A 135937-nucleotide genomic window follows, 5' to 3' on the forward strand; every position below is an offset into this window, starting at 1 on the left:
TCTACACAAACGGGTCTAAAAGCAACAATCACACTGGATGTGCAGCAACGTACCATAAAACCACAATGAAGAGAAATCTTCAAAATGAAGCATTTATATTCACTGCAGAGACTATAGCTATCGATCTAGCACTCAACATAATTTCAGAGGAAACCACCAAAAACTTCATCATTCTCAGATTCTCTATCAGTCCTATTATCTATACAAAATCAAAAACAAGAAAATCCACTAACAACAAAATTAATAGAAAAAATCAATATCCTTTCAACTACTAAAAACATTATTCTTGTCTGGATCCCCAGCCATGTGGGGATCAAAGGCAATGACAGGGCAGATACAGCTGCAAAAAGATCTTCTCACCTTCTAACTGACAATTTTAAGATTCCACATACTGATCTTAGACCCCAGATAAAAGCATATATACAGGAAAAATGGCAACTGTGGTGGAGTCAGCAAGAGGGCAGCAAATTATACTCAATCAAACCTGAACTTAAGGAACGATGTCCGGACATCAAGAGATCACGCCGAGAAGATGTGATACTGACTCGGCTGCTCATAGGACACACCAACTTTACTCATTCTTATATACTAAATGGAGAATCGGTGCCAGAGTGCATCCCATGCCAGGAGACACTCACAGTAAAACATATCCTAGTTGGGTGTGATGACCTCGCCCCAACTAGAAAATTATATTATACAGAAAGCAATAAGGAGGACCTTTTTGAAAAGGTCAACTCAACAAATATTCTAGCATACCTAAGGAAAGTAAATTTATATAAGAAAATTTAAGGAAATTTAAAGTCACCCAAATATATACATCCATGTATAAATACAACATTTAATTTCTTAGTTCAATTTTATAAAAAAGGGAGGAAAGGCTGAAAAAGCCCCCCCCCCCAATAAAAAAAGTTTTTAAAAAAAGGACTCCGGCATTAAATGACCACATAGGTTGATATGCCGTAAAAATAATCAATCAGTCAATCAACCATTATATACATATTTCCACAGTTTTTCTTTAGTTTGATTGAATATCCAGCAAACCTTTGATTATATCAATCCAGTAAAAATTTTTTCCATATATCAGTTTCAAAATTCAGTTCAAGTTTTCAATCAATCACTGGATTTGCACACCAGTAGATTTATTGTATTTCACTATTCTAAAATATGTTATTTTTTTATTTATTTTTTTTTTTTTACATGGGGGTCACCACTTATCAAGGCCCGAAGGCCACTCAGGGATAAGGGTTATTGCGTGTACAGTAATCAATAAGATAGTATTGTAGTAATCATTAGTATTGGGGGTTTTGCTAGAGTGTCTTACTTAAGGGGGCGGTTTGTCAGGAGTTTGTTTATGTTGGAATTGAAGACGTCCAAGTTGTAGTCAGGTGGGAAACAGGCAAGCGGCAGAGAGTTCCACTGGCGTGCAGTTCTAAGAAAGAAGTTTTGCTCATGGAATCTACGTTTGGATTTAGGCACAGATAAAGAGTGGGGAAAATTATTGACAGTAGTTTCAGCCAGACAGGTGTTTCTCGTGAAAGATTGGCGAGGGGGGACGAGGGATTGGAGCTCAGACAAGCACCTGCCCTGGAAATAACAATAAAACAAAGACAGGCTTGCAATGTCTCCTGTGGGAGAGAGGCTGCAGGGAAGAGAAAAGGGCATCCCCCACTAAACCACGAAGTCTATTTTGTACTCTGTCAAGGCATGATAGGCTGTTTTTAGCAGCTCCTGCCCAGATGTGGCAGCAGTGCTCCATCCTTGGATGTATTTGGCTTTTATACAGATAGAGAATTGCATCAGTCGTGAGATATCTTCTGGAGCGATAGAAGGATCCCACCATTTTCCCAGCGTCCCTGGCAACAGATTTGATGTACGTGTTCCATTTCAGATCAGGAGTAAAGGTCAAGAGCCATCCATTTCAATTGATGCCAGATGGGGATCAGAGCGTTGATGATGTAAAGATAGAAGCTTGGTTTTGGATTAATTAAGTGACCAGCCACCTCTTCCCCCATTGTACCACGTGCTCAAGATCAGAGGAGAGAGAATTAGAGAGAACTTTGTCATTTACGGCCTTTGGAGTGTTGACATAGATGGTCGTGTCATCAGCATAGATGTCAGCGAATGATTTAAGTATGTGTTTTGGGAGATCATTGATGCAGATCAGGAAGAGAGTTGGGCCCAGGATGGACCCCTGAGGGACTCCAGCATTAATACTGTGGGCCTCTGATTTCTGCCCATCAACCACTACTCTTATGAACCTATCAGAGAGAAATGATTTAATGATTGAGAAAACATTTCCAGTAATACCGTAGCTGGAAGTCTTGTAAAGTAGGCCCTTATGCCATACCTTATCGAAGGCCTTCGATATGTCAAGAGTAATTGCCCTGGAAAGGAAACCTTTGTCAAGAGATTCACTAATCCTATGTGATATAACCGTTAGCACATCTGCGGTAGATCTTGCAGAGCGGAAGCCATATTGCATGTCACTAAGAAGGTTGTTTCTAAGCTGAACTGCTAGTATTTTATAAAAATTTTTTACTTTAAACTTTCATTTATAATGGGGTCTTCAAATTAACTAACAATTTACTTTTAACTGGTGCTACCAGATCAGGCTGTCTATTGGCTTCCTGAGATGAAATGCACCTACATCGATTTTCTGTTTTTGTTTTCTATTCTCTTTTGTAAGACTTAATTATGTTCTACAAAAACAACCCCCTTCCCTACTTCCCAACCCCGTCAGCCTCCCCTCTCTCCCTTTTTTTTTTTGCCCTGTTGGTAGGGCACTAGAATAAGCCGACTGCCCCCCCCCCAACCTGCAGAGGGTAAAAATCCCTCAATGGGGCAACCAGTTAGCCGTGGGTTGCTACCCGTAAAGCTTTAGGACGTGATCCTGGTGATTGAGCTAATCTAGATCTGGGTGCATAAAAGTCTAGGCACTGCAACACATTACTTCAGCCCTTACTTTGGCTAGACTGGCGGTCGGAGAGGCCCGATCCGACCAATCTGCCAGTCACGCCAAGCCCTAACACTTACACCCAAAATACTAACTACCACAACAAAGAACGAAACTTAAAGGTACTCCCATCTTTTTTTTTTCTCCCCCCCCCCCCACTACAAAAAGTAGGCAAACCAATTAAGTGCTAGAAGGCGGTGGCAAGGGTCAATCAATTGGAAAGACCAGAACTCAACACTCCATCTGAACAAATGTATTTTTGAGGACATATTGAACAGAAAATATAGTGCTTGAGAACTCCTTACCAAAAGAGTATATCCTCCACGTAGCCCCGACATGGTCAAGGCGAATGGGTTTCCCCCTTACTATGCCCCAATTTTGGACTCCGAGGTGGGTATGGAGCGTGGTTGATGAAAAATAAATCCCAAAATCCATGGCTGATAAAAACAAATGCATCCCCCCTCAAAACCCTTAAAAGAAACCATTCCTCTGACTCTGACCTCTCAAGCTCAGATGAAGAACAAAAATTCAAAACTAGAAAAACCGTTCCAACTATAGACGAAGGAAACTTCCCACGATTCTTGGTTATTGAATTAATCAAAAATAAAAAAATTGGAAATTTATCAGCTTTTCTAATAGAAAAGACATTATCCACAAAAAGTAAACCAAAAATGATCAAAAAAATAAGATGGAAATCTACTAGTTGAGATAACCAATCTTAGAGATCTCTACTCAAAATGAAAAACTTCCATGAGTACAAGTGCAAAGTCTTTCCCCATAAAACACTAAACACTTCGAAAGGAGTAGTTCGAAGTTATGAACTATCACTAGCAACTGAAGAAATAAAAACCGAATTAGAAAAACAAGGAGTAATCAACCACATCCGCATAAACATATAATAAATAAAATAATAACCACCAACACATACATATTAACGTTTAACAAACCAACAATACCTAAAGAAATAAAAATTGGCTACTTAAATGTAAAAGTAGACCAATATATCCCAGCTCCATTAAGATGTTTCCATTGCCAAAAATATGGACATCATAAAGAAGCTTGTAAAGGAATAAAAATATGCGGAAAATGTGGCAACACAAAGCCTGACCACAGCGAAGAAAAATGCATAAATGAGGTGAAATGTGCTAACTGCAAAGAAGATCACCCGGTCTTCTCTAAAATATACAAAACATATAAAAAAAGAAAGAGAAATTATAGAAGTAAAGTACAAAAAAAAACACAACCTTTCCAGAAGCCAGAAAAATAGTTGAGACGTACATGAAAGACAACACATATGCTGAGATAACAAAAAAGACAACTAAACCATACCAACATAATGAAATACATGATCAATATAGGGAACTGATAAACAAACTGATTACATTAAACATTAAAGAATGGCCAGAATTTCAAAATAGCCTAAAAGAAAAATACTCAAATCTTGGAAACAAAATAGAAATAACAAATCCAAACAAAGAAAATAATATTCCATCCACAACAGAACCATTAAAAAAAATTATCACAGAAACCAACAAAACAACCACCAGAAATTAATAAAAACATAAGCAATGATAACACAGCAAATAAAGAACGTTCCAGAAAAGAAAACCAAACAATAGACACTCAAAATAGATTCCAAATTCTAAAAAGAATGGAAACCAAAAACACCCTAGATAAAAAAAAGAAACCAAACACAAGTAATCAAGAGGGAAAAAATGAACAAGAAGCCAAAACAGCAACATCTCAAGCAAGATCCAGATAGACGTCCAGATCCAAACAAAAAAAAGAAAAAAACCCAGCAAAACACTTCACCAAAGACACAAACTCCGACAAAAGATAAACCCTCTACTTCTAAAGAGATGGAAATAGAGGAAAACTAAACAACCTCATGGATAGAAATAAAACACAACAAATTATCCAATGGAATTGTCGTGGAATAAGATCTAACTATAATGAACTTCTTATACTTATCTCACTCTTCAATCCAGCCATTATCTGCTTATAAGAAACCTTCCTACAAAACAATAACCATTTCAAAACCCCAAACTATGAACAATACAACTATTTCCATAACACAGGCCTTCATGCAATTACAGCTCAAGTCACATTACACAAAACAATCACAATCTGCTCAATATACCTCCCTCCTCATGAACCAATAAATGAAAATGAACTAGAAAATCTAATAAAACAACTACCTTCACCATTCATTCTCCTAGGAGACTTTAACTGCCACAGTACATTATGGGGATGTGAAGTCACAAACTCAAAAGGAAACAAAATTGAACAATTAACAAAAATAACTTATGCCTTCTCAATCAAAAAATCCCACATACTTAAATCCAACAAACGGATCAACTAGTGCCATTGATCTTACCATGTGTGATCCATCAAGCTTCTTGGATTATACATGGACTTACGAAGAACCCTGTGGAAGTGATCACTTCCCTATTATAATCAATTACAGGTGGAACACAAACAAAGCCAATTGGGCCGAATTTAAAGAACTTTGTTCACTAAAATTAGAGAACATCAAATCCAAACAATAGAAGAATTCACGGAAGTACTCATAACAATAGCCAAAAAATGCATACCCAAAAATTCTCCTCCTGGAAAAAAAAAAAAAACCCTGGTTCAATCCAGAATGTAAAACGGCCATTAGACAGAGAAAGGCAGCCTTAAGAAAATTTTAAAAAACAACCAACAACTTAATAGAATACTAACACCAAAGAGCTAAAACTCGAAAAACAATTAAAGAATCCAAAAGATCCTGCTGGCAACAATTTGTCAACAAAATCAACATCACCACTAAACCCAAAACCGTCTGGGAAATGATTAGGAAAATAACTGGAAAATATAATCTGAATCCAATCAAACACCTTCTCACAAATAAACAGAAAATAACTGATAAAAAAGATATTGCTAAGACACTAGCTTAAACCTTTGCTGAAAACTCATCATCAAAACACTACAATATTTCAAATACTTAAGAAACATGGAGAAAAGTACAAGATAAACTGTAACTCCAAAAACCAAGAGCCTTACAATGAAATCTTCTCGCTCAATGAACTAGAAACCGCCATAGAAAAATCCCATAACTCAGCTGTAGGACCAGATGAAGTGCACTACAGCTTCCTTAAAGAAATTCCGCCCGAATCATTAAAACTCCTTCTCAAAATTTATAATAAAATACGTGAAACAAGATTTCACGACTTCATGGGAAAATGCAACAATAACACCGATACCCAAATTGGGAAAAGATACATCAAACCCAGAAAACTACAAACCAATGGCTCTCACAAGCTGCCTATGCAAAATGTTTGAAAGAATGATTAACTACCGTCTTATATGGTATCTAGATGACAACAAAATAATTTCTAAAATCCAGTGTGGATACAAAAAAGATCAAGGATGGATGTATAGCCTTGAAAATGACATCAGAGAAGCTTTTATCAATAAGGAACACGTAACATCTGATATACATAGCTCCTTATATGTAGATGACTGCTCAATCAGCTACAGATCTAAATACATTCACACTATTGAAAGAAAACTACAACATAACATAAATAAAATTAATAAATGGGCAACGAAAAATGGTTTCAAATTCTCCAAAACTAAAACAAAATGCATCCATTTCTATAACCAACGCAAACTCCACCCTGACCTATCCTTACAGATTGAAGGTGAAAAAATTCCATTCATAAACAAACACAAGCACCTGGGAATCATTTTTGACAAAAAACTAAATTTCATTCCACACATCAATCACATCAAAACCAAATGTAATAAAGCATTACAACTCCTATGAGTCATCGCCCATACAGATTGGGGAGCTGACAAGAACACACTACTCAAACTATATAGAGCATTAGATCAAAAATAGATTATGGTAGCTTCATATATCAATCCACCAGAAAGTCCTATCTAAAAACCCTCAACACAATATGCCACTCCGGACTAAGACTAGCACTAGGAGCATTTCCAACCTCCCCTGTAGAAAGCTTGTATGCAGAAGCACATGAAACTCCTCCAATGCTTAGAAATCAAAACCTTGGTCTAAAATACTGCACAAAACTTACAGCCAACCCCACAAACCCAGCACACAATGGCACTTTAAATCCAAACCGTAAACACCTTTTCGACCAAAAAGAAAATGCAATCAAAACCTTTGGACTTACAATAAAATCAATTTCCAAAGAATCAAATCTACCCATAACCAAAATTGACGAAATTGTCCTACTCAAAACCCCTCCCTGTAAAATCGTACCCCCTAACATCGACCTAAGTTTAAGTAAATACGAAAAGAAACATACTCATCCAATAACTTATCATGATGATCTCGATAAAATCAAAGAAAAGTATCCAGACCACACACACATCTATACAGATGGGTCTAAACAAAATAATGCAACAGCCAGTGCAGCAATACTCAATAAATGAATAAAAAAAACAATCAAACCTCCCAAAAGAAACTTCAGTCTTCAGTGCTGAAATACATGCTCTAATCCTAGCTCTCAAACTCGCCTCCAATAACAAAACAGAACAAATTTATAATCCTTTCAGACTCCCAATCTACTCTAAAAGCGATTAAAATAAAAAGATGGACAACCCCCTAATTGCAAAATTGCTCCAAAAATTAACTGAATTAAACAATAAAAAAAATCATTTTCTGCTGGATACTGAGCCATTCCGGTAGTAAAGGTAATGAATTAGCAGATTCAGCAGCAAAAAAACACCTTAAATCTCCCAATCAATGCAAATTTTAAAATTCCATACATAGATCTAAAAAGACGTATCAACGCATATGCAACAGAGAAATGGCAAACCTACTTGAATGAACACCCTAACAACAAACTTCACGAAATCATGCCCAAAATCGAAAAACAAAATACGAAATTAAACAGAAAAGAAGTCAAACTAACAAGAATAAAAATAGGCCATACTCACTTAACCCACTCATATCTCCTAAAAAAAAGAAAGCCAACCCATCTGTATACCTTGTCAAACACCACTCACAATCAAACACATTAATTGAATGTACTGATTTTGTAACAGTAACAAATCGATTCTATAAAGAAAACAATATTAAAGTGTTATTTGATAAAAACAATCCCCACACCATACTCTCATATCTTAAAAAAATTGGCCTTTATAAAAAAAATTTAAAAAGATAACCTAAAACTATATCCGATGGTGAGGCCCCAGCTTGCGGGCCTTGGGGAGTGTGGAGTCACCCTTTAATTGCTATTGCTCCCAGGTTCACTCTGACCCGGAGTAGTAGTACCTGTTAGGGTCCCAACTATCCGACTTAAAAAACAAATATACTCCATTTAAAAAATCGTTCCTCAAAATCACTAGATTCAGCATTAAATAACCTGAAAAAGGTTGATATGCCGTAAAACAAAAACAACCAACTAATTTACTTTTAAAATCTGATCTCATTTGTATGAGTACACAATATCTGCATTTTATCTTATTCTTAGTTATTGTTTGTGGTAAGGATTTCATCTTAAGAAGACTCTTATAATTGTTAACCTATATTTTTGTACTGTTATGCAATGTAGACAATTTTAGCGTGGATTTTGACTAGAAGTTTAATACTACAGTTTTCTGCGAATTGAAAATTCAATTATTACTGCAAGCGATGATAATGAAGAACTACAAAGTAACACTTCACATAGACAAAGCTGATGAAATGAGAACATTCTACTTTATTGGATTTAAAGGTTCAGTTGTGGTTCCCAAGTTCAAAAAAAATAAATGTCTGAGGTTACATCGATCAAAATATGAATATAATAATTGAAATAGCTGTCCAAATAATACAGTTTATCAATTTTTTCATCTAAAAAAAAAAAAAAAAAAAAAAAAAGAAAATATAACTTTATTTTTATTTTAAAGGACTATCCTAAAAATGCTGATATTGTGATGAATCTTAAAAAAAATTTCTTTGTCAGCAGACATCTTTTAAATGTTGGTTTGTCAAACAAAAATCTTAACAGATTTTAAATGTTTGCAAAAAAATTTCTTTTATATTGTGAAAAAAAAAAAATGCATGGTGAAATTAAATGACCGATGGTTCAATTTTTCTTTTTGTAGGAGATCTCTCAGCCATTTTCACAAGGTCCACTGACTCAAGGTCAATTGTCTATGAGTCAACCTTTCCAGATGAGTCAACCGGGTCTCTCTGGTCTTTCGCAACCGGAACTTTCCCAGGTAAACACTTGCCTTTTTTTCCTCCCTCATTCCAAACAAGGTGTATTGCCACTCGGATTTAAGAATTGGACTCGTGTCTACAGAGGATTGAGTTAAGCAATGAAATGTCTGTTCATGTTGTATTTAAACAATCAGGAAAGCAAGAAACAAGAAATTCCAAAGTCTATCAGTCAATAGTCCAAGGGAATAAACTATTAGAATAGAAGCATTTAGGAACTCTGAAGGAGTGGGATTTTGCTGCTTGTCAAGTTAGTTGGGAGTATGTATGTTGAGGGATTTACAAGTGCTATGAGTATTTCAAGGTTACTTAACCATTTTTTTTCTTTTCAAAAAGTTTGTAATCATTAATTATTTTAGCAAGTTTTAAATAGTTATGAAAATTTCAGGCTTTTGTAGTTCGGCCGTGTATACAACGTTTGTTAGATTCCAATTTAATGAATTGTGAGAAACTAAGTTCAATTTAATAAATTTTCCACATTTCTTTCAAGTAAATTATCTTTGAAAATATTTAAAAAAAAAAAAAAAAAAAAAAAAAAATCGGTGCATCTTAAGTTTGAAATAGTATTTACACTGTTAAGTGTGATTGAATAGATGCATATCTTTGATGTGTCACTTAAAAATGTTATTTAATGAAATTGTGAATTATCTAAAATGCTGTTTAAAACTTGAGCATGACACTGCCAGGCAGAGATTCATGGACATAACTGTGCACATCAGATTTGAGCTTTCAGTTAACTCTTAAAAATCAAGGGCGTCATTTTCTGGAGCTAACATTTAATTTCTTTGAGAAATATAGATATCTGAATGTTCATTTAAGGTTCTCCCTTTTTCTCAAAGTTAAAGCGGTGAAGAATATTAATTTTCCTCTTGAAAAATGGTAATTAATTTGACCATTTATAGTTTCTTTCTTGTGATCTTGACAAATTCCAGGACAAGAATTTCTCTGGTTTGGTAGAGTATCTAGTTTAATGGTGTTACTCAAGGTATCCTTACTCGATGGGTCAGTGTGTAGCCATGCTGAGAGGGATCTTATTTGGAATTGAATACTGTTATTTTTCAGGATTTACTTGCAAAGTGAAGTAATCTTGTCCCAGATTGTCTTGACAAACCTCTGCCCAGAAAAACAAAAACAGTTGAGTGTGGTGTCTAGTAAGCATTTAAACCTGTAGTGTAAATTATGTCCTATTTTGAAAATGTTATTCTTAGTGGCTTATAGATGAACAATTTTCTTGAAGTTGGTGCATCCAAATTCATAAAAGTTTGGAAAGTTTTTATTTTTCACATGCTTATTCAGATTAGCACTTATTGCGGCATTTAAAATTAAAATACAGAAATGTCTGTATTATGTACATACCAGTCGTGGAATGGATGAAAAATTCCCAAAATAATATAATTTGATTAAGTTTTTTTTTTTTTTTTTTAAATTTACTCTGGATTAAAAAAAATGGAATCAACAAATCGGTGGACAAGGGCAGATAACCCCCAAATACAAGTAGAAATTCAATAATCACTGATTACCTCCCTTCATTATGTTCTCTGAAGAAATATGGCTCTGTCTGTCACTTGTCGGTAAAAAACAGTAAATTTGCTTTCCATAAAAAAAAAAAAAAAAAACTTGATCAATTTTTAAAACCTACAAATCTTCATTCAATAAGTACAATTATAAAAGTTTTTCTTCATTTTTGTTTATCACAAGTGCCAATCTCATTTAGCACTTTTTTATTTATACATTTAAAAAAAAATTTTTTTTTTTTTTTTTTTTTTTCAACTTTTTAGGATAGCTTTTTGGGTGATGATTTCAAGTCTCAAGCTGACGGCTTGCTTTCACAAGATTCCACTTATCAAGGCGACAGGATGTTCTACGCCTCGCAGCTGTCTCAGGGTCCTTTCCACTAGAGGCCGCGCTGGTGCAGCCCCCCCTGTGGCAGGAAAAGTAGGCTTGATACAAGAAGGCAGAGGATACAACTAACTACCAGTGTACGAGGCTGCAGTGTCTGTCTGACCGCCGAAGAGAGAAGAAACCTACAAAAACCCACTCGACGACGATGACGACGACAAGTCTGCTGCACGTGTGAGTGTCACAAGCGTACTGAAGGAGGAGGAGGAGGAGGAATTGTGCAGTAAGTGAAGACAAAATGAGGGGTGCAGAGGAGCTACGACTGATTGTAGCAGGGTGATGACTGACGTTGGGAGCAGCAGGAGGCTGAATTAGGGAGGAGGAGAGAAAGCGAGCAAAGCAGGAAAAAAAAAAAAGAAATTGGAATTTTTTTTTTTTTTTAAACTTCCAACCCCTACTCCAACCAACCCTTAACATTTTCAATAAATGCATTCATAGAAAATGTGTGCATTTAAAGTATGTATGTTTTTCTTGAAAGTGATAAGAGTAATTGATATAAAAATCCTGAATCTGAGGATGTTCATTTTTTTTTCTTTTTTTTTTTCTTCCCTCTTAAGTATTCTTTATAGAAGGGCAGTTTTTTATTTCTTTTGGTAGTTTTCAAACTCCTTAAATTATCACAATGTTGGTTTTTCAAGAGGCAAATCAATTTCAGTAAATTTACAACAATTCTAGTATAATTAGGAATTTAGCACCTTAATTATAAGATAACCACGTTTTTATTTTCGTAACTATTAATCCTAATTTTTATTTTTGTAACTATTAATCCTAATTTTTAAGCCATTTGTAATATTAATGCAACTGTTCCACGTGTGTGTATATGTATGTGTGTTTTAAGAGATGTGTTAAGTTCCACCCATCCACTTCCCTCCTCTGCTGACGCCACCACTTGTGAAAAAAAAAATAAATAAATAATGGTGGCAACTGCTGTGCTATGTTGGTGCAGTGCTCACTCCTCATTTCTCCCTCCCCTCTGCCTGCCTGCTGCCGCCCACTCACTGCCGGCCAGTCCGACTGCAGGAAAATTACTTTGTTCGACTGCAGGCTGATGGCACTGACAGCAGACGGCAGACACTGGCCTAAACTGGATTTTAAAAATAAAAAAATAAATAAAAAAAAAATTGAATAAATCTCATCTGGCTTTGAATATTAAAAGAGAAAAAACAGTATCGTTATTATATTGGGAAAAAAATCAATTTTCTTTTTCAACCCCATCCTCCCTTCCTTCCTCCTTTGAAAAAAGGGGACATTTTTGCTCTCCCCACCTCCTGGGTAAATTTGCAACTTCTGTGTAATCAACTGAAAGCAAAACTATTATAATCTTGGGCTATTTGGCTATAGGAATTTTTTTTTTTTTTTTTTTTTTTTTTTTACACATCTGGTTAAGAAAATCTTTCAACCTGTTAGCAAGTTTTTTTTGTTTTTTTTATTCTCATGAGGACCAATATTTAACCAAAATATTTCCATATACAACAATAAATAATTTATATGGTTGAGAAAACACTCAATATGACAACAAAAAAAAATCTACAAATGCCATAGAAGATATTAATCTCCCCCCTCCCAGCAATTTAAGGAATATTCTTTTGAATTAAAACCATAAAATGTTATTTGTAACAGAATTTAATTTATGCTTTTATTATGAAATGAAAATTCTAAAGATTAGTCCCCCCCCCCTCCCAGATATCCTCATATGACTAGTTGAAGTAATTGATGCTAATGAAAAGCTCTTTGGAATGACCAATTTAACAGCATAACAAAAATTGATGCCAAGACAAATTATGCACTGGTTTGAGTTCTGATTTTTTTGAAATCTTTCTAACAGTGGTTGATTGGCTTCTTCTGTTGAATAAGAATCTAAGAAGATGCTAAAGAAGAGGAGAAATTTCTGCATTTCATTAAATATTTTAATAATTAGCTGTTGTAACCCTTCACTCAACCTCTAATATGAACCTTTCTTCAGCAGTCTGATACAAATTGGTCCTTGGCAAAAAATTCATTGTTGAATGGTTTCTTACAATCAATGTCTGCAGAATCATGACTACGCACTGAAGACAGTGGCTCAACGCACCTACTGACATTTCAACAATGTCCCCTGAGTCTCTGAAGAAATCTGGATTGTGAACCAACTAAAATTCACTGTGGTTCATATACAATTTTACAAAATTGATCATTTCTGACTTCCGTAAAATAATTTTTAGAGATTTTTTTTTTAATGTGGTGTCTTGTTGAAACATCAACAGAATGGTCATATCACATTTAGCCTAAAGTTTCCAGTTTTAGTCTACAAGAGGAAAAAAACACCCAAGATTGGGATAGTTAGTTTGTTTGCTTACACCCTCCCTCTCTTTGCAGCTTGCACAAGTTTTTTTGTAGTCAGTAGAAAAAAAAAGCTTTTTTTGACCTTTCAAACTTTTGTGCTGCTTCTTGCATAAGTGCTGCATCAATAAAGATATGGAAAAATGGTTCTCATTTTGTTTTAATTCCTTTTCTTTATCTTCCAGCAAAATTAAAACATCTGCGTCATTCGGCTGGTTTCATATAAACCTCTTTCTATTGTGTGTGTGTGTGTGTGTGTGTGTGTAATAATAAGGCATAAAAGATAAATTCAAAGAAAAGTAGAAATATAAAATCTTGAATTTTTATTTGCAATAAAATCTGAAATCATAATAAACACAAAAAGATACAGGTTTTACCCTCCCCCACCCACCAACTTGTACAACACAGAAATAGTTGATTTGTCTTCTAACTCTTTCTCTCGTTTGTCATCTGGGAAAGAAAACTCTTCACCATCGTGGATGGTTGCTGTAGCGTGTTGGAGTCTGGCCTTGAACAGCTTGTGAGATTTCTTCAAAAAAACTGGAAATACAAAAGAAAAGTATATAAAATCGACTTAAAAAAGATTATTTTTTAATTTCCTATCTTGCAAGCATTAATTAGCTCTTACCTTTTATAATTATGTACTGTGGTTCCACCTAGAACTATACGCACACCTGGTATTGATCGGTTGAGGCTGTGGACTGATAACGCCTCCCCATATGTTGTTCCTCCAATGATGAATACTATTATATCCTGTGGTCTAAAGAAAGAACAGGGTTTGAAAATTATCAAAATGCAAAGACCTTAATTTCATAGAGAATAAAAAAATGGTAAACTTGTTTTCATTCATACTTACCGATCTTTCAGTTGACCTGTACCTAAGTATGGATAACTTGATTCTTTTAACTTCCCTTTGATCAGTTGATCAAGAATGGTATGAAATAGAGGCTTGTGTTGAGTATAAACATTTTCAACTCCCTATAAGTAAGAATAAGTTAAATTTTTATATATTTTTTTTCCATTTAAAAATAAAAAAAAAAATTAGATCAAATTCTCAGATTATAAAGAAAAAAAAAAAACATCTTTTGAAAATTTACTGGTTCAATTTCATTATAAATTGATTTCTTATTTTATTTTCTATTTCTTCACACTAAGTTTTGAATAACAAATATTTTAATACACTACCTTTAAACCTTTCAGAAATCTCTTTGTTATCGCAACAGGATCTTCATTTTCAAATAAATCACTTCCTCTTGCAGTTGCTCCTCCATAATCGAGCAAGGCTTGGACTTTCTGAAATAGAGCAAAAATAATTGGAACAGATGGATTTTTGAAAAATCTGGCTGTCAAAATTGAACATGTTATGCCTAAGAACTTGAAAACATTTCATGAAAGCTTTCTTACCGCGCGATATTTGTCACTGAGTCCTTTTTTTCGTAAAATATCCACAAGTCCTGCAATTTCATTACTACTGTGTTTCTCATAGCGCAAAGCATATAACATCACCAAACGTAACATGTCAACATCTCGTATCTTCTCTTTATTCAAAAGATTTTTTACTTTCTGTTTAAAAAAAAAAAAATAAATAAAAAATGATTATAAAGGTTTAAATTGTTGGCTGTGACAAAGTCATTAAATCGAAATCATAAACATAATACATTGATTATACATACTATTTTAGAAGGATATAAAATTAAGTCACGTCTTGTTAAAGGAGTTACTTTTGAAGCTCCTCCCATTTAAAGGATATCCTATATATAATAATCTGATTGCAGAAACTCCCCTCTGGACCAAATTATGGTAGGTTTACAATATTATGTCTAAACATTTACCCACCATCTTATAGAACTTTTGAACGCCATTACAGATACATTTATTCGTTATAATAAAATCCTATTTTACTTCCTACGAGCGACCTCATCACGATTGCCAAGATCTATAGATGAAGAGCGTGTATTTTCCCTTCTACCTGAAAAGTCCTCCCACTCTCCCAATAAAGACCTGGTAAATATGTAGCCATTATAACTATATTGACTTTACACCCTTATTAACTGGATTAAACACTCAGACACCTACAACTACCATTGCACTTCATTATTCAAAAATAACGATTTCTCTTAATAACATTCCGTCTATTCTCATTGGCTGCAAACATGAAATTCTATTATTCCAGATTTTACACAATCATACAAAAAACGAATACCACAGCCCGATCAATCGCCAAGCATTGTTTTGAATCATTTATACTTTACTATCATCGCAGTTCCTTTATTTTACAGACCGATGTTTACAAAATTTAGCTATAATATTTAGTTACACATGCCATTACGCATTATTTAGAGTAACATTTTTACACATTGTTGCATTAAAAAAAATATGTTGCAGTTTTCTTTGAATCATATTCATTATAATGTTCTACGAAATTGAACACGTATTTTGTGACCATCACCCAAGAAAAACATTGAAAACATTTTTCTCAGTAATGGTCACAAAGGACGTGTTCAATTTAGTAGAATGTTATAATTGAAAACTGATCCTCTATGATAAGTCATGAAATTTTTTTTACAATTTTACTTTTTTTCTTATCTGAAAGTTAAGTTTAATGAGATTAGCATGACAAAAGGAAAAAAAAAATGTAAATAGTGGAATTTACAGGTGGGGGAGGGCAATTTTATAAACATCTGCCGAATCTCTTAATAAAAGTTATAGTGGCACCAAACCTAAATTGCAGTGATTAGGCAAAAAAAATTTCACTTGTGAAATCATAAAAACTATTTCTTTATATAAAACACATTTTACACTTTAAGCCTGAATTACGTTGAGATAAAGTATCATTTTCATTCAATTTGTATTTGACTACATTTATACCAGTTTTTTTTTTTTTTTTTTAAACTTCCCTTGTCCGTCATGTACTTTAGCAGTGTAAATTATATATTTCCCTTTTATTACATTGCCTACGGCTGTATTTATTTGTTATATATTGGCTTGTTTTTTTTTTCTATTATAGTTGTTTTTTTCTGTTTAGTTCTCTTTTCCACACTGCTCAGACATTAACTTTTTTTACCTTACCACCAACTACACTATGTCCTTTAAATTGGTGACTTCTATAGGTTTTAGACTATGCTATCTATTTTAACTTTGGTGGAGACAAGTAGTTCTTGAGATATAATGACATGCATTATTCACTGTAATTCACTTCACTGTTCTACACAGTGGCGATTTAAAAGAAAAAAGTATTTCTCTCCACACGACATTGCCACCCGCCCCCAATTTTTTTTTTTTATATTTATATATATACTCTTTACAGGTGGTTATGCTAACATATATCAAGGTTGAACTTGGGGTAAATACTTGGACAGTTGTTACCCGTCCCCCCTCATAAAATGGGGTCTATTCTTAATGCCATTCTTACTATGGCATGGTTGGTCGTGTCTATTCCAACATGAAGAGGTAAGGGGTGTCTATTCCAAAATCTGTTAACATTAGGACAGGGATTGGCCACCAACAATAACGCTTCCCCTGGGCAACGCCGGTTCTGGAACGTAATCCAGACCCTCACCCTCTTAAAAAAGAAAATCCTTACCTGCAATGAAGCGGAATGGTCATTGTGACAGGCCAACTCTTGTTCACATTCTGATATTTCCAACAAATTATGCATCCCGACTAACCGGGATAATTCACCCACAACTGTCACATGTTTCGACACTGTACCTGACATCTTCTTAAATTGGGGATAGTTTTCTACAAAAGCCTACAAAAATTTAGAAAAACAAATTATTTGTAGGGCAATGGTAACATTTTTATTAAAATAAAATTCTAAATGAGATCTGGCATCCAAACAAATTGTTTCTGATCTCAATTTGAGAAATGCAATTACGTTTTTTTTTTTTTTTTTTCTTCTTCTTTCTTGCAAAAGTTTGAAAAGTTAGCTTCTTTCATTTGAAGGTTGGTTGAGAGGGTATAACATTTTTTCCTACAAATTTATAAATGTGTGTAAGTCTATCAATAGTGCATTAGTCTTATTCCTTCTAGGAACATTAAATACAACTGAAGCATTTTGAACATAAGTTAGACAATCTTTTTTATAATAGAGTAGAATTTTAAAAATAAAAATCAGTTGTATCGTATTTTGCTGATCCGCCATTGATATAGAAGCGGAAATCCCATAAAGCAGGGGGAGATAAATAAGTCTGTCATTTAACCAAATAATAATGAATGAAGACCTGGCCAAATGTGAAAATTAATTTTTATCACAAATACTATATAGTTTTTTTTTTTCCTGATTTTCAGGGTATTTAAATATACCAACATGTTTTTACTTGGAAATTGATTTTTACCTGTACCCCATATTGTATAAGCACCATAATTTCTAAATCAGTTTCAAATAATTTAAACAAAAACTCTTTGATATATTTATGTATTGGGCAAAAATAGGTATCTACATTAAAAAGAAAAAAAAAAAAAAAATCAGCTTTATTGTATTTTCCTGATCTTCCATTAATATAAAAGCGGAAATCCCACAAAGTAAGGGGAGATAAGTCAGTTTGTCATTTAACCAAGGATGGATCAGCAAAATACAATTAACAAAAATTATTTTAAATTTTTGCTGAGGATATTTTTTTTTTTTTTTTTTTTTTTTTTTTTTGCCCAATACTATACAAGAATCAAATTTTTAAAAATAAAAACGTTTTGACAATTGTTTTGTATGTATCTTGTAATAGATATTTTATGGGGTGGGGGTGTAAAAAAAAATCAGTGTCTCACCTTCATATCTGCAATTGATTCAACTTTAGCATGACTTTTTGATTTCTTTTGAAATTCTTCCATCAATTGTTTAATATTGTTGCCTATTTCTCCAAAGTTCATATACAAATTCTAAGAAAATAGAAACAGGTGAAATTATTTCAATCTTACAAAAAAAAAAAAAAAATTGAATTTAAATGAAATTATTTGTTTTTTGTCAGATAATTATTACATACTTAAACCCAGTCAACTTATTTTGACGTTAATTCATGAATGATAATGCATATAAAATGGTTAAGTTGGATTAAAGAATAAATTATAAGCATAAAATATCAATGCAGTGGGTTTATAAGACTATTCACATCATTCTTGTCAAAATAACTAGTACATCAGATTTGTATACACAAAACAAAGGATGAGATGTATTCTCGAGTTCAGAAGAAAAAGAAACTTTTTAAGCAAGTAAAACAAAAAAAAACAAAAACATCCAGATTAATTTTGGAGAATAATAAAAGAAAGAAAAAAAATTATTTTTACCAATTTTTCATCAAATAAAATCCTACTTACGTTCGCATAGAATTCATCATGTTCAGCAGAGAGAACCACTTCTTGCAGATCTCTAGAGATGCCAGGCACTCCTGACAAATTGATACGGTTGTTATTTATAGTGAGAAGCTCATGAACCATTGCTTGATAAGTCCACTTGCATGGCAGAATGAAAAACAAATTAAGAAATCTGTTAGATTTGCTTTTTAACTCTCCCAATTATGAAATTAATATGGCTAAAAAAAAAAAAATAAATAAAACAATTTTCATAAAATATTTTTTCAAAAATATGCATAAGCTATCACAATCCTTGAGTTACTGCCATTCTCTAAATTGAAAAGCAGTTTGATAACTTTAAATATTTAATCTATTTGTTCTATTACTTTCTAATATATTGTTCTATGTACAGCATATTTGCTACGATAAATAAATAAGCCATAACTTATTAAAACAGCTGGAAAATACATAGCAAATGAAATGTATAATGACTACTGATATAACAAAATTTCAAATTATCGGGGGAAAAATTGACATACCTCAGACACAACCATGTGTCTGGTGTTTTGTAAAGTCCAGTTGGTGATAGTCAGCTAATGTACTTCCTAACTTCTGATGTGGCTGTTACTGAGAGCGGTGACAAGGCAAATCAGTTCCTTCATTTTTTTCTCACATACCTATATCGCGTCTGAATGTACTCCTTTTTTTATTACATTTTTCCAATATTTTTTTTTATTTAATAATTCTTAAAAAAAAAAAAAAAAAAAAATTTTCTGTCTTAAGAATTATTGAAAATACTTTTTAAACTATTTTTTCTTTTTTTATGATGTTTGAAATTTTGATTTCAATAATTTGATACTTTCATAAACATTTTATTATAGAAATTCAAATAAAATACTTATATTTTTGAAATTAAAAAAAAAATTTTTTTTTTTTCATATTTCAAATAAAATAAAAACTTTTGCTTTGTTACTAAAAATGAAAATAAAGACTTATTTTTATCTTTTTTATAAAAATTTTGTATACTTTTTAATAATATCCTTTTCTTCTATTTTATTTCAATAAATCACTTCACAATAGAAATACTGAAGAACAATGAAAGTGAAGGAATTTATTTGCCTTGCCACACTGGAAATTAGGAAGCACATTAGCTGACTATAACCTTTCAGTTAATAGAAAAACTACACTGGCTACATGCTGCTGGTTTTATTTTTAACAGTCACATAAAATCTCACCATTCATATGCGATTCAAATGATTCTGGGCTGCATAAAAGAAAGCTGTTTGAAGAATGGAGGTGTCCGTTTGAATAAAGTGAGCTGTGCATACGTACCATATTGATGTGTGAAAAAAAGGTGTCATATGGAAGGTCGGGTTTGTATTACTGTACACATAGATTCGAAAAAGTTGTCAAAAAATAAATATAGAACAAATAAATGTTATCAAAGGCAAGATAAGTTACTTTTCTACCAAACTGGATATATTTTTTGTGTTTTTATTCAGTGTAACATGTTTATTCAGCTCGAAAAACATGCAGTGTTTACCGATGTATTGGAAAATTCAAAATGGCAGCCGACTCTCTCTCGGAGAGGGTACGTTTGGGAAAAGGTATTATAAATAATAAACTAGACAAAATACTGTTAGAAAACAACCGAATACATGTCAAGTTATGTCACGGTAACATATATTGAGCGAATTTCTAACAGTATTTTGTCTAGTTTATTATTTATAATACCTTTTCCCAAACGTACCGTCTCCGAGAGAGAGTTGGCTGCCATTTTGAATTTTCCAATACATCGGTAAACACTGCATGTTTTTCGAGCTGAATAAAAACACAAAAAATATATCCAGTTAGGTAGAAAAGTAACTTATCTTGCCTTTGATAACATTTATTTGTTCTATATTTGTTTTTTGACAACTTTTTCGAATCTGTGTACAGTAATACAAACCCGGAAGGTCAAAGACGACGAAGACATAGAGCATATCAGCATTAAAATACTGATATGCCCAATATATCTGAAATGCTACCATTTTAGTAGTAGTAATTTTAATCATTACAAGTTAAATATCAGTGCTTCTTCATTATAATAGCAAAAATCAGAATATTTAATTTCAAGTAAAACCAATGTCACCTACTTGATTGTCATGTCACAGTAATGAACATATCCAAAAATTATGAGAAACAATGAGGTCAAAAATTAATAATCAAAGCAGTTTCCAAAGACAATTTGTTTCTTTTTAGAATACAATTGAACCATAATACTTGACTTTTACATTTTTAACTTTAAGTGAAGCCATTATTTACAGATAATTTTATAAAATCAACAGTAAATTCTTTACAGTTCAATGTAGATTACATTGTATTGTGGATGAAGTTGCTATAGACAGGCATGTGAAGCTTGCTCCCAGTGCACTTAGGTGGTGGGGAGCAGATCCCTAATTAAAGTAGGCAATCAATAGATTTAATTTTAAAAAAAAAATTAAAAAAAAAATTTCACCAATTTCAATAATAAAAGCATGGAAAGGGTAGAACATTTGTTGATCCTCATTCAATCTCAAACAACATTGGGTCTCCCCACTAGTAAAATAAATATATATATATATATATATATGAGGAATTTTATTTTAAAAATTTACTTTTGTTCACAAGAACATAAAGGATTACTATTTATGACTGTTTTCTGTAAACTATAGGAGATGAACAGTGGTCTGTTCACATTACATTTAAACTTCTGTAGTCCGGGAACAAAGAAACAGGAAGGGAATTCCAAAATATAGCAGTTCGAGAGAAGGTTTTCCAGGATCTAGGGTTAGGATTTTGCTACTTGTCAGGTGTGTGTACGTTGAGACGGTACAAGTGCAATTTTATCAGAGCATCTCCCATTAAAGTACTTGTAAAATGGACATGGGAATGCAACAGAGGTTGGAGCCTTATTTTTGGAGTCTTGTCCAAGAGGGAGAGACTAGTAGTAGAGGCACCAGCCCAGATGCAGTAACCATACTCTATGCATGCGCGAATGGTGTGTTTGTAAAGCTACGAGTAATTTCCCAGCACGGTAGAGGGAGCTCACCTTAAATTAATCAACCAATAAATAAAAGCCAAAATAAAACAATCACATAAAAAGTCAACAAAAGACGACAATCAAGGATCGAAAGTGCTAGAGCTGACAATATATGCTGGTGGTCTCATAAAGTAATGAGATTTCTCAGTACTTCATATGCAAATCACATGCTGCTTGCTTTTCAGAGACTGAATCAAGTTTAGAGTAGCAAGTATTGACAGCAGTGTGTCAAATTTAACCTCAGAAATTGTTAGTTGAAAGTACAGAATAGTTAACAATTGATTATGTAATCACAATGTGTACATATGTTCCTACAGGGAACAAGTGTAACGTATTCACAAGTTGTTTCCAACAATTGTCAGGTGCACATGTGCATTTTTATCCATGAGTGATCAACAGACCAAATCTTTTATACATACGTTGCGCTGATCTTTTTTTCTTCGATTGTCACTTTTCCATGCATGAGCCATGACCCCTTGTGGTTGTTGATCATTCTGTTTGACTCTAGATGAATCTATTCGTGCATGGAAAGATAATAAGAAATTTGTGGAGGTTTCAAAGGTTTTATTGGAGAGAGAAAGTTTGTTCACGAGGGGGAGAGACTACCTAGACTAAAACATTAATTCCTTCTTACTTGTTCTATTTGGGGATTGAGAGATGCAGATAGCAGACATCGAGGTAACATCCATTTAGACTTTTCTCTTCATTTTCAGACGCATATTACTTCTCTCACTTCCCGACTAACTAGAAACTCTGTCTCCCTGACATCATTTCTCTGTAATATCGTTCAACACCTGCATTTCTAGTGTGTTTTGTCTAGAGAGGTAACCTTTGACCTAACCCACGCTTCAATAACGTTAGTTGTAAGTGGGTCTATTTCCATTTTCCACCAGGTTTTCCTGAAATGTACTCTATGCAACCCTCACCAAAATTTATACTAGTTAACATAATCTCTAAGGTCCTAATACATGACACAGAGCTATAGTTGCTCACTTCGTTTCTCTTTCTATAAAAGCAAAAGCTGCTTTGTTAATAAAACTTGTAAGAAGGCATCTCAAACCGTTTCATGCAAATAAGAATGTTACTAAGGAAGCTGATTACCTGATTCAGAAGTGGGGTGACCGCATCATCACGGCGATCTAAGATGAGAAGCAATGGTGTCACATCTGTTTTTCTGAATTCAAACAAAGCCGCTTCCTTGTTAATGACTTGCTAAAAGAAAAAAAAAAAAAAAAAAAAGACAAAAATATAATCAGTTCTTTTCTTTTTGCCAAAGTACAAGGAAGTGGGATTGTAATAGTTAGGAGGGAACTCCTATCATTACTTATCAGCAGAGCGTTACCACTGTTGATCAAGGGAAGTGAAACCTGGCCAGTGAGGGTTGAGGACATGCGTTGCATGATGAAAATGATCTGATAGATACATGTAAAATGAGTCTTTAAATCTAACTTAAATTTGAGGAGTTCAGAGGAAGATTAAATCTGGACAGTATAAAGATGCAGAACAGGAAACATTGTTGGTTTGGTCACATTGAAAGAATAGCATTTTTTGTGTTAATTGATATAGAACCACTGGGATAGTAGGGGAAAGTAAAAAAAAAAAAAAAAAAAGTGGGAAGAAGTGATAAATATGGATTTGAAAGAAAGAAGGATAAATAAAAACCTGAGTAGAGATAGGTTAGTTTGGAAGTCGATTCCTAAAAGTTGGCCAACACATGCCAGCATGTAAAACAGGATATGATGATGGTTAATTATCTTGTCCTCTATAATTCTTCGCAATATATTCTTTTAATGATGCAATATCAATTAGTTATGTTATTTGTGGTTTTGATAGTAGATATCAACTTTAACTACATTAATTCGTACATGTGGACCAAGTGGCAGGAAGATCCATTAACATACAGTACAATCCTGGGATACAGCATTAAAAATTAGTAACAAAATACAGTACAGTGTATAACACAGATGTATATAATCAAAAACCATTATAAATAACACCATAAGGCGGGGCAAATACCATAACAAAGGGCTGGGAATACGTCGTTCTCCACATCATAACCTGAAAAAAAAAAAATGCCCAAGGGCCACCGTATCCCAAGGTTCTACTGTACTAAGAACTATGATTGTGGCCAAAATAAATGGAGGATTTCAAATTGGAATCAAAATTTCTTGGCAAAGATTTTTAGAGACTCCTAGGAAGATCGAAAAGTCCGATGCCTGTGATAGGTTTAAATGCGACAATGACGAATAACCTAAAAGTGAATGACGTGGGTTAGTGTACTTACTCGCACATTTTCAGCAAGTCTTCGTGCCATTTCTGATGAATTTTGGTAGCGAATCATGGGACACTTCTTTAGAGAAAGAAGCACTGACGTTAAGCCTTGCACAGTTCTTGATAAAGATTTCGGTAACCAACTTGTACAGCTCTAAAACAAAAAGTAAAAGAAAATACAACTAAATTAATAATAATAAATTGGATTCATCTTAATTGAATATGCAACGAGTTGGCATCTATTGACAATAATTCTTTTATTTTTAAAAATTAATTTCTCTCTTTCTATGTGACAAAAAATTTATTTCTTATGTTACAATTTGAAAAAAAAAAAAAAATAAATAAAAGATGTTTTTGTCCAGAAGTCTCCCTAAATTAAAAACAAAAATAAAGAAAAGTCCAAATGTGACAAAACAAAAATATCATATTCCAAAAATCATTTAAACTGATGAAGTTTTATTTTTAAATAAGAAAATCAAATTTTAGGAGTAATCAAAGAGCAGCCGTCTTGTCTATTTTGGAAAAACAAAAAAAAAACAAAAAAAACAAATAACTCAATAATTCAAATTTGCAAGATTTTTGTTGTAATATCTACGAATTGCCATTAATCGCTTAAAAGTGATTTCCTTTATAAAGATAAAACAACTTGATCAAGTTACATGATTTATGAAACATGATATTTATGTTTTGTCAGTACATCATACAGATTTTTCTTTTTTTTTTATATTGGAGAGGAATTCTGGACAAGAATCAAAAGTCTTTAGGAAAACTAAAAGCCATAACTAAAAAGGATATTAAAAAACAGTAGCGACTTGATCGTTAAAGTTAATTGGATGGACTAAGCAACAGTCGGTTTTAATGCTTAAATATAAAAGTAGTTGAAGAAATCCTTCGGCCAACACTGAAATGTCAATATGATTTTTCTTACCTGACAACAGCCAATAATATTTAGGGAAAATAAGTGTGGATTCACAGCAATGTAATCTCCGAAAAACTCCTGGAAAAAAAAAAAAAAAATGCTGAAGTTAAAATAAGAAAAGACGATTTTATTAAAGGAATAAAAACAAAATGGAAAATTTTAAAGAAATATGACTCAGCAGCAATTTTATTTTTGTATTTACTCTGAACTTGATAAGAATATATAAAGTGAAATTTGTTTAGAGTGGGGGGGGGAATTTTGCTGAAAAGCGAAATAAGTAATTTGGAATATGATAAACAAATTGGTTCTTTTCTATAAGTTTAAAAAAGTGGTAATCAACAAAAAAGTTATCATCGCAATGTGTTTCTGATTAAGCTAGTCAAGTAAGAAAGATTTTTATTTTTGTTTTATTCTGGAAAACAGGTCCTTGGTTAGAAAACTTTATTGTAATGTCTAGACATTGCAGTTTAGAAAGAAAATGTCTGCCGAGTTCTTAGAATGCATTCAACAAGTCTTATAATAATTTAATGCAAATTGAAGAAATAACAATATTCTAACTTGTTGTGAAGCTGGCAATTTTGAAATGATTTAATTGATTGCCAAGCAATGATTAATAGCCAATTCTTGGAGGTGTGAAATCTGTAATTTACCATGTGCATTGAACAGTTATCTGCAATCAGTTGATGGAAATGAAAATGATGAAGATGGAAATGTTTAAAAAGTAGGGACCTCCATATCACAATTTGCAATATAGAAGTCCCTACATCGGCAAGATTCACCAAGCATTGTACACTAGTTGGAGTCTATATTTTATGAACAAGGCACACCAATCGAAATACTGACGGACAATGGCACTGCACTTACCAGTCATACTTTCAGCAGTTCCTGCAAGATTGGGGTGTGCATCTCTAATTATGGTGTGCCTACGAACCAGGAGGAAATCGTGCAGTTGAGAGAAACCACAGAAGTGTGAAAACCATTGTGACTAGGAAACAATGTTCCATATCAAAAGCAGTTTACTTGTATGTCACACCTAAAGACAGCGTTTCTACATCTACGGCACTGTCCAATGCCATATACACCTATGACGTTCGCATACAAAAGGTGTGGACTATAAGACCAGCTCTGACCTGCAAGATGCCGAAGGGCAGTACCAAATGGGAGATGTTGTTTGGGCTAGAATCCCTCACAGCAAGTGTATGAGCAAGTCCAGGATAGGCCGGAATCAACAGTCCACACTCAGTCATGATTGATGGAATCCCTCATCGTATAAAGAATTTGCGCCCTTGTCCAGGAGCTCGCATGCCATTTGATATTGCTAGTGGCTCGTCAAAAGAAAGCAAACAACTGAACAGGCCAAGGTCGGTATTGATAAATGATGCTTCCAACACTAGTAGCTCCGAAACCTGATAATGATGATGATACACTGCCTGACAACAATGTTGATGATAGGCCACCCAAAAAAATCTTGGACATAATTCTCATGGAGAAAATTGCTGCTTCCCCACTCTGCAGGAGCACATGAATAAAGAGGCTTGCACCCGGCTCCACTATTTGTGATGATGACATCAGGAGAGAATGTGGCAAAAGCAATGAAGAACATGACTTATACAAGCCATGGCGCCACTGTCTATTCTGTCGCCTGACGGAATCAATGGAAGAGAAAAGAAAAACTTTTGTCTATAGACAGTTTATTAATATACCTATGGCATTAATTTGCATATGGGGATAATGACTGTTGTGAAAAGGAATGGAGAGGAAATCACAGGGCGGTCTTCTTTTTTGGGACAGTTGAGAGATAGTGAGGATGGTTGGTGAAAATTACAGTTGAAGTCGAGAGTTGGTAAGGAGTTTGAACGAATATTTATTATCTTTTTTTTTTTTTAATTTTTAGTTTCTTTCAATACTGAAACGAAAATATATTCCAAGCATTACGTAAATTGATCAAGTAGTTTTATTCTTATAAAAAAAAAAAAAAAAAAAAATCATTTTTAAGCAATTAATAGGAATTTGTAGGAATTATAACATAAATCTAGTAAGTTGTAATTATTGTTGAGTTATCTCCCTTGTTTCTTGATTTTTCTTTTCAAAATAGTGGGAGAGAGATTTCTGAATTTAAAATACCTTCTTTAAAAATAAAACTACTTGATCAATTTACATGATTTTTGGAATATGATATTTTTATTTATCACAAGTACATACATCATACAAATTTTTCTTTATTTTTGTTTTTTTAAGTATGGAAGAAATCTGGACAAGACCCCCCCCCAAAAAAAAAATAGTTATGCGATAAATGAAATAAAATGCAAAACAATAAAAAAGTCAGACTTGCAGAGCAGATACATTGGTTCTTGTTTAATAAAGTGGAATTTAGAAAATAAAAGTTGTTTATTTTATCCTACCTGCACCTCTCGTACCACTTCATGGTCATCTGCTTCAGCCAACACTTTAACATCTTGTTTACTTATGACATTACTGAAATCTGTTCAGTGCAAAAAAAATAAAAAAAGTTGATTAACAAAAGTGAAAGATAATTTCTAGATAAATTAGTCTGATACAATGGTTAATATCAACTTTAGAAAAACATTTAAAAAAATCTTTTTAATCAACTTGACACTATGTTTCTGAATTTTTCAGATAAGGATTGGTTATTTGTATTTTTTGGATTCTTCAGATAGCTGTTCTCATTTTGAGTGTCATTTTCACAATGTTTCAATCGATGTAACCTCTGGCCTTCTTCAGGTCTATTTTGTCGAACTCAGGAAGGTTTCTGTCGAACTCGTGAATTTGGATGGAATTTCAAACACAAGGACCCATGGCACAGTGGTTAGAGTACTTGAAAAAAAATCAATTGTAAAAGTTACATTCTCTTGAAGATTGAATGTTCAATTCTCAGTGTGGGCGACCAAAAAATACAACTGCAATTACTTAGGCCCTCTATCCAGTCATGGCTAATGAAACAGGAACATGCTACCCCCATAAAGTAAATAAAGAGTTTGAAATTCTCTCCAAATTCCCAAGCTCAACAAAAACATTCCTGAGTTTGACGAAATAAACTTGAAGAAGGTTGGAGGTTACATCAACTGAAATGTTGTAAAAATAACGCCCAAGATTAGAACAGTAGTCTGAAAATTCCAAATAATACAAACTTGGCACTATTTGTCGCATAAAACCATTATATTTTTTGGGCTATAGTGCAGAGGTAGGTTTTTATTTTTATTTTCGGAAGAGTTTTAGTAGGGAAAAGGGGAGACGATCTAAAATTTAATGATTTGAATAAAAACATTCATATATGTTATATTTTATTTGTAAATTTAAAATAAATATTTTAAAATCAATTATTTTTAAATACAAAATGTTACATTTATTTGTGAAATAAAAAATTATTTTGAAATATTGTTGCGTATATATTACTTTATTTTTTTTAATTTTTAAATAATTCAATAAAATGTTTTGCTAAGTAATGTTTTCAGTTGTGTTATTTTGTTTTTACTGAACTTGTTTTGAAAAGTCATAAAATTTTGGATTGTCTCCTCTTTCCCTGCGATAACTCTTCTGAAAATGAAAAAAAAAAAAAAAATACTTCCGGTTAACTATAGTGCACTACAGCGTTTATATATATATATATATGTTTTTTTTGTTGTTTTTTTTTTTTTTGTGTGTGTGTGTGTGTGTGTGTGTGTGTGTGTGTGTGTGTGTGTACAAATTTAGATTTTTATATGGAAATTTCATTCAGAAAAATATAATTTTTCAAAAACTTATTTGAACAAAATGTTCCAAGAATGTACAAAAATGTATTATTTGAACAAAGAATACAATATTCAAGATAATTTCATTAATCCATCAAACCAGATATAATTTGTTAATGACCTTTCCTCTGAAGAGATGAGCCTACATGGAAAATCCATGTATTAAGGAAATTACTTTGAATATTGCATTCTTTGTTCAAATAATAATTCTTTGTTTTAAAAAATTATATTTTTCTGAATGAAATTTAAATATAAAAAACTGTAAATTATAAATTTGCTCTATCTAGTATATTGAGCAATTTTATTCGGCTGGGATTGTCTTATATAAAACTATTTTGTAAAACTTGATACCACAAGATTCATTAATCTGTGATTTAATTCATCTCATTATTCTGAGATATATATATATATATATATGTGTGTGTGTGTGGGTGTCATCCACATACAGAACTGTTTCGTTGTATCACAACTCAGTGTGGCTAGACAAGCACCTTTCCTCAGCCGTGGATCAAACCTACAACTATTGAGTTGACAGTCAGCAGCTCTACCCACAAGCCTACTATCTATTGTGTGTGTGTGCATATATATATTATATACACACACAATAGTTCTGTTAATAGTAAAATGTCTGATATCACTGGGATACTGACAAAAAATACTACACTTTAAATCATTTATTTGCAGATATATATAAAAAAATTTACATTTACAACAAAATAGCCTCATTTCTGTCAGACTAATGATTGAAAACAAATCCTTGAGTAGTACTTAGCAATTCAGAGTCTCCAGGCAACTAAAGCTGTGGAGAAACTACTTGTATATCATAAAACCATTTGTAGCAAAACATTTGGTGTTTTCATTATTCACATATATGGTTAATCAATTTTCTTAAATGTAGTGGTTTGAATATCTCCAACTCAATTCACCCTGTGTCAAACATAGCACCTATTTTAAAATATGCATTCAGGAAAGAATTCATTTATTCATATAACTGAATGAACACAAAAAAAAGATGTCAAAAAGATAAACATCAATTGAAATTGCAATTCACATTTAAACAAGTTTTATTCTTTTAGAGGTTAGAATGGTGCTTATTTGAAAAGGGGGTTTATCAGCAGGTAATTTTAATTAACAATTATTGCAATAGATGTGTTTTAGCAACATTAAAAATCAGAATTTTTGATGAAACAATTTTTTTTAAGGTGATCTTTGCAGAAATCATCCTTTAAAAATTAAGAAGGAAAAAAAAAAAAAAAAAAACAGAAATTCTGTAAAAATGAAAGAAACTCCTGCTTACATATATAATATAAACCATATTTTGGAATGCGAAGTTCTTGAGAAAGTAGCTGTACATTTTCCTTGGTTGGTCGCAGGAAAGAAATGCATTTTAAATGTTTCATTGTTTCTCGAGCGGAAGCATCAATCCTTTCAAACAGATAAACTTCTTTATGTAAGATCTCCGACTGGGCAAACACCATGCTCACAATTGGAGTCTGAAATAAGGGGGGAAATAAAAAAGGAGGAAAATTTTTTTTGCATAACACACAATTATTTGATTAAAAGCATAAAAAACACTTGATAAATAACATTTGCAATAATAATAATAGATAATTTTTTTGGCATTTTCCCCTATATCAAAAAACAAAAATAAAGAAGTCTGGATGGCGTATGTAGCTGTAATCAAACGAAAATATCATATTCCAAAAATTATGTAAATTAATAAAGTATTTTTATTTCTATATAGAAAATCATTTTGAGGCGATTATAAGTGTTACAACATAAATCTCACAAGTTTCAATTATTGGGTTATCTCCCTTTGATTTTTTTTAGATTGTTTACAAAATGACGGACAAGACAGCCATACTTCTGCTACCCATAAAATTTGCTTTTCTTATTTAAAAATAAAACTATTTGATCAATTTACATGATTTTTGGAATATGATATTTTTGATTTGCTATGATTATGTACATCATGCATATTTTTCTTTTTGTTTTTTTTATATATAGGTGTAATTCTAGACAAGAACCAATCTTATTTTATTTTTGTACCATTTGGTCCCCATTTATCAAGGCCAAGAGGATAAGAGTTTATGAGGCAGAATAAGCTGAAAGATGAGAAACACTATGAGAGGCCTAACATTAATAAATTGTATGAACCTCGTAGGATTGTTTCGGACAGAAATCTACTGATATTGAATTTGAAGACAACCAAATTGCGAGTGCATGCATGTCCATACATGTGATCGTGATTGTCCCACTTGTTGTACCAGTTCAAAATTAGTACTCGATTCTGATGCGCGACTCCACTCATTCTACTGATTAAAAATTCGTCCTTGATTCTGATGCTGACCACAGTGTCAATCGTGTGCTCTCAGTGCCACAACAGAAGAATTCTCTCTCCAAATGAAATTGCAATTCACATTTAAACAAGTAACAAAGTTTTATTCTTTTAGAGGTTAGAATGGTGCTTATTTTTGAACAACAGACTTCTGGCTGGAAGACTTTGGGCCAACCAAATCCAAACAAAGTCCAATTTCCATCTTATTTGATAAAACACACAAATCAAACCAACTATCCTTTACCTAACTGACATCCACCACCCATAGGCTAGAATATATGTACTTATAACCAGAAATCCTAGATTCTGGTCTTTTTCATAGTCATCCCCATTCAACCACCCAGAAGAAGAACTACTCAGATAATGGCTAGCCTCATCTATGTACATCAAAGACTCAATTCCCAAGGTGTCTCTGTCATGATTCCTGGCAAAACTCAATATTCCATCTTAGGACATATCTGGTTCTTATTTTTTATATAAAAAAAATTTATTTTACTTTTTTTAATTCCAAACCAGCCAAATTGACACTTTGATCTAAAGGGCTAATATTTGGTATTGTGTCTAGCAGGGGATTATAAGAAGCTGAGTAGCGAGATTTCTGTACCCCTTTTCCTCCTCTAAAGGATGTCCAGTGAGTGACGTCACCAAATTCAGCCATTCTGGGTCTCGGTTGGTCTCTTGGTTCTCTACGGTCACTCTTACCAACTCCAAATTACCACCTCCCCCACATTGCAAAAAGATCGAAATAACAAATCATCTGGCACTGGTCACCAAAATCTGTATCACTGAGGAGCAGAAGTCATTTAAGCCAAAACAAAGAAGAGCACTTTGACAACTGGTCTTTTTGGATAAAATAACAGTAATTATTTGTTGAAAAATTATATACTCTGATTTTTCACAAGTCTTAACTTAGACTCTTAATATTCATGCATGGACAGCACTCTTTGTTAAAGTCTGGGCATTTTTCAAGTTTATCAATTTCAACCCACGGTGTGGAGTCAGCAGGGAGAAAAGTGGAGTCTCAGCCCGGTTTAGTTGAGTCCCTCCCAAGCTCCTGATGCACTTATATGGAGAATTCACTGAGGAATGACTTTCCCTTTACAAGTAATATTCAACTTATAATTCTCGATAATGCATTATTGTTCTAACTTCTTGCCACGTTTACTGGTTCTAATATGGCTTCCTGACACTAAAAATTGTTAACAGATTTACAACACGCACTTCCTTTCTTTATTTATGGGACTCAGGGGGGGGGGTAGTCCCCATAATTGTAAAGATGTTCTCCAGATTTGCGACAATCACAATTCACCTCTGTTCAACTCGTTACCAACCTCAACCATGAGGAGGGGGTTATCGGCAGGTAATTTTAATTAACAATCATCATTGGCTTTCCAGCATCTAGGGATCTCAACAGTAAAGGGGTAGGATTTTGCTGACCTTGACATACATACTCCTGATTAACCTGACAAGCACTTGTCAGGTTACTCAGGAGTATATACGTCAAGGGAGGAAAGTTCTACGAGTTCATCAGAGCACATTCCATTAAAGTACTTGTAAAACAAGCGCAATAGTGAGGCAAGTTATCTCAATATTCCATAAGAATCTTTCACTTGGTGATACAAGCACCAAGTGAAAGATTGTTTCAGCAATCTGCCGCACTACAAAGATGCAACAGAGGTGGGCGCTTGGGCTGCTAGTGCGGGACCTATTAGATTTCAAACTCGAAAATCAGATTTTTTATAATTCAAAAACGATTGTATATGAAATTGTTGTTCATCTTGATTTCTTGGAACATATGTAAATGAATATGCTGCAAATTATTATTCATTACAGAGTGAAAGACGTGTATTCATTCTTTTGCGGACTGTTATTCTCATCTTCATAGTTGTTGATTCATCATATTTCGGCCAACTCATCCTCTGGCCTTCTTCAGGTGATTAATTGCATGGGAATAGGAATCTTGGGTCTTGTAACTTATCCCAGTTAATTACTGTCTTCCACATTTTGGCAAACTAATCCTCTTGCGCAGTAGATAAAGGTGTGGAGTCTCTACAGTTCTAGGTGAGCATTGTCTAAAGATAGTAGTTTCAATTCTCCCCAAAACAGACCAGAGGATTAGTTGGTCAAAACGTGGTGAGACAACAGCAACTAAGGAAGGCAGTATAATTACTGGGGATACATTCCTATCCTGGTGCGGTTAATCACCTGAAGAATGCCTGAGGATGAGTTGACCGAAATGTGATGAAAACAACAACAACTATAACGATGAGGATAACAGTTTGCAATAAAAAATGAATACACAAATTATGAAGCTTCATCGCAAAGGATTCTAATAACAAAAAAAAAAAAAAAGAAGATATCTGTGGGATTCTTAATGGTGAAGAAAATTATTGAACATAATTATATTAGATAGGATAATCTATAAATATAAAAGCAAAAATGTATGTATGTATGTGTGTTCGCTTTTTCTGTGTGTCTACAAAAGGCTTCTTTCAGAGAAGCGGCCGGTCGGTTCACAACTTTTTAAAACTTTTTATATCACATAGAAATCGTAATATCTCACACTTAACAATGAAGCTCGCCTGTCTATTTAATTTGGTCGATTTCGGGAAGATAAATATTCAATATTTGTCGCTCGCTGCATGTGGCTTAGTCTTTTTCCTATAACATCTTCGGGGGAAAAAAAACCGTTCAGCAGTAAATACTATCCCGCAGTCAAACTTGACCTCATTAACTCATTAAAACGAGCACCTGCTAAATCCAAGTAATTAAATAAATTCAAACGTGTTTCCGTAAGCATGTCGCGGTGGGGCAATGGTTAACGTCGCACGTGTTTTTTTCACACTTTAATTTACAACTTTGCCTCAAGGGTTCGAGTTCGATCCTCATACTTACTTTTTTTTTTTTTTAAACCCCCCACCCCTGGAGTTTCCACACACACCTCCAAACACCCGGGCAACGCCGGGTACCCCTCGCTAGTCTATCTATATATATAAAAGGCAAAATGTGTGTGACCATTTCGTGTATGTCTTCAAAAGGCTTTTCTTGCACACGGTTCCGATGTCATTACGATCGCTTACAACTGTTTATATGGGTCCTAAATAATAATATGTACGATTTGGGAAAGTGTGTCGCATCTAGATTTATTTACGTCGACTTTTACAAAATTATTGCTATTTTGGCTTCTCGCATGTTGATGAGGCTTTTTCGTATAAAAAGCGAAACTAATTCAAAGTTAACAACGAACAACGTTCTCGGCATTGCGCCGGGAAATGTCCAGAAGCAATCAGCTTTGATCAATCTTGTACATCAGACAATTGTTATTCAATCTGGACAATTGGGAGCTGGTTCCCCTTCCCCCAACATCTGTTGGGGGGAAAAACACAAAAAAAACAAAAACAGTCAAACTTGGGTAAACAACTGCGTGACTTCTATTTGACCTTCTTAATTAGATCAAATGGAAGCAGCAGAGTTAACTTTTATTGCGCACGCCTGTTTTTATAGCTTAATAAATAAATTCAAACCTGAGTATGTTGTATGTATGTCGCGGTGGCCTAATGGGTAACGTCGCCCGGTTTTTTTTTTCACACATTAATTTCCAACTCAAGGGTACGGGTTCGATTCTCATACTTACCTACCAAAACATTTTTTTTTTTTATTTAACCCCCCCCCCCTCCCCGGAGTTTTGATTTACCTCAAGACACCCGGGCATCGCCCGCTAGTATATATATAAAAGGCAAAATGTGTGTGACCATTTTATGTATGTCTCGCAAAGGCTTCTCTCGCCGACGCTCCCGGGGTCGTTACTATCGCTTAAAACTGTTTATATAGGTCCTATATAATAATATCTAGGATGTAGGAAAGCGCGTAGTTTATAGATTTATTTACATCGACTTTTACAAAATTATTGCTGTTTTGGCTTCTCGCGTGTTGATTGGGCTTTTTCGTATAAAAAGCAAAACTAATTCAAAGTTAACAACGAACAACGTTCTCGGCATCGCGCCGGGAAACGTTCAGAAGCAGTCAGCTTTGATCAATGTGGGGACAAAGTCCTCTTATAATCAGACAGTTGCTAATCAATCTGGAAAATGGGGAGCTGGTTTCCCCCTCCCCAACATATGTTGGGGAAAAAAACAGTCAAACCCAAGTTAACTGTTCTATTTGACCTCAATAATTAGGTCAAATAGAAGCAGCAGAGTAAACTTTTATTGCTGCCACCTGTCAATAGTTAAATAAATAAATTCAAATGTGTTCCTTTGCATATCGCGGTGGCCCAGTGGTTAGCATTGCACATGTTTTTTTAACACTTTAATTTCCAACTTTGCCTCAAGGGTTCGATCCTCATACTCGCATACCAAAACTTTTTTTTTATTCCCCCCCCCCGGGAGTTTGGATTTACCCAAAACCAAACACCTCAAAACACCTGGGCATCGCCGGGTACGCCCCCCGCTAGTACTTTAATAAATCAGAGTCCATTTTCTGTAGGCTGTTTTTGAACCCAGTCAACGACGGGTACTTTTGCTAGTCTATAAATATAAAAGCAAAAATGTATGTATGTATGTGTGTTCGCTTTTTCTGTGTGTCTACAAAAGGCTTCTTTCAGAGAAGCGGCCGGTCGGTTCACAACTTTTTAAAACTTTTTATATCACATAGAAATCGTAATATCTCACACTTAACAATGAAGCTCGCCTGTCTATTTAATTTGGTCGATTTCGGGAAGATAAATATTCAATAGTTGTCGCTCGCCACATGTGGCTTAGTCTTTTTCCTATAAGATCTTCGGGGGGGAAAAAAAAAAAAAAGCGTTCAGCAGTAAATACTATCCCGCAGTCAAACCTGACCTCATTAACTCATTAAAACGAGCACCTGTTAAATCCAACTGATTAAATAAATTCAAACATGTTTCCATAAGCATGTCGCGGTGGGGCAATGGTTAACGTCACACGTTTTTTTTTTTTTCACAACTTTGCCTCAAGGGTTCGGGTTCAATCCTCATACTTACTTTTTTTTTTTTTAACCCCACCAAACACCCGGGCAACACCGGGTACCCCTCGCTAGTTATTTATATTCTTAGAAAAGATTATTTTTTGAGAATACCCACACTCAAACTAGGAAGATACACCGGTTCTCGCCAGATCGCCAAAGTTAAGCAACGTTGAGTCTGGCCAGTACCAGATGGGTGACCATTTAGGAAAGGTAGACACTGTATGTGCTCCCGTTTATCTCGGCATTTGTTTCCAGTCGTCCTGTAACTTCACTTGCCACTGGTATTTAACAATGTCGTCTCAGGAGAGGTGTGGTTGGAGATGGCACACCTCCTGCGACAAAAATTTCATGCGCAAGCAACCCTTCGTGGGTATCCATAGTCTGTCCAAGACTGAAGGAGCCTGCATATATGCATATATATATATATGTATATATATATATATGCATATATGCAGGCTCCTTCAGTCTTGGACAGACTATGGATACCCACGTAAGTCTTTTTTTTACAGAGTCTCTTTTTAAAAATCTACCAAAAATCAATTATCTAATCAATACGAAATTTTCACTGATTATTAAGTGAAGAATGAACTTTATAATGGTGTAATATTTTTTTTCATAATCGATATTTATATATATATATATTTAAAGTATTGATAGAAACACACTAAATGTCGCAAATCATATGAAAATGTAATATTTTAGGAAGAGGAGCAACGTAGCATGCCTTTTGGAACATTTATTTGTTATGTATTTATTTTTTTCACCCTTTTTGTTTTGTTAGCAATTCTTGAAAATGCCTCCTTTCACACAAAAATAGCTTGTAGCAATCCAAAAAAAAAAATCAAACAAAAAATTTAATCTATTTATTTAGGGTGTGCGGTTCATACCTAAGACAGTTATTTTTTAAACAATAGAAACCAGCTGTTTTAAGCTAAACGTATACGTCATTTTTGTTTATATTATATTTTTTCCCGTACAAAGATCAAACTCGTTCTTCTCCGTCACCCGCCTCTTATCAAACTAAATTTAATTCTGAAATGAAATATTTTTATGGCAACAGATGGTCAGAAATACGAGGGGGTGTTTTTTTCTTTTTTTTCTTTTTTTTTTTTTTTTTTTTTTTTTCAATTTGTCAATCTTCTCATTCTAACATCGTACCGGCAAATTATGCGTTAGAAACCATTTATTAAAAACACCTCGTATTGAATATTTAAAAAAATTTCGAGGGAAAACAAAAAACAATTCTTTCGATTATTCGTTGCCCACTTGTTGTAACGTCACATTTGAGATTGCGTACGTTTTCACTTTCAGATCCAAATTCTCTGTTCAAAAGATGTCATTTTATAGGATTATTCGATTTGTGGTTTTAAAATTACACGGAAAATTTAACATATAGTAACGAAGTAAAATGTTCGCAAAGATGTTATTTAAAATCTCTATATTAATAAAATTGTGTGGCCAATTTTCATACGCCTGTATTTCGTGTGCCCTTTAATATTTTTGTCGAATATTTATTGAAATTAAAAATGCATTACAGTAAAATATAATGAATTCATACTGAAAAAAAAAAAAACGAAATTAAATCCATTATAACGCATTTCGTTTACTTCGTCGACGTCAAATCAAAATAAATAAATTAATTACTTCGTGACTTTTCACAATTTGAAAGGAACTTAGAAGTATTTAAATTGTCGACAGTAGAAAGTCAATACTGACTTAAAAAAAATTGAACATTTTGGATGCAATAATTTCATACTTTATTACTGAAACAAACATCAACTTCATAATTCGATTAATAAATGACCAAACCATATTGTACCTATTTACAATGCCTCCCCACCCACAGGACAGTTAGACACCAGGGTCGTTTTTAACGTGGAGAAAAGGTACAAAAATAAAAATTGTCTCAGTCGTGAAGGATTTCTCCTCCACTGAAAGAGAACGAGAAATGGAAGTGCCGCATCTGAAGAACAGATACTACACTTTGATCTTGGCAACCTATATACAAAAGAAAATAAAAATAAATAAAATAAAAACGAAATTAAAACTCCCGGGCAACATCACGTAGATACGGCTAGTCTTAAATAAAATTAAGTCCATGCTCCATGACAGTGACACTAGAAAAAGGCCCAGAAAGGGGTGTGCCAATCGAAATAGCAAAAAAGGCGTGACCACTGACCAGAAATAATTTTTTTTAATTCATAAAAACAAAAATACTTAAGAAATCAAAGTTGCAAAATTTAATTCACATTGTCATTTAAAATTAACGCAGTCCATCAACTAAAAAGGCAAGCACACATATTTATTTACTCAAGCGCAAGCGCGGCCAACGTAAATAGAAGGCCGTTCCACTAAAGTCACGTAACCTTCTGACATCACAGTATAAAGTACAGTGACTAAGATTAGATGATAGACAACTATTAAAACGGGTGTATTTTAAAACTAATAATTATATACACTCGGAAAAATAAAACATTACAGTATTTTTTTTTTATCGGGAAAAATACTCCCTTTTCTGAGTGGAAGTAGAAAATCCTGGTAATAGTAGACCATCAACTAACTGTGGCCATTGTACAAGTTACGTAAATTTAATGGAAGGGCCTTCTATTTTCTTTTTTTTTAAAGGCCGCTCGAGGATAAGGGTTAATGAATGTATAGTGATGGTGTAAATTGGGCAGAATTTGATTATTTATGGGGATGGCTTAACAGGAACTTATTTAAATTGGATTTGAAAGTTACCATGTTGTATCCAACCACCGGGAAGCATGTCAGCGGAACAGTCAAAGGTGAAAAGCACGAATTTTTAAGGGGTGGGCACTCTCGTACAGGTCCGCCCGATTATTTTTTTTTTAAACATGTGGGTTTGAAGCAAAAACATTACTTGTCATGCCGAAAATAGTAATATATCCCAAAATTATGAAAATACATCGAGTAGAACATCTACTATTGTGTTTTCAGCACCAAAAAAGTCTATCGCTATCGGCTAAAACAAAAAGTCAGCTATTGAAGTCGTGAAAAGGGAGATAAGTATGCCCTTGTATTCGCAATCTTCAAGGTGTTCACATCCCCATTTTCCGTAAAGATTACTTTTAACAATATATAATTTTCTACTCGATAAATTTTCGTAATTTTGGGATACATTACTATTTTCGACATGACAGGTAAGTAATGTTGTTTTTGTTAAAATCACATACTAAAAAACAATCGATCTGTCGACTACCTTAACAAGCACCCGAAATGCCTTATCGTGGATTTAATTTCGTATTTTCCTCCATGTAATTTCGTTATATTTTACGGTAAAAAAAAAAACAAACAAAAAAAAACAAAAAAAATTCAGTGCGTATTTAAGTTACGTTTATGCGAGAAACACCCTGATAGTTTGATAATGCAGGCATAAAACTTTTGGGGGTTAAATTTTTATAACCATTTTTTTTAATACGATTAGAACATTAAAAAAATCCGGTTAATATCGTCGTACGGCAACATGTTTTAATAACAACAACAAAATGTACGTATGATTGACTCATTGTCATGTCATGTCCACTAATTTTAGCAGATATAGTAGTTACTAGTATTTTTTAATTAATAATAAATCAAAGCATAACAAAATCCATTTTGCAAGACAAAGTATGGACTGAAATGCATAGAGAAAGAATAAAATAACAAACACCCTCAAAGTCCATCCGACAAAAAATCTCGCCATAATGAATTTTTTTTTTTTTTTTTTGCATTCATTCATCAACTTCATCCCGTATTTTAGTTAGCAGGCTTACCGTTTCCTTGTCCATTAATAACACTTTCATTCCAGGACCGCTCTCCTCAATCATCTTCGAGATATACTGTTTAACAGCTTGTACAACGTTCATTTTCTGCAGGTTGCTATCTTTCCTCAATTATATTTCCTAAGTATTTTCATCTACCACACAAATTAGTAATAAATAAACCTTCTCAATCCGCCATTACTACGAGATTACGTCACTTCCGGATCCAACTACTGCTGCTTCCATTTTTTTTTTTTTTTCGTGTTTTGACACTTACTATCATTTGCCCGATTGTTGCATCTTCGCTTAAAAAAAAAAAAAAAATTGTTGCTTGCGCATTATAAGTGGTTAAAAAAAAAAAAAATTTTAATCAAAATAAGGCGTGGTAAATGTGTAGTTTAGCGGCGTAAATTATTTGGCAAACAAAAATTTATAAAAACTATTTATTTTTATATAAAACACACATTATTAGACCCAAAAGCTAAAATAAAACCAGAAAAAATTCATTTTTATTATTGTTTCATCGTTTTTTATTAGACTAAATGTACGATATTCAAAGCCGCTGAATACACTGCATTTGCTTTTAAAAGTTGGCCTTTCTAAGGTTTGACAGATTGGCCTTTTTAAGACCAAATTTTACCTTTTTTACGCTTTCATTACAAAAAAGGGCACTTGTACAGTTTAATCAAGACGTTAAAAAAAAATGAAAATATCTAAAAAAAAAAAGTTTAAATTGTACGTATCTGTTATGGAATGAAGTTCTCGAAAAAAAAAATTCACTTAATTTCATCAAGTAGTTTTTGTTTTACAGCGAAAAAACAATTTGTTATGATACCGAGCAAAAGGTTCGATTTTTAGGAAGAAAAGCTAGTATTAAAGATGGGGAGGGCGTGTCGGCGCTTTAACTGGAGTTATCTCCCCGTGGCGTGTTCTAAACTCCAAACAAAAATTAAAAATATTCCAAGATTGTCTGCCTTCAACGCGCTCTCATAAAAACGTGTTTTTCCGCTCTAAAAAAAAAAAAAACTACTCGATCAAATTAAGTGAAATTTTTTTTCGGAGATCTTCAGTTCAAAACGGGTACGTACAATATAACCTTTTTCCGATATTTTCATTTTTTTTTTTAATGTCTTGATTAAACTGTACAAGTACACAAAAAAGAATATGGCGACCAAAAACAATTCATGAAAGAGAGTAAAAAAAAGGCCAAATTTGGCATTTAAGTAAAAAGTAGACTTATGTATCGTGTCAGAATTAGTATAAATTTCAAAAATTACAAAAATGATTGAGTAGAAAAATAATTACAAATAAAAATAAAATTCATCGATTCTTCAACTTAATTAAAAAAATATATATTTATATATATAGGAAAATCTTTATGATGTCACAGAACGAAAATGTCATATTCCAAAAATCACCTAAATTTATCAAGTCTTAGGTTTTTTATGATATGCTCCGCTGATGTTGCTTCAATTTTCTCCAAACTTTTTAACAAAAGCCTTCACGAATCTTGCTTTCCTGACTGCTTTAAAACTGCTTCTATGATACCACTTTACAGGAAATCGGGCAAAAGAACTGACTCATTAAATCATTACCCCATTAGCCTCCTCCCTCACCAAAACCTTTGAGTCCATAATTAATCAAGCTCTAGTCCACCACCTTAGAGTTGCTAAACTTCTGTCCAACCAACAGTATGGATTTAAGCAAGCCTGTTCTACTGCAGATATCCTAACTGTAATCTCTCAATGTATATACCATGCACAAAGCAAGCGAAGCTATGGCAGTAGCCCTAGATATATCTAAGGCTTTTGACAGAGTGTAGCGACCACTACATATGGCCAGAACAGATCCACATCAGAAACATTTCATAGCGATCACCGTTTTCAACACCCAGGTGTATGAAGAACACGCAAACACAACATCGTGATGCAACTACTGCACACATAAAATAAAGGAACTATGTTATGTTTCCTTGCATAGAGATACAGCAAACTGTCTGGAACATTAGAGAACATCTCTATATAAAGATTTGTCGCAAAAAAATCCAATCAGTTTTTCAGTTTTTGGGGTTTTTTTTTAAATCCGCAAGCACAAGATGTACCAAAGAACTCCGTTTTGTGGGACGTTAAATCCCTCAGCATGATTTTGTGTGTGATAGGCATAAACCTTAATTCTCATTATGGAAAGTTACCACATCAAATGAGAATTTAATTCTCCTTTTAAACAATTTTATTTCGAACTACTGTTTTTACAAAATGAACACAAACACATGCATTTCATGATTATGGACTGTTTTTATCTCTGAAAATAACCACATTAATTCCGAGCCACGCGTGTCACTTTCATCATAAAAATCAGTAATTTTAAACCTTATGCTACTCATTTCACTGATCATGCATTATGAAGATTCAACACAAGAAAACACTTATGTTGGAACGATTTAAACTAATATTCCTAACACGTAAATAAATGCAGTTTATTGCATGTTAATACAGTAATTTCCTGTTCTTTGTAAAGTGCCATTATTTTCCGGAGTTATTTTCATTTTTATTTCTAATTTATGTGAGGATGTGGATTAGTCAAACTGTTCTATTAGCCGGCGATCTCGTTAAATTACCTTCAACAGTTCCATGGATACACTCCTACTTCGATTTCAAGAGATTTCTGTACCCACAAACATGTTCCTAAAAACTGATTGATCCTGATTATGAATTGGTGAACACCAATTCACACCCTTACACCTGAAAACTCTGCAGCAAGTTACTATAAGGATATGGTACAATGGTCTTCTCAGGAAAATCAAATCATATGGTATTACTGGACGAATACTTTATAATAATAATTAAATCCTTCTTAAATAAGGTTGTTCTCGATGGTTGTACATCAAAACAATATGACATAAATGTGGGTGTACCTCAGGAGTCGATCCTTAGACCTTTATTATTTCGGTTATTCATAAATGACCTCCCTGATAAAATTATCTCTGAGATGGGTATATTTGCTGATGACACCACGCTCTATAATAAGCATGAGGGGGAAAATGAACGTACATATATCCAAGGCAATGATGGAAACCCTAGAGGAAGGCATCTACTCTGTAGTGGACTGAGGACAAAAATGTATGGCAACATTTAATGCTGCCAAGACTAAGCTTCTTCCTTTAATAATTACAAGAAATTTTCTCAACCACCAATAGCTATGGCTAATGATATCCTACCTGCAAGTACTTCATTCAAACTCCTCGGCTTAACGTTCACAGGGAATATGAGTTAGAACAGGTACATCGAGAGCATTGCCGTGGTTGCTGCAAGGAAGGCGGGTTCTCTCTACTGTGCTAGAAATTTACTTACGCCTGAAATTATCCTGTACCTCTACAAGGCCACCATTTGCCCATGTATGGAGTATTGTTGTCACATTTGGGCTATTTCATCTGCTACTCGTCTTTCATCCCTGGACAGGGTTCAAAAGAATGTCACCAACCTAATAGGTCTTGAACTGTTAACTAGGCTTCAGCCTCTGTCCCATCGATGAAATGTTGCATCCCTCTGCCTGTTTTATGAGTATTTTAACGGTAGATGCTCCAGTGAACTATAAGCCCTTGTACTCACTTGGCGTAAATACCCTCGGCAAACCTGACAAGCAGCAAAATCACACCCTTACACAGTAGAGATCCCCAGATGCCAGAAAGTCTTCTACTCTAATAGTTTCTTCCCCAGAACTGCTGGATTTTGGAATTCCCTTCCGGGTCTGTACTGACATGCAGAAGTTCAAGTGTAATGTAAACAGACATCTTGCTGCTCAACTCTCTACATAGTATCCTGGCAATTCATATCCTAGATAGTACCTCCCTTACATCAAAGTGGCACTGTGCCTTGTTTGGGATAAAAATGCAAAAAAAAAAAAAAAAAACGAAGAAAAAAAAAGTAGTTTTATTTTTATAAAGAAAATCATTTTTAAATGATGTAAAGCAATTAATGTGAGACCGTTAGCATTACAAGGCTGATCTCACAAGTTTGAATTATTGCGAACTTATTGGCACTTGTTTTGTTCAAATGGCAATGCGAGACAGGCCCTATTTGCTTACTCATAAAATTTTATTCTATAGTTAGAAATAAAACTACTTGATCAATTTACGTGATTTTTGGAATATAATATCTTAGTTCTGTGGCTGGTACGTACATCATAAAGATTTTTCAGTATTTTTTTTTATTTAAAATTAGGTTGAATTCTAAATAAGAAACAAAAGCTGTGTATTAATTGATTCTTGAGCATTGTAAGTGGATTTCTAAAAATAAAAAAAAATAAAAAATATTGCATTTTAAGTAAAAACATTAGTCTGTACTTACATGTCATGTCGAAATTAGTAGAAATTCCAAAAAATGAAATTATTTTAACGAGATAAAACAGCAGTGATTAAAATCTCCCAACACAACTGAACATCAATTAAATTTTCATCTTTATATATGCTCAAGAGTCTGAAGTTGATCCGAAATAATTGCTTGATAATTTTGCACAGAATCTTCTGATTGGCTCAAAAATATCTATTTATTATCTTGAATTTACTTTCAGCAGCCTAGTAATTCTCATTTCCCTTATTTTTGTCCTTTAGTCCTCACATTCCATCAGCGATGGTTCTGATAAAGAGGGATGAATTGCTGTTTTCTGGGTCAGAATCTATCTACCTCACACTTATCGTTGGCTGCGTTTTGACCTTGAAGTAGTGTAATAGTATTGGCGGATTAAAAAAAGAGTTGATATGCTGCTGAGACAAATGTTAAAATTCAGACAGTGAAAAAGAAAAGGCAGAAAAAGAAGAGAAGAGAAAGAAAATACGAAAACTGATAGATGTAAAAGAAAAGACAAAAAAGGTCGATAAGAAATATACTGGATTTACTCAAAGAAAACTTTTAGTAATTCTCTGGCCAATAAACTTAAGACGGATTTGGCAATAAATTAACTTTCCCAAAGATTTGGGATTTGGAAAATTGATTTTCAGTGATAACCAAAGTAATACCTCTTTGTTTAGGCTTCCTCAGACAGGGGGTCTTTGACATCTCTGAAGATTTTGCTGTCTTTTATTTTAATTTTTATTATCAGCCAGAAAGCAAGGAGTCATATGCACACAAACGATTTTAGACACTTTTATTTTGTACTTCAAAGAGAAAGTTTCCATTTACAACTCCATTTAGCTCCAACTGGTGGTTTATTTGCGTATAACTACAGACCTAGAGGGGGGTGGAAAAAACACAGCTTCTTCAAAGTAGCACTGATTTGGTGTAAAAATAGCCGGGCACACACCCATCAGCATTCTCTAGTAGAGATGCCTCCAGCGACCAGCAATAAACTAACTCCTCCCTCATTAATGGCAGGAATTTAACCAGACTGCACCTTATCTTAATAAAAGAGAGTCTTGGACTGTTAAGTCAGACACTGGTTTGTCCGCATGATTGCTGAGGCAACCCTTGGTTGATTTGAAATACAGTCATCATTATCATCATCATCAGTTACTAAAAATGATAAGAGAATTAAGAGTTCCCTTTTCGTGAATAATACTGATAAGCCATTTTTGTTTTTCAAAACTAAAATCTCTATCAAATCCAACAGTGAACTCTGGTATCAGAGTATACATGTCATTGTATATAGTATTGTAAGAGTAGAAGATGTTTAAAGAGAGTAGAAAACGCATTGTGGTCAGGTTTTTGGCAGCCCCTAGACTCTCGCTTCTCTTATTTTGTCCCTTAGTCCTTATTTACAATGAGTGATGTTGCTGATAAGGGAAGAAGAAAAAGCTGTATACTAGGGCGGCAGTCTTTTTCGAGTCGTTTCAGATGTCCTTATTTTCAGTTCCTATTTCTATTCTTGTACCCATGTCACTAATAAGGATGCTGGAGATAAACGTTTTACCTGGGATTATGTTATCCACCTGATAGTCAGGGACCCGAACCTTGGATTAACCACCAAGGAGACAGTCCTATCAGTAGGTTCAAAGTACTGGGGTTGCTGCATTGCCATTTGGTGAATGGATCCTGAACCATGCAGTAGCTTCTGGTGGGGCCTCTCAATGCCATTTACATGGTTGCAAAATCATTCTTCATTCACTTTTTTCATCTCTGCTTTACTCTAACAACTCTGCTGACCTCTTCCACATATCTCCATCCTCAAAAACGAAAAATCTCCAGAAATAATCCAAGATTAAACCCAGAATTCCAACTTCCAACGTAGACCCAGCACTACCAGGTCTCCTTCTCCAATATCAGGGCTCTGTGTTGCAACCTTCCAATGGTTGAAATCTAATTACAGGAGATCAAACCTGATCTATTGTTCCTGTGCAAAACTGTTATTGGTCCAATTGTTTCCCTAGATAAGTTCTAGATTAAAGGAGACTCAAACTTGGCATGAAAATCTGACCCCCAAAATCTTCATGGGCATGTAATATATGCCTACATTAGAAATGGCTTTTCATGTGGTAGGGACATCTCCAGAGAAGATCCTAAATTCTCCTATATGTGCTTCAGAGTAGCATTGGCTCTCAGCATCTCGCTCATATTTGCCCTCTATCGTCCCCCATAACAGCAGAGTTACTATCATTGAGAGTATCCCTGAGAAAAGATTACATTCTGTCTGCTCATCCTTCGGCTAACTTTCACATCTGTGGAGACTTCAATATTCACAATGTTGAATGACTGACCCACTTAAACAAGACGGATGATGAGAGAAGGTATTGTCATGATTTCTCAATTACTTATGAACTAACACAAATTGTTCACAAACCCATCCGCACGCCTGACACTGACGAACAGTTTGCAAGTCTCCTTGACCTTTTTCTGCCCAGAATTATGCTCATTCTCCATTTTGTCTTCATTGGGATCTTTTGATCACACAATTGTCTCGGTTAAGAAAAAAACAAAATGTAATAAGTCCTCAGATGTACCTCTCCATCGTACTGTATATCGATACTCTATGGCTGACTGGGATAGCTTCCAAACATTTATATCATATATACCTCTGCACTCCATATTCAAAAGAAACATGTCTTCTATAGTATCTGATCTGACTGAATGGTTAATTGTCAGTATAGACCGCTTCATATTCTCCAAGAAATTCCAGCAAAAGCCCAACAGCCAGCCCTGCTTTACCCCAGAATGTGCCGCTGCCATTGCACACAGAAATCACTATTTCCATTGCTTCCAACGTAATAGATGTTGTGCAATTAAAGCCACCTTTAGGACTGTCAGCAACCATTGTAAAAGAGCAATAAAGAATGCAAGAAATTTGTATGCTCTGTATTTAAAGTTTAAAGTAGCTGAGCAGCGGCTTGGTTTCTACCAGTTTTGGCAAATAACAGAGTCCTGAACAGAAGCATGTCCTCTATCCCTACCATCATCAATGGACCTGACGTAATTTCATCAGTATCTGACAATGTAAAACTCTTTGGCAAGAACTTTGCAGCAAATTCTACCCTTTGTGATCAGGATAGCCGCCCCCCTATATTTCCTCCAGTGACTGAAAACACACTATGCAACATAGAAATTTCTGTACATGATGTTGCCAAGTTTATCAAAAACCTTGATTCCAGTAAAGCAACTGGCCTTGATGGCATTCCAGTCATAGTGCCCCAAAAGTTTAAACCGGAACTAACTCGCATACTTACAAAGCTGTTAAATGTTGCCTTAAGAAGAAATGCTTCCTAATACTTTGGAAAACTTCATCACTCTGCTCTGTATTTAAAAATTCTGGAGATCGGTCATCTCCCCCTCAATACAGACCAATCAGTCTCCTGTGCATCATGAGTAAGTTGCTGGAATCATTGATAAATAGAGAAGTGGTCAACCACCTCAACAAAATAATCATCTCAATAACATGCAATATGGTTTCCATTCTGCAAGACCTACAGCTGATGTACTAACTGTTATATCACACAGGAGGAGTGAATCTCTTGACTCGACAAGGACTTTTTTTTTCAATTTTCACGCCAAACAAGGCACAGTGCCACTTTGAAGTAGAAGGCTACTACCGGGGACATAAATTGCAGGAATATTATGAAGGGAGATGAGCAACAAGATGTCTGTTCACATTACACTTGAACTTCTGCATATCGGTACAGTTGGGAAAGCAGAATTCTGGAAGGGAGTTCCAAAGTCTAGCAGTTCTGGGGAAGAAACTATTGGAGTAGAAGGCTTTCTTACCCTTAAGTGAAGGGGTGGGATTTAGCTGCTTGTCAGGTTTGTCGAGGGTATTCACGTCAAGGGTGTACAAGTGCCTGTAGTTCGTCAGAGCATTTGCCATTAAAGTACTTGTAGAACAGGCAGAGGGATGCAACATTTCGTCAATGGGACAAAGGCCGAAGCTTAGATGACAGTTCAGAACCTATCAGGTTGATGACTCTCTTTTGAACCCTGTCCAGGGTTGAGAGACTAGTAGCAGATGCACCAGCCCAAATGTGACAGTACTCCATACATAGGTGAATGGTGGCCTTATAGAGGTACAGGATACTTTCAGGCATAGGTAGTTTTCTAGCACAGTAAAGAGAGGCCACCTTTTTCACAGCAGCCTTGGCAACGCTCTCAATATATCTGTTCCAACTCATATTCCCTGTGAACATTAGGTCAAGGAGTTTAAAAGAAGTACTTTCAGGTAATGTGTTTTTGGCCATTGCTATTGGTGGTGGAGAAGGTTTCTTGTAATTATTGAAGGAAACAAGCTTAGTCTTGGCAGCATTGAATGTGGTGATCCATTTTTGTTCCCATTCCACTACAGATTGGAGATCTTCCTCTAGTGTTTCTGTCATTTTCTTAGATATGTATGCATTTGTTTTCCCTTCGTGCCTGTTATAGAGTGTGGTGTCATCAGCAAATATACCCATCTCAGAGATAATTTTATCAGGGAGGTCATTTTTGAATATTAGAAATAATAAAGGTCCTAGGATAAATCCCTGAGGTACTCCTGCATTTATATCATATTGTTCAGATGTACAACTGCCGAGAACAACTTGGATTCTTCTCTTACTTAGGAAGGATTTAATTAGGTTGTGTATTTTTCCAGTGATACCATATGATCTGATTTTCCTTAAAAGACCATCGTTCCATATACTGTTAAAAGCCTTAGATATATCAATATATCTACCCTCCCTTGGTTTTTCCAGTGAATGGTATATACGTTCATAGATTACAGTTAGAATATCTGCAGTAGAACAGGCTTGCCTAAATCCATATTGTTGGTCAGTCAGAAGTTTAACAGCTGTAAGGTAATGGACTTGAGCTTGATTAATTATGGACTCAAATATTTTGGCGAAAAGAGGAAGGACGCTAATGGGGCGATACTTTAATGGGTCTGTTTTTTCACCAAAATTCTTGAAAACTGGTACAACAGAAGCAATTTTCCAGCAGTCAGGAAAGCAAGATTCATTAAGGCATTTGTTGTAAAGTTTGGAGAGAATTGGAGCAACCTCAGTGGAGCATTTTTTTAATAGCACAGCCGGGATGAGATTGGGTCCACGTGCTTTCGGGGTGTCTAGGCTTTTTATGATACCATGCACCTGAGAAAGGGTGATTTTCAGATCATCTAGTGTGGCATCTGTCTGCAAAGGAAATTCAGGGAGGGAGTGGTTTGCTGAGTTCAATGTGGAATTTGAGGCAAACCAACTGGTAAACATGTTAGCCTTCTCAGTTGCCATGCAAACAACCTCATGATTGTTGGATAGTAGGGGAATTGTTGACTGCCCATTATTTACTGCACTGTTGTAGATTTTCCAAAAATCACGGGTTCCTAACTTTTGTGCTTCGATGCGTTTTCTGGTGGTTTCAGTATATTCTCTCTTAGCTGTTGCTATTTCTCTCTTACAATTACTTCTATAAACTTATCTGTTTGAACTGGACTTATGTTGGTTAAATCTGCAGTATGCATGCTGCCTTTGAGCAATGGCAGTGCACAAATAGAAGTAAACCATTGGGGAAAGTGGGGCTTACTCTAGAATTTCTGCATGAATTAAATTCTTTCTCTTTAATAGACTTATAGGAATAGTCGTAGATGAGCAGAAATCAGAAACTCATATTATTAACGTTGGCCTCCCCCAAAGTTCCATCTTGGGCCTAACTCTCTTCCTGATCTTGATCAATGATTTCCAAAATCACATTCTTAGATCATTTGTAGACATTTATGCAGATTACACAACAATCTATGGCAACACTTCAAAGAGCGATAATGACTAAGATCTTTCTGATTCTCTCTTTTCTGATCTTGATAATGTGATGCAATGAGGAAAAAGGTGGCTGGTTAATTTTAATGCATCCCTGCCAATTACAATATGGTAGCCTTCAAGTCTAATGTAAACAAGTTCTTGTTGAACCATCCTCTTAAATAATCAAATTCTATACAATCTACAGCATTAACAATTACTAAAGTACCACCTTACATTCATTAACCCTTATCCATGAGTGGCCTTTGGGCCTTGATAAGTGGTGACTCCCTTGTATATATATAAAAAACATATAGTACTGTAGCAGTTGCATAAGGCACCTATCTTACTTTAGATTGAGTTATGGTTTGACTTTGCAGTCATGCCTCGACTGATAATTGTGTGAGAGTTAAGATGCAACGTTTCAGACTCAGAATCAATGCACTCCAATAAAGCTTGACACCGAAAATACAATTCAAATTAGTTTCAGAGTTGATTGCCTCATGATAGGATGTGTTATCCTGCTCTTGTCATTTTGCCATAAGCGACCTGCTAGAATGGAACTCCAGGATATGGCATTTGTTTATTGACAAAAGCCAGTCCAGATGAATATTGGATATAAAAAAAATTATGGACAATGCATACCATGGTTCATGCACAATTTCTCTGAGCTAATAAAATAAAAAGATCTGAACCATGGAATTTGTTTTGTGGTTATTGCATTCAAAGCAATTATATGCATAAATGATACATCTTAAATTTAGTCACAATGTGTCCATTGGCATTTAGAAGCTTAAATCGCTAGTGCCTTTGGCACATCCTCAGGCTTTTTATCACAGACTGCATCTCCGACATGGCAATCTGGTCAAGATGTCGGATCTCTCAGACTTGAGGGAACTCTTTTAATAAGAACATTGATGGCTTCATCACATCCTTAATTATTTTCCAACTGAGCTTATTAATAAGGCAATAGTACCACTCCATTAACAGAATAATGCAAGAAGAGGTGGGGAGGGGGTCAACTAAGTATTTAACTTGCAATGGTTAAAGTTGACTTGCAAGTTGTAGGTGGCCCGCACATCTTTGGATTTTGATGATGGAACTAGGACTGGCTGCGATATTCCAAAAAGTTAGCTATGGACAGACATAGATGAACCACCTTGTGTTGTTGCAAATTCACCTCGAACTGGCTCAACTCAATGCAGGTAAATGTTGCTACAAGACAATTATGCAACAATGGAAGCTAAAAATAAATGGTGTTTATTTATTTTGGCAGATTTGAGAATAAGATTTATAAACTATGCAGGACAAGTTCAGAGGGGTTTCCTCATTGGATTATTTTTATATACCAATTATTGGACAAACATAGAAGTCTATCAATTTCTTAGCTATACACATGCAAGTCTATCATAGCTATACACATCGAAAATTTACATCTGAAAATCCAACAAGATCAAGATGTCCAACTTGTAAACATTTTTGTTGTAGTAAGAGCTTTTAGACTAATACATATGCCTAATTTGAATTTAATGGTGATAAAACAAAAAAACTGTTGGCCATTCATGACTGAAACTTTGTGGACAAATCAAGCATAGATTGCAGTTCATTTGTACCAAATATGATAGAATTGTAGAAAGGATTTTGTATTTTATTCACAATTCCATGAGTAGCAATTTTTCTTCAATGAAAGAAAAAAAAATCTTTTCTGTGTGTGATGTGATGAAAGAATTATAAAGTAAAAATGTTTTTTTTTTTAAATTTATTTTCAAAAATAGAGTACAAAAATACAAATCCCTATAACCTAGAAAAATACGTAAAAACATATTTTTGATGGAAGTGTTTTGAATGAGAAAAACATCCCATTAAAAAAAAAAAAAAAAAAAAATGGCTTTAGGTAGCTTTGCAGTTATCCACCAAAAATGTGGAAGAGAAAAAGGTTTGATATCTAAATAAAAAAAAAGGTTAATATGCTAATAAAACATATACACTAAACCTGTTTTAAAGCATATCAATCCCTTTTTTAAGATATTTAATGCAAAAAGCACAATATTTATTTCTTGTTCAGAATTCCCCTCCATTAAAAAAACAAAAATAAAGAAAAATTTGTATGGTGAATATATCTGTGACGAAAATAAAATATCATATTCCAAAAATCACTGAAATTAATCAAGTAGTCTTATTTTTAATAAAGAAAAAATTTTTTAAGCGACTGATGTGAATTTGTAGGCATTATAAGCATAAATCTCACAAGTTTGAGTTAAGTTATCTCCTTTTGTTTTTCTTTTCTTTAGATTGCTTTTAAAATGGCAGACAAGATGGCCACTCTGCAGTTACTCATAAAATTTTATTTTCTTATTTAAAAATAAAACTACTCAATCAATTTACGTGAGTTTTGAAATATGATATTTTTGTTTCATCACAGGTGCATACACCGTCCAGATTTTTAAAAATCTTTGTCTTTTTAATGCAAAGGAAATTCTGGATAAGAACTCAGTGATTTGTTGAAAACTTCTATTTTACCAATAATTGGGAAGGTGGGGGGTCATACTTTTTCCCAGTGGTATTAGTTTGCAAATGGATATAATAGATACAACAGGACTTGATTTAGCATGTTGATTTCAGAGTTTAATGTTGGTTATCATTGGAATAGTTTTGTCATTCTCCCTCCCCACCGATTATTAAAGAAAAAAAAAAAATTCATAAGTCTAATCTTAATTAGCTTTTTTTGGGGTTTGTATTACTGTCCACATAGATTCGAAAAAGTTGTCAAAAAACAAATATATAACAAATAAATGTTATCAAAGGTAAGATAAGTTACTTTTCTACCAAACTGGATATAATTTTCGTGTTTTTATTCAATTTAACATGTTTATTCAGCTCGAAAACCATACAGTGTTTAGCGATGTATTGGAAAATTCAAAATGGCGGCCGATTCTCTCTTTAACATGGTAAGTTTGGAAAAAGGTGTAATAAATAATAAACTAGACAAAATACTGTTAGAAATTCGCTCAATATATGTTACCGTGACATAACTTGACATATATTCGGTGGTTTTTAATAGTATTTTGTCTAGTTTATTATTTATAACACCTTTTCCTGAACTTACCATGTTAAAGAGAGAATCGGCCGCCATCTTGAATTTTCCAATACATCGGTAAACACTGCATGTTTTTCGAGCTGAATAAACATGTTAAATTGAATAAAAACACGAAATTATATCCAGTTTGGTAGAAAAGTAACTTATCTTGCCTTTGATAACATTTATTTGTCATATATTTGTTTTTTGACAACTTTTTCGAATCTATGTGTACATTAATACAAACCTTTTTTTTTTCAGATTTAGTTGACATGGTTTGATGTTGATTTTGTTTGGTTTTTTTTGCTTGTTAATGGCATATCAGCCCTTTTCTTTTGTTATTTTACTCATTATTGAAAGGTGGAATTATACAGGTTGTAGCATAAGTAATGCCCTTTATTTAAGCGAAACAAAATTTAGCAAATTAATTAAAGATAATAAAGAAAATAAAGAAAATATATATTATAAGATATAAAATTGAAAAGGGCGTTACTTATGCCACACTCTGTATTATAAATTATTCGCATATCATAAGAAATCAATTAAATTTATATGTAAAAAAAACAAACAAACTGATCCTGGATAAATATTCTGTTTGTTAATAAAATTAAGTCCTTGAACTACAGTATTGTATTATGTTTACGTTCTGTTAAGAAGATTAATATGCTATTAAACTTAATGTCTAGAATCCTTATTCCAATTTTGATAAAAATCCATTGAAGATTAAGCTTAAGGCAACTTAGATTGAAATTCAAGGAATATTGCCTGATTGATATCTAATAATTACAACCAAATTTTGTGCAAATTTTTAAATGGGAGATTGTTCCTATATTATGTCCCTAATAACCATGTTTAATATCCGAAAAGAAACTGATTGTTATTTCGTTTTTTGTTAATGGCATATCAGTATCTTTTCTTTAGTTATTTTATTTATAATTGAAGGAGGAGGAATGATTATATTATAAATTCATTATGCATCATTAGAAATCAATTAGATTTATATCTATATACCTATAAAGTGGAGTTTTTTTTTCTCCGTCTGGCATTGATATTAAAAGCCTACTTCTTTTATTTGAAAATTATTAAAACAAACTTTTTTTTTAATATATTTAGTCATGGATATGCGAGCAACTACATAAAAGTCAACTAATTTGCATATTCCTTTGAAAAACGTGCATTATTTACTTATTCATTTTTATGATTTATTATTAGAAGATTAGTATTTACTATTATTTAAATATTTATTATTTAAATAGTAAATAGTATTTACTACTTATGTGCAGTTTTTACATTCTGCATAATTGCGTAGAATTTAAGATCAAAATATGTGTGCGCAAAAAGTCTCTACCAAACTCCTCTCTGAATATTTGGTCTACAGAGTTGAAATTTGATATAGGATATTTGAATATGTAATACACTTTCAATTATGTTTTTAGCCGGTAAAATAGTAATCAAAATTAGACATTACCCTTGGTCTAGTGTAAGTCGACTATACCTGCTTTTTTCTGTGTATGCGCTAATTAAAAGTTATAAGCTATTTTTTGAAGTTTTTGTATACATATTGATTTAGGTCATACATTAATAGATAAGGCTGGAGAGCTACATGTTTTGGTTTCGATTCTAGCTCATGGCAGACAAGTCATTTTTTTTTTTAAATCACTAATATATATTAGGTACAATATAATAATCGATAGAGAACTGTCTCTATAATGATAAATATATAATCTGCATGAATTGAAATATCATATTTAAGCGTATTTTACGACTGGGCAATGCTGAGAGGCCTGCTGGTATATATATATATATATATATATATATATATATATATATATATATATATATATATATATATATATATATATATATATATAGAATACTCGTTCTGAATAAGTATTTTGTTTGCTAATAAATTAAGTCCCCAAACAGAACAGTTTTAAATTATGCTTATATTCCATTAGGAAGATTGGAGTTTATGAAGAATAGTGGATTTTTAAACAAATGCATTTCAGATGAAAACATTATTACATACTTACGTGTCATATCGAAATTAGTATAAATTCCAAATATTACAAAAAAAAAAAAAATCCGCTAGAAAAATAATTACAAGAAAAAATAAAATTTCTCAAGTTTATCGATTTATAGTTTTATCGTAGGTTTTAATGTGGAAAAAGTTCTCAAAAATCCAAGAGAGATAACTGCAATAGATTAATTTCACAATTCAAAACACAAAATGTTGGACCGTTATTGTGAACTTTTTTTGTTTTTTGTTTTCTTGTAAACGCTGGATCTAACACATCTACTGGATCAGTTTTTGTAATTTTTGGTAATTTATACTAATTTCGACATGACATGTAATTACATAATGTTTTCACCTGAAATGCGTTTGTTTCAACATCCACTATTCTCCACACAAGTACCAGAAGATTAACGTTATTAAACTTAATGTCTAGAATCCTTATTCCAATTTGAATAAAAATCTATTGAAGTTTAAACTTAGAGCAACTTAAACTGAAATTCAAGGAATCTTGCTTAACTGGTACTTAATAATTACAGATAAAATTTTGTGCAAATTGAAAATACTTGAATTCTCAAATGTGAGGGTGGTGCCCATATTATGCCCCCACCCCCTTCAATAACCATTTTAAATATTCCAAAGAAACTGAAATTTTGAGAATATTTATTAATTGATGTATAGTATATGTGGCTAAAATTTCATTAAAATTGGAGATATCTGAATTTTTACAAAGGGATCCCATCCCACCTACGTTGCATAAAATTAAATATAGTTCACATTACCCACCCTTATGCCTAACAGCTGTGTTCCGAAATTTATGATCATCAGTTAATTAGTTTCAGAGTTTACCCTACATAAACATATACTCAATTTATATATATGTAAATATGATAAATTTTTGCAAAAAATCTTTAAAAAAAAAAAAAAACTTTTTGCAAATGAAGTTTGCAAATTCATAAAAAGACTTATTTTGGTTTTGGGGAAAAAAATAAAAATAAAAAAAACAAACAGTTTTGAAAAAGGAGAATAATAGCAAGGAAACTGGCATGAGGAGGATCATATTAAAAAAGCTGAAACATCTCCATTGTTTTTCTGAGTTGAAGAAAATATTTCACACTAAGAAGTATAATATGAAAATTAAAAACAAGTTATTGTCATGTTTTTGCAAAAAAAAAAAAAAAAAAAAAAAAGAAAGACTAAATACAAGTAAATGTTGTCTAGTCTAAGTTAAAAAAAATTAGTTAATATTCAAATTTTTTTTTTTTCAAATCATCACAGGCAATATTTGTTGATAATCTTTGGTTGGGTTTTAAAATTGGTGACGTCATAGAAAACTAACAAATGAAATTAAAAAAAAAATCAAATTAAAGACATTAATAGATTATTTAATACAAAGCGCTTTTTTTCTTTTTTTTTTTTTTTAAATCTTTATTAATTATCTACGTAAACGCTATTGTTAACACTCTTCTGTTGTCCTTTTACTAAAGTTGGAAAAATTTCATCCTCTAGGGAGCAAAATAAGACACAAACAATGTCTATATAATGTGGAGAATGCAATCTCCCAATCTTAAAAAAACCCTATGGATTGGGTATAAAAAATCGTTGACACGCCTTTATAGATGAGAGGAGCTCCAGTGACAAGAAATAAATCTATTCCTCCAACAAAAGGAGGAAGTAATGCCTGGGTGGCTGCTTTTTTGAAATTAAAGCAGGTCACATTTTTTTGGTATATGGGTACTCCACAAGGAGTATGGTAGAAAAGATTCAACTGAGAATATGGTAAAAAGCAACAAAATAAAATAAAAATCAATAATTTTAAACTTAAAAATAAAACAACAAATTTCAGAATTCAAATAAGATTACATTTAAACTTATTGATTGTGTAATTTATTTTTTATATATTAAGGAAAAAGTTTATGTGTCATATTAAAATAATTGGACGGTATGAAAGGTCTATTACATCCTGCCTATAGTCCAGACATTGCTTCATCTAACTATAGTCTATTCCAATAAATGTGGAACTTTATGAAGGGCGAGTCATTTGATGAAGTTGCAAAAAGCCTGTTGAAAGCTTTTCAGTTCAAAGAAGAAAGATTTGCACTTTCACTAAATCTGAAAGCTGGTATTTACTTCATTTCCACCACAGGAAGATGTGACACAAGGTTGGAAGATGGAGAGAATGAAGCCAATACCCCTAAAGGAGAAGCAATCTGGCCTTTCAAAAATTGCCTGGGCAGCCATGTCAACATCCCCCAATCAGAGCGCTCCGGGCAGTAGGCAATAAACTTACTTCACCTGAAAGACAGGAGACAAGGCCTGGGAGGGTGAAGCTCCTAAGACTACCCAGAACGAATGCCTCAGACTGTCAGATAAAATACCACTGATTGTCGAGATTGGAATCTTCACTAGCCTATGTCAACGATCAGAGTGAGTGGCCAAATGAATAGCACGAATCACTGCAAATCTGAAAGCTTGCAGACAAAACATTGTGGATCGTTTTTATTTTGAAGAATAGTTGCTGTTTTCGAATAAACTCTTATATAATTAAAGCATTATTTCAAAATGGCACACAAACCTTTTCTCAACTTCAACCTAAAAAATGAAAAAACTAAAAACAACAAATTTATATTCATAATTAAAAAAAATATCTTTTTTTAAATTCCTCTCTTTTCTTTGAAAATAAACAAGACTTAGATACAGTTACAGACTCTGTGTGTGTGTTTGAGGGAAGGGAGCGTGATTTTATGTTAATCTTTCCACAAATGTTACAAGTCTTTGCCTGGCATATTAAATTGACTTGCAAATGCCATAACTTCTGTCTTGAGAGCTTTTATCTTCTCCTGGATTTCTTCATTTTCCAGCAGAAAGGCACGATAGGTCTTCAGATTCTCTGGGAAAACAAAGAGAAAACCAACAAAAAGGAAATCAGAAAATGTGACAGATAATTTAAAGAAAATTTTTTAAAATAACCAAAAAATGATAAACAATTATAATAATAGACTAGACTTTTTAGCACGTTAAAAGCGGGCAAAAGTTATAGCCTGTTAACTTAGAATGGGTGTTTTATTTCAAATTGATGGTTGAATATGGTTAAATTTGTGCTAGTTTTTTGCATTAAATACTAATCCCTATTAATTTTTAACTGTACATTGAATTGATACCACAATACTTTAGTTCATTGCATCTTATAACAAAGGTCCATACCAAATTTAAACCAGATCGTTACAGTAGTTTCTGAGAAATAGTTTAAAAAAAAAAAAAATTGATTACACAAAATTTTGCAATAATTTATTTCAGATTATAAATCCTTAGTAAAAAAAAAAATCCAAACTGTCATACTATATATCCCAACTGCGAATATAGAAATGGAAATGTTTCAGAAATTCCATGCTGGTAATGAGTCTTGAAGATGAAGGATGTAGAGAACAGCCATATACTTGTAACAATGAATGTTTGGAAACAATTGTCAAACAAAATCTACATTAAAGTGTCAGGGAAATATCTAATACACTTAATGTTAAAATGTTAACAATTTCGACCATCTGAAACAAATTTCTATGGTATAAAAGTTTGATAAAAGGTTTCACATGAATTCAATAAATGTTTGTTTTTTTCCAGAATTCCCTCTTTATTAAAAAAACCCCAAAAAACAAAAATAAAAAAAAAATCTGCATGATGTACTTGCCGTTGACAAAATGAAAATATCATATTCCAAAAATCCTGCAAAATGATCAAGTAGTTTCATTTTTTACTAAGAAAATAAAATTTTATGAATAAGAAAGGATTGATTGTCTCACGCTGACATCCTGAAAATAATTTAAAGAAAAATGGAAGATAACTCAAGAATAATTCAAATTTGCGAGATTTTTGTTATAATTTTTAGGAATTCTCATTAATTGCTTAAAAATAGTTTTCTTTATAAAAAATAAAAATACTATAGCAATTTCAATGATTTTTGGAATATGATATTTTCATTTTGTCATGGACATGTGCATGATAAAAAATTTTTCTTCATTTTTTTTTTTTTTTAATATATGGTAAATTCTGGGCAAGAATAAATGTTTCTTGTGAGGAAATACATCCTCATTTTGTGAACAACTTCAAATTTTAAGTGTTAAATTCATGATCGAAGGAAGACACAAAGAATCCGGAAATTTCTGAAATAATTGGATTCTGTTACTCACTGGTTTTGGCTTTTGCTTCCAATCCAATCTGAATACCGCGATCTAAAAGTTCAGCCACTTTAACAAAATCAGCTTCTACTAGTCCTCGCGTTGTAAGAGCAGGTGCACCTATTAAAAGAAAAAGAAAAATGTCTAAAATAAAGATTCATCTATAATGACAATATCTTTCAAATAAATATTAACAATTATTTTTATATCTACAGACACTAGTGTTTAATGCTATCACGATCATCATTGCAGGAAGTGATAATTACTGTTGGTTAGGGGATTCGAACATAGACACAAAGTCACCTTTGATTCTGCAACCCTGTACTGAACCCCTTGGCTATCAAGAATTATCACAGGAAAGGAAAGAGAATTTAGTTCTATTTATGTTGAGGCAAGTAGACAAATACAGAAAGCTAGTCAGATAATAATCAACAGCGGATGCCGGAAATTGCAGCTTATTATAACTTTCTTAAAGAGATCCAATACTAGTTAAAGGGGGTTTATAATAATATTTTTAGAAATAAATATTTATTATTTTGCTTATAAATACTAGTGCTCCATGCTTACACAATCATCAGTGTAGAAAGTGATCATTACTATTTGAATCCAGTCACAAAATCACCCACGACTTTGTAGGCTGGTATTCTACTCACTACAGGAACAGGCTCCTTCAGTCTTTGACAGACTATGGATGCCTACGTAGGGATGCCTGCACATTAAATTTTTGTGGCAGGATGTGCACAATCTTCAATCACACCTCTCCTGAGTCAACATTGTTAAATACCAGTGGCAAGTGGTTCAGGACAACTGGAAACAAATGTTGAGATAAGTGGAGAGCACACACAGTGCCTAGAATTCCCAAATGGTAACCCATCTGGTGCTAACCAGCCTTAATGTTGCTTAACTTCGAGAACCTGTATGTCAACGTGATTATGCTGTCTAATTTCTGGTACCCTCTAGGCTACCAGAAATTAACACAGGAATTGAGGGAAATTAAGTACCTATAAATGCCATTCCAGAAGACATAAACAATAAACAATCAAAGAGTATTCAATAACATGAAGTCAGAAGGTTGCATTTTGTGCTTAGATTGATCTCTTTTTTTCTTAATTCCTTAAACAGAGTTCAACTTTAGTTTCTTAACGGAACTTTATAAGTCTAGTATTTTTTAAATAAATATTAACAGTTTTTTTTTTACCAAGAGACACTAGTATTTCATGCTTATGCAATCATCAGTGTAGGAAGTGATAATTCCTGCTGGTCAAGAGATTCAATGACAATATTTTTATTTTTTATTTTTTAGCTCCTTTTATCAAGTGGCTTCATACCTTGTCTGGAGCGATTTTTATAAAAAAAATATCCGAAAATAAAAGATAACTACTTTATAACTAAATATGTAAAAAATTAGAATCAATAATTGTACCAGAATCAGGAATTTAGAATAGAATCAGAAACTGTACCAGAATCGGGGAAAATATCAGAATATCGGCATCATTAGTTGAAACATTCACAAAGTCCATGCATGGTGATATTCACTCACTCATTACGACCAGAAGCTCCAGACCCGAGTGATCAGTGTCTTTCTTCAGTAGAGTCTTGATTCTATTATGAAACCTTCCAATCTGTCACTTGACCTCTGAAAACTAAAGTATTTTTTCAATAAATTCATCATGTCGAGACATTTCCAGCCAAAATTCAGTGTTGAACAACTGTAGATACATGTGATCGGCAACCATACAGCATTTTGTTTATTACATGTTGTAGACGATGCATAGCATATTAGTGTATGATTCATCAGGTTTCCTAGATCAAGTAACATTTACTTTGCAAGAAACTGATATAAAGAGAAAACTGGATAGCAACTTTACAGATTTTGGTGAGAGTTAATTGCCTGGTCAATATACGTATTCGTATTGATATAATCCCGAGAAAAGGGATATGTATTCGTTGAAGTAGCTGAGCATTCTTGCTTTAGTTTGAATAATAAATCTGGAGTTCATAGCATGATGCTTGCGTATCTTTCAACGTCTCTTCCAAATGTCTCTACCAGCCAGTATTTATTGCTTAACCAGCCAATCACAATGTTGCAGGAAAAAAGACCCGGATGTACTCATATTTATTACATCACATATCATAAACAGAGTCAATGAATCCTCCTAGATATCTGGAGTCCTGAACAAGTTTGATTGGTAAACTATATGAGAAGATCAGAATGATAGTTGTTGAGGGGATCAGATATGTGTTTGGTTTGCGGAGCATTCAGAAACAATTTAATATACTGTTATATATTAGGGACCCAATATCAGTGGCGATTAAATAAACTAGCGTGAATTTTGACAAGGATCATGATGAGTGCATGATAGCACAAATCTGCAAAGTGAAAATGTTCCCTTGGTTGTGTCAAGAAGGGTTGACATGTAACGTTAAAGCTAAACGTCCTAAACAAAACAGAGTGATATGACGAATGACATCATGTTTTTCAAGTTGGGAGAAACAGAGGTTTTCAAATCAGTGTCTGTAGAAGCCAATAGTGAGACATTGAATAATGTGAGTTTGCCATGGGTTACATGAGGCAACTAACCAATAATATAGAAAACTTGATAATCCAAGCAAAATGTTACCTCAATATCTCTGTCCGTGTGTATCACTCATTTTCAGTTAAGTTAGGAAGTTAAGTTAAAAAGTAAATAACTGGCTTAGAGAACATTAGTCTCTCTCGCCCGAGTCAATTTTCTCCAAAATAAAACCTTGAAGAAAACTCCTAGCAAACGCCTCCTTGTATTACTTTCTGCATAAAAAATAAGCTTATTTCTATTGCAACCACTAGATGAAACTGTGACGTTGAAGAGAAGTGTTGGCATCAGACAACCACTTATAAAGGGCAAATGTATGTTTAAAGAACATCCTTTTATCATTGAAAATTCCAACATGTCTTTTCTACCCGAACAAAAAGAGCCTGTGCCAATATGACATTGTTTTTGAAAAGTGTGATATCATCAGCATAGTCAAGGTCAACTTCAGCTGGCTAATGGCGAGTCCATCCACAACAGTGATGGCAGAGCAGAAGGCATAACCAAAACAAATGATGAACAAGAGAGCAAAAGGATCAGCCTTCAAAATATTGATATCGATTTCAATCTGATCAATTTTGCCTTCATGTAGAAATACAACTTTAGGAGATTGCTTGTAGGCACTAGTAATAAAAGGATTAATCGCTGGACACAAGAGTATGGAACAAATAACAAAACCCTTTTTAAAACAAAACAATGAAAGGATTTAATTGGACAACAGAAAGTTGAAAGTTGAACAGTGTCCGGGTTAAGAAAGAAGGAACAGAAGATTCTTTGGGTCTGTCGGTCAGAAAGCCATTCTTTGTGTAGCCCCAAGTTGGCAGCAGTTATTTTCCATGAAAATTGTTGATGCTGAAATGTTGAGTGGAATGTTGCTGGCTAACTGTGTTTTCCAAAAGGGGCTAAAGAAGTTCTTTAGGGGACAAATGAATCAATGCACCCTACCAGCTAATTAATCAGTGTGTGGTTGAATCACTCAGCGAGTGGGAGGGTGGGGCTTGATTCACAAGAGAAAATAGATCATTTGTGACTGCTACATTACCATCTACTTAGGCAGAAAACTTATAGAGAAAAAGAGTAGCAGTTGTACAAAATAGAAATACTAATTAAAATGTTAAATTAGTTTAGACAATTTTGTTTTTTTTATATGAAAAAATAATCTTGCTTTTCAGTGAAATATTGGTTCTCCTTGCTGATGAAGAAGAAATGCTCTTATTTTTTAATAAAAAGATACTGGGGAAAAATATTCATATTTAAGGGACCAAAATGTTTTTTTTTTGTGAAAAGTACTTTTAGGGGGGAGACAAACAAAATTGTACAAAAGTACATTTTCTATATATTGAATCTTACATAATTATATATGTATATATATATATATATATATATATATATATATATATATATATATATATATATATATATATATTAGTTAGTTAGGAAAATATATATTTCAACCTAACAAATTCTTACAGGGGAGAAAAACGGAAAATTCTGTGTAACTTAATTGCCATATATATTTTCATAACTTACTACTTAGCTTTACTCATACTGAGCACTGTTGAAGTAAATACTAAAAATCCATACATTAAAATATTACATCTTATAAAATTTTATGTAGATACATTAAATGATAATAATAAATATATATATATCTATCTCTATATAAAGCATATTTGATACTATGGATATTGGCTTATATAGAGATGATGGATTAGCTATAATAAAAGACTCCAACAAAGTCAAGGAAGACAACTTTAAGAAAATCATACACAAGGAAATGAAAAAATTAGGCCTAAAAGTAGACATATTAGCTAACATAAAAATAACAAACTTCTTTGGACGTCACATTAAATTTAGAAAAAAACATATGAACCCTACTTAAAAGATAACGCTACTCCAATATGCGTAAACCTTAAGTCCAATCACCCACCATCAATTATAAAATACATTCCTAACTCGATTGTAAGTAGACTCAGTAATAACTCAAGTGATGAAAATGCATTTAACAGGTCAACAAATATCTATGAAACAGCCCTAAAAAAATAGTGGATACAAAAATATTGATATCAAATATAAGCAACAAAACACCAATAACTATAATAAAATTAAAAATAGAAGAAAAAGAAATATAATCTGGTATATGGCCCCATACAATCAAATGTTAAAAACAAAACTTGGCAAGAAATTTCTAGATCTTATCAAAAAACACTTTCCCGCAACCAACAAAATTTTCAATAAAATACCCCAAAGTTATCCTACAGCTGCTGCGAAAATTTAGAGATGATAATTAAAGCACATAATAACAAAATATAAAATAAAGACAATGTAAACAACAACAAAATAAACAATTAAAAAAGTAGACACCATGACAAAAATAAAACTAACACAAAAGACACATATATAACTAGCAGAAATAATAATAATAATAATAAACCAACTCCGGACGACAACAACCATACTAGAAATAAAAATAAAAATATTAATAATGAACAAGATAAATGCAACTGTAGATACCGCACATTTTGCCCACTTCAAAATAAATGTCTAACAAAAAGCATAGTTTATCAGGCCACAATATATGCGAAAGAAAACCCGAATAGCAAGAAATATTACGTAGGTATGACTTCCTTAGATTTCAAAACTCGATATTATGACCACAAAAGTACATTCAACAATAAAAAACACCGTAAGAAAACAACACTAGCAAATAAATACTGGGAACTCAAGGAAAGCGGCCGTTCGCCGGTAGTCGAATGGAAAATAGTAAGACAAGCAAACACCTGTAAAGACCTAGATGACTCATGTAGATTATGCCTTCATGAAAAATTTGCTATCCTGTACTTTAAAGAACCCCAAAATCTATTAAACTGTAGAAATAGTGAACAACTGTGTTCACAGGATAAAATGTTCTCTAGGATAGAGATACAAAATAACTTTAAAACTAACAAAAACAATAGAAAATAAACAAATAAATAAATAAAATAAACATGCATATATATCAACTATCATACATATATATGTATGTATGTATGTGTATAATATATATATATATATATATATATATATATATATATATATATATATATATATAAACTAACATAAAACGACAAAAACAAAAAAAAACTAACCTAGATTTAAAACAGGTCAGGACACCAGATATCCAGGCTAAATAGAACACACACAAAGAATCAGGTCAACCAGAGGTCAAATGGGCCTCTGTCTTGTAAGTGCATGTTCATAGGATAGGAAGGGCGCGGTGGATACTAGAAAGCTGATTGGCTAACTAAAATCTCAATAGAAGGTGCATATATAAAAACGACAGACAACCACAAAATTCGTGCATAAGCCTGAAGAATCCTAGAGTGGATGAAACGCAGAATATTCAGTGTAGCTTAATCGCCATATATATTTTATAAATTACTAACTATTATATAAAAAGTCACTTTGTGTGTGTGTGAGTTCCTTCCTCATAGGTTCCAAAATGACTGAGCCTATCTTTTGCAAATTTCACGCAAAGCTAATTTATATGTCTGACAGTGTTCTTAGATATGTTTTGTACAGAAATTCATCTGATAAATATCGAAAATTGAAAAAATCTTATCTTAAAAATAGCTTTTCTCTCTTATAGATAGAAAAGAATTTTTACAGGGAGAATATTTTTATGTTACACCAGTCAAGGAGATAATAAAATTTCAGCAAATTATTTCTTCTTAAAAAAATAGATTTATTATAATCTGGAGATACAGCTTAGTGGTAGAGCATTCGACTACAGATTCAATGACCCCCTGTTCAAGCCTGTGTGTACCTCACCATGTTATTTTAATTTTTTTTTTATTAATGAGTTCAATTTGCGATAAAAGAAAAGGTACCATTAAAAATCGCTGCAAATCATTTCTTCGTTTGCATATGTTAAAACTAAACATTAATCAGAAGTAACTTTTCCAGGACATTTATCGTCAAGCTCAAATATCAACTGATGTGAGATTGTAAACAAACATAGACGGAATTTGATGAACAACATTATCGTTATTATATTTTCTTATTTCATATTTTTTTGCGAATTAGTCCACCGAGCAAATTATTCCTCGTAATATATAATAATCAATAGAGGATTGATTCTATAATAATATATACGCAATCTGCATAAATTAAAATATCGTGTTTAAGCGTATTGTAACACCAGGCTACCAGCTAGTAAAAGACAGAAACACTATTCTGTTTCGGACAAATTTTCTTAAGTGTAAAAAAAAAAAAAAAAAAAAAAAAAAAAAAAAGTTGCAGAATGAAGGAATTACTGCAAGGTGAAGGAATGAGTTGCTTACCAAGTCGTACTCCTCCGGGGGTCATTGCACTCTTGTCACCAGGACAAGTATTTTTATTTGTTGTAATGTTGCACAATTCTAAAATTCTTTCTGCACGTGCACCATCAATTCCTTTAGATTTCAAGTCGACTAAGATCAAATGATTATCTGTGCCACCTAGACAGAGACAGAAAGAGATAAGAAAAAACTAAAAAAAAAAAATTGGAAAGAAAAGGAAAGACATAGAAAAGGCAAAGAAAAGAAAATTTTTCAAATGCATTCAAACAATGGAAATACTTTTATTCATAATTCAGACATGCAAGACACCACTGGAGTTGGATTTATATATATACAGTGGATTTATATATATACAGTGGATTCATATATATATATATACAGTGGATTCATATATATATACAGTGGATTTATATATATATATACAGTGGATTCATATATATACAGTGGATTTATATATATACAGTGGATTCATATATATACAGTGGATTTATATATATACAGTGGATTCATATATATACAGTGGATTCATATATATACAGTGGATTCATATATATACAGTGACCCTTCTATGTACAAGCTACTCTATTTACAAGAAATTTGAGACATGAGCTGTCTTCTGAGCAAAAACCTTGATCTACATATGATAGAAAATCCAAGTTATGAGAGTTTCCAGATGCTACCACTAGGTGGCTGAGTGGTCAAGACTGCCCAGTATCAGCTCGTCTCAGTTAGCACATTTCCTACCATACAGACCTCCTCCCGCAACTCTCTCCATCACTCCTCCACCACTACGCATTCACTTCTGTTAGCTGCCACTGTTTTCCTCCATTGTAAGTGCTCATAATAAACTCACATGTTATTTTCTTAATATCATCTTATTACCGTTTTTTTTTAATGTTTAATTACTATTTGAATGTGTTTTTAGTAATCAGGAAAACATGTTTTATAGTTAGTTATTTTTTATTTTTATTTTTTTTTTACCGGAAGCCATTCAGGGATAAGGGTTATTGCAAGTACATTACGTTAGTGTGGAGATTTGATGAAGTGTTTACTTAAGGGGGCGGTTCATTAGGAATTTGTTAACGTTGGACTTGAACACATCCAAGTTGTAGTCAGGTGGGAAGCAGGCAGATGGAACAAAGTTCCACAGGCGTGCAGTTCTAAGAAAGAAGCTTTGTTCATGGAATCCACGTTTTGATTTAGGCACAGATAAAGAGTGGGGGAAATTTTTCACAGTGGATTCGGCTAGACGAGTGTTTTTCGTGAAGGATTGGCGAGGGGGAACCAGAGATTGGAGTTCAGACGAGCACCTGCCATGGAAATAACGATAAAACAAGGATAGGCTCGCAACGTCTCTTCTGTGGGAGAGAGGTTGCAGGGTAGAGAAAAGGGCATCCCCCACTAAGCCACGAAGTCTATTTTGTACTCTGTCAAGGCAGGATAGGCTGTTTTTAGCAGCTCCTTCCCAGATATGGCAGCAGTATTCCATCCTTGGACGTACTTGGCTAGGGTTAACTTAGATGATTAATGGATAGCACAGATAAATTGGTTTTCAGTTATTTCGTAAATTCGTTTGACATACGAGAAATTCTAGATATGAGCTCCATCCAGGAACGAATTAATCTCATATATAGAGGAGCCACTGTATATACTTAGTGTGTATATGCATGTGACAGTATTAGGCATTGTGTGTGCAGCCATTTGTCAATGTATGTGTATTCATATGTGTATGTGTGAAAACTCCGAACTATGATATGCTCTTCCAAGCCTCCAAAGAAGCAAAGGAAGCTGACATGATATTGTGTGAGTACCATCTTGCTTTTTAGACAAAAGTTTTGGTTCTTAATAGTTAATCATTGGCTCAAAATGATTTTTTTCTTTGGTTAGCAAAAGTGATTTTGAGTGCACACAGTGATTTTGATGTGTGGTTGATATAATGGAAAACAGGGTGATGTGACCACTATTTTTGCTTCATTTGTAAATATTTCTGTGAGAACGAGTTTTGTACATTGAGAAATGTAATTTCTTTCTTTTTTTTTTTCAGATATAATTTTAAGGCATGGCTTGTGTTTTGGTTCACACCGTAAGTCAATTAATATGTATAGGATACATGTCAATCCAATAGTGTTCAGTTTGAAATTCTGTATAGGTTATCAGAATTTGACAAAGATTTTAAATGTCAGAGAATAAATAGGCCGAAAGAAAGTGAAAATAGCAAAGGTAAAAATATTTGCCTGAACAATCCAAATCCATCATGAGAGTTAAACAATAGATATTTTACAATTTTATCGTTCCACCCTGTAGTTTGTTTTTATTTAAATTAAAAAGAAATTCTTAAATACCTATTTCTAACAACTGAAATGGGAAAATATTTCTGATTCCAATACAGATTCCGATAGTTAGTTCCTTATTTTTCAATTTTGTTAATTATACTAAAACTAATCATTATTAAAAAATAAATAAATGTTGCACCATTAAAAAGAAAAAAAAAGAAACTTTCGGAAATTATTATTCTTACCTGAAACTAATTTGTATCCTTTATCTGTAAGAGTCTGACCCAAAACTTTGGCATTTTTCATTACTTGGATCTGATATTCTTTGAATTCATCTGACATAGCCTGATAATAAAAATAAAACAACAAAAAATTATAAACCAAAAGCAGAAGCAATCGCTTATAAATGTTGGTGTGACAGGATTAACAGATAGATTTCTTTTTATGTCTGAGCTTTTCTGAGATAAAAAGAAGTGAGCACTTCTTTAGGTAAATTTTTTTGCTTCTGGTGGAGAACCATCTTCATGAGGCAGATCTGTCTATAATCAAATCTTCATCAGGAATAAGATCAGCAGAGACATTTGTACCAAAAATACATAGTTTTCATTTACATTTTATATAGTGTTGCTACTGTGCGAGAAAGAAAGAGATGTAGTAAGATGGTGGTACATGAAATGTGTTACGAAGAAATGAAATTTCCACTTCAAAACAAGATTACATAAATTAAATTAAAGTTAGCAATTTAGCAAATGTATTAAAATAATTGATACTTTTTAACATAGGAAGATGAAAGAGAAAGTTTAGCAAAAAAGACAGTCAAGTCTAGCCTGTTAGGTTTGAACTGTGGAGAACAGACATGCACTTTTTAAAATAAAATTCTAAAAAGTATTTCTTTTTTTAAGATCTTTGGTTCAAATGCAAATTGCAGCAGATATTAAACCATTTTCATCCTACACAAACTCCAAATCAACCCAGTTTCCTTAATCTAATTGCTGATTGATTGAGTGAATCAGAGCTGCTGAAAATAGTGATAAAAAGGCATCTGATATGAGTTATCAATGATAATGTCTATCTGAAGAAGTTAGACTCAAAGTAAAAACATGCAGAGATATTTTTTTTTTTACTGACCTCTTTAAGAGCAAATGCCAATGCCCCAATCTTGTGTTGATGGGGTCCACCTTGGAGGCCCGGAAACACTGCATTGTTCACTCTCTTCTCCAAGTCGTATAATGTTTCTTCCCCTTTCTTGTTCACGGACCGAACACCTTTCCGGAAGAAAATCATGCCAGCTCTGAAAAATGCAACATCAATTATAAAAATGTCTAAAAATGCAAGTTGATATGATCCGCACATTCTCCCTACAAAAGTTAAGTGTTTGTGTTATTCATTATGTAGCAATATTTGGATATGGACTTGTTAAAATAATGTTAAAAATAGAATTTTCCACATGAAGGTTAGATTAAGTAGAAAAGCAAAACATTTCATAAGAATTTAAAGATTTATGTTAGAGTTAACATGTCAGGATATGAAGTTATGGACGGAAAGCTCAGTATGACCCTTATTTACAGCAACTGAAATGGAAACATTTTTGTAATCAACAACTTCACATTCAACCACTTATTGTTTAAAAAACAAAAAGAAAATTAGGAAAAAGAAAAAAAAAGTTGCTAATATATTAAATATATTTTTAGATAAAATGCAGCTTCAGTCGAGATTCAAAAATAAAATAATCTTACCTTGGTCCACGTAAAGTCTTGTGGGTGGTTGTTGAGACAAGATCGGCATAGTCAAAGGGGCTTGGAATAACATCTGCAGCCACCAACCCAGAAATATGAGCCATGTCTGCCAGTAGGTATGCATTTACATCATCACAGATCTGAAATAAAGAGAAAATAAGAAAAGAAATGAAGAGAAAATGATGAAAAGATAATGATGAGAAAAGAAATGTAGAGAAGAGAAATTACAAGAAAAGAAAAAGAAAAATGAAGGGAAAAGAAAATGAAGGGATAAGGAAATGAAGAGAAAAGAAAATGAAGGGAAAAGAAAATAAAGGGAAAAAGAAAATGAAGGGAAAAGAAAATAAAGGGAAAAAGAAAATGAAGGGAAAAGAAAATAAAGGGAAAAGAAAATAAAGGGAAAAAGAAAATGAAGGGAAAAAGAAAATGAAGGGAAAAAGAAAATGAAGGGAAAAAGAAAATGAAGGGGGAAAAAAATGAAGAAATGAATTGAAGAGAAGAGAAATGAAGAGAAAATGACACGAAAATAAATGCAGAGAAAATGGCACAAAAAGAAAATGATGATAAAATAAATGAAGAGAAAAGAAATTTCTTAGTTAAATAAATCTGTGATGGACAAAATTACCCCGTTAGAAGGAATCAAAGATTATATGATTTGAAAAAAAAATTTTTTTTAAATTAAAGCAAAAAGCATAAAAGTAATCTTCAAGTGCATATTGTAAAGCTGGTGGTGGTGGTATATGTTGAGAGTGCAGAGGCAAAAAATAGCCATGTTACCAAATCATCCCTGTCTGTATGTATCTGTCTTCAATACGAAAAGGATCACTTAAGTTTGAAGAAAACATCATGTTTTCTCTACAATAATATATTTATTTCACTGGAACTACAGAAACAGATATGCAAAGAGGATTGTTTGGTTGGCAAGCATAAAGGTAATATAATTCTAGTTAGTCTTGAGTTTATTCCCACCTTTCATCACCAAGGTCATGAGAGGAGAGAGAAAGAGAATGTCAATTTGTCTCTGTCAAAGTCTTAACTAATTCATTTGTATTTACCCAGTAAAATAGATGGGCAGAAATCCAGAAATTCCAGTGCACATGCAATAAGAAAGCAGAAATGTAAGCAAATGAGTGGAGTTTCTTGGTCAGCAGGCATAACGATAACATAATTCTAGTTGGTTTTGAGTTTATTTCTATCCCTTGTCACCAGGATGATGACGAGGGCAGAGAATGAATGTTACATTTGTCTACATTGTAACCTCAACTCCAACTGCTTTGTATTTGCCCATAAAAATAGCTGGACAGAACTTAGCAGTGAGCACATGCTTTATTGCGTTAATCGCCTGTGTATCAATACGCTGACCAAACTACACTTCAACATAACGTATAAGATGTTACGCATACATATAAACAAAATAGATAACTGCTACAGAATCTGTATTAATGAGCATTTCCTGTTCTTCAGTTTGTTTGATAAGTTGTCTATCGATGACACTTATTTTAAACCACAGTATTTAAAAAAAATTATTATTTTAATTCAGAAAACAGAAAGAAAACGGAATAATACTTACTTCTCTAAAACGTTTATAGTCTAACAGTCTAGAATAAGCAGAAGTTCCCGCGATGATGAGACGTGGCCTGAATAGGCGAGCCGTTTCATGCAGTTTGTCATAATCAACAATTCCGGTTTCAGGCTGGAAAACATAAAAAAAACATTTTAAACTGTTTACGATAACAAGAATAGGAGATCCAATTTATGATTGCATCAATTTCAATAAAAATAATTGGTTTTCCAGATATTCTTTTCATCAGAGTTCTTTCTAGAAAATCGATTTTGAGTTTATTATAGACAGCCTTGTAACTCTCACTTTCTTTATTTTATCATTTAGTCCTTACATTCCATGAATGATGGTTCCATTATTGGCATTGGTTTCCCAGATATTTTTTTCACCAAAATTTTTCTAGAAAGACCTTGCATGAAGGTTGCTAACATCCTAAGTGAAAATGATGCTGTGGAAGAAACTGGATTTGAACTTGGAACACCCAGGTCGCCAGTATGTTCATACGATGTGGTACAGATGATGAGCGATGGTTCTAACAAAAAGGGAAAAAGTGCTGTTTTCTGGGTCATAATCTATCTATCTAACGCTTATCGTTGGCCTGTGGACCTTAAAGTAGTATTATTTTTTTTAGCTCCTTAATAGCTTTATGCCTTGTATGGAGCGATTTCCATTAAAAAAAGAAAAAATTAAAATAAGCAACAAAATAACTTGAAAATATTTGTGATGTTATAGCTTTGTCCTTATCGGAATAAGATATGATCAAGCTCAATCCTAAAAGGTGCACTCTCCCAGGCATTATCTTCTCATTTTGAGCAGGGGTAATTTATTGTTAGTCTTCTGAGATGCCACTGCTGGTGGTTCATGACTATTTTTGTAACAACCAGAGTGTCTCATCGAAGTAACTGACTTTCCCCACTTTCTGACCTTTTGTCACAGCTGTAGTAGGCAGCAGGTAAACACCTGTCATGTGCATATAGGTAAAAAAGTATATTAGTGTATACCATCTATACATTACCAACACATATAAAAGTACAGAGAAATCTGTATTCGCCACTTCTTCAACTGTCTTTTTATCGTTTTAAGGAAGGTGGGCTCTCTTTACCATGCTAGAAAGTTACTTATGCTTGAAAGTATCCTGTACGTCTACAAGGTCACCATTTGCCCATGTAGTAGTATTGTTGTCACATTTGAGCTGGTGCATATGGTATTAGTCTCTCACTCCTGAACAAGATTCAAAAGAAAGTCGCCAACCTGATAGGTCGTGAACTATCATCTAGGCTTCAACCATCGATGAAATGCTACACCCCTCTGCTTGTTCTACAAGTATTTTAATGGTGGATGCTCTGACGAACTGCAAGCCCTTCTACCCCTCGACGTAAATACTCCTGATAAGCAGCTAAATCCCACCCCTTCACAGTAGAGATCCCTAGATGTAAGAAAGCCTTCTATTCTAATAGTTTCTTCCTCAGAACTGACAGACTTTGGAACTCCATTCCAGGTTCCTGCTCTCCCAACTGTACTGGCAAGCAGAAGTTCAAGTGAAATGTGAACAGACATCTTGCTGCTCAACTCCCTATATAGTATCCCTGCAACTTATGTCCCCGATAGTAGCCCTCTACATTAAAGTGGCACTGTGCCTTGTTTGGGGTAAAAATGGAATAAAAAAAAAACTAAAAAAAAAAAAAAACATGGTTCTAAAAGTTTAGATAAACTTAGATAACTGCTTAATAAGTACTATCATTTATTGGCATCAGGGGGGGGCATAAATTGAATGAAAAATGTTCTGATATAGATCAAAAATAATTATTTATTCATATCTTTACAACTGAAGAACTTACTTTTATAGTGAGGGCGATTAATTGAAGAGCGTTGTGTGATTCACATCCATAAAATGTCTGCACTCTAAATGAATACAAGGGACTTAACTCTACTTAAAATGAGTTGCTTTTTATTTTACAATGAAAGTTTTCCATATATTTTTTTAGATAAATCTGTTTATATCTAACAAGAATCCTTTTGCTTTTGTTTCATAGGCGGGCAATGGAGAGTAGTGGCTATGGTGATGGTAATACAAGGCTCTCAAGGATAATATACCATTACATTTGGGATTAATTATATAAGTTAAGTTTAGATGCAAAAAAAAAAAAATGCCATGTCTTTTTTTTTGTACTGTTTGGACACGTGTAACATAGTGCAGATGCACAGATGCAAATGAGGAAATAAATGTTGTTGTACAACAAAAAAAAAAGCAAGTTGAAGTTCTTTTCTGTCCTTTGTCTGCTTTGTGACTGAGCATACAACGTGTTGGTTCCTGGACAATGTTACACATGTAACTACATGAAAAGACTAAAAAAACATTTTCTTTAAAGACTGAAATTTACTTACATTTATTTTATAAGGCATGGACTCAAAATATATGGATGTGGCTGAAATTCTTCTGGCATCTGTCATGAAACCATGAGTCAAGCTGGAAAGGAAAAAGTGAGAACCTGTTCACACAAAGATACAAACATAGCACAAACACTGAACTGAACGATACAACTATCTTTGACAAAACACCATCATGGCCAGTAAACAAACCAAAAAACAAAAGCATTGTCTAAACCTTCCTGATGAAGGCTATTGTGTCAGCCAAAAATCAGGAATTTTAAATCAATATTTATTTAAAAAATAAAAATACTGCACAAGTCTGGCTTTTAACTGTTATGCTTGGAATTTCATTTTCATTGTGCTTCTTAACAATATATATATATATATTAAGGAATAACTTCAAGTGTATTCCCTGTCTTATGATTCAATAAATAATTTAAACTTTATATTCACCATCAACTAATTTTCTTAGTTTATATATATATATATATATATATATATATATATATATATATATATATATATATATTTATATATATATATATATATATATATATATATCGATTTCGGGATTTTACCGTTATTGGATATTTTACCCTTCATCAGACTATCCATTCACGTGAAATCACTTTTTTCTTCACCCTATTCCCTCTGCTTCACTTTTTGTTACCAAGTAAGATCTATGACTTAATTGTAGTTTCATTAACTACTTTTGCAAGCAAAATCCGATCCCGCATTTTGCTAAATCCTACCCTGTGATGAGAAGGAAAATATTTCTTTGAAACTCCACGGATTAAGGACTATTCACTTATTTTGTGCTTCCTTTTTTAAAATTAAATATGTTTTTAACTCTTTTTCAAAGTGTTTTTTAACATGTTTTATTAACTACTTGTTCTTATATATATATATATATATATATATATATATATATATATATATATGGCAATTGTTTAGTACTTTACAGGCATTAGCCATCCAAATGCTTCCCACCCACCCTCATCATAATTTTCTGATTAATCGTCAGCTACACCCAAATCACGTCCATGTGCCCAAAGATGACATTTCAGGCCAGCATTTGACTTGCACAGTCTGCCGCACATATGGCAGACAAAGTTGTGTGTTGAAACTTGTTTCACTTCTGCCTCCGTTTTTTTGCTCCCTCTGCTCATGGCATGTGTTTTCTTTTGTGATTAATGTAAGCTGCTTTTGAGAGGAGCACACGATTACAAGCCTCACATTTCCTCACTGTTCAATTAAATGGGCAAAACTGACACATTGCCTTTCCAAAGATTTCTCTTGAGTTCAGCATGATCGATTCTTTCCCCTGCAAAAATTTCAGATCCCCCTCTAATTAGCCTCCTTCATTCAGGCTGGCATTTTGCCAGGGTCTCCCAGTTCTGAACAGGAATCTTGAAAGCTTTAAGATCGTCTTTTATGCAATCCTTGAAGAGTTTCTTTGGTCAGTGTTGAGGTTTCCCAGTCTTAAGTTCTGGATGTGGAGTTCCGTCTTCGCATCTAGAGGGCCAGTACGGCATTTGGAATACTAGAAAAGCAGCTGTGGTATGGGGTTATATATATATATATATATATATATATATATATATATATATATATATATATAGAGAGAGAGAGAGAGAGATCTATACATACATACACATTATATATATATATATATATATATATATATATATATATATATATAGATCCATACATACATACATACACACTCTCTCTCTATATATATATATATGATTTTTATAAATAAATGAAGACTATGAGGTTTTTAATCTCAAATGTTGGTCTTGACCCCCTACAAAACTCTGAGAAGTTCCATGTGTTGTCCACCACAGATATAGGAGAGCAAACTTCATTGAGTGCTCTCAGTGCAAATAATGGTTGCACTAGGAGGCTGGTAGATGACTCAGATTATGTTATAGGTGTTCAGGCACTGATGATCAAGATGAGGCTCATGTGGATGGATATGATGCCATACTTTATATCAAAGACACTTTCTGCTAATTGAACATGTTGAATACGAGTGGTAATTGTGAATACACTATTTGCTGCGTGTTGTTATGTTGTATGGAGAACTGTTGTTGAAAGATGTATATGCTTATGGTATCGAAAAGAAAACAAAAAAAAAGGAACGAATCAGGGACCTTTAGATGTGTTCACCAACGATAGTAATCACATTTGCTTGTAATGTCAGTAGTAATAGTTATCCTTCTTTCATTTCCACACCGACAGCATGAGGGATAAACAATACCGGTCAAAACACATGCGAGCAATGTGACATCCTAAACAAAACTGACTCTTGAGCAAAAATCTGTTTTGTTTTTTTTATTGAGCCATTTGGACTCCCAACAATGCCTGCTTTGCACAATCTCCCTCTCAGTTCTAGATTTGTGTGGACAATCTTTTCCTTACAGCAGGTACATGCTAATCATGGCCGCTTATCCCTTGATCTCTTCGCACCGTCATCACATAATCCTTAAAACTAGACACTTCAAGGGTCGACCTGTGTTCACTGTCATATTGCATAGCAACTATGCTTGGAGTTAAATACTTATGATCTGTAGTGGCTTTGGCATAATGATTGTATCATTATCAGGTAGATAATTACCAAACTGAGTAAAGAAGAAGGAAATATTCCCAAATAAATTGAGATCTTTGGTACCTTACTTGAGAGCTCATCCTTCAAACTCTTCCACTTTACATTCACAGGCAACATGGATTCGAACAAATACATTGAAAACATTGCCAAGGCTACTACAAAGAAAATGGGCTTTCTCTACTGTCATATCAGATAGTATCATATATCTTTATAAAGCCACAATTTGCCTATGCATATTGTATTATTGCAACATCTGGGCTGGGGCATCTACCACTAGTCTCTTGCTCTTAGACAGGGTTAAAAAAAAAATAGTCTCAAAATCTTATAGGTCCCACACTATCAGCCAAGCTACAACCTCTGTCCCATTGCTGCAATGTTGACCCCCAGTCCTTGTTTTACAAGTGTTTTATGGCATATGCTCTAACAAATCTGTAGCACTTGTGCCCCCTCAACATACATACTCCTGACCAATCAGACAAGCAGCAAAATTTCACCCCTTCACCGTTGAGATTCCCAGATGCTGGAAAGCCATCTACTCTAATAGTTTCTTCCCTCGGACTGTTAGACTTTAAAATTCCTTCTCTGTTCCTGCTTCTCTAATTGTACTAACCTGCAGAAATTTAAATATAATGTGAACAAATATCTCACTGCTCAATTCCTAACACACTCCTGTTAGACATGATCCAAGTGGCAATCTGATTTGTTTTGGGTAAAAAAAAAACAAAAAAAAACTAAAATCTGTTTGGTTTGAAGAAATTTTTACTTACTGTCCTCCATCTGGTAAATCTTGTCCCATGATACGGTCATGAGGATTGAGAACAGCTGTATACACTGCCATATTGGCTGGACTGCCAGAATAAGGTTGGACATTCACTCCCCAGCGTTTAGGATCAAGTCTGTAACACTCCAACGCTCTGTTTTGGCATAGGTTTTCAATTTGATCAATGTAGACATTTCCTCCATAATATCTGATGAAGGGGGGGAAAAAAAAAAAAAAAATAATTAAAACGCAAGATATGTATGTTCAAAACTGTCACAATGCATTATTTAATTCAGCATTATATATAGATGTGGAAATATAGAAATAGTTTCTTGCTGTTGTACAGTATTTACCCTAGGCTGGTTGAACCAGCTTCCTCCAAGGGAGGAAGTGTTAAGAGAATATCAAGTTTACAGGCGGTCCTCAGTCAACTGTAATGTTTGGTGCACTTTTGGTCAGGAGGCCAGTATCTTCAGACAGCCTGATCTGGTATAACCAGATGCCCTAACAGGTATCACCACTCTGGGTAAAAGTGGACCTGAGAGCAATGGTAACTATGAGTCGACTCCACATTCCTCCACAGCCTTCAAATAGAGTCTCATCATTGGATTTCTTTTAAAGTCATACCCAAGATGAAATTAGGACATATGCAATAAAAAGAGAAACATTGCATATTATTATTATTTTTTTTTTTTTTGATGGTAACAAAATTTTTTTCTTCTTAATTTAAAATTAATCTTGGGGTAGAGACCATTTGTAGGATAACATAAAATTTTGTTTTGAAAATAATTAACTTCATTAAAAGTTGGAAATTATGTTTTCAGTAGAAATATGGTCCAGATATTCATGATGGTCTAACATGGAACAGATTTAAGTTCTTGTCCAGATTTACCCCATGTTAAAAAAAAAAATGTTTTTCAAATAAAAGAAAAATCTGTATGATGCACATATCTATGACAAAACCAAACAATCACTCCAAAAATCACTCCAATCAATTTAGCAGTTTCATCTTTATAAAGAAAATTATTTTTAAGCGATGGATGGGAATTCATAGGCACAAAATACATGTTACAAATATAAACCGTTGTTGAGTCATCTCCCCTGTTTTTGAAAATTCTTTTTCAGAATAACAGGCAAGACAGTCATGTTCTGGACGCCAACTAAATTTGATTTTCTTATTTAACAACAAAACTATTTGATCAATTTATGTGCATTTTGGAATATGATATTTTTGTTTCATCATAGGTATGTACATTATGGAGATTTTCTTTATTTTTGATATTTAATATAGAGGGAATTCTGAACAAGAACCAAAAAACACAAACTCAGATATATTGTGCGTAAATCAGTTGCGATCAGAGTGTGTATGCAACAGGGTTGCAGCAAAGGACAGCCAAACACTAGCATCCACATCTTAAGTCCCCATATCTCAGGAGAAAACTATTTTATTTTTTAAGAAAGAAAATAAAATTTTACAAGTATCTGAGGAGTGGTCATCTCACCCACTATTCCGAAAAAAAATCTCAATAAACAAAGGGAGATAACTCTATAGATATATTTACATTTACAAATTAAAAAGCAAAATGATAAAACAAGGTTATAACAAAGATGACACTTTATTCTTTATAACATGCTTATTCCTAATTAGTCAGTATTTCAGACAACAGCACTTTTTCTATAAACGTGAAGTAATATTTGATTTCAACTATTATTTAATTAATTGTAATTGACTTCTTGTTTAATTGTTTGAATTTGTTCAGATTTTTGGTTTTAATTTTATTTAGCATTGTAGTTTATGTAGTTTAATGTTTTTCATCTATTCTTTTTATTTTTGCTTGTGTTGTACTTTTAAAATAAAATCTTAAGTGAATAAGTAGTGTTGCCTAGACAGTTTACAGGATCTATATGAAATGTCGCCACTGGTTTAACTGCATCTGCTTGAAATGAATTGGCTGTCAGTTTGTTTTATTACAAACTAGCAGGACCCGTTACCTGACGTTTCCCGGTGCTGATTTAAGAAAAGTGTAGATGTTGTGTGTTGAGACTATACATGCACACACACATGCAGGGCAGTCTGCAGGTTAAAGTACCAAGTGATGAGTGTAGACCTGTCAAAACTTATAACGCTGGCGAGGTCAAGTAGTTGACCTCAAAACTACCGGGGTTAAACACCAGTGAGAGTAAAGGTTAATATAAACAAGTGAGGTGAAATGAGGAGTCAGAGTGTGCTGTTAATCACGAGCAAGCACGTCTGCTGAAGTCTGCCACCGTCCTACCGATTGAAGTATGTAATATGAAGAAAGAAAGAAATATTTTTCTAAAACGATTTTGTCATTGCGAGTCCTTTTTTCTTGGCTGACGAGAAACTACTATTTCTTCAACCATTGGGTTGGGTTGGGTTGGTTTGTAAGAAATTATGCAGAAATAAACAGACTCCTTATGGGTTTGTTTGAACCATTCAGATTGCTTGTTATTTACTAATTGCCGAGGATGTGCTTGGCGCCAAATTTATCTTTTCAGATCATCAGATTCGAGACAGACATGGGTTGAAAGGGATGTAACGAATTCTCACTTGAGGCTTGTAGCTTCAAAATTACTTTGCCTCATTGAGATGTTTTGATGCCCTAATGTGGGGCGAAATGTTATTATCATTTGCAAACACTAATGCCCTCATGTTGGGTGAATTATTATATTATTGCATGATGTTGTGCTCTGTGAATCAATTGACTTTCATCATTGAAATATAATGTCTGTCAGAGACGAAATTAAGGTCTACAGTTTGACCTGTCATTTGTCCATCATTTCGACAGTCATCTACAGTGGACTCCTCAAGGCTATCCGACTTGCAGTAACCATCTTGGAAGATATCACTGAACTCGTCAACCTGTGCCGCGTTCTTCGTTGGTGAAGTTTTGTATCCAGCTTTTATCGAAGATGAACTATTACACCTTTGGGGATGTTACCAGCCCATTACGGCAGATAACTGAAGATGATGCTGTAAAAAAATTTACATTGAAGTTTAAAAAGTGAGCGTGTTGCAATTCTGATTGGTTTTCTTCCTGCCAGGCGTATGCGTAGAATTGCCGGGCTGGGCTGGACTGGGTATTAGTCATCTAGAAATTTAGCTGCATCACAGCTCTTCAGTGTGATCAGACATTAAAGTACTTCAAGCCAGGATCGAAACAACAGTCAAGCTGATAGTTGGCACTTTTAACTCCTATACTATCATTTGACACTTGCTAAATGTAAATGTAATCTCAATGCAAACATTGTCAAGTGCCTGAGAGTTTGAATTGTTTTTATCCAATGAGCAATGGCTGAAAAGCTAATGGCAGTTAGAGATTTCTTTATGAGAGCTCTACCCAAAAAGAGAGGCATATAGTCATCCATAGACAGCTCTTTAGTGGTGCTAGACAAGCAAGTGCCTTAAGCTGGGATCAAAACTCAACTGTCAACCAGACAGTTGGCACTTTATACTTTATATATACTTTATATACTTTTTTAATGTATTTATTTTTTTTTAAAGTTGTTTATACAAATACTAGCAGGGTTCTCAACATTGTTCAGAGGTAAAATATGCTTACATACAATATTTTAATTTACACAAATTTCGTATTTATTATTCTAGAACCAATTCTCTATCGATTATTATATTGCACCCATTATGTAGTAGTAGTTGCCTGGTAAAGTAAGTTGAAATATATTTTAATTCATGCAGATTTTGTATTTTTTTTTATTATAGAGCTAATTCTTTATTGATTATTATATTGTACTCAATATATAGTAATGATTTTAAAAGTTAAAAAAAAAAAAAAAATGACTTGTGTGCCATCAGCCAGAATTGAAACATAAACATTTAGTGCTCCGGTCTTAGTTGTCACTGTTTAAGCTATCGTGAAATGGATAAGAAAACATCAAAATTTAACTAATTTATAAATGTATATTTGCACATATGTACAAAAGCACTTTAAGTCTACTTATGCCTGCCAAGTTCTAATTTTTTTCTTCAATTTTTATCATTTAGCAGCTATTTTTACTAGTCAAAAACCAAATTGAATTTGTTGCACAGGTCCAAATCCCCTATATATCAAGTTTCAAGTCTGCACACCAAAAATTGAAAGAGGAGTTTGGTAGAGAATGACAGACAGACAATGTCACTTATATATATATATATATATATATATATATATATACACACACACACACACAGATTTATTATTTCTTTTAAGACATGAAAAACTTGGGAGCAATAAAACCCTGCTGAAATCCATTTTACTGTAAATAATAAAAAAAAACATAAATTAAGACATGGCCTAATAACATTGACTTACCTCTTTTATTGAGCTTTCCTTTTTGATAGATTGTACACAGCTTTTCTTAAGTGAAATATGGTCATGCCTTCACCACTATAACAAAGTCTTTAGTTTAGAACTGCATATATATACATATATATATATACATACATACCTTGCACCTGGGTAACCTTCTGCATATTTATTAGTGAGGCAAGAACCAACAACTTCCATCACTGATTTACTTGTAAAATTCTGCAGAAAAAGAAGGTTAAAAAAAAAAAAAATAGAATTTATAAATTTGTCTATCAGCCAATTCAACAAGGGTTGATTTATATATGATAAATCTGCAACAAATATAGCCTTGTAAGGAGTTGTGTTTGAAAGCTTTGGCAATGCAGTTTGGTAGAAAAACACCATCGGATACAAGAGAAGGTAAACAGAATAAATGACAATATTAAAAGATTTTAATAATTTTCAATTATTAATTATGGAGGGGGGAGGGTGCTCGGTTGTAAAATATGCTTAAATATGATATTTTAATTTGTCCAGATTTCGTATATGTTATTATAGACCCATAAAAGAACGGCCTGTAAAAAAAAAACAATCATTTGCAGACATTTAGCACTGCTCGGTGACTTAGTTTCGGAGGAGATAGAGTTTGAAAATATGGAGACAGACAAACAGATTTATTTACTAGTGTGATGTGTCAAATTAGGATGATACTAATCATATTACGTTCTTTGAAATTTAAAGATAAAGCTCATCTTCAAAACTAAAAAAAAAATGTATAACCACTTAATTGGGGTGTGTTGTTGCCAGGAGCTGGAAGTTATATCCATATGTATTCAGCAGCGTTTTTCTACTAAACTGCACTGTCATAGCCTCCAAACACAACTCCTCATACATTACGCACAATGCTTCAAGCATCCTCATCAAATATAACATGATAAATCTGTAACAAATATTTTTTTTTTTTTTTTTTACACAGTGATCACCACTTATCAAGGCCCGGAAGCCACTCAGGGATAAGGGTTATTGCAAGTACATTACGTTAGTGTGGAGATTTGATGAAGTGTTTAATTAAGGGGGCGGTTCATTAGGAATTTGTTAACATTGGACTTGAAGACATCCAAGTTGTAGTCCGGAGGGAAGCAGGCAGACGGAACAGAGTTCCACAGGCGTGCAGTTCTAAGAAAGAAGCTTTGTTCATGGAATCCGTGTTTTGATTTAGGCACAGATATAGAGTGGGGGAAATTTTTCACAGTAGATTCAGCTAGACGGGTGTTTTTTGTGAAGGATTGGCGAGGGGGGACCAGAGATTGGAGTTCAGACGAGCACCTGCCATGAAAATAACGATAAAACAAGGATAGGCTCGCAACGTCTCTTCTGTGGGAGAGAGGTTGCAGGGTAGAGAAAAGGGCATCCCCCACTAAGCCAGGAAGTCTATTTTGTACTCTGTCAAGGCATGATAGGCTGTTTTTGGCCACTCCTGCCCAGATACGGCAACAGTATTCCATCCTTGGGCGTACTTGGCTTTTATATAGATAGAATAACCATGTAACGTATATATAAAAGGTGGGATAACTAATCAACAATTTGGTGGAGGAAAGAACTGATTGCAATTACAAGTCTCTCCACAATTGCAAAATACTTTTGGCCTCAGGTTTCTGAATTTTTGATATGAGCATTAATTTGTACTAGCAGAAACCGTGGAAATTCCACATGAGTTGAAAATTTTTAAAACACATTATAAATAAAATGAATAAAAAATAAAACAAATGATGACAAATTTAAAAACATGTTTTTTAGTAAATTCTTTTTTAACCTTTTAAAGCTGAATCAGTATGTTCTATTTGCAGTTCTCACTGTCCCTTTCTGCCTGTCCTTGATTCGTGTAATCGAGACGAACAGCACAAAATCTCTTTCACCAAGCAAATGAAAGAATGCTGCACACACACAAAAGTCTGACATCTTTTATCACTGCGAGGGCGCCAACTCATGCAAATCAGTACCAACTGAATTTCCCGTCCCATCATGCAGGCGCCATTTGTCATTTGTGCATCGGACACGACAGCGACCGGCTCATCATACATTGTCTACACTCCTCCCTGATCCCAGCATGTGCAAGGTCGCGCTGGTAATCTTTGGCGTGTACTTTGCTGCAAGGGTGGTTCTGGAGTCTCTCCATTCTGTGTTGTCTGTGGGCCAGGCAGTGTCATTCCCTCAATATCATCAAGCACTTTCTCAGACACCTGAAATAGAGAAATCTCTACACAGTTGTAAATTGAATGCATGATCATAAATTTTTCAGACTTACTTCTGAAGCAATAAGTTCTAATCCATGGATTTGTCGATGTTTCTCTTTCTTTAGAAGTTCAAGCAATTCTGGATCTTGATCAGCCAATTCCTCTTTTCCAGTCCATTTGCAGCGAATGCAGTTTTTTGACGAAACCGATGTTGGACAAATAACCTAGAAAACAAGAGTAATATTTTATCTTTCTTCATTATGACACAAAAAATAAATGGTAATTTTATAGAATTACTCTCATTTTCAATAGCATCACTCCAGTCTTCAAACTAGTTTTTTTTTTTTTTTAAACTGGAGACGAGAGTTATTCTTTAAAAATATACAAAATAGATATTTTTAACTGAAAAATAAATGCTAAACAAAAGAGTAAACAAATATAAATAAAACGTTTAATATGTCTCATGATTTTCTTGGCAGCCTTCTCTTGTGAGCTGACCCTTTTACCTCATTTAATGTAGAACAATTGCAAAGTCAGTCTATGGGGAAAGACCAAGGAAAACATGGGAGGAAATGATAAGGATGAGAAAAAGGAATAAATAAAACTTGAGCAAAGATAGGTTAGATTGGAATAATAATACTGATAACAATAAGAAGATGTAGAAGATAAAGATGAAGAAGATGATGATGAAGAAGATGATGAAGAAGACGGAGACGATGATGAAGATTTACACATGTGCCAAATTGCATTATGGGATTGATTTTTGAGGTGAAAGAATTCTCAACATAACTAAAATTAATTTTTAATTCAGTACTTATAACATTTCAGCTGATTATTTTTTTCCTTCAGCACCAAAGTCATCAATGCCATTGTTTTCTGTTGACTGAGGTATGTGTCTGGTCCCGTGTTCTAGGAGGTCGACCCTTCCAGGCTTTACCTTCTCTCTTTGAGAAGGAATTAGTTTTTGCCAATGGCCTGATATGCCTCTGACAGGGAATGACAATGAGGCTGCACAGGTATTTTTTGCCGGCTAGAATGTTCTTCCTGTAGGTCACTGGCTTTTCCAACACCATTTTCAACCCCTTGTATCACATCTTATCACTGGGTCACTGGGGGGGGGGCAGATAAATAACTTTACCATAACTAATTAGCTGGATTCATTATCATTCATTATTATTTGTCATTTTATTATTATTGTTTTTAAAGGTTTCCTTTACTAGATAGAAGATTTGAGCCCAGTAGAGGAAGCCTACTTTCATTGCAGCTGATTATCAATCCACCAAAAGGAAATAAAATGTGTTTGGATATGATTAAAAAATCCGAAAATTTTGAATATATATATATGGTAAAACTGGTAATTAGTAAAAATCTGAAGAGAGTGCTCAATACTATTGCAGAGCAAATATGTGTTTTATTTTTTTATTACTGTTTTATCTGTTTGGTTACATATGTTTCAGATGTTTTTTTTTTTTTTTTTTTTTTTTACAAAGGCATCACCACATTATCAAGGCCCAGAGGCCACTCAAGGATAAGGGTTAAAGAGTGTACAGTAGAAGTTGGTCAATATAGTAATCATTAGTAATGAAAATTTGGTAAATTTAATAACTTATATGGAACGGCTCATCAAGAACTTATTTACCTTAGACTTGAACACAACCATATTGTAGTCAGCCGGAAAGCAGGAAAACGGAAGACAATTCCACAGGCGTGCAGTTCTAAGAAAGAAGCTTTGTTCATGGAATCTATATTTAGGTTTAGGCACAGATAAAGAGTGGGGGAAATTATTGATAGTGTTTACAGCTAGACGAGTGTTTCTTGTGAAAGTTTGGCGAGGGGGGACCATAGATTGAAGCTCAGTTGAACACTTTCCATGAAAATAACGATACATCAGAGACAAACTCGCAACACCTCTTCTGTGAGATAGAGGTTGTAAGGAGGAGAAAAGGACATCTCCTACGAGGCTACGAAGTCTATTTTGAACTCTATCAAGGCAGGACAAGTCCTTTCTAGCAGCTCCTGCCCAGATGTGGCAACAGTATTCCATCCTTGGACGTACCTGGCTCTTATATAGATAGAGAATAGCATCAGCAGTGAGATATCTACTGGATCGATAGAAAGATCCCACCATTTTTCCAGCGGCCCTGGCAACAGATTTGATATACGTGTTCCATTTAAGATCAGGAGTAATGGTCAAGCCCAGAAGCTTGTCAAAACTTGAGGCCTCCTGAAGACGAGAGCCATTCATTTCAATTGATGACAAATGTGGATTAAAATGTTGATGATGTAAAGAGAGAAGCTTGGTTTTAGATGCATTAAAAGTAACCAGCCACTCCTTTCCCCATTGTACTACATGCTCAAGATCAGAGGAGAGAGAATTGGAGAGTACTTGCTCGTTTACTGTCTTAGATGTGGTACCATAAATGGTAGTGTCGTCAGCATAAATGTCTACAAATGATGTAAGGATATGATTTGGAAGATCATTAATGTAGATCAGGAAAAGAGTTGGGCCCAGGATGGATCCCTGAGGGACACCGGCATTAATACTGTGAGCTTCTGATTTTTGCCCATCAACTACTACTCTTATGAACCTATCAGAAAGAAATGATTTAATAATTGAGAAGACTTTTCCAGCTATACCATAGCTAGCGATCTTATGAAGTAAACCTTTATGCCATACCCTATCAAAGGCTTTAGATATGTCAAGAGCAATTGCCCTAGAAAGATTGCCACCGTCGAGAGATTTGCTAATCCTATGCGATATAACTGTAAGGACATCTGCTGTAGATCTAGCAGAACGGAAACCATATTGAGTGTCACTAAGAAGGTTATTTTTGTTGAGATGTTTGATTACTTCTGTATTTAACACAGATTCTAGCAACTTACTCATGACGCACAGGAGACTTATTGGCCTGTACTGAGAGGGGGATGAGCGATCACCTGAATTCTTAAATACAGGGCATACTGATGAGATTTTCCAGGGAGATGGGAAACTATTCTCCTTAAGACAACGTTTAAACAGTTTTGTAAGTATGGGCGCTAGTTCAGGTTGAAGTTTTTTGAGTACTATAATTGGAATACCATCAGGGCCAGTTGCTTTACTGGAATCAAGGTTTTTGATTAGCTTGGCAACATCACGTACAGATATACGTATATCACATAGCGTGTTTTCTGATACAGGAGGAAATATTGGGGGTTGGCGGTCTTGGTCGCAAAGGGTAGAATTAGCTGCAAAGTTCTTGACAAAGAGTTTGGCTTTGTCTGATGCTGACGAGATTACCTCAGGTCCATTGATAATAGTTGGGATGGAGCACACGCTTCTGTTCAGGATTCTGTTTGCTATTTGCCAAAACTGGTGGGAACCAAGCCGCTGCTCAGCTACTTTGGACTTAACAGATTGAGCATACAACTCTCTTGCGTTCCTTATTACTTTCTTACAATGGTTGCTGGCAGTCCTGAAAACGGCTTTAGTTTCCATACATCTATTACGTTTGAAGCAGTGGAAAAAGTGATTTCTGTGCGCAATGGCAGCAGCACATTCTGGAGAGAACCATGGCTGGCTGTTAGGTTTTTGCTGAAACTTTTTAGAGGGTATGAAATGGTCAATACCTACAATTAACCATTCAGTTAGGTCTAATACTATAGAGGACACATCCTTTTTAAACATGGAATGCAGAGGTAGATCAGATATAAATGTACGGAAGCTATCCCAGTCAGCCTTAGTGTATCGATATACTGTACGATGAAGTGGTACGTCTGGGGACTTATTACATTTCATTTTTATCTTAATTGATACAACAGAGTGGTCGGAAGATCCAAGAGGCGACAGAACAGAAACTGAACATAGTTCAGGGCAAAGTGTGAGAAAAAGGTCTAGTAGGCTCGCATACTGGCCGTCATTATCGGGCACACGGGTAGGTTCCTGAACAATCTGAGTGAGGTCATAGGCAATGGAGAAATCATGACAGAACCTCCCCTCATCATCGGTCTTGTTTGAGTGGGTCAACCATTCGACGTTGTGAACATTGAAGTCTCCACATACGTGAATGTTAGCTGAAGGATAAGTAGAAAGGACTTGGTCAATTTTCTCAGATATGCTTTGAAAGATAGTAACTCCGCTGTTGTGGGGGCGATAGAGAGTAAATATAAATGCAGTAGTGTGAGCTAAAGCAACCCGGAAGCACATATAGGGTAAGTTAGGATCTTCATTGGAGATGTCCCTCCCACATGGAAAGCTATCTTTAATATAGGCACATATTCCATGCCCATGGCGATCTTGGGGGTCAGATTTAGAAGTTAAGTTAGAGTATCCTGTAATTGCAAACTCATCTAGGGAAATAGCCTGTCCAATGCCAGTTTCACTTAAAAATAAAAGGTCTGGTTTAGTCTCCTGTAATTGGGTTTCAACCTCTGGAAGGTTAGAACGTAGACCCCTGATGTTGGAGAAGGAGACATGGTAGTAGGGGTCTACGTTGGAAGTTGGAGAACCGGGTTTAATCGTGTATTTTTTCTTGAAACTTGTCATGATGAAATTTTGGAATTTGTGGACTAGGTCGACAGATTTACTTAGAGCAGGACAGAGAGGGGAAACTAAGAGAGAAAAAGAAACGAAGAATTTTTTTTTTTTTTTGTACCACATGATAAGGTAAAGCCGTAACAATTACCCACTAGTATGGCATCGAGAGGCCCCACCAGAAGCTACTGCATGGTCCAGATTCCATTCACCAAATGGCAATACAGCAGCCCCAGTACTTTGCACCTGCTGATAGGACGGCCTCCTTAGTGGTTAATCCAAGGTTCGGGTCCCTGACTATCAGGCGGATAACGTCAGCCCAGACAAAACGTTTACCTCCAGCACCCTTACTAGTGACATGGCTACAAGGATAGACATAGAAACAGAAAATTTCCACCAACTCTGCCAACTGTTCGCGCAAAAATACTGCCAACCTAGAAAACAGCTTTTTCTTCTCCCTTTGTCAGAAAAATCACTCATTTAAAAAATGAGGACTGAGGGACAAATAAGAAGAAGCGAGAGTAACAGGAGCTGCCGATAACGCATCCACAATGCGTTTTCTACTCTCCATTAAAAAAAAAAAATAAATAAATAAATAAATAAATAAATAAAAAATAACTATTAAGTATTGTACTTAATAAAAGTCCAACGGACCTGTTTAAGGGAAAGTATGGTGATAGATTCCCCTCCCACGAACTAAAAATGAGTACAATTAGGTAATCTATTTTTGCGATCAACTCGGTAGATAAATAAACATTTATGGACGAGAGAAAAAAAAAAAAAAAAAAAAAAGAAGCTAGCATTTAATACAACAGAAATACATAAATTAAATACTGAAATAAAATGTAGTTATTAATATTTGAATCTTAAAATAAAAAGTGCGAATTAGTAGAGAAAAAAATCACTTATCACAACAACGCATTCCGTCTCCAAACTAGTGAAGAATTTAACTTTTAATAGCGTTCAGAAGATTTTTTTTTTTTTTTTTTTTTAAATTAACCGTTAAGAGAAAGCGTGATTTTATTCTGAACTTTAACTAATCACGTTTTAAGCAACTTATGATATAAAACAAAATCGGATGGGGGGAGGGGTTCTTCCGAAGTTAGTTGGTGACGTTATAAGTAATTGCGAGATAAGATGGGAGCCAGAAATTAGGGGTGGGGGACTGAAAATGATAATATAATGGATTGATTATACAATATTTAAGATCAACTTGGTAGATAAACATTTATGGACGAGAAAAAAAAAAAAAAAAAAAAAAAAAAGAAGCTAGCATTTAATACAACAGAAATACATAAATTAAATACTGAAATAAAATGTAGTTATTAATATTTGAATCTTAAAATAAAAAGTGCGAATTAGTAGAGAAAAAAATCACTTATCACAACAACGCATTCCGTCTCCAAACTAGTGAAGAATTTAACTTTTAATAGCGTTCAGAAGATTTTTTTTTTTTTTTATGTTGGACCATGTTTACGATCTAACAGCCTCATCAGACCTTACAGAAGTCCAAGGTGTCTGAAAAGTGCTGGATGATATTGAGGGTATGGTCCAACATCTGAAACATATGTAACCTTACAGATAAAACGGTAATAAAAAATAAAACATATATATATATATATTTGAATACTTTAGAAGCTAGTCATTATTCAAGCACGTATGATTGAACACGACAGAGTTCTTCTTTTTCCAATTTTGTTGGATATCTTTTCGCCGAGCAGTCTTTTTTTATTTCGGCTGGCATGTTTTATATTATGGCACCTAAAAGTTTTTGTTCAGCCATATTCTTAAGCACTTTCTATCGGTACATTTGATCATCGTCAGGATACTAACTGTATTCAATAACTAACAAGTAACTAAAGAAATAAAATATAAAATAAGGAAATCGAAATTAAAAAATAATTTGTCCCTACCCATCCTACACCCACCTTTATAAAAAAAAAAAAAATCTAACTATAAATACACCAAGCCTCAATAAAGAAAAAGAAAACAACAACAATCACTCCTGACAATGATTGGATGTACCGATAGAAAGCACTTGAGAAGGATATGACTGAACAACAACTTTTGGATGCCATAATGTACAACATGTCAGCCGAAATAAAAAAGACCACTCTGCGAATTGCAAAAATATCCAACAAAATCGGAAAAAAGAAGAACTCGATCGTGTTCAATCAGACATGCTGGAATATTTATATATATATATATATATATATATATAGAGAGAGAGAGAGAGAGAGAAATAAAAAGGAACAAACCGTATTATGTGTTCAACGTTTCGTCTTTATTTTGAGACTTCCTCTGGATGAATGAGATTAAGAAACAAAAAATACCAGTACAAAATATTTGAAAATGTTTCACGTGCACAGTGTGATGCAGTTCTATTTCAGAAAAACGGAAAAAGACCTGCATAAAATAGAACTGCATCACACTGTGCACATGAAACATTTTCAAATATTTTGTACTGGTATTTTTTTGTTTCTTAATCCCATTCATCGAGAGGAAGTCTCAAAATAAAGACGAAACGTTGGTGAACACATAATACGGTTTGTTCCTTATTATTTCTCTATTTTGTCAGAATACTATTTCCATTATTTTCATCATATATATATATTAGCAGGGAGATCCGATGTTGTCCGAAATTGAATGAGGATCAACAAATGTTCCACCTCCCTGTACTTTCATTGTAAATAGATAGAGATAGAAATATGCATATATTTTTCCCGTGTTATGAAATAATTGAATCATATTGGATTGCACCATAATAGAAATATCATTAAATTAATTTTTATCAATAATTAATAATTTATTGGTTTATCTGAAGAAAAGATTTATTTCTTTGAAAATCCATGAGCAAAAGGACTTTTACATAAAATATTGCAACAAAGAGTAATTTATCATAAACGTGAAAATACAGTACACCCCCGGGATACAGCATCAAAAATTAGTAACAAAATACAGTACAGTATATAATACACATACATATATATAATCAAATAACATTAAAATAACACTGTAAGGTGAAGCAAATACCGTAACCAGGGGCCGGAAAATATCGTATTCCACATCGTAACCTGAAATAAATGTATTCTAGGGTCACCGTACCTCGGGGTTCTATTATATACAACTTTACTTTTGCTTTACAATTTCATTCTTTCCCCAGAAGATCTATTTAATTTATACTCATAGTATTTTATTCATATATTTTTATTTATGTAATACGTCTTACACGTTTCATTGAATAGCCACCAAAAACTTATCAGAAACAGATGTGTGTTTCTCAGAAAAACAGTTGGAGAGTTTTTTTCCATCCTTTGGAATATAAAAGGATATGGTGAAGAGAAAAATGTTGATAAAAGGAAATGGAGATATTTAATATATATATATATATATATATATATATATATATGGTGCTTTTTGTACTATTAGTCATAATTGAAATTTGTATTTCAAGTAATTTGATGTCTTTATGTATCATGCTGAAATAAGTATTCTCAGCAAAAATTAGAAAAAAATGATGATTGCCTAGAACAAAAAATTTTTTTAAATAAATATAGGTCATCGTATATTCTTGATTCTCCATTGATAAGAGCAGAAGTACCGGATGTTGCTGTAAAGCAAGGGAGATAAGTCAGTCTTTCATTTAAATAATTAAAAATGAACACGGAAATAAGACAAAACTATAATTAACGAAAAAATTGATTTTTGCTTGTTATTAATCTTTTACTGGATCATTTTGTTGTTGAGAATACTTATTTTAGCATGACACACAAAACATCAAAATGTTTTTATTTGAAATGAAAATTTTAATTCTGAATAACAGTAAAGAAACATTATAATTTTTGTCTTGCTTTGTTCTTTCCGATATGTCTCCTGAACAGTTGATAATATTACTGTTGCCTTAAGTATGACATGAAAATACGTCTTGTGGTGAGGCCTCAATTTAGGAATAGTTGTGAGTGCGGAAGCGCCATATTCTTTTTACAAAGGAGTCACCACTTATCAAAACCCGGAGGCCACTCAAGGATAAGGGTTAATGAGTATACAGTAATTAATCAGAAAATGTTGCAATAATTGTTAGTAGTGGAAATTTGGTAAATTGGATTACTTTAGGGGATGACTTATCAAGAACTTGTTCACATTGGACTTGAAGATGACCATATTGTAGTCAGTTGAAAGCAGGAAAACGGAACAGAGTAAACATTACTACCAGGTCCATTCTGAGCTGGAGTTACACCATCATTTATGGGTTAAATAGAATCTACCATTTACCAAATATTCATTTACAAAATATACACTTAAAAAACAAACTAAACTACAAAACATGTGTGCAGTTTCAGCATAAAATTATCCAACGAAAGTTGACACATCAGTCTCTCCCCTCCCCCTGATTGAATGTTGCATAATCTTTATTATCTCCTAATAAAACAAATTTTTCAAAATTTACAAAAAGGGCAAAATGTTTTTCTCTTTTTTATCAAAATATTTATAACATTGCTTATGCACAAATTTCTCATACAATTTTTTTTCTTTTTAATTCCTAAAGTTGACACAGACCCACGCACGCATACACACGCACACACATCTGAACATTATCACCTTCAGATTACAAGACGAAGAGATAAATTTTTATCAGCTTTGACCCCCATAACAGCAATTTCATGAAAGGTCGTACTAGAGCTGGAAATCTGAATGAGGCCAGCAAGTTATCAGACGTATTTTTGAAATATGACAAATCTATACCACTTTTTCTTCCTCCCTCCACCCACCCTACGTAAAAGAACCATAGACGGATATTCTTAAGACGTATCTTTGTGTAACATTTCAATAAACAACAGTTAAACAAACCAAAAACTGTTCGCACATGTCGCTTACTTAAACACATAGTTGTACACATGTGCATTTTCGATTAAGAAACACAAATCAATTAATGAAAGCCTTTTTTACATACATGCACGGTCGTCATTTTTCCAGTTGCATTGTCCAGTGGCTGTTGATCAGCTATTTAACTTAGGCAAATAAAACTCATGCATGGAAGCAATGTAAACTTGTTGCAGTTTCAATGGGTTTATAGAATTTTGTTCACAACAGGAGACTAAAAAAGAGGCTAAAATTAATTCCTTTTTATTTTTATTTTCTTACTCTTAAAATGGTTGATGAATGCACAGTTGCATTGTCCAGTGGCTGTATACAGTTATTTAACTTAGGCAAATAAAACGTATACATGGAAACAATAGAAAATTGTTGCAGTTTCAAAGGTTTTATTGGGAAGAGAAGTCTGTTCACGATGGGAGAGACTAAAAGAGAGGCTAAAATTAATTCCTTTTTATTTAATTTTCTCCGACCATTAGCAAATTACCTAAAAGCAAGACCACATGGATATACATCTGAAAACGTAATATTTGAGCCCCAGGGTGTTTTAGGGGTGAAAAACACAACTTTTGGGGCTAATTTTTTATTTTTCTCCTAAAATTGAAGACATCAGTCAGGGTACCACATAGTTTTTGGCTTGTTTGCTTCAATCACGCTCGCTGCACTGGGTCTATTTCCGTTTGCTGCCAGGTTGTCCTGACATGTACTTAATGTAACCATCCCAAAATTCATACTAGCTATGTAACATAGTTGTTACATGTCAACACTTGAGACCCACACGTTGTATACAAACAGTCTCAAGGACACAAAGACAAGGAAAGAATTTGACTCACATTTTTTCCAATTGAAACAACAAACACTTATTTACAGGTACTTCCAGAAGAATGCCTTGTCTCTTGTTTAAAAGTTTTCTCATACTCAAATGTGCTTAACAAGACTCTGCCGTGATAAACACATGGTATTCTGTTTTTGTCCGACCATGTTTAGGACACATCTTTCCCTGCTGCTTTCGGACCACATGTGTAATATGTCTCTTTCTGTCCTTGTGTCTCGAACACGCCTCGAATCTCTGCTTCTTTGAACATGTGTGTCCTTTTTATCTCTGCTGTCACATCATGCAGTCAGATAGCTCATTTGCATATGGCGGCTGTTGCTAACCCAGCATGAGTGGCTCTCCTACAGTTAACATTCATTCATTTTTATCACAATAAAAGCCTGATATGATTATGTGATTAAAATACAATTTCTTTTTTTTCACTACCACTTTTTTTTTTGTTTTGTTTTTTATTTCATACAATATTAATTTTTAATTATATTCAATCCGTGTTGTGGGGAATATTGATCTCCCAGAATTGAGCAACTGGATAAAAGTATAAATATTATGATTCATTCAGTGATAGACAATTATACAGGTCCTCATTTCAAAGTAATTTCTTTTCAGTCATATTTATATAATAAATTATTATTGCTGATCTATATAGAATCATTTTCATCCAATTTATTTCTTCATATTTGTGCTAAAATCTCAGAGTACCCACGAAACCTCTCTAATGTAAAAGTAAACAACAGTTGGCTCTGTTTTAAGATCATGCATTGGATGGATGCATCAATGTAAAAAAATTGTGATTCCTGGTAGACAGAGAAAGGGATGTCCTTGTAAGACCTTGTGTAATATGGTTTCCACATGACTTTTCAGGTAATAGCTTCTTGGATGTGGAAATGTAACATGGTGCATATGAGCGCATGGAAAATTATCAGCAGCAGCAAAGGATGGCTGGCTTGTGAAGAGATTAGCAGCAACAGTAATCGAAAAACCGCATATGCAAATTAGGAAGTGTGCATGAGGAGAGAAAGGAAAATAGGAGAAAGAAATGCACCACATGCTTGGAACAGAGAAAAAGTCGGCGCCGAAGGAGATGGGCGTGAAAAACGAAGATGAGAATAGGCCGGCTGTGCCCAGCATGCAGTCGGAAGAAAAAAAAAACACGTGTCAGGCTAAAATGGACAGGTGGAAACAAGAGACTTTTTAAGTGGTGCCAAAAGTAACGGTAATAAACACTTTTGTTTTGTTATGTTGTTTTATTTTTTTTAAATGAAAGATGATTTTTTTAAAATGAAAGATGATATGTTATGTTGTTTTATTTTTTTAAAATGAAAGATGAGGAATAAAAGTTATAACTTTATTTAATAAACAGAAATGTTTATTAAAATCAATTTTGTACTTGTCTAGTCTTTCAACCATTAAATTTTTTTTTTTTTACATAGGAGTCACCACTTATCAAGGCCCGGAGGCCACTCGAAGATAAGGGTTAATGAGTGTACAGTAGTCAATGGGATAATATCGTAGTAATCATTGTAGTGGAAATTTAGTAAATTGGATTACTTGTGGGGACGGTTCAACAAGAATTTGTTTATGTTGGACTTGAAGACAACCAAATTGTAGTTGGAAAGCAGGAAAATGGAAAACAGTTCCACAGGTGTGCAGTTCTAAAAAAGAAACTTTGTTCATGGAATCTACGTTTAGGTTTAGGCACAGATAAAGAGTGGGGGGAAATTATTGATAGTGGTTTCAGCTAGACAAATGTTTTTTGTGAAAGTTTGGCAAGGGGGGAACCATAGATTGGAGCTGGGATGAGTACTAGCCATGAAAATAATGATAAAGCAGAGACAGGCTTGCACCGTGTCTCCTGTGGGAAAGACGTTGCAGGAAAGAGAAAAAGGCATCCCCCACTAGGCTATAAAGTCTGTCAAGGCAGGATAAGGTCTTTCTAACAGCTCCTCCTCAGATGTGGTAACAGTACTCCATCCCTGGACGTACCTGGATTTTATATAGATAGAGAATTGCATCAGCAATGAGATATCTACTGGATCGATAGAAGGATCCCACCATTTTTCCAGTGACCTTGGCAACAGATTTGATATATGTGTTCCATTTCAGATCAGGAGTAAAGGTAAAGCCCAGAAGCTTATCAAAACATGGAGCCTCTCCAAGATGAGAGCCATTCATTTCAATTGATGCCAGATGGGGATCAGAGCGTTGATGATGTAAAGACAGAAGCTTGGTTTTAAATCTAAAATTCTTAATATCGAGTGCTTTTCAAACAGTGGATTTACTGTTATTGACCCATGCATTTGACCAAACGTTAACCTTGTTACCAGACATTTAAATATCTTTCAACCCCAACTTCTAACCTCTGAGGACGTGCCGAGTGTTACCATCACCATGACACGTAAGAAGAAGAAAAAAAAAAACCTGTCTGCATTTCTTGAAGAAGAATATTTTATTAATCGAAAAATTGAAAAAAAAAAAAAAAAAAAAAAAAAAGAAAATTTATTTTAATAAACAGAAATGTTTATTTAAATCAATTTTGCACTCAACAATTAAATCTTGATTTTATTATATCATCAGAACAATAAGGAAAAGTAAAGGGGGAAATTAAGAAAAAAATCTCTTTAAACTATGGCATTTGGTATAATTCTGACCTTTCTCTTCTGATGAGAAGCATTTAGCTTTGAAATGGCATGGCCTAATGATTTTTTTTTTTTTTTAATTTTCACCTTTCCTTTTCCTTATTGTTCTGATGATATAATAAAGTTATATATAACTTTTATTCCTCAGCTTTCATTCAATATATTTGTTGTTTGCTCCTCTTAATAGTGTTGAGCTTTTATCTTGATAAGTATTACTTTGTTAAAGATTTACTCTTTCATAATATAATTATATGGTTTTATTAATTTTTTTATATCGATATGTAGATTGTTATACATCTGCAGCCACTCCATACACCGATGACTGTTGCTACTTTTACGACTACTAGCAGAGGATGTATCACGGAGACACCAATGGCTGTTATTACTGCTATGTGTTATCAACACAACTAGCAGCTTTTCACATGATTAGCCACTATTATGATAATCTACTGGAAACAAGGAATTGGTCAAGTGTAAATAGTTTTACTTTAAAAGTTAATCTTTTAAAGCTGTCCAATGCATGCCATTATCTAAAATAAATGTTAAACATAATATGATGATGATGCTGAAGGACCAACTGACAGTCTGATAGAGATATATGAACGCATATAAAAATGCTATTTCATACTTAAGCGTGATAAATCAACCAAAATGCTACAGATTGATTGGTGCAGAGAGACTCAGAGATTTTGAGAAACATTTGATATATAAAGTAAAGTCAGTCTCTATAGTTTCTTTGTTATCAAACAATGGGAAAATATTGCTCAGTGATAGATAATTAGACAGGTCCTCATTTCAAAGTAATTTCTTTTCAGTTGCATTGATAAAATCAATTATTATTGCTGATTTATATAGAATCGTTTTCATCCCATTTATTTCTTCACTGTTTTATCAGTCATTTATTTCTTCACTGTTTTATCAGTCATCAAAGACCACGTTACTTCAGTTTTCTGCTTACAAATCAATAATTGATTATAATCCTTTAGTTGTTTGGTTTGGTTGTTTTGTTTTATGGCATATCTACCCTTTTCAATGTTATTTAATGCCAAATCCAGTCATTTTGGAAAAAGGTTTTTATGCTTTAAGTTCTTTATATCTTCAAATATTTAATCATGATGTTTGGTTGATTATAGAGGAAAACTGTTTTGTTTGTTTTTTGGGTTTTTTTTTTTTTTTTGCATATTTTTAACTTTGCAGAACATGATTGTGTTTTGAAAAGGGAAAAGAAAAAAAAAACAATGTTTGGTGCATTTTAAGACAGGAAGCCAGTATCTTCAGATAGCCTCATCAGGTAGCATCAAGTTTAGTTGTTTATGTGGATTATTGCAGCATGTTCTTAAAATGTAATTTGACTTAATTCCTTTCAGAAAATACTTTGTCCAAGTTGGAATCATAGCTTTCATCTTAAAAGCAAAAACATAATTTGGTACTCATTGATAAAGAGTTACTTACTTGGGAGAATAAATATTTTGGAAAAAATAAAAGCAAAAACATAACAAAAACATTATAATTATAAACAAAAAGCAAAACAAACTCCAAATAAGCATACGACTAGACAACTTTAATCTAAAATAAGATGCATCCGTTCAATCTGAGTATCTAATGATGAGAATGCTATTTCAAACTTAAGTGTGACAGACCAACTGACTAAGCATCTAAAAGGCGAAAAACGCACATAAAAAAAAATGCTGTTATATAAGATTTCAAATTTTGACACTAAAACTATGTTGACATTAACTTGGGTCTGTTATCTATTGTGAAAGTCGAATATGACCGCCAATGGAGATTTTCCTTCTCCCCCTTTCATAACATTGTGAGTCAGTAAAAGATAGAGAAATGTGAAGCAAAAATTCCATTGCTACTTATATAAGTCCTCTATGTTTTTTTGTTGTCTGCAAGAAAACATCGACTCCACATACAAAACTACAATTGTAAACAATAAGGTTATAATAAAATATAATTTTTGTGAGATGAACAGAAGTTAGATGCATTTTTTTAATATGAAATTCAGACAAGATTTCTTTCCATAAAGAAAGTAGAAAATGCCTGATTTTTTATGTTGGGGGGGGGGGAGAAAGAAAAAGGAAAGTAGAAACAACCTGATTTTTTATGTTGAATAGAGAGAGAGAGAGAGAGAGAGAGAGAGACTGGAAAGTAGAAAATGTCCAACTTTTTATATTAAAGAGAGACAGCCAGACAGATGAAAAGTAGAAACACCCTGAGAGAGAGAGAGAGAGAGAGAGAGACAGAGAGAGAGAGAGAGAGAGAGAAACAAACAGACAGACATAAACACCTTGACCTTTATAAGCAAAAACATTTTCGCCCGGAATAGGCTCCAGGTCATCCAGCGGATGAGTGCCGAGTTAAGATCCACACTTGGGTTCCCTCCCTCCTTCCATTACATCCCCACATCGGAGAATTCTGCTGACTTGATTACAAGGGGAAGATTCAAGGACCGCCTTGGGTTCTGGTGCCAAGGGTCGGCTTCGTTGGATAGCGGAACCACGCTATGGCCACCCAGGAGCTTCCATGCCTTAGTTTGCCCTGCCAGAGAATACCTCGTGCTTCCTGGAATACTACTATCCTAAATGCCTAATAAATTATCAAAGTAGATCAAATGACTGTAGTTATTACATTTTTAAAAAGAGGATATGATCACGTATACCTTTCTTTTTTTTTTTAGTTCTAGATCAATCAGTCAGTTGGACAATGCAATGAAAAAGAAGAAGAAGAAGAAGAAGAAGAAGAAGAAGAAGAAGGCAGTTAAAACATAATGGATAGGATTCCTTATTCAGAGAAAATATTTGATGACGTTTATGTCGTCTTTCAGCTCCCACCCCACCCTCAGGAAAACTATCTTTATGAGATGTGTAGACGTAATTGTGCTTCCCTCTTATTGAAACTTGTTTACTCTTTTTTTTTACTGTAGAGTGAACGAGTCTGAGAGCTGTTGCAATATTTCATAATGGGGTATGACCCTGCACAGTTGGGAGATTCTATTTCTAAACGATGCTGCTAGGAACTGACGAATCAAATTAATTCATGTTCTGCTACCAACCAATCAGAAACCAGATTTGCTCCATAAATATTAAACCTTTCTGTAGCAATTTAGCATATGTTTTCTTCTTCGTGTCAACACGGGAAGAATCTTTTGCTCTGTGGATTCCAACTCGAGAACTGTCTACTGCAAACCAGTCACCTCCCAGAACTTGTGTAGAACAATGAACCATTGGAAACTGTTCTGAAACTAAACATGACTTACACTTGTGTGTTGGAATAGGGTTGTGATGTTTGTTGAAAGTGTCTAGACAGGATATAGCCATTTTGGTGAGCTAGCCATGTTTTTACATAGCCAACTTGAATATGAAAAGAATTACAAAGATTCAAAGGAAAACACCAATATGGAATTTAAAAAAAATACAGGCAGGTAAACATGCGTGTTGGGTCAGCAGGCATAAAAGTAATATTTCAGTTCATCTTGAGTTTATTTCCACCTCTTGTCATCATCATAGTGATGAGTGAAGACATAGAATGCCAAGTTGTCTATGCTGAAGTCTTGCCTTTGTATTCGCTTGGTAAAATAGCTGGGCAGAAATCAGTAAGCTTCTAATGCACCATGCTAATTGCTTGATATTTCTGAATTTTGGAGATGAGCATTGGTTATTCATATTATTTGGATTCATCGGACTACTGTGGCGCAGTGGTTAGAGTACTTGGGAAAATCAATTGTAAAAAGTGATATTCTCCTGAAGGTTGAAGGTTCAATCCTCAGTGTGGGTGACCAAAAAATATAATTGCGAATTACTTAGGACCTCTATCCAGTCATGGCTGACAGAACAAGAGCATGCAACTCCCGTGAAGTAGATAAAGAGTTCTACTCGAAATTCCATCCAAATTCAAGAATTTGACAGAAATAGTCCCGAGTTCGACAAGATACACCTGAAGAAGTTTGGAGTTACATCAACCCAAACGTTGTGAAAATCACACTCAAGATGAGAACAGCAGTTCAATAAATCCAAATAATATGAATGCTAATTGCCTGTATATCAATCCATGAACCGAATTACAACTCAACATTAGACAAGATATTGCACATACATGTAAACAAAATAGATCTCTCATGCAACTGCTACAATCTAAAGGCAGAATGAAGATGGCTGATATTAGAGATCTTTTAAAACAGGTTAAAATTGTAAAAATGTTGATATTTTTATAAAATTCTGCATTATCAATATTCAACTCAGTAAAGAGGCAGTCTTTATTTACTTGCCTCCCCATGAAAGCAGCTGGTTTTTAATGTGGAGAAAAATCCAACTTCCAAAAATGAGCACTCTGAATTAGGACAAAAAATAAAATCACCTCAATTTAGAAGGATCAATTTTTCATGATTTTTGGAATTTATACTAATTTCAACATGACACGCAAGTACATAATGTTTTCACCTGAAATGCACCATAAGTTGTATTGGAATAATAGAGAAAGATATTTATAATTTTAAAAAAAATTTTAACCTAAGAAACATCTAATTATTTTGCTTTTAAAGCATGCAAAGACGCAAAAAAAAAAAAAAAAGAAAAAAAAAAAAAGACTAGTTCAAACACAAATTAAGAATGGAATAGGAAAATGTCAATAGATCCTAAGGTGGGGCATGGGGTGTAGGAGAATAAATTGGAACTAAATTTGTTTTCCCAACTAAAGTGTAGGACGTGTTGAAAACTAGGTCAGTGGTACACAAAAACCTTCAGTTGAAAATTGTACTTGGGAAATCTTGGGATATTTTTTTTTTTTTTTTTTTTTTTTACAAGGGTGTCACCACTTATCAAGGCCCAGAGGCCACTCGAGGATAAGGGTTAATAGGTATACATTAGTCATTGTGATTTTAGCATAGTAAACAGTGGGAATTTTGCAACTTGGATTACTTAGGGGGACGATTCAATTAGAACTTGTTCACTTTGGACATTTTCTTCTTTTTTTTTTTTTTTTCATAGGTATCAACTCATTATCAAGGCCAAGAGACCACTCAAGGATAAGGGTTAAAGAGTGTACAGTAGAAATTGGACAATATAATAATCATTAGTAATGAAAATTTGTTAAATTTGATAACTTATATGGAACGGCTCATCAAGAACTTATTTACGTTAGACTTGAAGACAACCATATTGTAGTCAGCTGGAAAGCAGGAAAACGGAAGACAATTCCACAGGCGTGCAGTTCTAATAAAAAAGCTTTGTTCATGGAATCTACGTTTAGGTTTAGGCACAGATAAAGAGTGGGGAGAATTATTGATAGTGTTTACAGCTAGACGAGTGTTTCTTGTGAAAGTTTTGCGAGGGGGGACCATAGATTGAAGCTCAGTCGAACACCTTCCATGAAAATAACGATACATCAGAGACAAACTCGCAACATCTCTTCTGTGAGATAGAGGTTGCAAGGAAGAGAAAAGGACATCTCCTACGAGGCTACGAAGTCTATTTTGAACTCTATCAAGGCAGGACAAGTCCTTTCTAGCAGCTCCTGCCCAGACGTGGCAACAGTATTCCATCCTTGGACGTACCTGGCTCTTATATAGATAGAGAATTGCATCAGCAGTGAGATATCTACTGGATCGATAGAAAGATCCCACCATTTTTCCAGCGGCCTTGGCAACAGATTTGATGTATGTGTTCCATTTAAGATCAGGAGTAATGGTCAAGCCCAGAAGCTTGTCAAAACTTGAGGCCTCCTGAAGACGAGAGCCATTCATTTCAATTGATGCCAGATGTGGATCAGAATGTTGATGATGTAAAGAGAGAAGCTTGGTTTTAGATGCATTAAAAGTAACCAGCCACTCCTTTCCCCATTGTACTACATGCTCAAGATCAGAGGAGAGAGAATTGGAGAGAACTTGGTCATTTACTGTCTTAGATGTGCTACCATAAATGGTAGTGTCGTCAGCATAAATGTCTACAAATGATTTAAGGATGTGATTTGGAAGATCATTAATGTAGATCAGGAAAAGAGTTGGGCCCAGGATGGACCCCTGAGGGACACCGGCATTAATACTGTGGGCTTCTGATTTTTGCCTCTCAACTTCTACTCTTATGAACCTATCAAAAAGAAATGATTTAATAATTGAGAAGACATTTCCAGCTATACCATAGCTAGAGATCTTATGAAGTAAACCTTTATGCCATACCCTATCAAAGGCCTTAGATATGTCAAGAGCAATTGCCCTAGAAAGGTTGCCTCCGTCGAGAGATTTGCTAATCCTATGAGATATAACTGTAAGCACATCTGCTGTAGATCTAGCAGAACGGAAACCATATTGAGTGTCACTAAGAAGGTTATTTTTTTTGAGATGGTTGATTACTTCTGTATTTAACACAGATTCCAGCAACTTACTCATGACGCACAGGAGACTTATTGGCCTGTACTGAGAGGGGGATGAGCGATCACCTGAATTCTTAAATACAGGGCATACAGATGAAATTTTCCAGGGAGATGGGAAACTATTCTCCTTAAGACAACGTTTAAATAGTTTTGTAAGTATGGGCGCTAGTTCAGGTTGAAGTTTTTTGAGTACAATAATTGGAATACCGTCCGGGCCAGTTGCTTTACTGGAATCAAGGTTTTTGATTAGCTTCGCAACATCACGTACAGATATACGTATATCACATAGTGTGTTTTCAGATACAGGAGGAAATATTGGGGGTTGGCGGCCTTGATCGCAAAAGGTAGAATTAGCTGCAAAGTTCTTGACAAAGAGTTTGGCTTTGTCTGATGCTGACGAGATTACCTCAGGTCCATTGATGATAGTTGGAATGGAGCGCACACTTCTGTTCAGAATTCTGTTTGCTATTTGCCAAAACTGGTGGGAACCAAGCCGCTGCTCAGCTACTTTGGACTTAACAGATTGAGCATACAACCATCTTATCTATATTCTTATCTATTTCATCCACATCTCTTCTCTGTACTAATAAAATTATGATTTCTTCTGTGTGTGTGTATACGTGTGTTTCTCATCTCTAGATTTTATTATAATCTCTATATAAATAAAATGAACTCATTTTTTCCCGTGTGAGTTTGACCTTAATAGGATTAAAAATCAGATTTCATGCAGATGTGATATGCACAAACTGCGGCACATTATCTGAGGTGTGTTATAGGCCTATTACCTCTACACTTGTTCCATTCCTATATTTGTTCTGGTGAAAGTCCACTGCCAAAATCGGTTAGATTTAATGGAAGTTGTAAAATCTTTTCTCTCTATTAAATTCCTCCTTTTCCCGCTCCCCATTTACACCACTGCTTGATCGTTCACGAGGAACTTTTACGGATACCCACCATTTACAGGTTTATTAGTTGCTTACAAAAGCTGAATTGCTTCCTATTGGGGAAAACGCACTACTCTTACTTATACGTTGTTCACATTTATACACTAGGAAAGATACTTATACTATTATTACTTACATATTTTACACATTTTTACACTAATACAAACAAATTACAAACAGATTCTTTCCATTTTATTTTTATTTATTTTTTTGAAACTATACATTACACCATTTCCGTTATATTTCGTTTTGTTCCGTTATATTTTTCTGTTGACATTTTTCCTATCTTACTGGAATGTTTGACATTGTTATTTTTATATATTTATTTCCGTTTCATTTGATTTTGTTCAGTTCGACTTTTCTTTTTTCTGTTTACATTTTTACGAACTTTCTGGTAAGTTTGGCATTGTTACTTTCTTTTGTTTTTCTGCTCCCACAGAAATTACTTTTTCGGTCAAACTAATTATACCATCGTAATTATCGCATTTTGTAATTTAAAATATCAAATTTACACCTAAACCAGGCTTAGCTTTACGTGGTTCACATTTTTACACTAAAACAAATATATTGCTTACTCTTACGTTGTTCGCAGTTTTACACTAAGAATGATACATATATACACACAGATTCTTTCCAGTTTTTTTTTTTTTTAAACCATACATTAAATCATTTCCGTTTTATTTCGTTTCGTTCCCTCAGATTTTTCTTTTTTCTGTTTACATTTTTTCGATCTTTCTGGAAAGTTTGACATTGACGTTATTTTTTTCATTTTTTTCTTTTTTTGGTACAATTTACTAATTCATTTCCGTTTTATTTCGTTTCGTTACGTTCAATTTTTCTTTTTTCTGTTTACATTTTTCCAAGCGTTATGGAAAGTTTGACATCGTTATTTTCATTTTTTTTTTTTTTGGGGGGGGGGGGGGGCAAAGTTTCCAAATTTAACATTGGTATTTTTTTTAGGGGGGGGGGTACACACAGTTAAACATTTATTTTCCGGTCAAAATAATTATACCATCGTGATTATCGCATTTAAGAAATGTCAAATATCAAATTTTCACAAATATCGATTTGGAACAAATCAAACTATGATTGATTTCATATATTTACCAATGAAGATCATAATTACTCGAATTCAAAATGTAAACAATGCATAGGAAATGTGAATGGATTTGCTGACTTTCTTCTGTTAATATAAGGAGGCTGTGCTGAAATAACAACATTTGAAAACATTGTTATTTACAATGCTACTCTTAATATTTCCAGGTGATCTTTTTTAAATCAAAGGTCATTATCAGATGGTAACTACTTAATGCTCGAAATACCAAATACTACATAGCCATTAAAAATTCCTCTCTACTAATATTAACAAATATATTCAAAATCCAATTATATTTTCTCATTGTTTATACGATCCCGAGCAACGCCGGGTAGCCCCGCTAGTTATTAATATTAGACAAACGTTAATAGTCGCGGCCATAGCAGAATGTAAGAAATTTTTTTTTACACAAACATTAAAATGGTTTCATGTTGTTTTCCTTATATCTTATTAAATGAGGAATCAATTCGATTTAAAATCCATTTATTATTGCGCATGTAAATTTGAGAAAAGCACACTTAAAATGTGTCAACATTTAGATATTGACACATTTTAAGTATGCTTTTCTCAAATTTAGTGAAATCACACGACATCAGATCAAGTTTGGTTGCCATCTTGTTTTCCTTTCTCTTATTCGCATAATGTTGACACATTTCAAGTATTTTGTTTTCCAATTACATGCGTAATACTAAATGAATTTTAACTCAAATTTCTCATTTGTTAACAAAAAAATATAAAACCATTTTAATGCCTATAAAGATATTTTTCTCGTATTTTGCACTGGCCATGACCTTAACATTTGCCTATTATTTAGTAATGAGTAGAAATCAAGGCTGAAAGTTACTCGAGGATATTGGTTAATGAGATGGATAAATTATCAGTTGAATGAAGATTTGTACATTTTCACGTGTCCATTAATCAATTATTTATTGAAATAGAAACTCCAATAGTATAAAATAAAAAAATAAATTTAAAAAAAAAATCAGCCAAATTGGATTATTTCACTCAAAATGGCTGCTGACTGTGCCGGCAATGAATTGTCTGCTATCAACAACCGGTGCCTCGAAAAGTTTGTACACTCATGTACAGACAACTTACTATTATTAGAAAAAAATTTTTTTCAATTATATTGTGAAATATAACAGCAATTTAAAATTTAGCATACAATAAGTTTAATTTTTTTTCAAGATTGTGAAATAATAAAATCTGAAAACTTTATTTAGATAAAAAAATACAATTTAATAAGCTTTTTCTTCTTTCCATTTGAAATTTAAAACATTTTTTACAGTGTTCTTTTTTTTTTTTTTTTTTTTTTTTTAAATTCAGGGTGCCCATTTTTGGGAGTTGGGTGTTTTTCCACACTAATTTTTTTTAAATCTTAAATTTATAAACAGTATTTTTTCAGATTAAAAACTTATAATTTACTTTTTTTAAACACCTCAAAGTAATGCAGTATCCTACATAGTATATTACCGATTATTTTGATTTAAAGAATAACATTTTTTCTAAAATTGTAAATGAAGAAACAGTTTGTTAATTTGTAAACTGAGAGAAAAACTTTGTTTAATTGTAATTCTTTCGTAGGGGACAAACGTTTTGTGATATCGACTGCAAATAGCAGACAACTCATTGATGTCACAGATGACAGTTATTCATCTAGAGCGAAATAATTCAATTTTATCAAAACATAGACTTTAAATTAATTTAATTAGGAAATTAAACTGACCAAAATACATTGTTTTTTCAGAAACAAGTCAGCCATTTTAATCTTAGTCTTACTTCCAAGTGGTGATATGGCTTGTTCAGGGGGGGGGGGCGTTAGAACCCCCCCCCTCCGGGGTAGGGTTATTTTTACTGGTTGTGTACATGTAAGTATCCCCCAAAAGTAAAATCTAATCTTATTTGGGGGTAAACTACGATATAACGGTTGGAGAGCTATCTACACCAAATAAGTTTTGGGTTCCATTAATAATTTAATGACCAAACAATAACGTGATAATTAAATTTAACTTTCAAAATTTATTTGGTATTTGTTAAGATAGGGTCGACAGGTCGATTTTTTTAAAAATTTTAAGCAAAAACAACATTACATACTTACTTGTCATGACGAAAATAGTAATATACCAAAATATTATGAAAAATCATTGAGTAGAAAGTTATTTATAGTTAAGAGTAATCTTTTACGGAAAAATTTTTCTTAGACGTTATAAAGTAGACGGTAAAAGTTTATACGCAGGAAAACGAATACTTTTGTTTACTTGTTCATAGCTAGCAGTGTCAGAAGTCGTCATTAAAAATGCGTGATAACAACTTGAATAATTAGACTTACTATCTTTCGAAGCTTATAACTACTTGAAAAATGTAACTCAAACCCTAATTTTTTTTTCAATAAAAGGAGCAAAGACCAAATTTTAAAATAATAACAGGCTTAATAGCAAAATATGCAATATTTGTTTTTTTAAATCGGTTTTCTTTAAAAAAAGGTTTCAAGAAAATCAACGAATTTTAACTTAGTTTGAATATAATATATAAATTCCAAAAAATCACTTACCTATAAAAAATACTAATCAATGGGTACTTCCATTCTTCATTACTAGCGAGGGGTACCCGGTGTTGCCCGGGTGTTTTTCGGGGTATGTGAAAAAAAAAAACAGGTGCCCGTGAAAAAAAAAACGAAGCCTTCACGACGCGCAGTTGGAAAATAGTAAAGTGTTAAAAAAAAAACAGGTGCGCGTTTTTGATTGACGTGACAGCGATAGGTATTCAGCAGTTACGATTTTGTGCGGGACAGTTTTGAATGAGGTGAATAAATCGGTTTGTTTGTTTTTCAAAAACCTGCTCCCTGTTTATTAGGAGGAGCGAAATGAAAGCTACAGTCTGATATGACGAAGTCGACATTGAACAAACGTTACTTAGCTCTCTTGAGACAACTGGCTTTCAGCCTGTGACTAGAGTCGAGTTTCGCTTTTTTTTATACCGAAAACCGAATGTAATGCGGGAAATGTGGAATAATTAATGTTTGAAAGTCAATAAAATTAAATAGACAGGCGAGCTCCGTGGATAACTCTGAGATATTACAATTTATAGATGATATAAAAAGTTTTAAGAAGCTGTGAACCGAGCAAGCACTTCTTTGAAAGAAGCCTTTTGTGGACATCGAGGAAAAGCGTACATATATACACACATACATACATTTTCGCTTTTATATATAGATTAAGAATTTATCCATATTTATATTTTATATTCCATGTCCTTTTTAAATAAAATACTTTTTTAAGCAGGGATTAAAAATACTACGACATCAGATGTTTCACAACTGGAATAAAGGGAGATAAACGTCCCCTTTTCTTCAAGTTGAGAACTTCGGCGGCCTTAAGCACCAGAATTAATCTCCCTTTCTATTTCTGGCTGTAAACAAAAGTTAGTCAATATAGGTCATCATAACTTGAAAAATGGTCACATTTCAATTATCAGTTTTTGCCATTAAAAAAAATTCCACTCGACCGATTTTCCATCTTTTTTAAATTCTCTTTAAGAAATACATGAGTTTTTGATTTAATATATTTAATTTCTTCTTTATGGAGTGTTTTTTTTTAGATTAAAAAAAAAACAAAAAAAAAACATTGAATGAAGCAGAAAAAATTGTTGTAGGTATTCAATCTTTTCAGGACAAAATTTGGTTCAATTTTTACAATATTTGCAGGTTTAATGTGAAATTTTATGCTCTTTGCAATAAACCGAATATAATATTCTAGACAAACGTTTTTTTTTTTTAATTCACCCCTCCCCTATTTTGAAATGTCTATTACAATAACAATAATTAATTTTCTCACCTCAGATTTATATATCACAAATTGAAGATAAAAGATCAATAAATAAAATAATCTAATTAAAAAAAAAAAAAAAAAGAATAGTTTTGTGCAAATTTACCTGTAAACAAAAGCTTAAAACCTTTTTCCTTTTTTTTTTTTTAAACCACGTTGATTTTTTTTTTTTTGGAGTGAAACCTCACATTTTAAAAATTTTGGGTAAATTTTTAGATTAGGTCCACCTCCACAATTTTCTTTTAAATGACGACTTATCATAGGTTTTCGACTATGCTGAATACGGAAATCGCATTGAAATTTTACAGAAATAAGTAGTTAGCGAGATATAAAAAGTTGTATGATGCATTGTATTCTTTGGCGGTCATCTTTGTTACGCGCGTGCGCGCGCCATAAACAAATCTACGCGCGTAACAAAGATGGCCGCCAAAGAATACAATGCATAAAACAACTTTTTATATCTCGATAACTACTTATTTCTGCAAAATTTCAATGCGATTTCCGTATTCAGCATAGTCGAAAACCACTAAAAGTCGTCATTTAAAAGAAAATTGTGGAGGTGGACCAAAGCTAAAAAAAATACCTTTTTCTTTTAGTGCGTTTAAATTTTTTTTTTTTCTTGTTTTCTTGGTTTTCAATAAAATTACAAAAGTTACATATATGCGAGAAAGACAGACACGAGATCTGAAAATTTATTACGGAAAATAAGATTTTGTTTGCTTTACATAACAGGTCGAAACAGGCCACGATGACATAAGAGCAAACATTTCTATCGTGTTTTATTCAACAAATTACAAAACAAATGAAAAGACAGCTTAACAGTAAAAAAAAAAAAAAAAAAAAAAAAAAAAAATTAACAATTTTAAATATTTTCCCAACATTTCCTTTTTTTTTTTTTTCTTTTAAAAAATAATTAACAAAAACATTTAAAATAAGAACACGTGTTACTGCTAACAATCGTGTGCGAAAACTAATTTTTGTGTTTATTCAGATTGGCACTTGTGGTGCACGGTGGCAATTAAAAGTAAAGAAAATACAAAATTCTGTATGATGTACGTACTCTTAGAAGTCATATGCCGAAAATCACGTATTTACGATTTTACTACTAAAAACTGCATTGAATATAAGGTTTATTCTTCACCTCAACAACACGCCGATTTTAGTTGTCCCCTACGTTTTATTTTTGTTTTGTTTTTTTCATCGGATTTAATCATGACCGAAGAAAATAACATGACTTGCTTAGTAACATTTATTTGCTTGAATAAATAAATAATAATAATAATAATAATAATAATAATAAATACGTGATCAAATTACGTATTTTGGGGAATATTTCATCTTCCCTCCGTGACTTGACTGGTATCACACAGACTTTTGGGTATTTTCTTGACTTTTAATTGCCGCCACAAGTGTCACTCTGAATAAGCACACAGAGAACAAAAATTTAAAAGGCAGACGTCACTAAGCATGTAAAAAATAGTTATTTAGCCTTTCGGCCCCGGCCTTGGCATTATCTACTGCCAAGGCCTCATTTGGGGCCCGAAAGCGCTTAGGCACCAAGGCCAGTAAGGGGGTAGCATGTTTCGGTCATTACCGGAACTGGGCGAGGATTCTTCGTCGATAATCGGGAAAGACTGGGTAAGTACTGAAATCATTTAGGTAGACATTCCTACAAGTTCTAATTTCACATTATAAAACCAAACGGTGTTAATCCAAAATGTCCCGTTAAACACTAATCCGTTTCGCTGAGAAGGCGGTGGGTGGGTAGCACTCGTTTTTAATTGAAAAGAAAGTTTTAATTTTATTAATTAGATTTTGATTTTAAAAAAATTTTATAAACAAAGTCCCAGTTTTTTTCTGTTAACATAAAAAAAAAATCGTCATTTTACTTTATTTAGATATAAATTGGATATTATTTTGTTTTTCACAAAACGTATTTTCTTAAGTAACGCATAAAAATAAGCAACGTGTTTATTTTAACTAACTTTAGTTTTTGCACAATACAATTTATGCTTGGATCAGCTTTTAATATTTTAACTAAGATGACGATCAAAACCAAAATAAAAACTTACTTTAGGTAGATGCAACAGAGATCGCGATCTTGCAAGTGAAGACAACATCTTGGAATAAAGTGATTAATAACAATAATAATAAAATGTTTACGATTTGAGGAAAAGAATCGAGAATCGACCTGCCTAATGCCGTGTAAAGAATAAATAAAAATCACCTTCGACCTTCACCTTAACATCCACGTGACATGGAGGCTTGGTAGAAACAACCAATGAACGCTTGTCATTTTGACCTTTACAATTTTCTTTTTTTTTTTTTTTTTTTTTTTGAAACCTTCAGGTTTGGTTTCATAAAACTACCCCCATTCCTCAGCATTAACTTAACTCTTGTCCTTCACTTTCTTCTCCATGCAGCCATTTTTTTACGTAATGAAATCAATTGAATTTTACGAGTTAAATCTTTTTCAATTGTTAAACTTAAAAAATCTATCAAACTTTTTCTATTGATTCAATTTTTACGATATTTTCAGGGTCCATGTGAAATTTTATGCTCTTTCCAATAAACCAAATATAATATTTTAGACAAACGCCCCCCCCCATTTTGAAATGTCTATTTAAATAATTAATTAATGTACCAAAGTTTTATATATCACAAATTGAAGATAAAAGACCAATAAATAATATATTGTAAATTTAAAAAAAAAAAAAGAGGAAGTGTTTTTGGAAATTTACCTGTAAATCCAAAAGTGTAAAACCTTTTTAAAGAAAAAAAAAAAAAAAGTTGATTTTTTTTTTTAATTGGAAGCCTATGTTCTGCTTATATTGTCCAGTAAGTAATGGACGATAAAAACAATTTTTTTCTATTTCATTCAATATTTTCTTTTTTAAGATAAAAAAAAAATTTCACTCGACAAAAAAAAAAAAATATATAATAAACAAAAATTTATGTATTTCTTTGAGAAAAGAAAAAAAAAATTCCTGGGGTGTTTTTTTTTTTAAAGGAATAATCTTATGAGTAAAATTTGACTATTTTTAAACTATGGGAACACATATTTCTCCAGGTACAAGGCTACACGCCTAACGCGAACGTGTGGTTTTTATGTCCTTTTGTTCATCTGTAGTTCAAAACAAAGATTACTTCCGGTTTTTTGAAAAATGCTTACATGATAGCGCGTTTTTCAAATAGTCGTTTAAAAAATTATTTTATTTAAAAAATAAATGGAATTTAAAATATAAATATGGATAAATTCGTAACAATAAAGAATGGAACTACACATTGTTTTTTTTATAGGTAAGTGATTTTTTGCAATTTATATCGATTTTTTATACTCGAAGGAAAAATATTTAGTTAGTTTTCTTCAAACCTTTTTTAAAGAAAGCCGATTTTAAAAAAAAACAAATATTGCATAATTTGCTATTAAACCTGTAATTTTAAAAAAATTTGGTCTTTGTTCCTTTAATTGAAAAAAAAAAAAATTAGGGTTTGAATTACATTTTTCAAGTAGTTATAAGCTTGTAAAAATAGGAGGTCGAATTATTCAATTTTTTTTCACGCATTCTTAAAATCAGTTTCTGACGCTGCTAATGGTGTGGTCACCAGTAATATGGATTTTGGTAGGATTTTATCAGTTTATCATTGAGGGGGGGGGAATGGCAAAATAATATTTTTCTTTATCTTCCATTTCATACAAATTACTGCAACCCGGTAGGATTGCTTCAGGTGATCAGCAATAAGTGAATCCTCTTCTCAAAGGGTGAGAATCTTGAATACTTTCAGCAGCAGCGTAACTCTTGCTTTCTTTATTTTCATTCTTTATTTAATCAATTTTCACCCCAAAAAAGGCACAGTGCCACTTTGAAGTAGGGGGCTACTATCGGGGACATAAGTTGCAGGGGCATTATGAAGGGAGATGAGTAGCAAGATGTTTGTTCACATTACACTTGAACTTCTGCATATCAGTACAGTTGGGAAAGCAGAATCCCGGAAGAAAGTTCCAAAGCCTTGCAGTTCTGGGGAAGAAATTATTGGAGTAAAAGGCTTTCTTACACCTAGGGATCTCTACTGTATAGGGGTGGGAGTTAGTTGCTTATCAGGTTTGTCGGAGGTAGTCATGTCGAAGAGGTACAAGTTCTTGTAGTTCGTTAGAGCATTCACCATTAAAGTATTTGTAGAACAGGCAGAGGGATGCAACATTTTGTTGATGGGACAGAGGCTGAAGCCTAGATGACAGTTCAGGACTTATCAGGTTGACGACTCTCTTTTGAACCGTTTCCAGAAGTGAGAGACAAGCAGCAGATGCACCAGCCCAAATGTGAGAACAGTACTCCATACATGAGCAAATAGTGGCCTTATAGAGGTACAGGATACTTTCAGGCGTAAGTAGTTTTCTAGCATGGTAGAGAGAGCCCACAGCAGCAGCCTTGGCAATGCTCTCAATGTATCTATTGCAGTTCATATTCCCTGTAAACGTTAGGCCGAGGAGTTTAAAGGAAGTACTTTCAGGTAATGTGTTCTTGGCCATTGGTATTGGTGGTAAAGAAGGTTTCTTGTAGTTTGTCCTTTAATCCTTACATTCCATGAGCGATGTTTCTGACAAAAGGGAAAAATTGCTGTTTTGTTCATCAGAATCTATTCCATCTAACACATATCGTTGGTAAGTTTTTGACCTTGAAGTAATATTTATTTTCTTTTTTTAACTTCTTACATCAAGTGATTTTATGTCTTGTCTGGAGCAATTTCCATATAAAAAAGAGTCACAGTATACGAACATGTACGCATGTGTAATGGGGAGGGGGAGATATAGGTGTAATTTTATTGAACTTAGGGAAACATGGAATCTTGAAATACCTTTTGTAATATGGATATGGACACGTGCATGGCAGCTGTATGCAAATGACCAAGCTGTGTGTAAAATGATGTCACGGCAAGGAAGAAGAAAAACAATGTGTGCGTAGACCAGGGATCACGTCAGAGAGAGAGAAGCAGTATTCAAAAGAGATTTGTGAGAACGAGAATTACGTCAGAGAAGGATAGACAAATGTGTTACACATGATGGCCAAGGGCGACAGGAAAGACCTGTAAACAAATTTCTGTAAATAAATGTTAGTTGTTTCACTAAGAAAAAAAGTGAGTTGAGTTATTCCTTTCTTATGCTTCTTGTGACAGAGTCTACAACGTGTTGGGTCCCTACATATTAAAAACTTAAAACGGGTTGTGGTTGATTGTTAGTATAATTTGAAAAAAGCTCTAATTTGTTATTAGTTGATTAATAGGAGTTACATGACTGCAATCTATTTCTTTTGTATGCACACACAATCTGTAATAATGCAAAATGGTAGATATCTCTCTCAATTTACAAATAAAAAAATGTAAACAGTAATGGCAATGCTGGAATAGAAATTTATGTGAACTTGCTCCATGATGGCGATTAAATTGGTTTTCCATCGTCCTGTTTCTCTTGGAAAGATTATTTGATGATGGACGAATAGCATCCATTGGTAAACATATTTTTCTGTTCATCAGTGCTTCAGCGGGAAACTTTCCATTGGGGCAATTTGGATTTGGGTAGCTCTGTAGCTGCTTAAAAATATTTCTATGATCTCTCGAGTTGTTTCTTCCCCTTTTAATTTCAAGAATGCTCTCTTAAACAGGTTGACAAATCGTTCAGCTTGGCCATTTTATTCTGGATGGAAAGGTTGAGATCTGAGATGCTGAATACTGTTTTGTTTACAGAAGTCAGAAAATTCTGCAGAGGTAAATGCAGTACCATTATCAGAAACTTAAGATTTTAGGAATACCCAATCTGCTGAAAACTTCTTGTAGTTTTTTTACAGTTTCATTTGAGGTAGTATGGTTCATCTGAAAAACTTCTGGCCACTTACTGTAAGCATCAACCAATATTGTTATCCATTAACTGGTCCTGCAAAGTTCATGTGTAGTCGTGCCAAGGGGCTTCTGGGGTAGGCCATGCATGCAATGTTGTTTTCCGAGGAGACTTCGCAACCAGTTGACATTTAGCACAACTTTTTACAAGTTCCTCTAATTGTCTGTCAATGTTTGGCCAATACACATAGCCATGTGCCAAGCCTTTCATCGGATTAATTTCTTAATGTCCATAGTAGAATTCCTTGAGAACTCTGTTCTGGAGTTTGAATGGGACAACAACACATTCTCCAAAAAGAAGTGATCCATTGATCTCGGATAAAGAAAATCTCTGAAAAAATGGTTGAAGTTGCTGGTCAGTGCATGTTTTTGGCTAGCTTGTCAGATGAAAATATCAGACTTTCTGTCATAATGGATCTGCAGCTGTAGCCACCTAGATCATCTATGAAGTGACAAGTAGCAATCTCACTGTGGAAACAAGTGCAGAGACAACTTCAGGTTCCACAGATATAAAGTGATGATTGTGTCTTCCACTAGTTATTAATGAGAAAAGACGAGTCTGGATAACACATCTGCTTGGCCAATTTTGTTACCTGGTTGGTACTATCTAGAAAAATCGTGATCTTAAAGTATAGTTGCCCATCTTTGTAAGCTGTTTGCTGTATAAACTGGAATTCCTTTCCTGGAACCAAAAATACTTATGAAGAGCTTGTAGTCTGTGTGCTGTATATTCCTATTTAATAAGGGAGAACGTTGTGTGATCATCTACTCAGGGTTAACGCTGTGTGATCGTCTATTCGTTCACATGCCGTTGTGTGTGTGTGTGTTACATGTATTTTTGAGACATACCTTCATGCGTCGTCGATGTTGGTCCACCTGAATTCATCTTGTGTCTTGGAGGGGAGACTGGTACCTGTTTGGACGAAGATTCCATAACTCCAAAATGCTGAATTGGTTTTATAGTTTTTATTCACCTCCAGATGTCGACCACAGAAGGATAGAAAGTGAATCTCTGGATTGCGTGGTTTCTTCTTGGTCTCATTTCCACACACGTCAGCATCCCTACCCCAGTGAAGGGGAGGAGACGACTGTTAAGCCGTCCGTCATCTTCTATGTCAAAATCCAATCTCAAAAAAAAAAAAAAAAACGAAAATTAGAATGAATATCGACTGAACCTTTGACTCTTCCAAAACTAAAACTAGTTGACTCCTTATTCATAACCCAGTAGTGTGTCTTTTTTTCTATATCTTACACTGCTTAAATCTTATTTCTTTCCCCTTTTTCCCAATTTTATTATTATTATTATTATTATTATTATTATTATTATTATTATTATTATCACTATTACTATTATTATTATTATTATTATTATTATTATTATTATTATTATTATTATTATTATTTAACAACCTGTTCTTACTTTTTAATTAATCATTATTTCAATAAACCCCACAAGGCAAATATTCACTCCTCCATTCTGGGGAAAAAATACATGTCAAAGAACAAGAAAAACCTGCACAATACTGATTTGAGAAAACATCAATTACATACAAATAATAATAAAAAAATATTCCTTATAAGCATTCACAAAGTCTCATCTCACCAAGAATAAAATTCCAAATAACAAAACACATTCGTGGAAACCCAATTTTGTCCACGTCATCAAATTTCTCTGGAGTTTATTTTTTATGTGCATTTTTTGTTTTTGAGATCTGGTATTTACACCAATTTCATCCTTGTCACCAAATGTTATTGTGTTCAGAAAAATTGTGATGTCAGGATTATTGGATAACACAGGACAAGTAGACAAGCTGATTGTATTTTTAAACAATTTATTTGAGGCAGAAACCTTAAATTAATTACAGAGGATATTGAATTGCGGTGAATGCTGTCATATTGTCCTTCTCCTGTTTCTCGAACTCTCAAGTCTTTTCAAAGATCTATAAGGGGCGATAACTCTTATTTCTTTATTTTTAATTATTCCCCCTTTTATCGCTATAACACTGATGAAAAGCATTTAGCTTTGAAATGCCCTGGCCTAATGAAGTTCTTTCTTACTCTCTTCTCATTTTCATTCTTATTCATCTGATGAAACAATAAAGTTCTCTGTAACTTTTATTCCTCATCTTGTTAATTTAATTCATGAATTGCTCCTCTTAACCAAGCAGAGCTTTTACTATCTTGATAGGTTTATTTTATTAAAGATAATATATTTTTCAGGTTCATTTATATATATATATATATATATATATATATATATACACACTTTCCCCTCCTTTTGGAATGATTGTATCCTCTTCACTATTATCTAGAAACATGTGGTTTGGTGTGTGAGAGTGTTTGTGTAGCTCATCTAGGTAATAGATATATATATACACATACAGACCCACATGTTTGTGTATAATAATGCTATATATATATATATATATATATATATATATATATATATATATATATATATATATACTAGCAATTCAGCCCAGCTTTGCTCGGGCCCTATGTACTGTTCATAACTTTCCCTGTGTGTGAATACACTTTATGTAAGATTTCAATTATTTAGACCCAAAATTGTCTGAGTAATTTTGTAGAGACCGCGGAGGTAAATTTTTTATAAATTGGACGCCAATTTTGACCTCTTAATATTAATTATTTTGGTTTCAAAATAAAATATAAAGTTTTACCCATGTCCAAGTTGCCTACATCTTAAATTTCAAGTCTTTAGACCCAAAATTGGCAGAGAAATTTCGCAGAATCTGCAAAGGTCAACTCTTTCAACTTTGACATTTTGGCAGCCAAATTTTCACCCCAAAACTGATTAAAATGCTTGCCTCCTGTTTGAATACCTGTTATGTGTAAATTTTAAATGATTAGACCCAAAATTCGGTGAGTAGTTTGCACTGCAAAGGTAAAGTCATTTGAACTTTGACCTCTCGGAACCTTAAATTTTCAACCCAAACCAATTAAAAAGCTTGCCCTATCTCTGAATACCCTTTATGTAAAATTTCAAATGTTTCGACCAGAAATCGTCTGAGTAATTTGGTAGAGACCGCAGAGGTCAAATTTTTAAAACTTTGACCCCTATTATGACCCCTTAACATTTATTGTTTTTGGCTCAAATCAAGATTCATGTCCAAGGAACCTATATCTAGAATTTCAATTGTTTATACCCAAAATTGGCGGAGGAGTTTGGTAGAGTTCTCAAAGGTTAAATCGTTGAACTTTGACCCCTTTAAAGCCGAATTTTTGGCCGAAAATGGATTACAAAGATTTTCCCAAATCTTACTACCCTGTATATCAAATTTCGAGTCTGTAGACTAAAAATTGACAGAGTTATTGCGTAGGGACATGTACACAGACACACAAACAGACACGTTCACTTTTATAGATATACTAGCATTTCAACCCGGCGTTGCCCAGGTGTTTAGATATGTATGTTGAGCAAAAAAAAAAAAAAAAAAAAAAAACGGTCAATTTTTTAAACTTTGACCCCTATTATGACCCCTTAACATTTATTGTTTTGGGCTCAAATCAAGTTATTAAGTTAGATCCATGTCCAAGGAACCTATATCTAAAATTTCAAGTGTTTAGGCTCCAAATTGTCGGAGGAGTTTGGTAGAGTTCTGAAAGGTCAAATCGTTGAACTTTGACCTCTTAACAGCCAAATTTCTGGCCATAAACCGACCACAAAGATTTCTCCAAATCTCAGTACCCTGTATATCAAATTTCGAGTCTGTAGACTAAAAATTGACAGAGTTATTGCGTAGGGAAATATACACATACACAGACACGTTCACTTTTATAGATATATAGAATATATATATAAAGCTACATTATATATAGTATTGGTCATCTATAGCTTAAAATTTGTCCAACGTTACTTTCGCTGAATGGCTTTGTAAACAAAGAAGTGCGACTTTTAATGAAAGTAGATCCAACAAATCAAGACTAGAGACTTGCAATTCCAGACCTCAAAACAGTCTAGCTACTCAAAAATTCTATTACCAGACATATAGACAATCTCGAAAATCTATCAAGTGTAGACATACGGATCAGAGTTTTCAAGACTGTAGGTCCTAATCATTCAGTGGATTACTAGATAAATGAAATAGGTCATGACAAAAAAATAATAATAATAAAACCTAAGTAGGTGCTCAGAGCAAAATATAATCGACTTTAAATGTTATATGGCACTCATAAATCTTTGCTAGTTTTATTTATCTCTCAGATTTTATAAGAGATTGTCTTATGCGTGGTATTAAGATCAACTCTTATATATTATTATTAGCATGCTGCCCAACTTTGCTCAATCATAAAATACACATAAATATGATATTTTAATTCATGCAGATTTCGTATTTATTAGTAATATATAGCAAATTCTCTATTGACCCATTATTAATATTGTACCTAATATATACAATAATGATTCCAAAAGTTTAAAAAAAATGTGGTTTGGGTGCTATCAGCTGGTATCGAACCAAACTTTAATGCTCCAGCTTTAGTTATTATTTAGCACTTCAGCTGTTGTTGTTACTATTTAAGCTATCATCAGATGGATAATAATGACTAAAAATTAAGTGAGTTCAAACTAAAAATGTATATGTATGCATTCTCAGAAGTTTGTTGATCTACTCCTGCCAAGGTCAACTGTTTTTTTTCCCCAATTTTGACCCCTTAATAACTATTTCTACAGGTTAACAACCAAATCAAAAGTGTTCCCGATGACCAAATACCCTATATATCAAGTTTCATATCTGTAGACTTAGTATTCAAAGTAAAGTTTGGTAGAGAAATTTTGCACACACAGAGACGAGGTCACTTTTATATATATATATATATATATATATATATATATATATATATATATATATATATATATATATATATATATAGAGAGAGAGAGAGAGAGAGAGAGAGAGAGAGATGAATATAAAAACAGGTCAGTGTGCTAGAACATTTTCATCGTGAATTCTATGCAATTATGCACAATATAAAAACTATGGATAAATAGAATTAAGTGTAATAGTTCAATGAAACCAATCATTTAATAAGAAACCATAAAAAATGAATAATTAATTAATGAATGCTCGTTTTTCAAAGGAATATGCAAATTAGTTTACCTTTATGAAGTCGCTCGCATATCCATGACTGAGTATATTAAAAAGTTTGTTTTAATAATTTTTAAAAAGAGAATTTTTCATAGATTATCTATACATATTATTTAAAAAAAAAAAAAAAAAATCGATTTAATTTGAGAATCTTAAGTAGGACAACCCCTGGTATGAATGTAGCAGAACTCTTGCTAGGATTAGCTTAGTCAACAAAGGTACAGTGACAAGGATGATCATAGACACCCACTCCCTATTTTGTGATTGGCCTTGTGCCTAACTTTGTTTTGTTAACTATATAGATACAGATTCGTATGTAATGAAAACTGTTACACGAAATGAAAAATAAAACTCTTTTATAACACAATGAAAGGGTTTATTCAATTACCTACACTGTTTAGTATAAATGGAAGAAAGCCGAATAGTGTGCAAGTGGAAAAATGAAGAGTTAGAAATTTCTTTGAATCCCTGAAAGTCTGCCAGTAGTTATTTTCAGGGAGAGATAGTCGATGTGTAAGCATCTAGTAAATAGATAGATAGATAGATAGATAGAGGGGACATATTTTCTCGTTGCTTTCTGAAGTCTCTCTGCTAACGGAGCTGAAGTAGTTCTTCACTGGACAGATGAAGTCAATGCACTAGGTGTATCAGAAGTTTTTGGGAATTTTTGACACCCCTAACACAAAACTGCGAATAAAATATAAAAAACTTGTAATTTCTCTTTTTAAAGTGGGTTGTTTATTTTCTTTATGGAATATGTTTCCAAAATAAACTATTAAAGTTGTATAAAAAAATAATAGAAGTATTATTTTTTATTTTGTAAAAAACAGTGTTTACAAAGTGACGGCGCGCGTTCATGCAGCCATTTTTTTTATGTAATGAAATCAATGGAATTTTACGAGTTTAATATTTTTCAATTTTTCAACTTTAAAAATCTATCAAAATTTTTCTATTCGTTCAATTTTTACGATATTTTAAGGGTCAATGTGAATTTTTTTTGCTCTTTCCAATAAACCAAATATAATATTTTAGACAAACGTTTTTTTTTAAATTCACCCCCCCCTTTTGAAATGTCTATTAAAATTTTAATAATTAATTTACTCACCAAAGTTTTATATATCACAAATTGAAGATAAAAGATCAATAAATAAAATATTCTAATTTAAAACAAAAAAGAAGTGTTTTTTGGAAATTTACCTATAAAGTCCAAAGTGTAAAACCTTTTTTTTTTTAAAACACGTTGATTTTTTTTCAAGTGGAAGCATATGTTATGCTTAGATTGTCAAGTACATATTGGACGCTGACGGCAATTTTTTCTATTTCATTCAATGTTTTCTTTTTTAGATATTAAAAAACAAATTCACTCGATAAAGAAGAATCAAAATATATTAAATCAAAAATTTGTGTATTTCTTTAAGCTTTAATAAAAAAAATCAGTCGAGTGGGTTTTTTTTTATAAAGGCAAAAACTTATAAGTGAATGTGTTCATCTTTTACCTACGGAAGCCCCAAAATACTAATTTTGGTTTACAGCATGCAATAGAAAGAGACATTAATTGTGGCCCTTTGAAGCCACCGGAAGATAAAGGCGAAGAAAATCAGAAATTTGTCTCCCTTTATTTGAACAGTGAAAGCATCTGAGTTCGCGTCTTTTTAAAAATCCTTGTTTAAAAAAGTATTTTATTTAAAAAGGACTTAGAATATAAGTATAAATATGGATAAATTCTTAACAATGAACAATGGAAGTATCCATTGAATAATATTTTTTATAGGTAAGTAAATTTTTGAAATTTATATATATTTTTTATAATCGAAGTAAGTAAAATTTCGTTGATTTTCTTTAAACCTTTTTTTAAAGAAAAGCGATTTAAAAAACAAAAAACAAATATTGCATAATTTGGTATTAAACCGGTTATTTTTTTAAATTTGGTCTTTGCTCCTTTAATTGAAAAAAAAATTAGGGTTTGAATTACATTTTTTTAAAGTATTTATGAGCTTCTAAAGATAGTAAGTTGAATTATTCAAGTTCTTATCACACATTTTTAATGGCAGCTTCTGATACATCTATCAATACACTCTGCAATTTGAGTGATCAGCGCGTAACAAACTCTCCTAGTAAAAACATTTCTCTTCTTTGCGAGAGAAAATAGCGCCAGTTAGCGGTTAAGGGAGATAACTAAGAGAAATAGATAAGTATGACGGAGTTATTTTACCTTGATCGTCTGGCCGCCCGAAAATAAATTTACAGTTTTATTTTATTTATTTATTTATTTGTATTATTCACCAACATCTTAGTTTTCCGGCGCTGTTTTACAATTTGTCACTGTGCAGAGGAAGACAACTCTCGTTTACTAAGAGATTCGTTCATATTTTTTTTTCATCTCATAATTTAGGACGCGATATTTGTTTTCGGATCAAAACATTAAAAAAGAACGCTGCGACATTTTTTTACATTAAGTAACAAAGTTGATTACATTAATAGTACAATAATATTGGCCTTTTGGTCAAAATCAAAATGTAGTATCTGTTCTTCATTGCTGCAGTGCTGCACTTCCATTTCTTGTTCTCTTTCGGTGGAGGATCAGTCCTTCACGACTGAGACAATTTTTTATTTTTGTACCTTTTCTCCACGTTAAAAAACGACCCTAGTGTCTAACTCTGTCCCGTGGGGAGGCATAGTAAATAGGAACATTAATAGTACAAAATGTACTCTTTACGCGATTATTAAGAGAAAACCAACGAACCCACGATATTTTCATTAGATGAAAACATTAAAAAAAAAAAGAAGTTCGGCGACTTTTTTTTTTTTTTTTTTTACTGTAACAAAGCTTATAATATTAATAAGACCAACAACTAGTTTTGAACATTACAAAAAATGAAAGTGAAAATTCATCGCAGCTTTCCTTTTTTAATGTTTTGATATAAGAAAGAAAAAAAAAATATATCGCGTACTAAATTATAAGATAAAAAATAAATGAACGAATCTCTTAGTAAGCGAGAGTTGCCTCCCTCTGCACAGTGCCAAATCGTAAAACAGCACCAGTTTTCCTTAGAACCAAGCTTTAGAAAAATAAATAACATTAAAAACAGTAAGTTAACGCAAATGAAATCGTACATCCGAAACTCTGTAAAAAAAAAAAAAAAAAATTTTTTAAATGGCGCAATGTAACAAATTAAATAAATCCAGAAAGACTTAGGGGAGACAACTCTATAATATGCCACCCAGGAAGACAAATCTCATTACATTTTTTTTTTTTTTTTTTTAATATAATCTTAAATGGCACTTATGTAGAGTAAGGAGTCCTTACTAAGGACCGTATTATCGTCGGAATCATCCAGGCAGTTTACTGAAAACGTCGGAAGGTACTGAACGAAAATTTCGTGATTTTTTTTTCGCGCAAACGCTGACCAATTTTTTTTTTTTTTTAATGAAAGATATATTATTTCCGTCAGTAAGAAGCTAATACAATGAAAAAAAAAATTGAAAAATTAAAATAATTTCAATGAAAAATTAATTAAAAAATTAAAATATTATTCTTCAATAATTATTGGACAAGTTTTACAAAACTCAAATTAAAATTCAAATCAAGAAGAAAATATGGTATTTTTTTACATTAAGTCCACCTTTACAAATTAAAATTAAAATGACAACTTTTATTGGTTTTCGACTATGCTAGATAAGAAAGCCTCATTTAAATCTTGCAGAGACTAGTAGTTTTCGAAATATAAAGATCTATATTATGCACTGTAATTCACTGATGTCCATATTTGTATGCAGACGATAAACAAATCTATTTCTCTGCGACCGACACTGCCACCTAGCGGAAACAAATCCACTTTTTTTTTTAACAACGGAGAAATTAGTGACGTACATGCATGTGAAACAAAACTATTACGACTTTTTTCACTTCCTTGAGTAATTTCATGTTAAGAGCAGCTTTCAGAATATAAACACTCTATTTGAGAAGGGGTGAAAAAATATTTGCCCTAAATTTAACTGATATTCGTTGTCAGCATATGTGAAAACTTATAAACGTTGACATTTTGAATGTGAGTGAGGCAAGGCATTGGCACGTGTGTACAAACCTGGCTACCTGTGAATTACAATGCATAAAACGACCCTGGTGTCTAACTCTGTCCCGTGGGGAGGCATAATAAATAGGTACAATGCATAATATAGGTCTTTATATTTCGAAAACTACTTGTCCCTGCAAAATGTAAATGAGATTTTCTTATTCAGCATAGTCGAAAGCCTATAAAATCGTCATTTTAAAGAAAATCGTGGAGGTGGACCTAATGTAAAAATTTACCAAAAAAGCATTCATTGTAAGGTAAGTTTCTTGAATAAATATTTATTTTTAGAATAGCAAACAACTAATAGGCAAACATTTTTTCCTTCTTTTTATTATTTTTGTTCTTCTTCGAATCAAGCTAAATATTTAGATTTTTTCAAAATAATAAACCGATCATAACAAACAAATGTTTGGCGTTCCGACATATATCTCGAGACATTTCATCCTTGCATTACTTCCCTTGTTTTCTAGATGGTGATAGATGATTTGGCGTCCCCGACGAAACCTAATATGTGATATATTATTAATATTTTAATGTGAACAATTTTTGAAATGTGTAACATTTATTTCTTGTAACTCTTAACTTTCTTTTTTTATGTAAAACATTCTTAAAAGTAAATAAGCATTTTTTTTACAGAAAAGTAGCATTCTTAAGCGAAACTACTACTACTACTACTACTACTAATAATAATAATAATAATAATAATAATAATTCGCTTGAGAATGTGATAAATTTCTTCAGTTAAAATATCTGTTGGAAGATGTTTCGCAAGGGACGTCAAATCATTTATCACTGACTAGAAAACAGGGGAAGTAATTCAACAATCAAATGTCCCAAGAAATATGCCGGAATGCCTCAAATTCTAAACGAGCTTATAATCATGTCGTTATGTGTAACTTTCCGCTTAAAAAAGTAATGTTTTTAAAATAGAATGTTTTCGTAAAATTAAATCTTTACTATCGTTTTTTTTTTCTTTTTCTTTTTTTTTCAAGGATTATGCTAAAGATTTGGCTGCAAAAACTTACTACTACTACTACTACAACTACTACTACTAATAATAATAATTCGTCTTAAAATGTGATAAATTTCTTGAGTTAAAATATCTGTTAGAAGATGTTTCGTTGGGGATGCCAAATCAGCTATCACCGTCTAGAAAACAGGGGAAGTAATGTAAGAATTAAATGTCTCGAGAATTCCCAGACATTATTAGCATTTTGTTTGGCTTCTTTATTTTTAATATTGTTTTTTTTTTTTTATTTATTTTGGGGTGTTTTAGGCTTTCATCCTCCCCCCAACCCTCATCAATTCATATATTAGATGCATCAATCTTTCTTTTTATCATCTGGCCATGAATAAAAACTTTAAAAAATATAAAAAAATTTTTTTTTAAATTTGTAAAGTTTTTGTAAATATCTGTATATAATATCAGAGATGTAAATAGTTTCGGTTCATAGAGTGAATGTGGTATTGTCCCAACCTGTACCCTTTTTGGGCTCATGCCACATCAAAAAAATTGTCTACGTTTTATATAATTTTTCTTGAAAAATTTTGTAAAACTTCAAAATTTTTTGAATAAATAAATTTTTTTTGTATTTTTGTTTCTCATTATCTTTTTTAATCAAGCCATTTGTTTAGTGTTTTTTACTAAATTATAATGTAAATCTGTAGGTTAACACCCTCAGCTTAATCACCCTTCACCCTAAGAAAAAATTCTCCTTTTCATTAGCGATTACGTGTGAACACTCTGAAAAGGCCTGGTGGAATCCCCCCCCCTCCCCCCAAAAAACATAATTAAGTTAGAATTTAGAGTATGGGATAAGTTTCATATATACATTTAATACTAATGTCCAGGCTATTCTAACTTTCTAGGGCAGTTAACTTTTTTTATCACTGACCCTATGTCTGTGTGGGAAAGGGCATAAAAAATAGGAGAAGCTCCTTAAAAAATAAACAAACTGTGATAACTGTGCGAAAAACATGGCAATAAGCACCCACAGTTAGTGTGTACCCACTGTAGAGACGTACTGGCATTCGAACCTGGAACCCATTTGACACAAAAAATTAGATGAAAATAAGATTAATGCAAATTTGGGTGCTGTTAGGGTTTGATAGGCAGCATAAAAAGACGCTTTTTTTTTGTGCGTCAAAAACCATATCTTCGCTATGAAGAAGGAGGAGGAGGAGGAGGAGGAGAAGAAGAAGAAGAACGATTGTATAATGGAAAGGAGTTATTACATTTCGTTTTTATCTTAACTGATACAACCAAGTGATTGGAAGATCCCAGTGGAGACAGAACGGAGGATGAACATAACTTAGAGCAAGTTGTGAGAAAAAGGTCTAGGAGACTTGTATTCTGATCTTCAGTGTCAGGTATACGGTTGGGTTCTGTGAACAATCTGAGTTAGGTCATAGGCAATGGATAAATCATGACAGAACCTCCCCTCATCATCTGTCTTGTTTGAATGGGCTAATCATTTCACATTGTGAACATTGAAGTCTCTACAGATGTGAATGTTAGCTGAAGGATGAGCAGACAGGATGTGGTCAATTTTCTCAGATATGCTCTTAAAGATAGTAACTCTGGTGATAAAGGGCAAATATAAACGCAGTGGTGTGAGCAAGTGCAACCTGGAAGCATATATAGGGTAAATTAGGGTCTTCACTGGAGATGTTCCTACCACATCGAAAGCCATCTCTAATGTAGGCACAAATTCCATACCCATGACGATCTTGGGGGGGAGATTTTGATGTTTAATTACAAACTCATCCTAGGAAATAGTTGGTCTTATGCCAGTCTCATTTTGGAATTATAGGTCAATTTTGGTCTCCTGTAATTAGGTTTCAACCTTTGGAAGGTTGGAACATAGACTCCTGATGTTGGAAAAGGAGACATGGTAGTTGAAGTCTACATAGGAAGTTGGAGTTCTGGGTTTAATCATGTATTTTTCTGGAGACTTTTCATGATGAAGTTTTAGGATTTGCAAAACAGGTTGACAAACTTGGTTAGAGCAAAGCAGAGAGGGGAAGTAAGGGAGAAAAAGAAACAAAGAAATATTTTTTGTAACCCATGAAAAGGTAATAACAATTACCTACTAATATGGCATCGAGAAGCCTGACCAGAAGCTGCTGCATGGTCTAGAATCTATTCACCAAATGACAATGCAGCAGCCCTAGTACTTTGTACCTGCTGATTGGACGGCTTCCTTAGTAGTTAATCCAAGGTAGTAGGCAAGCAGGCAAGCTCAAACCCTCATCATCAGGCAAAGGAGACAAAAAGGTTAAAAAAAACATGACGTCTTAGCCGATGTCTCCATCGCCTGACCGGAAGTTCCAAATGTTGAAATTAAGTGTAGTCAATCCAACTGATATGAATACTTGCAAAAATGGCAACACAAATACCGACCCCTCCTTGTAGAAAACTGGCCAGTTGAGGGTAAAGAAATTAATGATTTGGCCAATTTTTCGATATTTGTCATCTGAGACGTTGAGTTTTAAAATGATACTGATCTCATCAGGATCCATCGCGCCTGTCAAAAGTTTGGAGCAGACATACAAACATACATACAGACAGACAGACAGACAGACAGACAGACAGACAGGTGAGATTTATATTATAGATCATCTTGCAAGATAAAAGGAGTACATTCTTGGACCAGAAACACTATTATTTAATAAAACATAAAAAAATATATAAATTCTTTTTTCTACTTAAAAAGGATCTTGATCAGAATTTGATGGGTATTTTGAATCATTGGCTTGTTACTTTTCTTACAGGAACTGGTTAGTCTGTCAGTCCATCGATCTTTCTGTTGTAAGTGATTTTATGACAAGAGTTTTATGATGTCTCAAGTTAAGAGCTTTTTTTTTTTATCAGAGTGTGGAATTTTGAGTTATTCTCTTCACTTCTTTAAAAGAATCGAAGATATGGTCAGCTTTTCATCTCGACTGGTTCTGCTTCTACCCAGAGTTTTTTTGCTCAGCTCTTTGCCATTGCCCATGACTGAACTGGAACCACACTGGGACTCAGTTCAAACTGTCTGGGACTGTATAGAACTCAACTCCACTCAACTCGAACTCAATTCGTTAGAAACGTGCTTGCAATCCTTTTTATATCGAGTTGATCAAAATATAACTTGGCATAACTCAAGATAATGTGCTTGCATATAAACACAAATAGATCTCTCATGTAACTGCTACAATACTTTGGAAAGAAATGAGAAATAATTTTTTCAAATTTTTTATATAAGAATTTGGTACTTAATCGATAATAGAAACTTATTTTAAATTGAGTAACAAGAAAGTTTAATTTCACATAATTTTTAATCGATTTCAGAAGATATAGAAAACACAAAGAAATATACTGACCTAAATATATATATATATATATAAAAAAGACAACACTTAACAAAATAAAATACGAACAACGATTTAGTTGGAGTTATCTCCCTTGGCCCATAAACTTTGCCATCAAAGTGATAGAAGTTCATGAATTTATTTACTTCTTCTCTGGGAAGTTAGGCACAAGATCAAATGAGATTGTGAAAAGCCAACACACTAAGAGAAGTGCACCCTGGCCTACAAACCATGCTTGAGCAGCTCAGTCAGCATTTCTTGGGAGAGCTGTCTCAGTCAATTAGCAATAAACGTCTGAAACAGAGAAGGCTGAAAAGGTAAACCTCACAAGACTATACAGAACCATGCTGTTGCAATATTTTGGACTTGTAATGGGGTATGATCCCACAACCTGACAGCAACAAAACTACTATCAGATTAATTGTTGACGATGTCTCCACAACTTGTAAAGTGAGGCTTACAAATGAGCCAATTAATTAATTATCACACTGTGATAGTTATGTTAAAAAATATATATCAAATAAATACAATCTAATAGGTTTTGTATTGTCAGCCAAGCTCCAACTCTTGTCCAATTTCTGCAATGTGCTATCTCTGTGCTTGTTCTACAAGTACTTTAATGGAATGTGCTCAGACGAATTTATAGCATTAGTGCTCCCTGATCGTAAATACCAACAATTAACTTGACAAAAATATTTAATATGCCCCTGAATGTATGGTCCCTAATTCATAGTAGCACTTTACATCATGTGCTTTGTTTGGGGTGAATATGAAAAAATGATGCAAGTCGCAACAGCAAAAAGTCTATGATATTGCTGTGGTGTGCCAGATCATCACTCTCATTTTGTTAATAAAACATGCTAGTCGACAAAGGCAGACATGAGAATAACATTCCCGGAAATCATGTGTGCTAAAAATAGTTTTCAAACAACAAAGAAAAAACACAAAAACTTCATTTTTCACAAACAAACTAAAACAAAGGACTATTTTGAACATAAATTAAAATAAATACATTTAATAAATACCAAAGACACTTTTGACTGTAAGTAATACTGTGTGAAATTAATTATAGTCACTCATTTGTTTATCAAACCAGTCAAGTGTAGCATAAACAGCTTTCCATAAAACAAGGGACTTCTCAGTAAATCAGCACAACAGCAGGGAGAAAGGAGCCTCTATAATATCACTTTGACATGCCCAGTCAAATTGATTGAACCCTGCAACTGACGAGATTTAGCAGCAGTAATAGCAATAGTTCAAACAGCCCGTTTAAGGGCTAATTACCACAAAGTTTAATTGTGATTCAAACAACCCTTTTCAGGGCTAACTTTTGAATAAACTACCTACACATTTACACATGATACACACTTCAATCTCTGCTACTGTCTGCCTTCTGAGACTCCCATCTACAGCCTGTGACTCCGGCAACATTCAGCTCACTCCAGTGACTCCAGCTCACTCCTGCAGCTTCCAGCAGTTCCAGCTCAATCCTGCATCTTTCCAGCATATTCCTGCAGCTTCCAGCTCACTCCTACAGAGACTCCAGCAGGCTCCAGGTCACTCCTGCAGCAACCCCAGCAACCTCCAGCTCACTCCTGCAGCTTCCAATGACTCCAGCTTATTCATGCAACCTCCAGTGCCTCCAGTTCAACCCTGCAGCCTCCAGTACCCCCTGCAGCTTCCAGCAACTCCAACTTACTCCTGCAGCTCCAGCTCACTCCTGCAGCTCCAGTGCTTCCAGCCACCAGCTCCTGTGGCCCTTGATGTTTGGCTACTAGCTTCCAGAGCTCACTGACGTCCAACTATCTGTATGAATGTCCACTGACATCAAACCAACTGTTCCAATGCCCACTAATGTCCAGCTATCAGTTTCCAGCATCAGACCCCATCTATATGACTCAAATCAACCTGAGGCACATCATCCTACCTCAAATGTGCAATAATTTCAACCTCAAGACACAGCAGTTCTTGTTCAGACTGATCCTGATATCCATTGCCAACAGTTTTGCTTACAACATTGTGATAGGTTTCTATGACTCCACTTTAGTCAATGCTAATTTGGAAAACATATGAAACCATTAATAGCACAATATGTGTTTTCACCAGCAATTATTTTGAAAAAGGTATTGAAACCAGATTTATTTCGATTGGAGAGAAAATCGGTTTCCAGGTCAGAAAAAAGGCTTAGATCCTCAAATCCCAAGAATGTTGATTGGAACTTTCATAGCATATGATCGAAAAAGAAAACAAAATTTAATTCTCAGTTGACGCCCTACAGATAACATCAGCTCTGAGTATGTCCTCTACTAGAAAAGTCTCTGCTTCATATGTATTTTTCTATCATATGGGAAACAATGTATTCTGCATTTCTGAATTTTTTAGATGAGGATTGGTTATTTGTATTATTTGGATTGTTTGTCATGAATGCAAGAGTCCATTCATCATAACAATGCAATTTGCAATCCCCTCTGATCCATTCAGGTAAAATAACAAAAATAAGAGGCATTACTTTTGGAATGTTCCTCATGAATGTATTTTTTCATACTTTTAACATTTATTGTATTCTTATTTGTGTCATTGTAGTCTGATGACAGTTCAATATCGTATGATATTTCGGAAATTGCCTTCTTCAAATATATGTTTGACTTTAGTTTAAACACATGTTCGATTATAAATGTGGAGAAAATGTGTGCACTCTGGAGTAATACAAAACTAAAAATTTCTTCTGTCTACGAGACGTGTTCAATAATTAATGCCCCTGGCCCACTTCCATTTTTCTGATCTAGTTGTTGCAAATTACAGTTCTGAACTAATTGTGGTTTCTGATTTAAAGATGTTTGAACTGAGTCAGGTGTGAAATGGAGCCTGTTGAGTGTGGCGCAGTGATCTTCTTTTTTTTTTTTAATCTGAAAGGATGCACACCACAGGAGATTTTTGATGAAATGAAAGAAATATATACGGTAATGATACTCAATCATATGACCTTGTAAAACACTGGCATTGTGAATTCAAACATGGCTAGAAATCTGGGAAAACGGATCTCCTTCTGCTATTGATGAGGCATCTGTCAGTTAAGTTGAGACTATCATTTCGGAGGATCAATGCATGACTATTTATCGGATAGCTCAAGAGGTCAAGATTAGTTCAAGATCCGTGGAAACTATCATTCATGGTCATTTGCATATGCACAAGGTGTCTACCAGATGGTTTTTCCAAGTTGCAGACTTGGTCCTATATATGACCTTAAACTATATCCGATGGTGAGGCTCCAGCTTGCAGGCTTTGGGGAGTGTGGAGCCACCCTTTAATTGCCATTGCTCCCAGGTCCACTCTGACCCGGAGTGGTAGTACCTGTTAGGGTGCCAACTATGGGTTAAATAGAAACCAACTTAAAAAAAAATATATATTCTATTAAAAATTTTTCAAAATAACTGGATTCGGCATTAAATAACCTGAAAAGGGTTGATATGCCGTAAAACAACCAACCAACCAACCAACCAACCAAGTTGCAGACACTTTTACAGAAGTGAGAATGCATCGAGTGTTCGAAGATGAAGTTGTAGAGGTGCCAAAAAGATAAAGTTATTCCAAAAACTTATTACACAGGATGAAACCTATCATTATGATCCAAGGATCAAGTCCCAGTCAATGTATTAGAAACACTTGGACTCACCACCTCGAAAGAAGACAAGGGTGCAGGATGGAGTAGTGATGACAGATTTTCTAGTGGGGGATGCCACTATTACAGGAGCTTATTATGCTTCACTTTTGAGGAAATTAAGGGAAGATATCAAAATTAAGATCAGAACAGATCAGAAAAGGTATCTTCCTCCTGCAAGACAATGCTCCATTCACAATGTGCATGTCATCATATTAGTAGCTCGGGCATGTAGTTATAAAATCCTTCCCATCCCCCTTACTCTCCTGACCTTGCACCTTCCTAGTTTCACCTCTTCTCAGCCTTGCAGTTTTTTTTTTGAAAGGAAACATTTTACAGATGCTGTTGCTTTGATTTCTGAAGTCACATTTTGATTGGAAAACGAGCTTGGAGGTGTTCTATAAAAACGGTCTCCAGGGCTGCATTAAATAATGGGGAAAATGCATATCTCTGAATGTTTCCTATGTAAAGAAAGACTAATAATTTTGCCAAGTATCATTGCTCTACTGCTATGAAAAGTGGGTCATAGCATTACTTATTGAACACTCCCCATAGAAGGATTTCTCCTTAACTGACCGAGGACAGAAAAGATAGTATGATACTTCATTTTACTCCTAACCGAAAGACCAATGAAGAGCTATTGTTCCTACTAAATTCATATGCACAAATAGCTTTTAACAAACCTGTTTTTATTACTCCCTCCTCAAGCGTTAAAAGTCTATTATAAAACAATACATTGTTTATATTTTTCAGCTTTGGTGTCTGATTAGGTATTACTATGTTCAGCAGCTGTAGAGTTTATCTAGAGAAGTTGCTGAATCTAGGTCATTTTTTTGTATAAACTCTAACCCACAATGGTCTATGGAAGACATGGTTGATTGCTCCTATTCTGTTGTTGATATATATATATATATATATATATATATATATATATATATATATATATATATATATATATATATATATATATATACACGATTATATGAAAGGAACTCTGTGTGTGTGTGTGTGTGTGTGTGTGTTCCCTATGGACTCTTTTATTAAATTTCACACAATCTAGTTTATCTAGAGAAGTTGCTGAATCTAGGTCATTTTTTTGTACAAACTCTAACCCACAATGGTCTATGGAAGACATGGTTGATTGCTCCTATTCCGTGGTTTATATATATATATATATAAGGAGAGTATTTCTTCGAAACTCCGCGGATTAAGGACTATCCACTTATCTTGTGCTTCCTTTTTTAAAATTAAATATGTTTTTAACTCTTTTTCAAGATGTCTTTTAACATGTTTTATTAACTATTTGTTCATATATATATATATATATATATATATATATATATATATATATATATATATATATATATATATACGATTATATAAAAGGAACTCTGTGTGTGTGTGTGTGTGTGTGTGTGTGTGTGTGTGTGTGTGTGTGTGTGTGTGTGTGTGTGCATGTTCCCTATGGACTCTGGGCCGATTTTTTTTAAATTTCACACAAGTGTACTTTATGTATCTGGCAGTGATTTTCACATTTTATGGGATTTTTCTTTATAAAATATTCGATAAAAGAAACTCTTTCCTCTTTCAAATATTTTGTATGCTGCATAAAGATAGTACCTGCCCTGTTTTTTTTTTTTGTTTTATGGAACCATTATGTCAAAGTTTTTTAGAATAGCTTCAGTTACTTTAAAATTAATAGATTTTATTCCTCCAGTTTCTAGCTTAGTAATAAGGATGATAAAACAAGGTGGGGATAAAACTAAAATAATTAAGCAGTGAAATAAAGCATTTGTTCGTTATCCAGATGCTTTTGAATCGTATAAAATTAACCAGAATATATTAATAAAAGAAATCCAAAACTATATTAGTAAACTATAAAATGTATTATATATATAAAAAAATAAATATTTTTAACCTTTATATATTTTTAATTTTAAGTAAATAAGAATGTAAATATATAAAGTACTAATCATAGTAGGGGATGATAAGTAGGCAAATGGATTAATCCTAATCTTATAACTACAAGAATTAAATAATATATCCATTTTGAATTTGGAAACGAATCTCACAAGTAAGAAATTCATTTTTATAACATGAATAGGATAGCCAAATTAATTAATAGGAAACTAGATCTAATATCTGTAACATCTTTTTTCTTAAGATTAAGGGAGGTGGTGTTTGATCAACACTGCTGGGGAGCCACGATTTAATATACTGTTTTGTTTTTGAATCCACGAGCAGTGTTTCATGGTAAACAACTGATGATTCCTTAAATTAACATTGGTACTATAGTAAATTTGAGAGAGCAAGTTGATGCATTAATTGCAGGTTATTAAATGACTTACTGACAAACTAGTTTTCTAACGAATAATAAAAAAATATAAAAATTAAATAAGTTTTTTTTTTAGTTTTAAGCGTAACATAGCTGATACGTTGCAAATGGACAAACAAATAAGACAAAAAAATAAAATATGAGAGTCAGCATGTTTTTCTTTCTCAAGATAGACTTTTTTTATTACCGTTATAATTGTTCCGACACCATCCATTTCGCCCAGTGTACACTTTTCCTCTCAAATCCCACGCCAGCCACAACCAGCCATTTCTCGCCTTTGCTTTACACCCTGTTTCTCTTCGATGCTATGCCAGCTTTGTTTCTTTCGAAGCACGTGTTGATTTTTCTTCTTTTTTTCCTTCCTCTTCTCGGCGCACTCTTCCTAATTTGCATATGTGCGTTTTTCTGCTACTGCTGCTGCAATTGCTAATCTCTTCACACATACTGCTGCTGATACTTTCCACGCGCTCACACGCACTATGTTACAGCAGGTAGACCCGGCGTTGCCCGGGATTGAATGATTATCAATGAATGTTTCACATTCCCATATTTTTATTGTCATCAAAATCGGTGAAATCACCCATTTTTCAATCAGTATATACACTGCATATCAAATTATTAACGATTTTACATTTAAAAAAAAATATTTAAGGAACGAGTGAATAAAAATCCATGAAACTTTGAGAAAGTGCTTACAATACTATTCAGCTATTCCAGTCAGAAAATAAAAGTATTTAAAGCAGTATTAGCGAAACTATAGCAGAAGATAGGAATATCTGTTGATTTCTGTGTGTCAAGTTATTAATAAGGTTGAGAAAAAACACAATATACCCATAACTTGTTTATTGAAATAATTTTCAAACATTAAATGAATTAGGAAAAATGCTTAGAACACAATAACTACATAGCAATTTCTACATTGACATAATTAGTAGGGGATATGCGATCCTTTTTTATGAATGACTTTTAAAAGACTTTGGTCCACAGAATTAGTAAAATTTGTGATTTCATCAACAGTTATTCCTTGCGATACCTCTTGGAGAGCATCCCACAACTCATCTTTGCTCTTAAATTGCCGTCTACCTGCATAGAGGCGTCGCTTCATGATACTCCAAAGGTTCTCAATTGGGTTCAAAAACGCTCTGATCCCCATCTGGCATCAATCGAAATGAATGGCTCTCGTCTTAGGGAGGTTCCATGTTTTGACAAGCTTCTGGGTTTGACCTTTACTCCTGATCTGAAATGGAACACGTACATCAAATCTGTTGCCAGGGATGCTGGGAAAATGGTGGGATCCTTCTACCTCTCCAGAAGATATCTTACTACTAATGCAATTCTCTATCTTTATAAAAGCCAAGTACGTCCAAAGATGGAGTACTGCTGCCATATCTGGGCAGGAGCTGCTAAAAGCAGCCTATTCTGCCTTGACAGAGTACAAAATAGACTTCGTGGTTTAGTGGGGGATACCCTTTTCTCTTCCCTGCAACCTCTCTCCC

At 33.5% G+C, this 135937-nt stretch overlaps 3 protein-coding genes across 5 annotated transcripts in view; 1 reads left to right on the top strand and 2 right to left on the bottom strand.

Annotated features, from left to right (window-relative positions):
* Positions 1 to 12187, top strand: part of LOC145284837 (regulator of nonsense transcripts 1-like) — a 125403-nt gene extending 113216 nt beyond the window's left edge. The window contains exons 23-24 of one of the 2 annotated variants that reach the window (XM_080133816.1): positions 9053 to 9169; positions 10946 to 12187. In XM_080133816.1, coding sequence (XP_079989942.1) covers positions 9053 to 9169; positions 10946 to 11065 — 237 coding nt within the window. In that variant the 3' untranslated portion in view covers positions 11066 to 12187. The remainder of the gene's footprint in view (positions 1 to 9052; positions 9170 to 10945) is intronic. The other variant, XM_080133815.1, reaches the window with a different exon arrangement.
* A 1506-nt stretch (positions 12188 to 13693) lies between these two features.
* On the bottom strand, positions 13694 to 39985 carry LOC145284838 (vacuolar protein sorting-associated protein 45-like). 2 transcript variants are annotated; one of them, XM_080133817.1, is made up of 14 exons: positions 39769 to 39985; positions 29969 to 30164; positions 27325 to 27404; positions 24932 to 25000; positions 24017 to 24157; positions 22834 to 22944; positions 18696 to 18830; positions 18150 to 18260; positions 16969 to 17136; positions 14790 to 14948; positions 14571 to 14678; positions 14242 to 14363; positions 14014 to 14145; positions 13694 to 13925 (listed from the first exon to the last, which is right to left on the bottom strand). In XM_080133817.1, exons 1-14 carry the CDS (start codon positions 39859 to 39861, stop codon positions 13853 to 13855), a joined length of 1698 nt encoding a protein of 565 aa, XP_079989943.1. In that variant the 5' UTR covers positions 39862 to 39985; the 3' UTR covers positions 13694 to 13852. The 2 variants fall into 2 exon arrangements, with proteins under 2 accessions (XP_079989943.1, XP_079989944.1); XM_080133818.1 differs by lacking the exon at positions 16969 to 17136 and having other exon boundaries at positions 39769 to 39978.
* A 16883-nt stretch (positions 39986 to 56868) lies between these two features.
* LOC145284840 (serine hydroxymethyltransferase, mitochondrial-like) lies at positions 56869 to 111255 on the bottom strand. The gene is made up of 12 exons (XM_080133820.1): positions 111095 to 111255; positions 84008 to 84160; positions 81863 to 81942; positions 77403 to 77603; positions 74037 to 74118; positions 71661 to 71783; positions 70091 to 70230; positions 69483 to 69645; positions 68600 to 68699; positions 66085 to 66240; positions 59205 to 59312; positions 56869 to 57910 (listed from the first exon to the last, which is right to left on the bottom strand). The coding sequence occupies exons 1-12, from the start codon at positions 111140 to 111142 to the stop codon at positions 57786 to 57788; spliced, it is 1479 nt and encodes a 492-aa protein (XP_079989946.1). The 5' UTR covers positions 111143 to 111255; the 3' UTR covers positions 56869 to 57785.
* Between the last annotated feature and the right edge of the window lie 24682 nt (positions 111256 to 135937).

This window comes from Euprymna scolopes, chromosome 9 (assembly GCF_053919585.1).
Source record: "Euprymna scolopes isolate OS-2025 chromosome 9, ASM5391958v1, whole genome shotgun sequence".
Classification (NCBI taxonomy): domain Eukaryota; kingdom Metazoa; phylum Mollusca; class Cephalopoda; order Sepiida; family Sepiolidae; genus Euprymna; species Euprymna scolopes.

Bases quoted from the DNA above. Each gene is read 5' to 3' on its own strand.
- LOC145284838 (XM_080133817.1), bottom strand. From the start codon at position 39,861: ATGAACGTTGTACAAGCTGTTAAACAGTATATCTCGAAGATGATTGAG. The intron at 27,405-29,968 runs GTAAGCAGGAGT...TGCACTGAACAG, and splicing joins ATATGGTTTATATTATATAT to ATTTCAGTAATGTCATAAGT. The intron at 14,146-14,241 runs GTAAGTATGAAT...TTCTTTCTTTAG, and splicing joins ACAGGTCAACTGAAAGATCG to ACCACAGGATATAATAGTAT.
- LOC145284840 (XM_080133820.1), bottom strand. From the start codon at position 111,142: ATGTTGTCTTCACTTGCAAGATCGCGATCTCTGTTGCATCTACCTAAA. The intron at 69,646-70,090 runs GTAAGATTATTT...TGCATTTTTCAG, and splicing joins AAGACTTTACGTGGACCAAG to AGCTGGCATGATTTTCTTCC. The intron at 68,700-69,482 runs GTCAGTAAAAAA...TTTTATTATCAG, and splicing joins TGGCATTTGCTCTTAAAGAG to GCTATGTCAGATGAATTCAA.